Source organism: Artibeus jamaicensis, unplaced genomic scaffold, assembly GCF_021234435.1.
Source record: "Artibeus jamaicensis isolate MK-2021 breed Jamaican fruit bat unplaced genomic scaffold, CSHL_Jam_final contig_700, whole genome shotgun sequence".
Lineage (NCBI taxonomy): Eukaryota > Metazoa > Chordata > Mammalia > Chiroptera > Phyllostomidae > Artibeus > Artibeus jamaicensis.
The window spans coordinates 4,039,505-4,183,683 of NW_026521930.1; positions in this window are offsets into that span (position 1 = coordinate 4,039,505).

Sequence of the window (144,179 nt, forward strand, 5' to 3'; positions counted from 1 at the left end):
CTGAGACCTAAGTGATGAGGAGCCTCCAGGGAGAGGTTTGGAGAAAGAGGAGAAAGAGGTTTCCAGACAGAGGGCAGCATAAAGATGAAGGCCCTGAAGCACAGAGGAGCTTGACATTTTCAAAGGAAAATGAAAACCAAGTGCATGGAATTTAGTGACAGACAAACAGAGCAGTAGGGGTGCCAAGAAATAGGTAAGGGGATTAGTGACGACATAGATATATCTGGAGGCTGCCATGCAAAATGAAATAAGCCAGACACAGAGGGACAAATGCTGAATGATCTTACTTATACATGGAATCTAAAATAGCAGAGAGAAAAATGGTGGTTGCCAGAGGCTGTGGCGAGGGAGAAATGGGGAGATGATGGTTAAAGGGCACACAGTTTCAGTTATGCAAGGTAAGTTTTGGAGAGCTGCTATACAGCATAATATCTATAGTTCACAATACTGTATTTTATACTTAAAATTTGCTAAGTGGGTTGACCTTATGTTCTTATCACCAAAGAATGTAACAGCAATAATAAAGGAGACTGGAGGAAACTTTGGGAGGAGATGAATATGTTTATAGGCTTTGATAGTAGTGATGATTTCATGGGTGTATATACTTATCCCCAAACTCATCAAGTTGTATATATTAAATATGTACTGCTTTTTCCAAGCCCATCACAACTTGATAAAATGGTTGAGAAAAAGGAAAAGTAGGCAGGAAATTTTTCATGTAGTCTATGACAAAAATAAAAAGAATAAAAATAAAATTAAAATAGATTATTTTTATTTTTAAAGACATATCAACTGCTTTTATTGCTATGTATCTGAAACCAGAAATAATTGGTTGGAATATGTCCAACCAATGAATTATTATTTTAAAAAATAATAATCTGCCCTGGCTAGTGTAGCTCAGTGGATTGAGCCTGGACCTGTGAACCAAAGGATTGCAGTTTGATTCCCAGTTGGCGCACATGCCTGGGTCGAGGGCCAGTTCCCAGCGGGGGACACACAACAGGAGACCACACGTTGATATTTCTCTCCCTCTCTCCTTCCCGTCCCCTCTAAAGATAAATAAATAAAATATTTAAAATAATAATAATAATCCATTGGTTGGACATATTCTCTTTCATCTATAGGTGCTTATATTTCATTTATTTGCATTTCATTGGGCTTAAGAGAATTTAAATGAAATTTTGAAAGTCACATAGTTCTCTGCTCTTTACTCTGCAGGTTGTCTTAAACCTGTTGAGACTGTGCCTTATCTCCCAATGATTCCCTGAGATCTACCTGGCTTTTATGGCATTTTAAAATCTACTCTTCCCATTGTCTCTCATTTCCTTTAGATAATTTTATATTTGAGCTCTAGAAACCACACACACAAACTGGGAAGAACTGGTCTTAAAAGTATTAACTCTCCCAGCTCCTGCTTCTCTGAAATTGGTCTGTAGCAAATTCCACCTCTTGGTGCTTCTGAGTCAAAGAAAGACATATTCAGCACATTAATGAAAGGCCTTCCGGTATAAGGAGAACTTTTCAGTATCCAGAGTTTTGTTAAATAAGTGCATAGATGACTTAGGGACAACAATGATAACTTTCTCAGGCAAAGAATTAATGAATGGCTCCATAAGGAATATGTGTTTTTGTGTATGTGCACCACACACACATACATGAGGACAGTATCACAGTCAGTGGGGAAACCCAAACAAATGCTGGCAACACTCTGCACCTTAGTTACTTATATGTGAAAGGAATCTGTACCATGTCATCTAGGTTCCCCATGACCTAGTGATTTTGCTTTGTCCAGAGACTATTTTGAAATTTCCAAAGTCATGGACCATGTCTTTTAAATAACCTTCAGTATAGGACTTTTTAAAATTGGTGTTCTGTTATTGAGTTGGGCTCAAGAGTATATTCTATGACAATTTGAAAAATAAATTAGCTTCCTTTGTTAACAGGTGAAATCACATTACTATGATTTATCAGATAAATATCTGGGACAAGTGCCAGATAAGATCCTTTTGTGAATGCAGGACTGACAGGGACCTAACAAAGGCACATTCCTCATTATAAAGAATCCCACTTATTTCTGGGTAAACTAAAGGATCACCTAGGGAAGAGGTCAGTATTATTCACCTCAGAGATGAGAAATAAGTGATCAAGTACCCAAATTCTATTCTGTATACGGAGGATGAAATAGTGGTGGCCTTAAAAAATCATTAAGGCAGATGTACTTTAGATAGCAAACTCACTCTAAAAAATTTAAAGGCTTTAATGACAAACTGGTCATAAAAGTTTTAATCAAAGTAATTAAATCAAGTAACTAGTTTGCTATCCATTACTGATAACACTGTAAAGATGTGGTTGGATACAAAGATAAGTGAAATCATAAAAAGACTGATCAGAACAAAGATTGTAAGCTGAATAATTGAAGAAGTATAGAGAACTTTGTGAAGATTTTCTTTGTCTTTTCTTTGAAAAAGGAAAAGTAGGCAGGAAATTTTTCATGTAGTCTATGTGAGGTTCTTTACGGATCTGACTGCTGAATAGAGAGGGATGAAGATGATATTAGGATATGGATGATGTGAAGAAGATTTGAAAAGTGAAAGATATTTTTATTTTTACTTTTTAAAGATTTTATTAATCCATATTTAGAGGGGAAGGGAAGGAGAGAGGGAGAGAAACATCAATGTACGGTTGCCTCTGGTGTGTCCCCCGCTGGGAACTGGCCCACAACCCAGGCATGTGCCCTGACTGGGAATCAAACCACTATGCTCTGGTTTGCAGGCCTGCACTCAATTCACTGAGCTACACAAGCCAGGGCATGAAAGATATTTTTAAGGATATTAAATAAAGAAAGTTGAGTCATAGTGGTTACCCTTTTCAAGATCTTGTGATGTTGGACTTCTGCCAAGATGGAGGCATAGGTGGAGACACCCTGCTTTCTCCCACAACCAAGTTGAGAGACAACAAAATATTAGCAGCAGAAAACACAGCCAGAACACAGAAAATTGAACTTTTTGGAAGTCTGATAACAACAAATTCTTCAGCCTGACCAGTAAGAGGAGTGAAGCCAGCAGCTGGCGGAGCAGAGTTGCACAGGAAAACTTGGGCAGATGGACTCAGGCACAAGGCAAGCAGATCCCAGGTGTGAGGTTGCAATGGGCGGACCCAGTGAGCGACTCAGTGAGTGACCCAGTGAGCCACTGACAACCCTGCGAGGGTGCAGGGCAGCGGGTTGACTGTGGTCCCACATTTGTGTGCAGATAGACCAACAAGAGAGTGGGCAGTGAGACCACGGGACCCAGCAGGCCCGAGCAGCGAGAGGCAGCAGAGGGGGCTGCCATTTCCCCGCTCTGACTCTGCCCCCACATACAACATCACAACCCAGCAACCTGGGCGGACCTGCCCTGGTAAACACCTAAGGCTCCGCTCCTCATAATTAATGGGCACTAACAGACCAAAAATGGCTCAAGAAGATCTCAAAGCCCCAGAGCCCATAAATCTAAGTGATGAAGAAATAGCCAAACTTTCAGATGCACAGTTCAAAACACTGGTCATCAGGATGCTCACAGAACTGGTTGATTATAGTTACAAATTAGAGGAATATATGAAGGCTAAACTAATTCAAACGAAGGGAATTGCACAGGAAACCAATAGTGATGAAGAGAAAACTGGGACTCAAATCAAGGGAGTGAACTGGAAGGAAGAAAATAATGGCCAAACAGGAAAATATGAAGAAACAAGAATTCAAAAAAATGAGAAGAGAATTAGGAACCTTTGGGACATCTTTAAATGCTCCAACATCTGAATTATAGGGGTACCAGAAGGGGGAAAGGAACAGCCGCCAGTGGAAAACTTATTTGAACAAATAAGAAAGGAGAATTTCCCCAATCTGGCAAAGGAAATAGACTTCCGGGAAATCCAGGAAGCTCAGAGAGTCCCAAAGAAGTTGGACCCAAGAAGGAACACACCAAGGCACATCATAATCACATTAGCCAAAATTAAAATGAAGGAGAGAATCCTAGAAGCAGCAAGAGATAAGGGGACAGTCACCTACAAAGAAGTTCCCATTAGACTGTCAGCTGATTTCTCAAAAGAGACCCTACAGGCAAGAAGGAGCTGGAAAGAGGCATTCCAAGTCATGAAATCCAAAGACCTACAACCAAGATTACTCTATCCAGCAAAACTTTCATTTAGAATGGAAGGACAGATAAAGTGCTTCTCAGATAAAATCAAATTCAAGAAGTTCATCATTACCAAGCCCTTATTATATGAAACATTAAAGGGACTAACCTAAGAAAAAGAGGATAAAAAAGATGGACAGTGAAAGGACATCAAACTCACAGTTATTAAGAACCACACCTAAAACAAAAGCAAACTAAGAGGACAGCTAGATCAGGAGTGAACCATAGAAATCAAAATCCCAAGGAGGGTTAGCAACAGGGTAGTGGGAGGAGCAGAAGGGCGGAGAAGGTACAGAAAATAAGTAGCATAGATGGTAGGTAGAAAATAGGTAGGGGGGAGAGCAAGAATAGTATGGGAAATATAGAATCTAAAGAACTTGAGACACGTGGTCATAAACTAAAGGGGGGAATAGTGGGGGAGGGGGTGTTTAGGATGGAGGGGAATGACGGGAGGAAATAGAACAACTGTAATGGCATAATTAATAAAATATTTTAAAAAAAGATTTTGTGATGTTCACAATCAGAAAAATTGAGTATCCGAAGTGATCTAAGTACAAGGACTGATTGGGATATAAAGGGTTATCAAATGAATGAATCAACCTCCAAGGCTGTAAAGGACAGTTTAGGAATGTCTGATCACAGGATAAAACTATGAAGGATGGCACATAAAGATAAAGGAGAAAGAAAGCATCATAAAGAGATATCTTGGGACTGAACATCCTGTGTCAATGAATGGAGTGGTAGGAAAAAAGATTTCATATAAGAAAGTCATAGAGATTGGGAACTCAAAATAGATGAGCCAACTTGAGAAATCCAAATAAGTTAATACTGATGGAAATTCACTTTTAAGCTAAAATTATTGTGCATCATAAAGTATTAGTCATCATGATGGCATTCAGAATGAAAATGATATGTTGGCATTGGTGGAATAGTGTTGAGCACAGATGCCTTCCAGAATGAAGATGATAGTAGTGATAGTGGTGATGATGCTAACGGTGGTGACAGTGTTTGGCTGTGATGATGATGTGGTGGTGGTGTGGGGGCTGTGATGCCTCTAGTATGATTATGCTCTTCTTGGTGACTAGGGAGAAGATACAATTTCCTCAACTGTTTCTTGCTTCTATAGGTCTTATATATTTGTCCACTTTTAAGACTCTTCTTGTTCATCTGCACCTTATTTTATGTCTGGAGAAAAGCTTTCCACCAGTCTTCTCTCTGTATTTAACGCCATTTCCAAGTCTAATGCACCATAATTTCTCACCTAAACTTTCCAATTGATCTCTCAGCTTAAACCCTTGACTTTTTTTCTACTCTCAATCACCTCACCCAAATCCATTCTTCCACTTAACAGCCAGAATAATTGTGCAATAGTATAAATCATATTTTGTTACTCCCTGGCCTGAAGCCATCCATCTAGGGGGAAAAATAAAAGTAACTGCTTGGCATTTTCCAAAAGCCCTTCACAGTGTGGCCTAGCTGTGCAACCTCATTTTATTTCACTCTGCCCTTTGACCACTGAGCTCTAGTCACATCATTATCTCTTCAGATCTCCAAAAATCCACATTTTTATCAGTTCAGGGAGCTTTCAACATACCAACTTTGACTGTTCTTTTACTGTTGTAACCCCAGAGCCTCGTATACTACGTGGTCATTGATAATATATATGTGCTGAATGAATGAATAAAGTGACAAAGCAGATACTCTCCCTTCTGTGTGAACAGCAGGTTTCATAGCCATCTCTATCACTATATTTCTGACAGTGAATTATAATTTCCTGTTTTTATATATGTTTCTTTACTAGAATATGAGCTTCTTCAGGGCTGAGACCATTCATAATTTATTTCTACTTCTTCAGAACTGAGTACACTATCAAACAAATAGTATGTATTCTACAAATATTGGGAGTAAAAGGCAGAAAACTGTACTTGAACAATTAAAACAAAAAAGAAAAAGTAAATAAAAGTCATTGTAGCTGTGGGATCAACAGTCTGTGAAATCAGTGTGTCCCATGGAAGATCTAAAGTGCCATTATTAAGGATAATAACAAGCAACAGGTAACTTGGAGTTGAGGCAATGTAATATGGAAATGAACTTGTATTATTAAGCTGATGAATCAACCTGTTTTTATCCCAAGATGGGTTTACTGTATCCTCTGTTTTCATTGAAAATATTTTGTGTAGCCTCTTTAGTCTGTTGGAAACTCTCCTTTCCATATTTTCTCTCTGAAACCAAGGGACAGGCAGAGAAATGACACGTTCTTTGCCAAAATCAATTTGAAGTCCTCAGCAGGAGTGCACATTAATCACCTTCTTGGAGGCTCTTTCTTTCTGCGGCTCTGAAAAACTATTGTCAAAGGCAAAGGGGCCAGGAACTTCATTGATTCCCTTCCCACAACATATGAATAGGTCTTCTTTATCTAACTAAAGAGGTACATTTCAAATATTCTTGTGTTCAACCCCTAGAACTTTGAACTGCATATGACTCCCTTGACTCAGGACAAGAGAAGCTCAAGGAGATAAAGCCAAGATCACTCATTCATTCCACCATATGGGTCAATTAGTTTTCCTCTATTTAACAAACCAAAGGCATTCCCATGACTGAGTATCTACTATGCAAAAAGCCTTGTGATAATCACAGAGAATGAAGAGATGAGGGCATGGTCTTTTCCCTGGAAATTGCAACAATATATTGGGGGTGGCAGAAAAATGAATAAACCATCATGATTAAAAAGTGTTTAAGCTGTGATAGAATGATAAAATGAATAATACAAAAAAATTTGGGATAAAAAAAGAATGTTCTAGTGATTCTAGAGAATTTTTCTCAAGGGGAATGAACATGTGTGTCAGATTAAGAAGAATGAGTGAGGGTTTTCCAAGAATATGTTGTATGCTGTAAGTGTGGGAAAGGACTTGACCATCCAGAACTTATTTTTCTCTGGGGTAGAATTGGTTATATTGATGTTTTTCAGGCCTTTGGGTGCAAAGGGGGCAAAGAACGCTGAAGGTAAGACTTGTCTGTCTACCAACCTGCTGGGGCCCTCCCCTTCCAGGACTGTTAATGGTGCCTATGTCAGAGGAGAAAGCAAGAGTAAAATTTTAATTTTTAAAACTGAACTCAACTTATTCCCAACATAGTGGCTGCTAGAGAAAACAGAAGTAGGAAGAATAGCCAATATAAAGTAAGTGACTGAGGACCCTTTGTTGAGAGTCAGTCTAGAACAGCTCACAATCTGCTCCACTGTCCCTTTAATCTGCTCCTAATTTTGGTACAAAAGTGTCCAGAGAGTCGCTGGAGAAGCAACAGGTACAACTGAGAAATTCCCTTAGGGTCAGGGGAAGTTTGGCATTTGATTGTTATTCAGATTTTTAGAGGCTACTCAGGAACATATATAAGGGACACATGGACAAAACCAAAGGGGGGGTAGAATCAAGGGTGGGGAGTGGTGATGGCTGCTGTTGAGGGGAGTAGTGGGGGAATAAAGGAGACAACTGTACTTGGACAAAAATAAAAATAACAACAAATATTAAAAAAGGATAACTTCAAATATATTGTCAGTAGCTACACAGCCTAATTACTACCACTCTCAATTAAGATATGCTATATGTGTAAAATGCATAATGAATTTTGAAGATTTAGTAAAAAGTGTAAATTATCTCAATAATTGTTAGTATAATTATTTCCTGTTAAAATAGTAAAATTTTGGATATTTCAAGTTAAATAAAATATACTATTAAAATTAATTTTACCTGTTTTTTTTTCACTTTCATAAATGTGGCTACTTGAAAAATTTACATGACCTATGTGGCTTGCATTATACTTCCACTGGACAGTACTTTCTATAGGATCAGAGATGCATTGCCTTAAGCCAATAAATTTGTGGTAATCTGAAATAGCAACAATAGAAAATTAACATAGAATCTCATATGCTCTTTTTACAATGTGACATTGACAAGCTTATATCAAAATATGGGGTCTGTGGTCCCTCCACTTGAACATAGGCAGACTTTTGTGACTGTCGTGACCAACAGAATAACACTGCATGACTTGCTGCTTCCCTTCAAGAGACTTGGGACCCAGTCATGCTGTGAGGAAGCCCTGAGCTGATAGTATCAACCACCAGATGTGTAAGTAAATCAACAAGAGAAGATTCCAGGCCCTGACCTGAGAGTCTTCCATATGAGATACTAGATAACATGGTACAAAGATGAACTGTTCCCAACATTCCCTGTCTGAATTCCTCCATCATTTTATCATTAGTGCATGAATGGTGGTTTGTTTAATATCTTGGGACCACTGGTAAGTGGTCATTATAGCATTTAAAAATTAATCTGAACTACATTGTCCAGCAAACTGAAATATTAACTCCTCTGAGTGATGGATCTTACATAATTCCAACACCATATTTTTCTTTGTGAAATACTTGTTCCTGTCATTGGTTTTTCTCTAAGTTCTATTGATTTCTTGAGTGAATTAGATGTATGTGATCTCTCTCACTCTCTGAAAGTCTAATAACCTTTGAATAAATGCTTCTCTGCCCCTGTATTCAAACTATCATTGCCTTAAGTTAGCCTCTCAGCACTACTCACTTAGACTATCATGTGCACCCATCATCCTTCCCAGGTTCCCGAGCTCATGGAAAGCAGAACCTACAACTTTCATGCAGCTAATTTATTGTAGGAAGTGGTTCAGGAGGAGTGAAAGAGGAAGGCAGGCATAAAAAGCATGGGAAAAGGTTGATGCAAAAGCAATCGAGCTGGTTGTCAGTTTGGGCAACTGGGGCTAGGTCCAGCTGGAAGCCTCTGAAGGGGTGCTTAGAGCATGACAAGAAATTCCCCATGTAGGGGATGGAAAAGGCAACATTTACCCTTTGGCTTAAATCTTCCATAGAGTATTAGCTTCCATCTACTTCCAGGCTGGGCATGCTTGAATGCTAGGCTGGATACTGCAGCTTCTCAGCTTCAGCTACATAAAACATAGAGGATAGAAAGTGAGAGCTGTGGTAGAGCTGAGGTGAGGTGCTGTCAGGGTACACCTGCACAAACATGGCTGCCACAGCAAAGCCTCAAGTGCCAGCAACATCCAATATGCCTCTTAATGAATCTCCTTGCTTCTACCCCAACGACCATCACATCAATACTGTAGGAGACCGTTCTGCGTGGTGTGGGCCCAGCTCCCACTGGGAGATACACAGGACCCACACCGCAGATAAGTTCTCCTGTGGGGAATCAGGCCTGCAATGTGCCTAGGCCACTTTGAGTCTTGCTTTTGCTAAACACTCCCTCACCCTGATTTGCAGCAAACATTTACTGCAAAGTAACTTCCTAAAATCCATGCTAAACCTGCCAAGGATGAGTGTAAACAGTTCAACCACTTTTTGCTTTTCATTTGCAAATATCCTTCTTCTGTGATGTGATTAGCAGCATTGGCTCCTTTGTTTTCTGTAAAAGGTAACCACCTGAAGCAAACCTGTGCATAGTAAATGAGGACCATCACATAATGTGAGCAGAAACACAATAAAGGCCTGTTATGGTGGAGGCTGTGGCTTTTGCCTCCCCTTGAGAGAAAAAGCCATGCTGTTCCTTTTCTTCCACAGGACTCAGTAGTCCATGTGAATGTTTCTCCTCCATCCACAATGTCATGGATCCCACAAGCCGGAGTATGATTCACAGTACTTTCTCCATGTCATTTCCATAATGATCTTAAAACCCATAATTACACTACTCTTCTGATTACAAACTTTTACTAACTCTTTATTGCTTTGTGGCACACTATCATTGGCAACTGTTTTGCCTAACCATCATTCTGTCCCTCCTTTTACAATTTTATTGACATATAAATGTCATAAAACAAACTGGACATGTTTAAAGTATATAAATTAAAATTTGACATACAAATATGAAGAAACATTCCAGACTATGAGTATATCCATTTCCTCAAACATTTTCTCTTGCCCTTCAATAATTCATCTTTTCTACTTCTTCTCCCACTCCCACCAAAACTACTGAGCTTTCTATCACTAGAGATTAGCTTGCATTTTGTAGAATTTTATATAAGTGAAATCATACAGCATGCTATGCTATTTGGGTAGGACAAATTATACTTCCAGGACACTGAGGGACAAACACAATCCAAAAAGGCCATTGAAAATACCATATTCCCTGGGCTACACCAATTGGTTAAATAATAAAATATGGCAAAACCTGGGCTATAGATCAAAGCCAAGAAGCATGAGACCCTGATGTTTTGTTCAAACCAAGGGTAAAGAGTTATCTGTTTCCAAAGGGATTCCTCAACTAGGAGGATGATAAGTTCAGGGCTGCTGATGCTCACCTTTCACATCTAGAAGAGGGCCTGTATGAAAATAAAAACAAATTCAAAGAATCTTAACTAAGACATATATGGAGACAAATTTCTGCTGATATCACTTGAACACCTGGATTTAGCCATGAATCGAGCTATTCTGTATTGTTACACATGCCAGTGCAATTTCCTTTATGCTTAAACCAATTTGATTGTATTTTGCACTCAACTAACAACTAACAACTAACAGACACTTAGAACTAAAAGGTTCTGACATATACAAGTTAAATCTAGCCTGTCCACCCTTTTCATACTTACCTCTCACCATTCCCCACCATTGAGTTAATTACTTTATTTGTATCAAAATCTTGGCCTGTTTGAAATACAATAGGCAATTTTATGCCTCTGTTCCTTTGCACACACAGTTTTATTTCCTTATCCAATTTTATCTTCCCCACCAGAAATCCAGCTCTTGACAAAGGAAAACAATATGTCTTTCTAGAATAAATGATTGAATAATGCAGCTGAATGCCTCCTGTGGGCAGGTACTGTGTATGAACTTAAAAATCAACTGATTAAATAAACTTAAGTAAAATATTTTAGAAATAAACTATTTTCATTTAAAAACAAGTTTACCAAGGAGATTGATTTCCAACCTCATGTAGATAGACATGTGGTTTACACCCTCAACCCTGACCCATGCCATGACCTCAAGGTCCCTTTTGCCTGGCTAAGCTACATTTGTCTCTCTGTGAAATGTAGTGAGAAATTGCCATTACAAGCCATAGCAGGATCCTGTGACATAAATCACTACTGCTTTAAGAATACTGAGTTTTTTGTACTTATTTTATTTATTTGTTTGGCAATTGTTGTGGTCAATATCTAAGAAGTGGATCAACTATTAAAAGATTGATCAAATTCCCTTAATGACAGAAATATAACTATTTCTCGTTATAGCTAAAATTGTGATTGAATCAGCTATTGATTGTCTGACATCTAACTTGGAACATTTGATCCAATTGTAGACATTTTCTAAAAGGCTCAGTGATTCTCTCACATCAAAAACTTCCCAATTCCTGCGGTCTTTAAAACCCAGATGCAGAAGACTAACTATAAGCCTTTGGCTGAAAGACGAACATGGCATTTAAAAAGCAAAAGACTTTGGTCTCCTTTGTCCAACAAAGTTCAAATTTCCCCTACAGCGATAAACACCTTCCCTGAGAAGTATGCAGTATGAGCTAAAGTCTTCAACCATGAAATTATATGACTCTACCTTGACCTCTGGTTTTCTCCAGTGAATCTCACTCATGGAATACAAACAGCAGCTCTGGGCTGTTTCTCTGATCCAGCTGGTGAATTCTGTAAGTCTTGAGGAATGCAGACTTCTATACAAAGGCATCCAGGTAAAGGGGACATCTTTATCTGTCCTCACTTACCCTGAGCATTACTGAGCAGCCCCAGGGGCTCATGCTACTTGATGTCTATATCTAACCACCTTTTCTGTATATGCCTCCATCAGGCAAGGCAGAGACAGGCTTCCTCTAGTTGTAAAAGCTAAGGCCTTGTTGAAATGATGGAGTGGCTGGTAATATGCCGAACTGAGGCAGAACTTTTGTCTCCCCTTGGTCCTAATTAGGAATGGTTGGACTTCCGCCAAGATGGAGGCATAGGTGGATGTGCCGTGCCTTCTCACACAACCAAGTTTAGAGACAACTAAATATTAGCAACAGAAAACACAGCCAGAACACAGAAAATTGAACTTTTCGGAAGTCCGTTAACAACAAATTCTTCAGCCTGACCGGTAAGGGGCGAAACCAGCGGCTGGCGGAGCAGGGTTGCACAGGAGGACTTGGCCAGACACACTCAGGCCCGCGGAATCCAGGCGCGCGGAACCCAGGCGCAAGGTTGGACCTAGTGAGCGACTGAGCGAGCCACCAGGTGAGCGACCGCAGGGGAGACAGCGGGGGAGCGGGGCTGCGTGTTGACTGTGGTCACGCATTTGTGCGCGGGTGGACAGGTGAGGGAGTGGGCGGTTGGACAGGGGCGCGGAGGGTCCCCGCGGAAGCGGCAGTGGAGGGCACCGCCATTTCCCTGCTCTGACCCCACTTCCACATACTGCGTCAGAACCCAGCAACTCTGAGTGGCCCTGCTCTGGTGAACCACCTGAGACTCTGCTCCTCACCCAGCTGCCAGAAACAGCAGAGGGGGCCGCCATTTCCCTGCTCTGACCACGCCCCCACATAAGCCTCACAACCCAGCGACCTGGGAATCCAAGGCACCACTTCTCACACTTAAAGGGCCAGAACAGACCAAAAATGGCTCAAGAAGATCTCAAAGCCCCAGAGCCTATAGATCTAAGTGATGAAGAAATAGCAAAACTCTCAGACGCATAGTTTAAAACACTGGTCATCAGGATCCTCACAGAATTGGTTGATTATAGCCACAAATTAGACAAATATATGAAGGAGAAACTAATCGAAATGAATGGAATTGCACAGGACACCAATAGCAATGGAAAGGAAACTGGGACTCAAATCAATGGAGTGGACCAGAAGAAAGCAAATAATGGCCAAACAGAAAAGAGTCAAGAAGCAAGAATTCAAAGAAATGAGGAGAGTCTTAGGAACCTCCAGGACATCTTTAAACGCTCCAACATCCAAATTATAGGGGTACCAGAAGGGGGAAAGGCACAGCCACCAGTGGAAAACTTATTTGAACAAATAATAAAGGAGAATTGCCCCAATCTGGCAAAGGAAATAGACTTCCAGGAAATTTAGGAAGCTCAGAGAATCCCAAAGAAGTTGGACCCAAGAAGGAACACACCAAGGCACAACATAATCACATTAGCCAAAATTAAAATGAAGGAGAGAATCCTAGAAGCAGCAAGAGAGAAGGGGACAGTCACCTACAAAGGAGTCCCCATCGGACTGTCAGCAGATTTCTCAAAAGAGACCTTACAGGCAAGAAGGGGCTGGAAAGAGGTATTCCAAGTCATGAAATCCAAAGACCTACAACCAAGATTGCTCTATCCAGCAAAACTTTCATTTAGAATGGAAGGACAGATAAGGTGCTTCTCAGATAAGATCAAATTCAAGGAGTTCATCATCACCAAGCCCTTATTATATGAAATGTTAAAGGGACTTATCTAAGAAAAAGAAGTTAAAAAAACATGAACAGTGAAAGGACATCAAACTCACAGTTATTAACGACCACACCTAAAACAAAAGCAAACTAAAAGGACAGCTAGATCAGGAGTGGAAACATAGAAATGAAGATCTCAAGGAGGGTTAGCAACAGGGGAGTGGGAGGAGGAGAAGGGGGGAGAAGGTACAGAAAATAAGTAGCATAGATGGTAGATAGAAAATAGATGGGGGGGCAAGAATAGCATGGGAAGTGTAGAATCTAAAGGACTTGAGACACATGGTCATAAACTAAAGGGGGGGTAATGGTGGGGATGGGGGGTAGGGTGGAGGGGAATGAAGGGGGGAATAGAACAACTGTAACAGCATAATCAATAAAAAAAATGGTTATCAGCCAACCTGTGAAATACATAGTGTATTGGTTTGGTATTTGAAGTGTGGTCCATGGACCAGCAGTATGAGAATCACCTGGAGTTTATTAGAGATACAGACCTAATGAATCAGAATCTTCCTTCTAACCAATACCCAGGTGATTCTTGTGTACATTAATGTTTGAGAATTACTGGCACAGTGGATCACTATTACTCCTGTCCTAAATCTTCTCACCCTAGTCCTGATAATCCCTGAATTCATTCTAAATGAGGAGACAACCCTCTCCACCCTCAGGCCTATGGGTGCGGGAATCAGTGTGACCCATTATTGATCTCAGTGATTAGTTCCGGGATGAGTATGCAATTAATTGAAGGCAGAGGCATTCAGGCCCGTGAAAATTGGTTGAACTGCTGGAAAGTGACATTAGACTTGGACTTGGAAGGGTGGAAGCTGCCAAGGGCCACCTTGTAGAGGCTGATGATGAATTTACAATCAGAGCAAGAAATTGGTAAAAATAAATTTAATGCTATAATTTGAGCCCCTGGATCAAGTATTACCTGAAGCCCACATCCATAATATTGGTAGCACAAAACAACACATTTTCTCTACAGTTTTTCTTATTGTTTTTATCTATATATACTCACATAGGGAGATAAAATTAGATATAATCTAGATAATCTTTTTATCTATCTACCTACCAAGAAAAAAAGAAAAACTTATTTTTTTCATTTTATATATTTTTACTACAATTCAAGTTTTGCTTTATCATATGCCTATATTCCCTTTCTTTAGGCTGAAACATTTTAATTACTATAAAGGAAACAGTACAGACAGACTTACTCCTGAGGGATATACATATTTCCTCTCTTTACAACTTCTCCTTAAAATCCCATTTAGAGCACCAAAAGCTCAGAATTGAGGTAAGTCCTGGCTAAGATCTTATTGCTGTTAATGGCTGTATTGGAGAAAAACTTATTTTGAGGCATTGGCTTGCATTATCATGGAAGCTGGCAAATTTAAAATTTATAGGGCAAACAGGCAGCCTGGACATCCAGGTAAAAGTTGATGTTGCAGTCTTGAGTCCAAAAGTTGGAAACTCAGGCAAAAATTCTGTATTTTAGCCTAGAGGCGAATTTTTGTTTTTTCTCAGAAAACCTCAAACTTTGCTCATAAGATCTTCAATTGATTGGCTAAGACCCATCCACATTATGGAGACTAATCTGTTTTACTTAAAGTCTACTTATTGTAAATGGTAACCACACCTAAAAATTACCTTCACAGCAACACCTAGACTGGTGTTTCACCCAGCACCTAGTTACTATAATCTAGCCAAGTTGACACCTAAAACTTACTATCACACTTGGGTTTTCTGAACCTTGCAACTAAAAAAGATATAGAGTGGAACTAAAAATCCTTACAGATGAGTATTCCACTCAGCTAAACATACACAACTGAATCCTGTCTTTCTGCTTTCTTGAAAAGGGTTGACTTTGCTCAAAAATATCAGCAAAGCAATTTAAACCCAGTTTTATTTCATGGAATCTAAGAGCTCAGGACTGGGAAAGACTTTAAAATCTGTTTAACCAGAGTTTTCTAAATAGCATTTATGTTCTTAGCACCATAATGATTTTTCCTTCATAGCGTTAGTCCACACCATACAACGTCTATGCCTATGTGCATAATATGTTTCTTTAAATCAAAATGATTCTTTAATAACATAGTTTATAAAAATGTTTATATTACCACCATGAATATATAAATGTATATATAAATAAGTATGAGAGCAAAATAGTTTTAAAAGTCTTGCAAGACACCATTACCTGCTAAAGAGACAGCCTAAGTGCCCATCAGTAGATGAGTGGATCAAAAACTGTGGTACATTTACACAATGGAATACTATGCAGCAGCAGAAAGAAAGAAGGAACTCCTACCTTTTGCAACGGCGTGGGTGAAACTGGAGAATATTATGCTAAGTGAAAGAAGCCAGTTGGTGAAGGACAGATACTAAATGATCTCACTGATAAGAGCATTCTACTGAACAAAATAAACTAATAAGCAAAATAGAACCACAGACATGGAAACATGGAACAGGCTGACAGCAGCCAGAGGAGTCAGGGCAGGGAGATATGGTGGAAAGAAGGGGAAGGGACTAGACAAAAACATGTATGAATGGCCCATGGACATGGATAACAATGTTTGGATTGACTGTGGGACTGGGAGGTGGGCTAAGCAGAGGAGGGCAAAGGAGGGAAAATTGGGACAACTGTAACTGAATAACAATTTTTTTTAAAAGAGTCTTCATTTAAGGATTTATTCCCATTAAAAAAAAGGGAAACAAAGCAATTGTTAGGTATTAAGGACAAATGAGGTGATCTCCTTGACAAAATTTCAGTGACTGATAGGAAATTGAAAGGGAATAATCTTTTTACAGCTTGATTCAATGTTATTTAATGGCATTTTTACCATTACCAATTGTGGCATGTGCCCCACCCCTTGGGAAACACTGATTTTAGTCTAACAGCAATTGTGTGATTTCCAACTACTACAACCTTAGGCAGTATCCAGACTTTACTTGGATGTTATCTGTCTTGAGAAACTGATTACCTACCAAGACAGATTCTGTCACTGGTTATGGGTATGAATTAGAAAATGCTGCCTTTTTCCAAGGTGAACAACCCCCTATAGTTTCCACCAATCAAGATCACAGTGTTGCCTCTTGGGGACACAAACTCTGACCCTATCCTTGCCCACATTCCACATGCCAGCTTTTCAGAGAGCTGAGGATGACTCCCAGGGGAACTAGAACATTGCTATGGCTATTTCTCAGGTCACTTTCCTCATATTTTCTATGTATAAACATCTTACTAGTCAAACTCCAAACCTGCTTTCAAGTCCCAAAGCATGATAGGGATAATAATACTTTGAGGAGTGGAACAACATTTAGATCAGGACGGGCATGCCCACCTGATTAATCTTAGCTCACAGCACTCTCCCTGTCTCATATGTGCAGCCAAAGTGGCTTTTTTCTCTTTTTTTTTCAAATATACCACCTTGTCCCAGCTGGGGGAGACTTCTAGTTTGTGCTTCTATGACCTAGACAGATGTTCTCCAATTCTTTTATATAACATTCTTTTTTTTCCACATTTTTTAAATTTAGTTATTTTTCAAGTACAGTTTTCTTTTGTCAATTTCTCCCATCCCAGCCCCCCCTCTGCCCCATCTCCCCACCTCCCTCCGATGCCCCTCCCCCCACAGTCCTCATCCCTGTGTCTTTCATACTTGTTCTTCAAAATCCCTCCCCGTTTTTCCCCTTAAATTCCCTTCCCTCTACCCTCTGGTCGCTGCCCACTTGCTCTCTATGTTAGTGTCTTTGTTTTTATTCTATTTGCTTGTTTATTTTGTTATTTAGCTTCCTGTTAAAGGTGAGATCATATGGTATTTGTCCTTCAATGCCTGGCCTATTTCACTCAGCATAATGCTTTCCAGTTCCATCCATGTTGTTGCAAAGGGTAGTATATAACATTCTTTTTATGAGTTAAATCTCATCTAAACTTCATTTTCATGGACAAGCTTTCTCTGAATAACCAACATAAAGATTTAATCCCATAGACACTTTCAACTGAATCAAACATATTTATTTGCTTTATAACATCCACTTTTGTTTTTATTCTGTTTGCTTGTTTTATTGTTTAGCTTCCTGTCAAAGGTGAGATCATATGGTATTTGTCCTTCAATGCCTGGCCTATTTCACTCAGCATAATGCTTTCCAGTTCCATTCATGTTGTTGCAAAGGGTAGTAGCTCCTTCTTTCTCTCTGCTGCATAGAATTCCATTGTGTATATGTACCACAATTTTTTGATCCATTCGTTTACTGACGGGCACCTAGGTTGCTTCCAACTCTTGGCTATTGTAAATTGTGCTGCTATGAACATTGTGGTGCATAGGTTCTTTGAAATTAATGTTTTAGGATTCTTGGGATATAATCCTAGCAGTGGAATTGCTGGGTCAAAAGACACTGAAATAGAGAACAAGTGGGCAGTGACCAGAGGGGAAAGGGAAGGGAATTTAAGGGGGAAAATGGGGAGGGATTTTGAGGAACAAGTATGAAAGACACAGGAATGAGGACTGGGGGGGGGGAATGAGAGGGAGGTGGGGAGACGGGGCAGGGGTGGCTGGGATGGAAGAAATAGACAAAAAATGTACTTGAAAATAATTAAATAAAAATTTTTTAAAAATCCACTTTTGCCAAGTTGTCTTGTTGACTTTATCTAACTTGGTTTTATCTAAAATAAAAGCTACAAGGTGACAGGAAACTCATTGCTCTCTCTCTAAAACTTAGATTACTGGGGATCCAGTATCTGTTCAGCATGAATTTGTTCAATTCATGGATGAAATCAAAACACAGCATTGCTAATTTTAAATCTTTAAGACTTACTCCCTTAGTCACTTACCTATGTATTCTTTAAATTGAAAGTAACGTGAAGTTTGGTTTGTCACTCTCCCCAGAATTTACTCCAGTTTTCCTTTATTTTTTTTGAAATTTATAACTATTTATTTAATAGTTTTTCAGCTTGACCTAAAAGAGATAGAATTTTTACAGGATCATATTTATTTAATAGAATTTTTTGCTATTTTTTAATTTTCAAGTTTTTTTTTATTGTTGTTCAAGTATTGTTGTCTCCATTTCCCCTACCACCACCACTCCCCCCACCCCAGCCATCTCCACCTGCCACCCCTGATTCCAACCCCCCTTGGCTTTGTCCATTTGTCCGTTATAGATGTTTCTAAAAACCCTTTCCCCTTTTCCATTTCGCTTTTCTTTTTTTTTTTTCTTTAGGACCAGGTGGCTTTGCTTTTCAAATGCTTTGGGCAAACCCGGATCTTCTATGTGTGTTCTGATCCCATTAGAATAAATGTATAGCCTTCCTTATTCTTGGAGCTTACTTCTATCAATAGAGCCTACAACCAGATTAGGTATTTTGGCAGCTTCATCACTCTCTCAATACTTGTAAAGTTGATGGGGAAAAAAGGGGCTAAGTGCTTAAATGTGTGTTTCTGCTAAGCCACATGTCCTTGGCAGCTGGCTTATAATACTGATTCAGAGCCTTGCACTCATCCTTGTTAAACTTCATCACCTTATCTGACAGGTATTGGTGTCATTTTTGCATCTTCTAATCTGCGCCTTTATTTGGGTTCCTGAGGACTGTGTAAGAAGTGATTTCTGAATTGCTTCACTGCAAGCAAAGGCTGAGTGACAACTGAACATGCTGAGGTCCCCCTTCTCCAATAAATCCAGTGTGGGTCTGAGCCAAGGCAAAGGAAAACAAAATGCAATGGAAATATACATATTTTTTAAATCACAGTAAAAATTAACATTCCTTGCTTTGGTTACCTGTTTCTGTGTAACAAATCACAACAAAACATAGTAGCACAAAACGAGTTATTATTTCTTTTCTTTATTTTTATTGTTGTTCAAGTACAGTTTTCTGCCTTTTCCTCCCACCCCTCCCCACCACTCCACCATCCTAGCCCTCCCTACTTCCCTCCCCCGGTTCCACCCCTCCTTGTTATTGTCCATATGTCCTTTATAATTGTTCCTCTAAACCCTTCACCCTTTTCTCCCATTATCCCTTCCCCTCTCACCTCCTGGTCACTGTCAGCCTGTTCTCAATTTCAATGTCATTGGCTACACTTTGCTTGCTTGTTCATTTTGTTGATTAGGTTCCTGTTAAAGGTGAGATTCATATGGTATTTGTCTTTCACTGCCTGGCTTATTTCACTTAGCATAATGCTTTCCAGTTCCATCCATGCCGTTGCAAAGGGTAAGAGCTCCTTTTTTCTGCTGCTTAGAATTCAAAAGAACCTATGCACCACAATCTTCATAGCACAACAATTTACAATAGCCAAGTGCTGGAAGCAACCTAGGTGCCCATCAGTAAATGAGTGGATCAAAAAAACTATGGTACATTTACACAATGGAATTCTATGCAGCAGAAAGAAAGAAGGAGCTCCTACCCTTTGCAACAGCATGGATGGAACTGAAAAGCATTATGCTGAGTGAAATAAGCCAGGTGGTGAAAGACAAATACCATATGATCTCACCTTTAACAGGAACCTAAATAACAAAACAAACAAGCAAGCCAAATATAACCAAAGACACTGAAATAGAGAACAGGCTGACAGGGACCAGAGGGGGAAGGGGAGGAAATTTCAGGGGAAAAAGTGTTTATAGGAACAAGTATAAAGGACACATGGACAAAAACTAAGGGGGGTGGAAATGGGAGGGAAGTGGGAGCACTGGCAGGGTGAGCTTGGATGGGAGTAACAGACAGAAAACTGTACTTGAACAATAATTAAAATAAATAAAAATTTTAATTAGAAATTTTATATTAATAAAGCAATTATAATCTTTTAAAAAACTATGGTACATTTACAAGTTATTATTTCTCACAATTCTGTGATTCAACTAGGTGGTTCCTCTGTTTCATATAATGTCAATGTTGATGGGGATCTTCAGGGAAGCTAGAAGTTCTAAAATAGACTTACTGATGGTAAGAGGTTAATGTTGGATGCTATCTAGAAAATAGCTGATCTTAGGATGGAGGCCTCTGTTCTCTTCTATGTTGCCCTCTCACATGGCCTCTTGGCTTCCTCACAGCATCAAGCCAGGATGCCAAGGTCAGGATTCCAAGAGGTATGGGTGGAAACTACAGCCCTCTTTAGGTGTAGCCCTGGAAGTCACTCAGCTCTCTTCCACCATCTCCATTGGTTATTAAAGGTCACAAGGGGTCAGATATTGAAGATGAGAAAACTGCAGCTCAGTGACAGGAATGTGCACATCTGGCCCATCAGAGCTTGCATTAGAAAGAGGATGAGTTCTGACAATGTCAGGCTGCTGTGTGCATATGTGTATGTATTATTATTAAGAGTAATATAATATATCCCCAAAGTTGCAGATGTTTGTTTTTATTAAATGCAAATAAGAAAAGAGCAAACAAAACTTATTCATCATTCCACTCTAGAGATATAGCTGATCGTTAAACAACATAGGTTTTAACTGTGCAGGTCCACTCATACAAGGAATTTCCTTTTCAGTAAGTATCTGTACTGTTTTCAAGTCACAGTTGAGAGTCTACAGACATGAAGGGATGATTATATGCATTGATTTATGACATTTTACATGGAGGACTTAGCATATGTAGATTTGTATCTGCAAAGCTTCTGGAACCAGTACCCACCAAATACCAAGAGACAACTTAAGTTTTGAGAAAGTCAAAAAATATACACACACAAATTATTTGGTGAGGATGGTGCCCCTAACCCCATATTGTTGAAAGATCAACAGTGATGTTCTTCATATTTGTTTTTCCCTGCTTTGCTTCCTTTCATGCTTATATATAAACAAGACTTGTTTTATACTCTGCCTTTTCTCATTTAAAACTTTTGCCATGAGCATGAGTCACCCTATGCCATTAAATATTCAAATATTACTTTATTTTACTGCTATGTATCACGATTTACCGATCCCCTGAAGTTGGATATTTGTTTCAGATTTGTCACTGTCACAGATATCCCTCAGAATCACATTGTAAAAAAACTATGGGGTGAGAAGCATTTTGCCTTGACAATCATTAGAAAACTGAGCCCAGTGTGCCCTATGGCCACAAATTAAGACCCTCTGACATGCAAACTGTATTCATTTCCTCCCAAGGCAGTTAATATTCTCATCTGTTTATGGCATCAGACATAGCTTTAGGGTTCCAGACCTTGTCATTTAAATCTAAATGACAATCCTTGTATACACAGTTCCTCAGATGAAGAGGCCTGTAAAAACTAAAGAAAATCCACCACTCAGCACAAAATAGAGTGACAAGAACAGTGTGACCAGAGACTCATGGTAGTCACTAGCCCATAACAATTCTGAAATCCAGTGTGTATGTTGCCAATTCTCCCTGTTCTGTAGACAGAGCATGTATTCATTATATTGATTAGGGTCTATTTCTGCTTTTGAGAATTATTCTTAGTAGCTTTTGGTGCTGTACTCTGACCTCTGATATTTTTATTCTGCGTAATTATTTTCTTTTCATTAGAAATTACCTGCCCATTTTACAGCTGAGTTGCTCTGCATGCTTGCTCCCTATTCATAGAAATTTAGGGGCCAAAAAAACCTTTTCTTAATTTCAAAATCTGTAGTTTTTAAAAATATTTTATGCATATTTTATGCATCCTATTACAGTTGTCCCAGTTTTCCCTTTTTGCCCCCCTCCATCCAGCATGCCCCACACTCTCATTGTCAATCCCCACACCATTATCTATGTCCATGGATCATGCATATATATTCTTTGACTAATCTCTTCACCTCCTTTCAGCTACTCACCACCTCCTCTCACCCCTCTTGAAGCTGTCAGTCCATTTCATGTTTCTATGCTTCTGATGCTATTTTTCCTCATTAGTTTATTTTGTTCATTAGATTCCTCTTATAAATGAGATAATATGGTATTTGTCTTTCACTAACTGGCTTATTTGACTTAGCATAATAGCTTCCAGTTACATTCATGGTGTTGCAAAAGGTAAGGATTTCTTCTTTTTCACTGTTGTGTAGTATTCCTATCTGTAAATATACCTCAGCTTTTTCATTATAATTTGAATTTTATTTTTTAATTTTTAAAATATATTTTATTGATTATGCTATTACATTTGTCCCATTTTCCCCCTTTCCTCCCCTCTGTCTGTTATCCCCATTCTCTCCAGCAATCCCCTTCCTTAGCTCATGTCCATGGGTTATGCATATAAGTTCTTTCGTTACTCCATTCCCCATACTGTTCTTAATATGTCCCTGTCTATTTTGTACCTACAAATTTGTAATTCTTAATTCCTGCACCTTTTCTCACATCTCCCTCCCCCCTCCCAGCATATAACCCTCCAAATGATCTCCATAGCTATAATTACATTCCTGTTCTGCTTGTTTGCTTAGTTTATTATTTAGATTCAGTTGTTGATAGTTGTGTATTTGTTGCTTTTTTAACGTTCATAGTTTTCATCTTTTTTTATTATATAGTTCCCTTGCACATGTCATATAATAATGGCTTGGTGATGATGAACTCCTTTAGTTTTACCTTGTCTAGGAAGCACTTTATCTGCCCATTAGTTCTGAAGGATAGCCTTTCTGGATAGAGTAATGTAGGTTGTAAGTCCTTGCTTTTCATAACTTTGAATACATCTTGCCAGTCCCTTCTAGCCTGAAAAGCTTTTTTTAGGAATCAACTGACAGTCTTATGGGAACTCCTTTGCAGGCAACTCTCTGTTTTTATTTTGCTCTCTTTATTTTTAACCTTTCATTTTAATTATAATGTGCTTTGTTGTGGTCTTCTTTGGGTCCAGCTTATTTATAACTTTCTGTGCTTCCTTGACTTGTATGCTATTTCCTTCACCAAATTAGAGAAGTTTTATTCATTACTTTTCAAATAAATTTTCAATTTCTTTCTCTTCCTCTTCCCCTCCTGGCAGTCCTATGACTGGGATGTTGGTAACATTTGGAGATGTCCCAGAAGCTCTTTATTCTGTTCTCATTTTTTATTCATTTTCTTCTTATTGTTATGATTGAATGCTTATTTCTTCCTCATGTTCCAAAACATTGATTTGAATCTCAGCTTCATCTTTTCCACTGTTGGTTCCTTGTAGATTTTTCTTTATTTCACTTAATGGAACCTTCATTTCTGCCTGGTCTTTTTTATGCTGTTGCAATACCCAATGATTTCTTTTAGGATGCAGATAATCAATGTTTTGATCTCTGTATTTGATAGGTTGCTTATCTCCATTTCATTTAGTTCTTTTCCTGAAGTTTTGTTCTGTTCTTTCATTTGTATTTTATTTCTTTGTCTCTTCACTTTGGCAGCCTCTCTGTGTTTGTTTCTATGTATCAGGTAGAGCTGCTTTGACTCATTGTCTTAGTAGTGTAGCCTGTTGTAGAAAAGACACCTGTAAATCATGGGGCAGAGCCTCAGGTAGTCACTGGAGGGGGGGACAGTAACACACTTCATCACTTTGTGGCTCTGTGTGGAAGAGGGTTCAGAGAGGGGCAATTCCACTGCCTCGCCTCTGGAGATGAAGCTGTCTTCTGGTACGTGCCCCCTTGCCCCTTCCCTTTTTCCCTTTCTCCCCATATGCTACTGTGCCCTTCCAGCTGTTGCCCTGCTACTGAATCCCAGGGGCGGGTGGTGGTTCTGCATGAGTCCTGAGTCCATTGCAGGCCCTTTAAGAGAAATATCCTGAGAATTCCAGTTTTTTTCCACCCCTAACCCCACCAGTTCTTGCAGCCAGAAGTTATAGAGATGTGTCTTCCTGGTGCTAGAACCATGGACTGTATGGTCTGGTTTGGGGTTGAAATCTCTCACTCCAGAGGTATCTCTCCTGATTTTTATCCACCACACGGGAATGTGGGACTGCTGGTTCCACTGCCTTACCACTTACAAAGTGACTCTCTATACTTCTACATTTCTGCCCCTCCTACTCATCTGGATAAATGTGGCTTCTTTAAATCATTTGTCAGCCTTCCATAAGTTCTATTTTCTGATGAATGTTGGTGTCATTCATTTTGTAGTCTAGTTGAAATTTTTGCTGTAGTTTTATACTGAGATGAACATATTTACCTACACCTCCTTTTTGACCAGAAGTCCTGTACCACAGTTTTTTTATCCATTCATCTACTGATGGCCACTTAGGCTGTTTCCAAATTTTGACTATTGTATGTAACACTGCTATAAACATTAGGGTGCATATATTCTTTTGAACATGTGTTTTGAGATTCTTGGGATATATTCCCAGAAGTGAAATTGCTGGATCAAAAGACAGTTCCATATTGAATTTTTAAAGGAAACTCCTTACTGTTTTCCATGGTGGCTGCACCAATCTGCACTCCCACCAACAGTGCACTAGGGTTGCCTTTTCTCCACAACCTTGCCAGCACTTGCTATCTGTTGATTTATTAGTAATAGCCATTTTGGCAGGTGTGAACTGATATCTCATTTTGGTTTTAATTTGCATCTCTCTGTTGGCTAGTGAAATTGAGCATGTTTTCATATGCCTATGGTCCATCTATATGTCCTCCTAGGAGAGGTGTATATTCAGACATTTTGCCCAAGTTTAACTGGATTGTTTATACTACTAGACCTAATAAATGAATTTAGCAAAGTAATAGGATACAAAATTAATACTCAGAAATCAATGGCATCTTTATACACCAATAATGAACTATCAGAAAGAGAAAATAAGAAAACAATCTCATTTACTAAATTGTAGCAACAATAAGAAATGGGGTACTTAGGAATAAATTTAACCAAAGAGATAAAAGACCTGTATTCAAAAGTCTATAGAACACTGAAAAAATAGAGGAAGATACAAAGCATATACTGCATTCATGGATTGGAAGAATTAACATCACTAAAATATCCATACTACCCAAATCAATCTATACATTCGATACAGTCCCTGTTAAAATGTCATTGGAATATTTCACAGACCTACAAAAATGCTCCAGAAATTGATATGGAACCGAAAAAACCCCAAATATCCTCAGCAGTCTTGAGAAAAAAGAAAAAAGTTGGAGGGATCACACTATCTGATATCAAACTGTACTCTAAGGCCACTGTAATCAAACCAGTCTGGTACTGGTATAAGAACAGATACATAGATGAATGGAACAGAATAGAGAGCCCAGGAAAAAATCAATGTCTTTACAGTCAATTGATATTTGACAAAGGAGGCAAGAACATACAGTAGAATAAAACATTGGACTGGTACATGTAAAAAAATGAAACTAGCCCTGGCTGGCGTAGCTCAGTGGATTGAGCGCGGGCCTGCGAACCATGCGATCGCGGTTTGATTCCCAGACAGGGCACATGCCTGGGTTGCAGGCCAGTTCCCAGTAGGGGACACATGAGAGGCAACCATACATTGATGTTTCTCTCCTTCTCTTTCTCCTTCCCTTCCTCTCTCTCTGAAAATAAATAAAATATTTAAAAAAATGAAACTAGACTGCCAACTTACACCACACACTAGAATAAACTCAAAATGGGTAAAATACAAATATGTCGTGATACCATGAAATCCTAGAGGAAAACATAGGTAATGAAATTTCAGATATATTGTGTAGCAATGTTTTTGTTGATATATCTCCTAGGATATGGGAAACAAACAAATAAACAAATGAGACTATATCAAATTAAAAAACTCCCGCACAGCTAAAAAAATCATCAGAATGAAATGGGAGCCCACTATCTGGGAGAACATATTTGCCAACAACACATTGGATGAATGTTTAATCTCCAAAATATGTAAAGAAGGTGTGATGCAACACAAGGAAGAAATGTCTGTATTTTTCAGTTCAATCTGATTTTTTCCATTACTACAATACTCTTTAAAACTTTGTTGGTTTTAAAATTTTGTGGAAGTTCACACTAGTAGACAAAAAACATATCCACATATTGGTGTAGGAAAGATGTCTCTCTACTTTAGGGTGTAGTCAAGATCTTGCAGCACAGCACTTACAACATTTTTTGAAGTACTTTGTCCAATGACAGGATCTGGGAGATTCTTCTCTACATTTTTCCAAAGCCTTAATAAAGGTTATTAAAGCTAATACCCTTTACTTTATCTTGACCCGGGACTATGTTTCAGTGGCAATACCATAGATTTAATCTTTGCCTGAAGTTTTTATTTACTCTGAGACTCTTTTACACCATGGAGAAGCTGAAAAATCAGAACAATTTTATTTTCTAAACCTCTAAATTGAGAATATTTTCTCTAATTTCTACTTAAATATTGAACATTTTCTTCTTTAGACTTTTCCAAAAAAAAAACTTCATCATAGGAAGCTAAAAAAAAGCCATTTGGTATTTTATTCTAGAAACCTCCTAATTGGACCAATAAATTTGTTAAGTACATTTTTTATTTTTCACCTTACTTTAAGCATTGCCAAATGTGTCATTACATAACACGGGTCTCCTTTTTTCAAGTCCCCAATAATAATTATCTCACTGTTTTTCTATCCTCTATTAAGTGTCTTTCCTGTCCTTCAACCTATGCTAACTCCCAGCTCAAAGTTAATGCCACATGATTGAGGTTTTTGTTACAAAGGACAAAACTTCTGGTACTAATTTCTGTTTTGGTTGTTTCTTGCAATGCAAAATTCACTCTAATTTTTATGCCTTAAAACAGTAATAATTTATTATTTTCATGATGTTGTGGGTGTTCAGGTGTCAGCTGAGGTTCTGGGAAAGCAGGAGGAGTGTCCAAGATGACCTCCTTCACATGGCTGACAGTGGTGTCGGATGCCATCTGGGAATATATCTATCCTGGGGCTTTGCTTTTCCTCCTTTCAGGCCTTCTTGTGGCTGATTTAGCTTCCTCACAATATAAAGCTATGTTTCAAGAGATGGCAACTGCTCTCTGAAGACTGGTCTTAAAGTTACACAGCTCTATTCTTTTACATCCTATTGGTCAAAGCAGGTCACAGGGAAAATGGAGATTTAAGGTTTTCCTTTTTATGGAGGAGCGGTAGGATGCCACTGAAAAAGGGCACATGGCTGAGACCTTGCTGTGGCCATCTGTGGAAACACAGCCTGCCTCATTCATGTAGCGCTTGCCATGCCCCAGGCTCTATTCTGAGTGCTCCATGTAATAATAAGCCATTTTGTCCCCCAAGCCCTGTGAGATAGATTAATGTTGTTATCTTCATCATACAGGTGAGGACATGGAGGTACAGAGAAGATAAATGATATGCTGAAACTTCAAAGTCAGTAAATTGCACAGATGGGGATGGAACTCAGTCAAATCTTGTGTCTGAGCCTGTGCATTTAACCTCTACAGTCTTCAGATCAGTCTTCCTGGGCTGTCATAGCAAAGTAGCACACACTGGGTGACTTAAAGACAGAAATGTATTTTCTCACAGTTGTTTTTCTTATTCTTTTAATAAATATATTTTATTGATTATGCTATTACAGTTGTACCATTCCCCCCTTCATTTCCCTCCACCCTGCACACCCTATCCCACCCACATTCCCTTACCTTAGTTCATGTCCATGGGTTGTATATATAAGTTCTTTGACTTCTACATTTCCCATACTATTCTTAACTTCCTCCATCTATTTTTTACCTACAATTTATACTTCTTATTCCCTGGACCTTTACTTCACTCCTTCCTCCCCTTACCCACTGATTTCCTTTTCTGTGATTCTGTTCCTGTTCTTGTTGTTTGCTTAGTTCATTTTTTTAGGTTCAGTTGTTGATAGCTGTGAGTTTATTGTCATTTTACTGTTCATATTTTTTATCATCTTCAATTTCTTAGATAAGTTCCTTTAACATTTCATATAATAAGGGCTTGGTGATGATGAACTCCTTTATCTTGACCTTATCTGGGAAGCACTTTATTTGCCCTTCCATTCTAAATGATGGCTTTGCTGGATAGAGTATTCTTGGATGTAGATCATTGCCTTTCATGACTTTGAATACTTCTTTTCAGCCTCTTCTCACCTGGAAGGTTTCCTTTGAGAAATCATCTGATGGTTTTATGGGAACTCCTTTCTAGGTAACTGTCTCCTTTTCTCTTGCTGTTTTTAAGATTCCTTATCTTTAATCTTGGGTAATGTAATTATGGGATGTGTTGGTGTGGGCTTCCTTGGGTCCAACTTTTTGGGGACTCTAAGCTTCCTGGACTTCCTGGGAGTCTATTTCCTTTGCCAGATTAGGGAAGTTCTTCTTCATTATGTTTGTAAATAAGTTTTCAATTTCTTGCTCTTCCTCTTTTCCTTCTGGTATCCCTATGATTTGGATGTTGGTATGTTTAATGTTGTTCTGGAGGTTCCTCAGCCTCTCCTCATTTTTTTTTGAATTCATGTTTCTTCATTCTGTTTTGGTTGAATGTTAGTTTCTTCCTTCTGGTCCAAGCCATTGCTTTGAGTCCCAACTTTCTTCCTGTCACTATAGGTTCCCTGAACATTTTCCTTTAGTTCATTTTTCATAGCCTTCTTTCTTGCCTTTATTTTGTGACCATATTCAACCAATTCTGTGAGCATCCTGATTACCACTGTTTTGAACTGTGCATCTGATAGGTTGTCTATCTCTCCATCTCTTAGTTGTATTTTTTCTGGAGTTTTGATCTGTTCTTTCATTTGGGCTATATTTTTTGTCTTATAGTGCCTGTTACATAGTAAGGGGTGGAGCCATAGGTATTCACCAGGGTGGGGCAACCCACATCACTGCATTGTGGTGCTATATGTGGGGAAGGGGTCCGAAAGGGAACGATGCCATTTGTTCAGCTCTCTACCAGCTTTCAGTCACTTCCACTAATACCCACAGTCAAATCAGGCCCTTCTGGTGCTGATACCTGGGTGGATGGTTTTGTGTACATTCTAGGACTCTGTAGGTCTCTCCAACAAACTCTCCTGTAAGGCTGGGAGTTTCTCCCACTGCCTCAACCCCCACAGGTTTTTTTCAGTCAGAGGTTTTGAGGCTTTCTTTTCCTGTGCTGGAACCCCAGGTTGTGTAGTCTGTCTTGCTCCCCAATTGTCCTTCCTGATTTATTTGCACACAAATGTGGGATTACTCACTGTGCCAGCCACCACCTTGCCTAGTCCTGCAGCTGCCACCTTGCCCAGTCCCCTAGTCTGCCAAATTCTGCCCATCCCGGTCCTCCAGCAGCCACCTTGCTGTGAGTCCTCTCCCCTTGGCTGCCTGTCTCCACCCCCCCTACCAGTCTGGATGATTGTTTCCTCTTAGCTCCCTGATTGTTAGATTTCCATATAGATTAATTTTCTGCCAGTTCTGGGTTTTTTATTTGTTGTTGTCCTTCTTTTGGTTGTGTGAGGAGGTACAATGTATCTACCTATGCCTCCATCTTGGCTGGAAGTGTATTTTCTCACAGTTCTGAAGCCTTGGAAGTCCAAGATCAAGATATCAGCTGATTTGGCTTCTGAAGAGATCTCTTTTCCTGCCTTGCAGACAGCTGCCTTCTCACAGTGTTCTCACATGGTGGAGAAAGAGTGAGCTCGCTGGTGACTCTTTTTATCATATAAGGACACCAGTCCTATGGAATCAAAGTTCCATTATTATGACCTCATTTAACCTTAATTGCTTCCATAAAGATCCTGCTGAGTTAACAATGCCTATTTCCAAATACAGTCACACTGAGGATTAGAGCTTCAATATATAAATGCTGAGGATACACAGTTGAGTCCATATTACTTTCTTCCTATCCTCATAGAATAACATTTCCTTCTTAAATGGTCAGACCTATCAGAGGGTGTAAGAAAGCACCACAGAAAATATAATGTACTTTTTAATTGATTTTTTACATTGAGAAAGAAATAGAAAAAGTATCAATTTTGCTGTTTCGCTTGTTTATGCATTCATTGGTTGCTTCTTGCATGTGCTGTGACCAGGGATTGAACCCATAACTTTGGCATAGCAGGAAAATGCTTTAACCAATTGAGCTATCCAACTAGGGCTAGGAAAACATACTTCTAATAACACTGTAATTTATTTACTCATTTACTATTCATAAAGTATTTGTTAAAAGTCTGCTAAGTCCCAGGTACTGTTTTAGTCATTGATAAATAAATCAGAAATTATTATTGCTTGTAAGCAATTTATAGTACATATTAGAATATAACTATTATGAATATTAAATAATTGTTATTATAATGTTATTGTGTACTTTGAAGAACCAACAAAATGCACAAGTATGTGAGCTTTAAGTAATAGAGTGATTTGGGATTTTGTCCAGGGTCCAAGACACTTAAACATCTAACATTTAAAATAATGATTTAAAAGATTGCACAAATGCCATGCCCTTTTCCCTAAGCAAATGTCTCCCTCAAAAACATCCAATTCTTTTACTTCCCCAGACACAGGAGCAATCAGGTGCCTGTCCAGGATGAGTCTTCCTGGCAGCTGGCAGGGGTAAATGTGCCCTTCCTGTTGGTCAAGGATAGGGTGTCCACTAGCTCTTGGCAGTCTCTTGAGACTCCTGTCTTAATCCATTTCTTTTTGTGACTTAAGTCTCCATTTATTCCTGATTATCCCAAGTTCTAATTGTACTGACAAGTAGATTGAATTAAGTTTAAGGATCTTCAGAAGTCTTGCTTGGGGAAATGACATTTATGAAAAGGATGAGAAATTTCATGAATTTTCTGGGTATCCAGGTGAAAGTGCCACGTCCCTTGTCTCTGAAGCCCATTTTGGTAAACGTGGGGGCAGTAGAGGTGATTATAGTGTAGCTTCTGCTGTCAGAGGCTTGAATTAAATCCTCACCCTAAACACAGTAGCAGTATGATAATAAATAAATTACTCAATTTCCCTGGACTTGGTTTCATCTTATGTAAAGTAGGAAACAAGTGACACCGCTGAGAATTATTGTAAAAATCTAATTGGATGACATTGAACACAGTGCTTGGCATAAAGGCAGAGCTCAGTGTTGGCAGCTCATTGTTGGCTTATTCACAATCTTGTTTGGGTCAAAAGAAGAGGAGGACTTGGGGGCGACAAACAAACCTTTATTTATCTGCTCTGATAGACATTAACTCAGCAGGCTTGGTTTGCCCAAACCTTGCACATTCCAAAGGTCTTCAGGATTGGCCTTTGACCAGCTCCTGAGAGATAACCTGTAAATATCCATGGAATATCCTGCCTAGTAGGAGTGTCTATATATCAGAGACTTTGAGCTGTGCCAGTTAATTTATGCTAACAATGTGATTTATGGTAAAAAAAAAATCATCTTTGTATCCCTGATGCTTTAGGGCATGTTGTATCAATATGGCATTCAGGTGGTCAGGAGACCTCCATGCCTTTGTGACTAACTCCCAAAAGTTCCTGGACACCAAGACTCAGGTAAGCCTCCCTGACTGGAGATAGTTCACACATGTCACATATCATTGCTGAGAGAATTAAGTGTTCTCTACTGGGAAATTCCACTGGGAAAGGGCAGCTGGAAGGGCTTTGCCCCATGTTTTGATTTCTTTTGCTGATTTTAATATGTATCTTTTCACTATAGTGAAACCATAACTAAACCATAACTAAGTATAACAGCCTTTTGAATTCTTGAGAATCTTGAAAACTGAGGCTGGTCTAGGGGCCTCCAACACAGGTATTGGGCTACGTGTCTTATTCATGGTGTCTCCTTTAATTTAACCTTCAATACTATAAGCGATGAAACTGGTATGCTCAGAGGTTATCATCCAGAATGAAGCAGCAGGGTAGGCTTGCACACGTAGTATGTGTTCCACCAGAGTTTGAACCCAGGACTGCCTGGTTTCAGAGAAATGAGTGCTAACTGGGCTGGTAATTTCCAAGTGGACCAGGTACATACATGGGAGAAGTGCACCGTGTCCAGGCACTACTTATACCACTTATTCTGGTTTGATTCTGTTTCTCTCTGTGAGAAGGAGATACCAGATGTAAGAGGGGAGAAGACAGAAGTGAACAGAGTATCAGAATAAGACAGCATTCTTCCCATTCAGTCATGACCCAGTGAATTGTCTGTAAATTTCTTCAGGGAACTATAGAAAGGGCCCATCAAGAAGCAGGTGTCTCCTTTAGGCCAGCATAGCTAGAAATAAGAAATAGAAATACACTGAGTCTTGAAGAATTCCTAGCTGAGTTTTTTCATATTTTTATTTAAATTATTTATTTTGAGGAATGAAGCATATCTATGGGCACTGATATTAAAGGTCTCATGTATAATGTTAGAAGAAAAAAGGGAAATGAAGAAAGATGTACAGTACTATTTTTTGTGTGAAACATGGCAACTCTACATACATACCTATATATATGCTTAGTAACTATTATGGTTTACAGTACACGTAAGATGACATATATATTATCCCTATAACCTATGTATGTCTATGTCCATTTCTCTGCACCTGTATGTCTATAAATCTGTTACATATACAAGGCCAGAGATCTCCTGAAAATGGAATTATCTTCTGAAGGGCAGGCCCCTTGTAGGCAGGCTTCCCCTGCTAGGTGAGTGTTCTCAGAACCCATCTGTATCAGTGTACCCACTGGCACTGTTGTGAGAGGGTGCATTCAGCTTCAGTGAATTCTTTTGGACCCTTTTCATTTGTTTTCCCACTTCATGATGGGTGACTTACTAGCTAGTGCACATGTCCATACCAGATTGAGAGAGTTCAGCAGTAATTGACCAAAAGGAGCATGAACCCTGTGCCCCACCCTTCCTATTCACTGATCTCACCCAGAGCAACTTTTTTGTTCCCCTGCATGTATGAAAAAAGTCCTCAAAGAGAAACATTTTGCTGATGTGGAAGAGGTGAAACAAAAAACAGCTGAAGCACTAAAAAGCATCAAAATCAACATATTCAAAAACTGTTTGGAGCCCTGGGGGAAAAAGTCTTGGTAGGAGTATTGCATCAAGTGGAGAGTACTTTGAAGGTGACTGAAGTTCAAACATGTAAGAATAAACACACAAATTTTAATAAATAAATTCCATTTGGGGAGCCCCACTTATATGCTTGTATCTATCATTGTTAACAGATGGTCATAGGGGCCAATCAACCCCAACAGGAATCCCCAGTTTGGGGTGCAGTGAAAAATAAAACTTTATTTAGTGCAAACAGCTCAACAGTACTACAGCAAGGCAATGAAAACTGCACAGCCATGAGACAGTCCTGAGGCCAGGCCCCTCTTCAGCTAGGCAGCTCTGCCCCCCACTTCATGCCCATCTTCTCAGCTTTGGCTGGTCTGCTCCACTCTTCTTGGGCAAGATGGCTTCTGCTCCAGTGGGGCAAATGCAGCCTTCAGTCTTTGGTGGAAAATGTGTTGTTAGACCCAGGGGCAGCTGGCTTTTACAGACGAAAGTCCTCTCTCCTGGCCCCGATTGGTCAGAATAGAGCTGCTCTGACTGGATAAGGAAAGCCTCTTCTTGGTTGAAATAGGATTCCAGGGAACTTTTATAATGTAGGCAGACAGTTCAGTGCAGAGGCAGGCAGGTTAGCACAGAGGCTTCTGGGTGAAGTGTGATTTGTGTGAGAGGCACCTGTACAGAAATGCCTGTTTGTCTCTGTTTGGGGTTTTGGGGTTTTTTTTTTCTCAGTTGGCCACCAGGAGTCCTTCTTAGTAGGTGTTTTGTTTGTTTGTTTTTGTTTTTATAAGGTTTACCTTATCTATCTATTTATCTATATATATATATTTTTTAAAACTCCAGGAGTTTATTTTTATTTTTTTACAAGTAAGTGCACAAAATTTTTTAAATATCTTAATTTTTAATATATTTTATTGATTATGCCATTACAGTTGTTCTATTTTCCCCCTTCATTCCCCTCCACCCTGCACACCCCTCCTCCACCATTCCCCCCTTTTAGTTTATGACCACGTGTCTCAAGTTCTTTAAATTCTACATTTCCCATACTATTTTTGCCCTCCCCCTATCTATTTTCTACCTACCATCTATGCTACTTATTTTCTGTACCTTCTCCCCCCTTCTCCTTCTCCCACTCCCCTGTTGCTAATCTTCCATGTGATCTTCATTTCTATGGTTTTTCTCCTGATCTAACTGTCCTCTTAGTTTGCTTTTGTTTTAGGTGTGGTTCTTAACAACTGTGAGTTTGCTGTCCTTTCACTGTTCATCTTTTTTATCTTCTTTTTCTTAGGTAAGTCCCTTTAACGTTTCATATAATAAGGGCTTGGTGATGATGAACTCCTTGAATTTGATCTTATCTGAGAAGCACTTTATCTGTCCTTCCATTCTAAATGAGAGCTTTGTTGGATAGAGCAATCTTGGATGTAGGTCTTTGGATTTCATGACTTGGAATACCTCTTTCCAGCTCCTTCTTGCCTGTAAGGTCTCTTTTGAGAAAACCACTGACAGTCTGATGGAAACTCCTTTGTAGGTGACTGTCCCCTTAGCTCTTGCTGCTTCTAGAATTCTCTCCTTCATTTTAATCTTGGCTAATGTAATTATGCCTTGGTGTGTTCCTTCTTGCGTCCAACTTCTTTGGGACTCTCTGAGCTTCCTGGATTTCCTGGAAGTGTATTTCCGTTGCCAGATTGGGGAAGTTCTCCTTTATTATTTGTTCAAATAAGTTTTCCACTGGCAGCTGTTCCTCTTCTTCTGCTACCCCTATAATTCAAATGTTGGAGCATCTAAAGATGTCCTGAAGGTTCCTAAGCCTCTCCTCATTTTTTTTTTGAATTCTTGTTTCTTCATTCTTTTCTGTTTGGTCATTTTTTCCTCTTTCTGGTCCCCTCTTTTGATTTGAGTCCCAGTTTCCTTTCCATTACTATTGGTTTCCTGCGCATTTCCATTCATTTCAATTAGTTTGGCCTTCATATGTTTCCTCTAATTTGTGACTAAAATCAATCTGTGAGCATCCTGATCACCAGTGTTTTGAACTGTGCATCTGAAAGTTTTGCTATTTCTTCGTCGCTTAGATTTATGGGCTCTGGGGCTCTGAGTTGTTCTTGAGCCATGTTTTTATCTGTCTGTGCCTGTTATGTATGAGGAGCAGAACCTTAGGTGTTCACCAGGGCAGGGCCAGGCAGGTCGCTGGGTTCTAACGCTGTATGTGGGGGCGGGGTCAGAGAGGGACAAGGGAGGTTCCCTCTGCCGCTTCCTGCCACTGGGGCCTGCAGGATCTGTCTCACTGCTCGCTCCTTCACCAGTTTATCTGCTCTTGAATGTGTGACTGTGGTCAGCCCTCAGTGAGTCCACCGCCTTGCGCCCTCAGTGGGTCTACCTGCTATTCCACACCTGGGATCCACCCACGGCTGCTGGCATGCCTGGGTCGTGCTCCCAGGTCAGGCCAGTGGATCTTTCCTGCCCGACCCCGCTCTGCTGCTGGCTCTGCCCCTCTTACTGGTTTGGCCGAAGGGTTCATTGTTGTCGAACTTCCGTATAGTTCAATTTTCTGTGGTTTGGCTATGTTTTTGTTGCTAAAACTTTGTTGTTTTTAAACTTGGTTGTGCAAGAAGGCAAAGTGTTTCCACCTACGCCTCCATCTTGGTGGAAGTCTTATTTATCTATATATTTTTGTATATCTATGTATGCAGGTATGTCTATTTGTCTGTCTATATCTTTACATCTTCTACATATCTGTCTATGGATCTTTCATCTCAACTGTCTGTCTTTCTATCTGTCTATCTAGACTGTTTCTGGAAGGACACAAAAGAACAGGAAGGAATAATTGCCTCCAAGAAAGAGAAGTCAGGAATTGTATTAGTTTCCTGCTGCTGCTTTAACAAATTACCATTCGGTGGTTTAAAACAGCACACATCGTCTTATAGTTCTGGATGTCAGAAGTCCTAATATAGGTCAACAGAACTGTATTTCTTTTGGAGGCTCTAAGGGAGGTCTCACTTCCTAGCTTTTCCCAGCTTCTAAAGGCTGCCACATTTCTTCCTTACAGCCCTGAACCACTCAAAATCTGTTTCTTTCTCTAACTTACCATCACCCTCACGCTTCCCTCTTAAAAGGACCCTTGTGATTACATTGGTTGCATCTGGATCATCCAGGATAATCTTCCCATTGCAAAATCCTGAGTTTAATCACATTAGCAGAGTTCCTTTTGCTGCATTAGGTAACATATTCACAGGTTACAGGGGGAAAAACAGGGATATCTCTGGGGACCATTATTTGCTGAACACTCAGGTAAATGAGAAACTTCATAATCACTGGATATGGTTGTACTTTTAAAATTATTTTATTGTGGTTTTAATGTAACTATTCAAAATTTAGTTATATTTGATAGAACAGTTCCTATATATGCTTTTAAAAAAATCAAAGATTATTTTTAAAACAGGTTAAATTGTTTCCTTTCCTCCCCTGATGTGTCCCAACTCCTCCTTGAAAGAAGCCATATTACTTATTTATTGTGTATTATTCTGCTTTTTTGAAGAAGAAGAAAACTGGGGTAGGGAAAAGAATGCAGCCCTGGGTGGGAATGTTGGGGGTGGGAGGCTTCTGCAGTGCCTCCTGCCTGGTTTAAGACCTCCTTCTGCTTCTGTTTAGGGGTCTAAACCTTCTACAAATTCAGGCAATAGACACTTTTTCTGACTGTGTGTGTCAAGCATCAGGTTGGACCCTGGTGTTCAAACCAGACTGTGCTCTCAGATGGCCTTAGACCTGGAGGGAAAGCAGGCAGTAACAATGTGGGGTGGCTTAGCAGACACAGTTCCAGCTGGGCAGAGTCTCATACCTCTGTGCAGCTGAAGGAGGGATGGGGAAGGAAAGGCCAGCTTGCTGCCAGTCTTTCTGCTATGTATTTATGCCTAGGCTAATCTTCTAAGACAATCCTGTGATCCACAAAGTATGATTTCCCTGGGAAACAGAGGGGCATGAGGCCATCAGCCTGTGTTATATAGGGACCTCCCTGGGCTGTTCTCTAAGCAGCCTACAGGCACGAGGCAAGAAAATACAGATGATGCATAGCTCTCCAGCTTTCTCTGCCTCCCTTTGGGGCCCCTGGGACCCAGCTTATTCATTTTACTGCTTCACAGAGGCTCTCAGCTACGATGGAGGGCTCCCCTCAGGTTATGAACACTAGTTGTCAAGGCCAGTTACCCTTGGGCTGGTACCATGCACTAGAATTTTCTGAGACTGACTCTCTCTTTTGTCTGGCTATAAATTTTGAATCTTTAAAAATCCACACTATCTTAGACACCCACATAAGACATAAGCCACAAAGGTCAGTAAATTTCATGCCAAAAAGAAAAACTATAGAGAGGAGAGAGAAGGAAATGCACAGAGACAGACTGAGCTGCTGACCCCAGAGAGACACATGCCCCCAAGTAACAGCAGAGGGGTCATCCCTGAGAGACAGAAATACTGGGGGTTAGAGCCAGAGACACACCTGAGAGGACTGGGTATTGTCAGATACAGATAAAGACAAGGGACACAGAGGCTCAGTGACACTGCTATCCTCAGGTACTCTGAGAACAGACAAGCTGAGAGACACATCTTTCTCAAAGACAGACTCTGATATCCTCGGGGTCTACTCCCACTGTTCCGACTTCCAGTTGGCAGACTTGCCTCCTCCTTGTACCAAAGAAGACCTTTCCAGAGTGGGAAGACCCCACCTGCCGCACAAATGAGAGCTTTCCCACTTGCAGACCCCAGTAGGAAAGCAGTTTAACTGTGACACAGGACCTCAATATGTGTACAGAAATGATCTGTGCACATAGGGTCAGAGACTGTGTGTTCACAGAACAAATGCTCATGGGAAGGTTGTCCTTCTCCCAGACACTTAGCAAAGGAAAGTGACTCTAGAATTATAACAATAGAGGCATAAATTAGTAAAGCAAAACTCATTTTGTCAAACCCCTTTGTTTTACAGCCTAGCGAAGACCAGAACATCAAGGTAACTCCATCATTGCATTCAATACAGAGGCAGAGACAGAGGGCGGGGAGGGTGACTAGACATTTTTAGCCATGTGTTAGGGTTTCAGACAGTGGGATTTTTTTTGCCTCTCCATTGAAACAGTGTCTTATTCTGTTGGAGGTGGGAAAGCTGGATCTCAGCCTTACCACAAATTGTGAAACAAACTACGAACTGTAAATGGCACTCTCAAAGGTGATCGTAAGTATTTCCCTCTTTGCTGGAGCACAAAGGGGCTCCCCATCTAACACTCCCACAAGATCTTGGCACGAAGGGATAAATATAGCACAAGTTTGGTTCCTCACTGACGTTGAAAACCTCTCACTTGGGAGTAGGATTTATTAAATAGTGTGTTCAGTTCAATGTCGCCTGTTGAAACATTTTTCTTAATGGGCTTGTTAAATTTAGATTATGTTGAAAAGAAAAAGGGGAAGAGAGAGTGAGAGAAAGACATTTCCCTGTCTCTGAACTCTTATATTGCCACATCATGATTGGGTCTGTGTTAACGAAAAAGCTCCCAGCCGTGATAATTACTCCGATTGTGGAAGGAAGACAGTAACATTTCAAGATGATTCAAGAGGATATTTTGTTTTGTACACACTCTTTCTCAATCAAAGCCTGTTCTTACTTTGGAGGGAGTAATATAAACTCTTCCTTCTTTGTTATTACCTTCTTCTCTTCCTTTATTTCTTGAATGATATTGCTAATTAATTTTAATTCTTTGAGTAACACCTATTAATAGCTAACATTAAGCATTTTACTTGCATTAATGCTTTAAACCTTTTTAATGCCTTATGAGGCAGGTATTAGCATCACAAGATACAGATGAAGAGAACGAGGCTCTGAGAGGTTAAGCAACATGCCCAAGATCACACAGCTAGTAAATGGCAAAGCTAGGATTCAAATTTAGGTATCTGACGACGAAGGTTATGCTCCTGCCTCACTGCTATGCTCTATTGCACATATAAACATTCTCCCATAAAATTAAAGATTTTTTATATAAAACTAACATCTCCTTTGATCACAACCCAATCCTTGTCTTCTCTCCCCATACCCAAAGTTAGTGGTTCCCATCAGCTTAGGAAATACTCATCATGTGTAAAAAATAGATAGCATCTCTATGTGTTTTAAGTCAATTTTATTATTCTGTATCATTCTTGAAACAACTTTTCATCCAAACATATTCTATTTTGTAGCTTTATACAATCTATCCTATTTAATTTAGCTATTTTCCTTCTTATGGCTATCCGGGCTGTTTCCAGTTTTTCATTAAAGTAACTAATGCTGCAGGGTGTAGGAAGTGTGTTTCTGGGGCAGGTAGCAATCATGGAATCACTTAGTTCATTTGGGGTTCTAACAGATATTAACAAGTTGTATTCTAACAGCAGTACCCGAAAGACTGTTTCTTCACAGTCCCACCATTCATAATTAAACTTTTTAAAAAGTGACAACCTAAGGATGGAAATGTGGGCACTTTTCTCTACTTGGCTGCAACAGTCAACCACCTCAATAATGTTGTGTTTGAGTCTGTCATCTTCTGTTCCATGTTTAGTAGGATTGCAAAAATAAGGTGTTAATCTTTTTCCCTCCACTTTGAGGCCTGGGAATCTGGAGACAATGTGTAGTTGTCGAGGTTTCTGGAATATGGCCACCCCCTCTACCTCTGATATAAAAACCATGTGCTCATTTAAAATCAAAACCTTCCTCTCTTTGGTTTATTTATTCATACTAATATCCAACCCTCAAGTCAATGGTTAATGAATGAGAGATTTCTACAGGCACACAATATGCTGGGTGCTGGAGATGCAAGGATGAGCAACATAAATGCTGGCCCTACCCTCACAGAGCTTCAGGTATCTGTAATGGCCCTGTTCAAAGAATCAAATGTCTGCTTTGGTCTTCTGTACTTACATTAACTGTTGCCCACCTACACACCCCAAGAACTTCACCTTACATTCTAAGCCATGTGTTTGGGGCCCTGCTACTTTGAAAAATGTCCAGTTCCCATTTCTGAGGGTGGGATACTCCCTCCCACCACCACATCTACTGCAGAAAGAAAGAAGGAACTCTTATCCTTTGTGACAGCATGGATGGAACTGCAGAGCATTATGCTAAGTGAAATAAGCCAGGCGCTGAAAGACAATACCATATGATCTCACCTATAAGTGGAACCTAATCAATAAAACAAACCAACAAGCAAAATATAGCCAGAGACATTGAGATAAAGAACAAACTGGTGGTAACCAGAGGGGAGGGGGGAGAGGAAGCTGAGGGGAAAGGAAGGAACACATGGAGCGTGTTCCACACAAGGAACGTGTGTAAAGAACACATGGACAAGGACAACTGGGCGGAGGATTGACTTAGGGGGAGATTGGGCTGGGCAGGGCAGGGGAGCGTAATGGGGGGAAATGGGGATAACTGTAACTGAACAACAATAAAATTTTTTTTCAAGATTTGAAAAATATTTAAGATCCAGATTAACTGTTATTATGCCAGGTCTATTTAGATAGTACAGGATAGATGGGCTCTAAACCTTGAAATGAAATATCCATCCTTTCTGTTAAGAGACAAATATCATATGATTTCACCTTTAACAGGAATGTAATCAACAAAACAAACAAGCAAGCAAGCAAAGTATAAACAAAGACATTGAAATTGAGAACAGGCTGACAGTGATCAAAAGGAAGAGGGGAGGAAATAAAGGGTTTAAAGGGTGAAGGGTTTACAGGGTTTATGTGTCTTTTATAAAGAACACATAGACAACAACAGGGGAGGGTGGAAATGGAGGAAGGAGGCAGGGAGGGCTGGGGTGGTGGGGAGGGGTGGGGGGAAAAGACAGAAAACCGTACTTGAACAACAATAAAAAACAACAAAAATAGACAATTATATTTATAAAACCTCTTCATTGAAAAAAATCCTGCCATTGGGACAATACAGATAAACCTGGAGGACATTAGCTAAGTGAGGTAGGCCAGACACAGAAGGAGAAATGTGACATGATTCACTTATGTGGTGAATTTAAACTATAACCAGTGGCTGGGTGGAGGGAGAATGGAGTACTAATAAAAGGGGATAAGCTTCATGGGTTATATATATTTCTGCATGTCTTGAGAGCAAATTGACTGACTTTGTTCTGAACCAAATTTTCAAGGATATTTGCGTAGTGATCAGCCTCGGAAAACAGAATAGTCTTTTTCTCTGGAGTATGGAGTATGTTTTCTTTCATCAGGCATACTTGCTGCTTATTATACAAGACTCAGACTCCCTAATCTTGGAGTTCCTTTCCTGTCACCCCACTGCATGTGCAGATGTCATCTTGCTCTCTCTACTCTACATAATCCTGTGGGAACTGGGGCTCAGGGAATTATTACACATGCTGAGACTCTCGGTATAGCTCTCTCTGAGAACAATACACTTTCCTTCATTTGTGGCCTAGGAGTCTTGTGTCTTCTACCAGCATCTATGAAACCATAGAGGGCCACATTGTTAGCTTTCAAACAATAAAATACCTCAGATGTTTCAGTCACTGATCCACTCATTTATCCATTCCAATAACTATTTATCTGCTATGTGTCAGATCCCAGGAATACAGAGACGACTCAGCCAGGTACCTGTCATCATGGAGCCTCGATCTAATAAAAAAAGGTAGAGAAAGTAGAATCAGTGACAGACTGTGGGCTGCGCTAGAAGAGAATACAGAAGATGCAATGTGGACACTAACAGGTGGGCTAGGTGGGCACAGAAGGCCTGTCTGTGGAGCTGACCACAAAAGTGAGAACTGAGAGATGAGAGTGTGCCAATAATTCAAATGGAGAAACCCAGTACAAAGGCCCTGAGGTGGCACAGAGCCCAGTGCCTCCCAGGGACTGACGGATGACTAGAGTGACAATAGTGGAGTAAAGTGAGTGAGACAGTGGCATGATATGAGGGTGGATAAGTAGCAGAAAATACATGTCCTGGAGGTCCCAGTGTGGCCACCATATTTTATTCAAAGTGAAAATAAAAATCATGCAAGTGTTGGAGTAGCAGGGAGTGGGGGGTAGGCAGAATCTGACTTACACCTTGTAACAATATCTCTGGCAGCCAGGAGAAGAGTCAGGAATGCTTCCCCCAGGACACTAAATCTGACCCCACTGCCCTCACTGAGCCCAGTCTTAATTCCGCCGCCCTATCCTTGTGTTCTTGAGCATGTTTACAACTGGTTTTTACTCCCTCTGGCATCTCGATTCTCTCTGCCCCCTGTTGCTCAACAACCGACGGTACCTGTTGCCTCAATGCTCAGGGAACAGTGTGTTCAGCTTAAGGCTCAGAAACAGTGAAGAGTGAATCCCAAAATAAAAAATGTGGGCAACCACTCAGAATGTGCTATTGTTCAGTTGGAAACAGAAGGGGATTTGCAACAGATGAAAAGAGAAGATATACCTTTTGTCAGGGAGGGATCACAGACCATCCATGAAAATACTAGCCAAGCACAAAAAGCAGCATCACAAATATGTTTGATGGAACAAGACAGTGAGACATACTGAAAACGGAGAATGACAAAGTGAATGTCTATTAAGAAAAGAATGGTGACATGTGCATCTTATTATGGGATATTATGCAGCTAAATGAGAACAAGTTGCAAAGTAATGTGTTTATCAGGATCCATTTGGAACAAACTTTGATGTTTTTTAAAGTATACATTTATGTGTGCATGAATATTCTCATGGAGACCAGTGTTGACAATTACCTTATTAAGCATTGTTGGGAAGGCAGTTCTCAATGCTGGCTGAAGATTAGAATCACCTGGGAAATGTTGCCCACTGCTACCTAATTTTATTCCAAAATGAACTTTTACAATAATAAACTTTATATTTCAAAATAAATTTAGATTTTATAAAAAATGTTTACAAAGGTAGCACAGATGATCTATATATCCATTATACAGCTTTTCACATTGCTATTATATTGCATAACTATGGTACATTTGTCAAAACCAAGGAGCCAGAATTAGTACATTACTATTAACTAACTTCAGACTTTATTCTTATTTTATGTATTTTTCATTAATGTCCTTTTTCTGTTCCAGGACCCAACTCAGGATACCATGTTGCCTTTAGTTACCATGAATCCTGAATCTCCTCTGGTCTAGGTCAGTTTCTCAGTCTTTCCTTATTTGTTCTGTAGTAAAGTAGTAATATTAAGTATTGCATTTATTCATTATTAATTATAATTAAATATTAAAGTAATACTATATTATAAATATCTATTAATATACTGTGTATGTAATCTTAATATTTATATAACCCATATATAATTATTATATATACTTTCATATATTAAACATAAGTTCATAACAATATCTCTGACTCTAGTCCAATATCTCAGGATTCATTTATTCTTTCCTTCCTTGCTTATTTGTAATTTCTTTCACTAATAGTGAGATATCTGGAACACATGTCTACAATCCACTTACTTATTTGTTCAATCCTAGTGTAGATATAAAGTACTACTTTGAGAATTGGTTACCTGTATTTCTACGAAAAGCAAATTTACAAAAGAGAATTCAGTGTTTATGAGTTTTATTTATTTTTTTTGTCTTTGTTCTTATAGTTTCTGGCCAAAATACCACTTTCTAAAGTTACTGAGTCCAGTTTCTGTTTTTCAGTTCCTGGAGAACTTTGGAAAAACCTTAATACCTATAGCCTAATCTAGACCCCTTAAGTAACTTTGGGAGTGAATTCCTAGCATGACATTTTAAAAAGATCCCCAGATAGTTCTAATATATAGTCAGAGTTGAGCACTATTGCTTCAGAAATTGGAAATGGAGGGAGAGAGTTTTTAGTGTTTCTTTATGTCTTTTAATTGCTCCGCTTGTTAACAAAAACATAAACTCTTTTGCAATTTAAAACAAAATAATAAAACCACCTTCTAAAATAGGGTGAGAGCCCTGGCTTGTGTGGTTCAGTGGATTGAGCACTGGCCTGCAAACCAAAGGGTCACCAGTTTGATTCCCAGTCAGGACTCATGCCTGGGTTGTGGGCCACATCCCCAGTTGGGGGTGCATGAGAGGTAATCACACATTGCTGTTTCTCTCCCTCTATTTCTCTCTCCCTTCCCCTCTTTCTAAAAATAAATAATAAAATTCTCAAAAAAATAAAATAGGGTGAAAATAGCAGTCACAAAAAAACAGACTATTCCTATTTCTTCCTGTTCAGGGCTGTGTGACATCAAGAAAGTAACTTGAACATTCTGAGCCTCTATTGCCTACCTGTAGATTCAGCATAATGGCATCCATCTCATCTTCTTACATGGCTCTGCTACAGACCAACAGAGTCCATGTCCATATGAACATGAACATATTCTTGACAGTCTTAAAGAAGTATTCAAACCAAAGGAATTGTTATTACTAAGTTATATCTACTGATGAGTTGTTTTGAGAACTAAAGGTAGCTTTATTAACTGCACTGTGGCTATTAAGCAAACCAAGTGGCCTGACAGTAACGACAAATTTGTTTCCCAATGCCTCATTAAGTGGTGAAAAATATACAGAGGGGATAGATTTTTCTGCTAACATACCAGTTCTTATGTATCATGTTTTTGGTTTTAGGTCAGTTTCCCTACTTTTGTGGAATATACCTGAGTCGCCTTCAAAATTCTAACTATTTCAGTGAAGTCTCATTTGAGTCCAAATGAAAGGACATTGAATGCAAACTGGCCTGTGCGAACTCCAAGTTGCCTCATATTATAGAAAATCAACAGGCGATGTCTTCAGCTATAGATGGATCCAGGAACTAAGCAATGTGGCCAGAGCTTGCCTCCATCTCCCAGTTTCATTACTTTGTTAGTTTTATAATCTCCCTCAGGAGCAAGATAAATACAGCAGCTCCTCTTCACATGCTATTGGGTTAGTACTTATATGGGAAAGAGCCCTTGCATATCTCTCAGCAGCAAAAGACTCTTGGCTTCTTTGTTTTGTTGTTTTTACTCTGTTTGGGTCACAAGCCTATTCACATGCCTGTTTTTGAACTGATCGGTGGACCAGGATGTGAGATACATTGATTGACTTACATCCAGTCGGTGTGCTGTGATTTGCTGATAAATTTCATGTGACACCTTGATTGTGCCCCGGTTAAACATTGCTTCTGTGTATGTCTGTGAGGGGGCTTCGGTATGAAATTAGCACTTGACTTAGTTCAATCACTTTCCCCAGAAAAGTATATGTCCTTCCTCAATGCCAGTGGGCACCACATAATCTGTTGAGGCCTGAAGAGAACAAAAGGAGAAGGAAGGAGAAATTCAGCCCTTTTTGTCCTGCCTCAATTCTTAAGCTGAGACATCTCATCTCAAGTTATGCTCTAGGACTGGGACTTACACCAATGCCTGCCCCAGCCCCAAATTCTCAGGCTTTCAGACTTGAACTGGAATTATATAGCACCAGCTTTTCTGGATCTCCAATTTATAGACAGCAGATTGTAGAACTTCATATTCTAAAGCCAACTCCTTATAATGAATATATGTATCTTCTGTTGCTTCTTTTCTCTGACAAACACATGTACCAATTGCTGAAGCTGGAGAGAAAAAAAATTGTAAATAGTAACAAGGACGGCTGCTGGTAGATGGTGACTCGCTTCTGGAGAAGTAAACAACGGAAGTCTAATTCGCTGACCTCCTTCCTGTAATACAGTACCTAAAGCCCCGCAGAGGGAAAACCCTCCTTTTATAAATGAAGGAAACATGTCCCAGAATCCTTGGGACAAAGCCACAACCATACTTAGTAACAGGGACCAAACACTAACCAAAGTTTAGCTTTCAAGTTTTAGAAGATGAAACCCAAATTTCCAAGATTCAACTAGAGAGAGAAAATTCATTCTGGACTCAAAGAAAAGTGAAAATATTTTCTTTATGCATTTCTGGGGTTATTTTGTTTTGTACCTCATATTTATCTTCACTTATTAGTTTTTAATTAGTTTTATTAATTATGCTATTAGTTTTTCCAATTTCCCCCCTTTATCTCCCCTCCACCCTGCACCACCCAACCCTCCAGCATTTTCCTCTGCCTCAGTTCATGTCTATGGGTTGTACATATAAGTTCTTTGAGCCCTCTGTTTCCTATACCATTTTTCTTTCTGTCTATTTTATTCATACTAATTATGCTTTTTCTTCTCTGTACCTTTTCCTTGCTATTCCTCCCCTCCCCTTCCCCACTGAAAACCTTCCATGGGATATCCATTTCTCTGATTCTGTTCCTGTTCTAGTTGTTTGCTTAGTTTCTGTTTTCAGTGTTTTTCTTTTAGATTCATCTGTTGATAGTTGTGAGTTTGTTGTCATTTTACTGTTCATATTTTTGATCTTCTATTTCATAGATAAGTCCCTTTAACATTTCGTATAATAATGGCCTTTAAATTTATCTTTATTTTTTTACCTTGCTTGATCAAAAATTGACCTGTAGTGTTTGTTAAAAATACAGTCTCTAGTATAAAGGACACATGGACAACAACTAAGGGGTGGGGAATGGGAGGCAGATGGGGAGCACTGGAAGGGTGGGCTGGGATGGAAATAAAAAACACAAAACTGTACTTGAACAATAATTAAATAAAATTTAAAAAATAAAAATAAAAATTTCTTTTTTAAAAATAAAAAAAGTAAAAATAGTCTCATATTACTCTCCTACTGGTTATAATTGAAGTGAATATGTTGGGTATGGCTGAGAAAGCTACTTTTCTTATTACTAGGCAAGTTTGTAGAATGCTGTGTATGACAATGGTTTTCTCAACCCAGATTAAGCTAGAACCTCTCGGGTGGGACCTGGGCATCATCACTATTTTTCTAAGTTCCCAGGTGGTTCCAAAGTATAGCCAAGTTTGAGAACCAATGCATTATATGGTATAGCAGTGGTTCTGAGAACATTACCTACTAGCACTCTAAGTGATCCTTACACACACCAAAGTTTAAGAAACACTGTTAAAGAGTCTCACTACTCAAAATGTGGTCCCCAACTGGCAGCATCAACATCAACTGGGAACTTTTTAGAAAGGTAGCATCTGGCCCCACCCCAGACTTACAAAATCAGGACCTGCATTTTAACAATATTCCCCAATGGTTTGTGAGTACATTAAAGTTTGTGAATCCCTGATATAGCTCCATTTTTGTCTCATTAGTGTAAGTCAATCAGAAAAGAGCCTATCAAATATTGATGTCCAATCCCCACTCCAAAATACTCTGATGAACTGGGTGGAAACTTGGGTAGGATCTCTTTAACTGAAGTTTTAGAAAAGGTCCCCAGGTGATTCCAATGTGTAGCCAGGGTTGAGAACTGCTATTACAAGAGAAAGAGTTTGCTATCAGATAGTTAAATATCTGTGGTAACATTTATTAGCTCTACAATTTTAGATGTGATTTCATTCCATAGCTTTAGCTTCTGAATCTGTAAAATGGACATATATCTAAAGTACTATTTCTAGGAAGATGGTGTGAATGGAGCTCCTGGTGTGGCCCTTACCTTATGCCTCAATTTATGGAAATGATTGTTCTGCATGTTGGAGCAAAATATACACACAGCCAAATGGAGAAGCAGAAGGCAAGAACTAGAAATCATTTTTGTATTAAGTGAAATATAGCAAAGAGGTTTGCACTGTTGACCCTGGGCCTTCTTGCTCCTCAGTTTAATAAGCCCAGGTGTCTCAGGGAGAGCCTAGTTAGGTTGCTTCCTTCCCTGGATCCTGCAGCTGTTTGAACACCAACTTCTCTTCAACAGGTAAATCAGATGGTGCTTCATACAGCAGGGAGCATGGGCTTCAGTTAAGAAAGAGAGGCTGTTCTCCAACGGACTCTTTCTGAGTCTTTCTCCTCATTAGGTGCACGTGGCAATGAGGCTGACTCAGGCAGCCTAATAGGCAAGGGAAGCACTTGGCTTTCAAGCTGATTGTCGATAGCTCCATCATGTTTGATGCAGCTGCATTTTTTAACTAACCAGCTGCCAGGGGTCTCTCTCTCTCCACCCAGTTTCCTCAGGACATAAGCTGTTACAGTTTAACAGCTTAAATAAGCTCTGATCTCTATAAGCAAAGGACTGAAGAACATAATGTTGGTGGAAGCTAGTATATGCAGAGAACCTTTTTGGTGATGGTAAATGAGTTTGCACAATATCTGCCCTTCACCTGAAATCAGACCAGAGCCTCCATGGGCAGTGTCAAAGCCATGTGCCCAAGAACAGGTGCATTCAAATTCAAATGAAATCCTCAGGCCACTTAGCAGTCAGTTATTTTACTGGAGAATTCTCATTGGAGGACATCTGAAAGCATGGCAGGAAACCTTGGTCATGCTTCAGCCATGGTTAAATATCACCATCCGTCTTGTAGAATAGATGTCTGGCCCTGACTGTATTTGAGTTGGGTACAGAAGGGGAAAACTCAAATATTTTTGTATTACTAAGACTGCTTTCAGATGCAATTTAGCAAAAACCTAAATAAACTGGATTAAATATGGACAGAGTGTATGGGTTCATATGTGTAAATATATTTAAAAAACAAAACTATATTCATTAGGTTTCAGACCTGGATGGATCAGAATTCTTTAAATTCTGCCATGATCCAGACTTGTTCTCCTGACTTCATCTTTACGGTAGCCAAATAGCTGAAGCAAGTCTAGGCTTCACATCCAAGTCTGAGGGAGCTTCTGTTTCCCCAAACATAAGAAATCCTGAGCTCAGCTCTGGCTGGTGTGGCTCAATGAATTGAGTGCTGGCCTTTGAACCAATGGGTCACCAGTTTAATTCCCAGTCAGGGCACATGCCTAACTTGTGGGCCAGGTCCCCAGTAGGGGGAGTACAAGAGGCAACCACCCATTCATGTTTCTTCCCCTTTTCCCTTCCCTTCCCTTCCCCTTTCTCTAAAGATAAAATAAGTAAAATCTTTTTTTAAATTTTATTTATTTATCTTTAGAGGGGAAGGGAAGGAGAAAGGGAGAGAAATATCAATGTATGGTTGCTTCTCATTCGTCCCCTGCTGGGGACTGGCCTGCAACCCAGGCATGTGCCCTGACTGGGAATTGAACCGCAACCCTCTGGTTCACAGGTCCATGCTCAATCCACTGAGCTACACCAGCCAGGGCTAAAATCTTTTTTAAAAGTCCTGAGCTCTATGCTGACTTCATTTGCCTGCCTAATACACAGACAATCATGCCCAAGGGAGATGACTTTTTGAGTGTGGGGTCAATTCCACCCAAACCTCATAGCCACTTCTCAGTAAGGCAAATGAATACCAGGAGAAAGCCTCCATAGCAATATTCTCACAAGGCCTTAATCATTTTTTTTTTCAGTTAGAGAGAAATTAAGCAGATATAAGCTAGATTCAGAAAGAATTATGACATTGACTTAGAATCTCTTCTCAAAGTGAGGTACATGGAAATCCAGATGAATTCCCTAGGATTATCTCATGTTGGCACAAGCTTTTTGGAAGGGTAGGAGATTTGATTTTATGACCAACAGATGCCTTCTGACACAGTTGCTGTGTGTGTGTCTAAAAATGAAGGTAGAAATGTTCACAGTCTTTCTTCCTACCCTAACTCTTCTGTTATTCTTAGTGACCAAAATATTCATGTGGCTAGTCATTTGGTTCTTTGACCTACTCTCCCTCAACTACTTCCATCACCCATGCCATTGTTTGTACCATGAAATATGCACCACCAGTAAGTTTACCCCTGTTCCTCAAAAAATATATATTTCAAACCATTCGGTCTTCGATTATCATTTTACATTTCTGCTCACCTCTTTCAGAACCCTCAATGTTCCAGTTCTTTTATCCTTGCAGTCCTCAGTCCCATGGTCACATTCCCTTCCCAGTATCCCTTAGTCTCCTCCTATGTTTCCTTGTCTTCTTATCTAGCTTAGATTTTATGACACACTCATAATTATTATTACCTTGAAAACAATGTAACTTCTCTGTCTTTTTCATCTTGTTCAGATGGGTAAAATTCCCTAATTAACTAAACATTACTGAAGAAAATCAAAGAGTCAAGCCAGCCAGTTTCACTTCAAGTTTGTGATGACAGAACTCACTGACTATATTGCTCTATAATCCCAGTGCTTCTTCTCTAGATGACTATATCATAATTTCTCTGTCTGAAGACTTTTCATTTCCACTCCTTATTTATCTTATTCTCATATGATGATATGACTTCATGTGTTTGGGAAAACAGAAGTCAATGAAGGGTATTTTTCATTGCCTCACCACAAATGTATTCATACCTATTTTCTTAGACATTTCTCCTGTTAAATGGAAAAAATGGGGGGTGAGGGGATGGGGAGTTAGTGTTTAATGGGTACAGAATTTCTCTTTGGGATGATGAACATTTCTGGAGATGAATAGTGTTGATTTTTGCTCAACGATGTGAGTGTACTTAAAACACCAAACTATATTTCTTAAATAGTTAAAACATTAAGTTTTATGCTATTTATATTTTATCACAATAAAATATTTGTTAATAACAAAGGGACAAGAGCTCAAGAATCAGAGCTGAAAATAAAAGGTAAACAAACTTCCTGCAGTCTTTTGGGGCTAGGAAAGTAAAAATTGGAGTTCTAAGTTACCAAAGCAGCCAGAAATTGAAAGACTAAGATGCCAGTGAGAAGTAAACCTAAAACTCTATGCCACTTTTCTGCCCAAAGCACTTGACAATTCATATTTGTCACAGGAGAAAATTAAGAAACTGAAAATAAATTTCTGTTAAGAGGCTTAGAATCTAGGCAGAGCTTTTGTTTTCTGGACCCTAAAAGCACTTAGGATCTCAGGTGAGACTCCTGAAGTCCCAATACCCTAATATTAGACACACACTAGATACATTACCCTAATATTAGACATACACTAGATACATTACCTTACATAGTCTGAAACTCAACCTCAAATTACCTCTATATCTGATTGAATTAACATGATCTATCCCAATCTAACCCCCTTTTAGTAGATAAAATGAATACTAGAAAAAAAAATATAATCGTGCATAGACTGACATCTTTTTATGTGCAATGTCCAGCATTCAATTAAAAAATTACTAGGCATATAAAGAAATGGAACCAAGAAGAATTACAATAGGTACACACTATAGGGGATTAAGATATTAGAATTATGGAGCATAGACTTTAAAATAACTCTGATCAATATATTCAACTAAATAGATGAGTAGATGGAGAATTTTACCACAGAACAGAAATATATATTTAAAATAGGCATCAAATCTAAAAATTAAAAAATAATTAAATAAAAAATTTTAATTTAATTAAAAAAGAAAAAACGAAAAAATTTTAAAATAACAAAGAAAATAGATCAAGTTTAAGAACTCAATAAATGGGTTTAATAACAGATTAGAATCAACTGAAGAAACTTCAGTTGATTCTAATCACTGGAATGAAAACCCAGATTTTATAAAAATAATGCAGGCTTTATCAGAAAGAGAGAAAAAAAAGACTCAAAATAGAGAAAAGAACTTAAGGAACAAATTAGGCAAAATAAAATGATTTAACATTTGTGTAATTGGAGTCTCATAAGAAAAGGAAAGAGGGAAAGATAGGGACACAGAGAGAATAGGGTAAAAATACATTTTTTTCTAAATAGAACACATAGATTTAAAAATTACTATAAAGCTGCATAATTTACAATAGTTAAGTGCTGATAATAGCCTAAGTGTCCATCAGTAAATGAGTGGATCAAAAAACTGTGGTACATTTACACCTTGGAATACTACTACACAGAAGAAAGAAAGAAAGAACTCCTACCCTTTGTGACAGCATGGATGGAACTGGAGAATATTGTACTAAGTGAAATAAGCCAGGCAGTAAAAGACAAATACCATATAATCTCACCTATAAGTGGAATCTAATGAACAAAACAAAAAAAGAGAAAAATAGAACCAGAGACAAGGAAATGAGGAACAAATGACAGTGACCAGAAGGGAGGGGGAAGAGGGAAAACAGAGAAAAGAAGAGAAAGGATTTAGTCAAGGAATATGTATAAAGGACCCATGGTAATGGACAACAGGGTGGAGACTGACTGAGAGGTGGGTGCAGGCAGAGGAGAGCAACAGGGGAAAAATTCGAACAACTGTAATTGAAAAACAATAAAAAAAAGAATTACTATAAACTCTAAGCACAATTTAAAATTCCAAACACATGTAAGAACATTGTAGGAAATTTCTAAAAACCAAATAGAAATACAAAATTGTAAAAGTAGCCGGAATGAGGTGCGTATGTGGAAGGGTATTTGGGATATTAGGTTGGCCAAAACTTTTGGGTGTTTTTTTTTTTCAGTAAGATAGTTCTAGTAGCATTTACATGTCTTTAACTTCATTTGAAACAATTTTGTTAGATTGTACTGTGACAGCTCTCATATCAGTATGCATTTTAAAAACATCAAAATTGGTGACTTCTTAAAAATATATTTTATTGATTATGCCATTACAGTTCTATTTTCCCCCTTCATTCCTCTCCACCCTACACACCCCTCCTCCACCATATCCCCCCTTTAGTTTATGACCACATGTCCCAAGTTTTTTAGATTCTATATTTCCCATAATATTCTTGCCCTCCCCCCTACCTGTTTTCTACCTACCATCTATGCTACTTATTTTCTGTACCTTCTCCCTCCTTCTCCTTCTCCTTCTCCCACTCCCCTGTGGCTAACTCTCCATGTGATCTTCATTTCTATGGTTTTTCTCCTGATCTAACTGTCCTCTTAGTTTGTTTTTATTTTAGGTGTGGTTCTTAATAACTGTGAGTTTGCTCTCCTTTCACTGTTCATCTTTTTTATCTTCTTTTTCTTAGGTAAGTCCCTTTAACATTTCATATAATAAGGGCTTGGTGATGATGAACTCCTTGAATTTGATCTTATCTGAGAAGCACTTTATCTGTCCTTCCATTCTAAATGAAAGTTTTGCTGGATAGAGCAATCTTGGTTGTAGGTCTTTGGGTTTCATGACTTGGAATCCTTCTTTCCAGCCCCTTCTTGCCTGGAAGGTCTCTTTTGAGAAATCTGCTGACAGTCTGATGGGAACTCCTTTGTAGGTGACTGTCCCCTTATCTCTTGCTGCTTCTAGGATTCTCTCCTTCATTTTAATCTTGGCTAATATAATGATGATGTGCCTTGGTGTGTTCCTTCTTGGGTCCAACTTCTTTGGGACTCTCTGAGCTTCCTGGATTTCCTGGAAGTCTATTGCTTCTGCCAGATTGGGGAAATTCTCCTTTATTATTTGTTCAAATAAGTTTTCCACTCGTGCCTGTTCCTCTTCCCCTTCTGTCACCCCTATAATTCAAATGTTGGAACGTTTAAAGATGTCCTGGAGGTTCCTAAGCCTCTCCTCATTTTTTGAATTCTTGTTTCTTCATCCTTTTCTGTTTGGTCATTTTTTTCCTCTTTCTGGTCCCCTCTTTTGATTTGAGTCCCAGTTTCCTTTCCATCACTATTGGTTTCCTGTGCAGTTCCCTTCATTTCAATTAGTTTAGCCTTCATATGTTTCTCTAATTCGTGACTAAAATCAACCAGTTCTGTGAGCATCCTGATCACCAGTGTTTTGAACTGTGCATCTGAAAGTTTTGCTATTTCTTCGTTGCTTAGATTTATGGGCTCTGGGGCTCTGAGTTGTTCTTGAGCCATGTTTTTATCTGTTCGTGCCTGTTAGGTATGAGGAGTGGAGCCTTCATTGTTCACCAGGGTAGGGCCACCCACGTCGCTGGTTTGTGACACTGTAGGTAGGGGTGGGGTCAGAGAGGAACAATGGCTGTCCCCTCTGCTGCTTCTTGCCACTGGGGCCTGCCCGGTCTGTCTCACCACTCCCTCCTTCACCGGTTTATCTGCGCACAAATGTGTGACTGTGGTCAGCCTTCAGTGAGTCCGCCTCCCAGTGCTTTCAGTGAGTCCACCACCTTACACCCTCAGTGGGTCCACCTGCCTTTCCACACCTGGGATCCACCTATGGCTGCCAGCGTGCCTGGGTTGCATGCCCAGGTCGGTCCAGTGAATCTTTTCTGCCTGACCCCACTCTGCTGCTGGCTCTGCCGCTGGCTCTGCCCCTCTTACCAGTTTGGCTGAAGGGTTCATTGTTGTCAGACTTCCATGAAGTTCAATTTTCTGTGGTTTTAGCTATGCTTTTGTTGCTAAAACTTTATTGTTTTTAAACTTGGTTGTGGGAGGAGGCACAGTGCTTCCACCTACGCCTCCATCTTGGCAGAAGTAAAATTGGTGACTTTTGTGTAACCATATTAACATTGAAGATGGAAGGAAATATGCAACATCTTTGCCATATTATACTTTATTATTTCAAGAAAGATAAAAATGCAAATGAAATGCAAAAATAAAAGATTTGTTCAGTGCATGGAGAAAATGTAGTGACTTTGTGGTTTGCAAAGTTTCATGCTGGAGATTTCTCTCTGGACAGTGATCCATAATTGGGTAACTAGTTGAAGTTGATAGAGAGCAAATCAAGATGTTAATTGAGAACAATCAACATTATAGCACACAGGAGATAGCCCACATACTCAAAATATCCGAATCAATAAAGTTATTAGTGAAAATGAAAAATATATCTTTTATTTTACAGAAAAAAATCTAAATGGACTTTTTGAAGAATAAAGGAGAATTTCCCCAATCTGGCAGAAACAATAGACTTCCAGGAAATCCAGGAAGCTCAGAGAGTCCAATACATTAAAAGGAAGAACAATAGACTTGATGCCAATACCCAACTAAAATTATGGAATTCAGGAGCAATTATAGCAATTTAAGCACTAAAAGAAAAAAATTATCATCTTTGTGAAAATATTCTTCAAAAGTGAAGGTAAAATAAAGGTATTGCCAAGCAACTAAAAACTGGAAGCTCTTGCCTTGAGTAGATCAGAGATTATAGGGTGTCCAAGGAAGGCATCTTATTCCACTCTGGCTGCCATGACAAAACACCACAGACTAAGTGGTTTAAACAGCAGCCATTTATTTTTCACAGCTGTCGAAGTTGGAGAGCCTGAGATCAAGGAGCCAGCATGATTGAATTTTGGTAGGGCTCTCTTGCTAGCTTGCAGATAGACATCTTTTTGTTTTCTCACGTGGCATAGAAACCACTCACCTGTCTCTTCCTAAGGGCACTAATCTCATAATGAGAACTCCACCCTCATGATCTAATTACCTCTCAAAGGCCCCCCTTTCCAAGAAGCATTACATTGTGGATTAGGATTTCAGCACATAAATTTTGGGAAGACACAATCATATAGTCTACAATTGAAGGCTTTTGAGATGCTAGTAATATTCTGTCTTATAATCTGAGTAGTGGTTTCATAGGTATGTTCATTTTGTAAAAAATGTTTGATTTTCATACATATGATTTCTGCTTACTTCCTTATGTCATAGTTTAACAAAAGTATTTAGTTATAAATCCATGGCCCCCTTCCTGTAACATTGAAAACATTGTCTATTTTTGATATTTTAATTGTTCTATATTCCATTTTGTTTGTTTTGTTTTAGCGTAGTTTATTTTTCAAAACATCAGTGAGATGATTTTTAAATTATCAATGCCATCTCTCTATCATGATGCCAAATCCAGGGGGCACATGGGTCCCCATCTTACTTTTCATTTCAGGAGAGTTTGACATAGCTTACCTCCTCCTTGAGATTTTTCCTCTCTGAGCTGTTACAATGTTACATTCTTCTGGTTGTCCTCCAATCTCTCTAGCTGCCTCTTTCAGATTTCTTGCTGCTCTCATACTTCTCTGCTCAACCTCTCTATATTAGAGCATCTTGGAACCCTTCCCAAATACTCATGTCATTTCTAATCCATACTATCTTCTATATTCACGTCTCCAGTTCAGACTTGAAAACTGAGTCCCAGACATGCATGTTTAATTGTCTATAGCAGGAGTCAGCATACTTCTTTATTTTTATTATTGTTCTAGTACAATTGTCTCCCACCCCACCCATCCCCCTTGGCTTTGTCCATGTGCATACTTCTATGAAGAGCTTGGTAGTAAGTACTTTTTGCCTTTGCAGGCCATATGGTTTCTGGCACATACACTCAACTCTATCTTTGTAGCATGGAAAAGAGTCATGTATGTTACATAAGTGGATGGACATTCCAATAAAACTTATTTACCAAAACAGGTGTCAGAGCAAGACTTAATTTCTTGGTATGATACTCACTCCTGAACCTCTAAGAGGCATTTTGATATTAACAAATAATTTTTCCCTGTGATGGTAAATTTTAGGTGTTAGCTTGACTAGCTCACAACATTTACATATTTGGTCAAATATTCTAGGTGTTTGTGTGAAGGCATTATTCAGATAAAATTAACATTTAAATAGTAGACTTAGAGTAAACAAATAACCCTCCATAATGTGGGTGGGCCTCATCCAATCAGTTAAAGACTTAATAAGAAAAAATACTGATTTTTCTGAAAAAGAAGAAAATTCTTCCAGCAGGCTGCCTTTGTATTCAAACTGTGACTATCCCCTGGGCCTTCAGTCTGCTGGTCTACCCTGTAGATTTTGGTTTTGCTAGTGCCTATAATTGTGTGAATGAGATAATTCTTTAAAATCTTTCTCTCTAATTTTTTTCTATCTCCACCATCATTGTGATTCAAGCCATTATTTTACAACTATATAATATTAATATCCAGCTAGTAAGTCTCCCTTCAGTCCTTCAATCCCTCATCCCTGGAGAACTCAGAGTAATGATTGTAAAGATAAAACCATATTGCTTTCCAGCTTAAGATAAATATTCAAAATAAAACTCAGCTGTCCTATCAAGACTGCTATAATGTGGAGGAGGAAGATATAGGAAATCGTAGAGTGCTCACCCTTTTAAATGGAGAAGCTACCCTTCAGCTCCAATTTACACAGCAGTGTAGGTCCAGTGTTGCCATATCTTCCCTTTTTTCCCAAGGATATTGAGAAAAAATATCCTTGCCCAAAGATATCTTTAAAGATTTTATTTATTCATTTTTACAAATAGGAGAAGGAAAGGAGAAAGAGAGACAGACATGTGCCCTGACTGGGAATTGAACCATCAACCTTTTGGTTCACAGGCCTGTGCTCAATCCACTGAGCTACACCAGCCAGGATGCCAAGAATATTTTTTTCATTGCTTGTAGAGAGAGAGGAAAGGGAAGGGAAAACAAGAGAGAGGAATGTTACTGTGAGAGAGAAACATCCACTGGTTGCCTCCTGCACAAGCCCAGGCTGGGGATCATGCACACACAGACTGGGCAATTTAGGTATATGCCCTAACTGGAAATCAAACCCGAAACCCTTTGGTTATGGGACGATGCTCCAATGCTCCAAACAACTAAGCCACACATGCCAAAGTAACATCTTCCCATCTTTAGAGAAAAGCAGCCATCCAGTTTTCCTTAGTTTTTATAATTTGCCAAACTCATTGTTGGGAATGTCAAAGCTCTTTTAGGTTTTGCTTCTCTTTCTTTCCAAATGCCTCTCTCCCTTCACCTCCATTGCACATCACCCTCCAGTCAAGGTTATCTAACACTGATTTTCAATATGCATCAGGCTCTTTCATACCTTCAAGTCTTTTTATCTGCTGCTCCTTCTCAGATTCACCTCTACCTCCCACCCTTTCTTCTCCTGGCTGAGGTGGCAGCATAACCCTTTCTCCATCATGACTTCTTTGATGCCACTACTCACTTGCCCCTCCATGGGGCTCTATGCTGCCCCATGAAACCTAGTGCTTATCATGGAGCATTTCAACTGTGCTTCAGTAGACTGTGTACTAACTGCTCACATACATGAATGTCATCTTTGATTTCTCTATGCTCAGTATAGAAATGGTCATGAAAGTGGTTGAGCCCTGCTCCTAGCTTTTACTTGGTTCACCTCATAGATTTCTCCGAGGACTCTTTCACTGTCCAAGATGCTGGCCACCTTGCCCTGCCTGCCTCTACCCAGCCTTCCTTACTAGGGCTAGAGCTGGTCTTCCACTCCCATGCCCAATGCCTGATCCCCAGATAAGACTATCTATTCATGTAACTTCTATATTATGAGGGTCTGCTACCATTTCAGACTGTTGGAATTTCACACCAGGCCTCAGTTGCTTACCTGCATCTCTGGGGTCAGTATCCACAGCCAGACTGAGTTCCTCAGTACCTGTTCTGACCTAAAGGGTAAGTCATCTACCTGATCCCAGTGAGTGCATTCTCTCCCTGCTTCCCGTATATGCCATGTGTCCATTCTCTGACCTTTTTCCACTTGTCCTGATATACAATCCTTGTTCTCACCCCTGAGAATGTATGAGAAAAGCCCCTCAACTCTTCTTCTTTTAAGGGAGGGTCTTTGAATGAGAGGAATTTCTCATTAAAAGCACAGACTTTATATTACTTCAGACCTATGTTGAAACCCTCAGTTTATCAATGACTAGATATGCAAAGTCAAGCAAACTATTAATACCTCTGAATCTTAGTTTCCTCACCTATAAAATAGGAATAATAATACCTGTCTCCTTAGGTTATTTTATAAAATCGAAGCTAATGTGTTTAAAAGCACTAAGTACATAAGTTATTTATTATTATTATTATTATTATTAAAATATCGGTAAATAACAGTGTGGCAATATCCTCACTTATTGTCCCAGTCTAAGCTCTTCCTCCTCTCTCCTTGTGAAGCATTTCTTAGCCTCTCCTACTCTCTTCTGACAGATGCTTTTGCTGCTAATAAATCCTGTCTGTGATATCACAGTTTATTGCAGCAGCTGGCTCAGAATCGAGACATCAACATATGAATCAGACAGGATGAGAGGAGGAGGCTGAAGACAGAGGCTCCAAATACTTTGGTGACAAGGAACAGAGAAAGAAAGAACAGATTATAATAAGATTTGGGGGTATGTTTTTCTGCCAAGTGGGATAGGTTTAAGTTTCTCTCTGTGTTCAACGCCCACTCAGAGTTTGGTAAATTATTTCTGGGACTGGCAATCAATTGGAACTTTGGAAACCAGGAGAAAAAAGTTTGCAAATGAGATCTGTTACCTGATGTCTAGGCTGAAGGAGGAAGGAAGGAAGAAGGGAGGGAGGAAAGGAAGTCCTGTTAGCCTTTCTGATATAATTGTCTTGGACATTTTTATAACATGGTAGAAAGAGGCTTCCCAAGACTTGCACAATTTGGAATTAGTTCCATAAAATTTGATGTTCATAAAAACAAGTTTTAAATTTCACAGTGTAACATTGAAGGTCACTCAAAATACGGTCCTTTCTGAACTTTCTCTTTGTATCTTCTGCCCCCTCTCCCACATGTAAGTAGAAAGATAGAAACAGAAAAAAAGTATTGAGTATCTTCTAAATACCACATTCTGTGCCTTGCTCTGATTTAGCCTTCTCAGTAGCCTTTTGGAACAGGCTGTTATTTTCTAGACAATAAAATTGAGGCTTAACGTTATTAAATTACTTCCTTGGGTCACAGATTTATTTTTTCATTAATTATTTTATTGCTGTTCAATTACAGCTGTCTGCATTTTCCCTCCACCACTCCTCTACCCTAGCTAAACCCACCTCCCTCCCTTGCTTCCACCCCCCTTGGTTTTGTCCATGGTACTTTATAGTTTTTTTTTAAAACACTTCGCCCCATTATTCCCTCCCACCTTCCCTCTGGTTACTGTCAGATTTTTCTTAATTTCAATGTCTCTGGTTATATTTTGCTTGCTTCTTTGTTTTTGTTGATTAGGTTCCAGGTAAAGGTGAGATCATATGGTATTTGTCCCTCACCACCTGGTTTATTTCACTTAGCATAATGCTCTCCAGATCCATACATGCTCTCATGAAGGATAGGAGCTCCTTCTTTCTTTCTGCTGTGTAGTATTCCATTGTGTAAATGTGCCATAGTTTTTTGATCCATTCATTTACTGATGGACACTTAGGTTGCATCCAGCACTTGGCTATTATAAATTGTGCTGCTGTGAACATTGGGGTGCATAGGTTCTTTTAGATTAGTGTTTCAGTGTTCTTAGGATATAATCCCAGCAGTGGAATTGCTGGGTCCAAAAGCAGTTTCATTTTTAGTTTTCTGAGGAAATTCTATACTGTTTTCCACAGTGGCTGCACCAATCTGCCTTCCCACCAACAGTGCACTAGGGTTCCCTTTTCTCCACAACCTCTCCAACACTTCTTTTGTTTATGATGCCATCCTCACCAGTGTGAAGTGTCTCATTGTGGTTTTAATCTGCATCTCTCTGATGGCTAGTGTTGCTGAGCATCTTTCATATGTCTCTGGGCCCTCTGTATGTCCTCCCTGGAGAAGTGTCTGTTCAAGTCTTTTGCCCATTTTTTAATTGTTTTTTTCTTTTTTGTCTTCCTGGAATGGAGTCATATCACAGATTTAGAACAAAGGTTAGCCAGGCAACATGATAACAGAAACCGTGATGATGATTATTCACTGACATTTTAAAAGAGAATTAGTTATTCTTAGATGAATGTAGGTGTTGCTTAATATGTTTCAGGCTCTGCAGTAGACACCCTGGGAACTGTGATGAAGAGCACAAGTTTAGAGAGATTATGCAGCTCCTCAGGATCAAACACACAGCAGGCAGCAGAACCAGGATTCCAGTCCGAGTCCTCAACCCTATATATTTTTCTATTATACTCAGCTGCTTTCCAATTCACACGTGTTCATATTCAAAGGGGCTATTAACCTACCACATCACTACCACCTGGAGCCTGCAACACAAATCAAATGGAGTTCTCATCTTTGCAAATAAGGGCCATCTGAGTTGGAACTCATTCGTCCCAGGGAAATACTATATGCCCTGTCTTTCAAAAGGAGGACAAATGACAGTGCTCTCCTGGAGGGAGCATGGAGCTGAGGACATAATGACAGAGAGACCAGCTCAGGCTTTGTGTGATCCTGGCAAGATGATATCCCTTCACAGGTCCTCATCTGAAAATTGCAGGGAGTGGATGGGCCCAAGGCTCTGGGAAGGAGTTCATTGTCATTCCCCCAAATAGACTTCAAAATTCTTGGAGACTAAGAGCTCAATGAAAAGAAATTAGGGAGACAAGATTTGACTAATTGAAGCACAATTTGAAAAAAAAAACCCTCCTCTTACTCTGCCAATCTGTCAATATATTGGCTCTTACCCTCAGGTCTAATTAGCTGCAAGATTCTCCTAAAAAGTTTTAAATGCAGAAATTCAAGCTTTATCTAGAAAGAACACTCATGGGCAAAGAACACTCCTAGGCTTTGTACAAGATACGCATGCACCTGTAAAAGTCATCCTTAGCTTTCTTTTCTCCATAATCTTTGTACAGGGTAAGAGTTAAAAGCTTGAACTTAGAAACCAGACAGCAAATGTCTGGGTTTAACTCTCATCCCTAGTGTCTCAGGCTTTTTCTTCTTCTGTAAAATTGGGATAATTGTAGTACTTCCACCCTTGGGTTTAAGAGCCCACAAAATGTTAACATACTGGCTTGGGTAGTGGAAGCACAGGGATCTTGCTATTCATAACTAATGCCATTTGCCACTGTACATGGGATACTTTGCAATTGGAGGGAGAGAGAGAGAGCTACTAGAAATTATGTTTGGTTGGAGGACCTGCCAGACTGGTGTGCACTGAATAAGCCATTTTTTTCTAGAATTATTGGTAATGGCTCCTTCCTCTTTTTTCCTGATCTCACTTTGATGAGGGTTGGGATGCTTCCATAAAAAATTCATGGCCCTGTGTTAGAAGGCATGCTTGCTACTGAAAGGGGCACCAATACAAGGGCAGCACAGTGAGGCCAATTCTGACAGATCCAGTGGTATGATGCTCCCCTGCCCCACACCCAGCTTCAACTCACTGTTTACAAGCTCAGAGCTGCAGCAGAGGTCTGAAACTTGGAAAAGATGCAAAGGACTCTGACAACCAGACTGTATCACTTATTTATTACCAACCCCCACCATTGTTGAAGAGTTTTTAGGAAGCATATTTCCTGAAGGCCCTTCTCTTTGTAAGAAATCCCTTCAGTGATTTAATTAAACTTATATAAATGCTAAATGGAATTCTACCAAAATGGGGTTTGCTGATTTGTATGTGTTGAAATAAATTCCTTATTCTGTTATAATTGAATAGATTGAACATAGACTGTATTTGTTCTTATCCTGCAGCCACTTTTACAGCAGCAATAAATTGGAAATGTTATCTGGTCTGATATGCCAGTTTTTCTGAGAAAATCACTCTGCCAGTGAAGAGGGAATGGAGGAGCTCAAAACATCTTTGTTTTCAAAGTCATATGTCAAAAACCAAGGAGACTTAAACAAAAATTTTGGCCACTGCTGGCAAGGATAAGGTGAAATAGGTACCTCATGTATGACTAGTAATGTTGACATTTAATATAACTTCACTGAAAAGCAATTTGGAGATATTAAAAGAGAATTTAAATGTTATCATAATACTGCATGCTTCCATCCAGTTATTCCACATATGGGAATCGACTCCAAGAAAATAACCTGGAGAGAAGTCATATGAATGGAGATGTTCATCATGGTGTTAGCTATAACAGTACACCAAAAAAAAATCACAAAGAAATCTTACAACGAACCAAAAATAATAAATAAGTTAATTATGACACTTTCTCAAGAGAATAATATGCAGCACTTAATGTGATGACCACTTAAAGTGCAATAGTAAGTTAAAAAATAAAGGTAGCCCTGGTTGGGTGGCTCAGTTGGTTGGACCATTATCCCTGTACACCAAAAAAATGTGGGTTCAATCCTTGGTCAAGTAACATACCTAGGTTGTGGATTTGATCTCCTTAGTTGGAGCACATATAGAAGTGTACCACTTGATGATTCTCTCTCTCTTTCTCTTTCCTTTTATCTTTCCCTAAAAATCAATAGACATACCCTCAGATGAAGATTTAGAAATAAAAATAGATAAGATATATATACTTATACACTATAAATAAACTTACTTTAAAAAAATATGCCACTCAGCATGAAATAGCCAAGAGTAAATACCTTCATAAAGACATTAAAAAAAAGGACATAAAGTCTGTCATGGGCTAGAGGAAGGGGAGAATAGAGCATGACTGCTAATGGGTATAGGGTTTCTTTTGGGGGTGATTCAATAGTTCTGAAACAAGGTAATGGTGATGGTTATACCACATTGTAAATATAATAATGCCACTGAAGTGTATACCTTAAAGTGGTTGCAATGATAAATTGTATGGTTTGTGTATTTACCACGTTATTTCTGAAAGGATATGATGAAGGACAAAAAAATGTAAGAAAGTACAAAAAAATCTGAACAGAAGTTATTTTTAAGAGAGCATTATTATGACTGAAGTCCTACATGTTATTTTTGAATTTACATAATGTTAGTATTACTGAAAGGCAGACTCAGGCAGTATCATAATACAGCTAAGAATGGTAGGGCTTATGAGTTACCTACCCTCCTACCCCTACTCCCAGCCAGTATATATTATAAAATGGAATTTAGGAAAGAATGCATATTTTAGAAAAGAAAAGTCAATAGTCTAAGTTTCCATCTTGGAGAACTAGATAAAGACAAACAATATAAAGAAAGAAGGAGCTCCTACCCTTTATTACAGCATGGATGGAACTAGAGCACATTATGCTAAGTGAAATAATCCAGGCAGTGAAAGAAAAATACCATATGATCTCACCTATAAATTGAACCTAAGCAACAAAACAAACAAGCAAGCAAAATATAACTAGAGACATGAAATAAAGAACAGACTGACAGTAACCAGAGGGGAGAGAGGGATAACAGGGAAAAGTAGGGGAAGGGTTGTCAATGAACATATATAAAAAAAGGCACATGGAAAAAGTCAAAGGGGGTAGGATCAAGGGTGGGAGGTGGAGAGGGATGGGGTAGGGGGGAGTTGTGGAGAAGGAATGGAGACAATTGTACTTGAACAACAAGTTTTTAAAAAAGAAGAGCAATAAATATCTAAAGTGAGTAGGAGAAAAAGAAATAACAATTAGAAAAACATTTGATAAAATTTGAAAACAGTATACCAATACAGAAAAGCAACAAAATCAAAAGCTGATTTTTGAAATGGTCAATGAAATTGATAAACTATAGTCAGGGAAACCAAGAAAAAATATAGAGAAGACCCAACTTGTTAACATCAGAAATAAGAGGTAATATTGAGCATTAAATGAGCATTAAGAAAATAGTAAATGAAGATTAGGAATATCTCTATACCCCTAAATTTGATTAAATAAATTAATTCTATGAAGAAAGATATAAACTAACAAAGATTATACAAGTAAAAATAGATATGTATCTATTAAGTAAATTGAATTACTTGATAATAACCTCCATAAAAATTTTAAAAAACAGGCACAGATGGTTTCACTGGCAAATTCTGTGAAGCATTTAAAGGAAGAAGTGCTATCGATTCTCTACAATGTATTCCAGAAGATAGAAGCAGAGAGAACACTTCCTAACACATTCTATGAGGCCAGCATTTTCTTAATACCAAAACCAGATACAAACATTATAATAAAGGAAAACTACATGCCAATATTTCTTGTGAACATAAAAGCAAAAATCTTCAACACCACACTGGAAAATAGAACCTAACAACATATGAAATCAATAATATACCACAACCATGACAATTTATTCTAGGTTTATGAGGGTGATTTAGCAGCAAAAAATCACATAATGTAATCTATCATACTAACCAAGAAAAGAAGAAAAAGTTTATGGTTTTTATCAACAAATGGAGGGAAAGCATTTTGACAAAATTCAACACCTATTCATAATAAAAACTCCCAGAGAACTTTAACTTGTTAAAAATTATCTAAAAAGACATATAGCTAACATACTTAATAATGAGAAGATAGATGCTTTTGCCCTCAGATCAGAAACTAGACCATGATGTCCCTTCATGTCACTTGTATTGTGCTGGAAGTCTAGCTAATGCAATAACATAAGAAAAGGAAATAAAATATATAGGTAATGGAGATGAAGAAAAAATACCTCTGCTTGTCTGTAAAAACAAATCACAAAATTAACAACATCAACAAAAAATCTTCCAGAATAACAAGAATTTATAGCAAGGTCATAGGATATATTAATATACAAAAGTTTATTTTACTTATATACCAGCAACAAACAAAATATGAAATTAAACACAAACAATGATCTTGCATTAGCACCAAAAATGATAGGCATAAGTCTATCCAAATATGGATATAGTATATATGAAGAAAACCAGAGAACTATGATGAAAGAAATCACGATCTATCTGAGATATTCCATATTTATAAATAAGAAGCCTCAGTACTGTTAAGATATAAATTCCTCCCAACTTAATTTATAGATTCAATGCAAAATCCAAAGCAAAATCAAAATCTTGCAAAATTATTTTTTAGAAATTCATAATATGATTCTGAAGTTTTACATGGAAAGGCAGAAGACACACACTAGGCAGCACAGTACTAAAGAAGAGCAAAGTCAGAGGATCAACACTACCTGACTTTAAGACTTACTACAAAGCTACAATAATCATCACAATATGGTATTAGGGAAAGTATAGGCAATGAATAGAAGAGGAGAGAAGAGAAGAGAAGAGAAGAGAAGAGAAGAGAAGAGAAGAGAAGAGAAGAGAAGAGAAGAGAAGAGAAGAGAAGAGAAGAGAAGAGAGAAGAGAAGAACCCAGAAATAAACTCATATACATATAGTCAACTGATCTTGAACAAAGAAGCAAAGAAAATTCAATGGAGAAAAACAATAATCTTTTCAACAAATGGTGCTAAAACATTTGGACATCTGTATATTTAAAAAGATCTTCAAAAAAGTTACTTTGAAAGACATCTTAAATGTAAATTACAAAATTTTTACACAATATAAGAGAAAATCTAGGTGACCTTGGGTTTGTTGATGAGTATTTAGATATAACACCAAAAGTATACTCTATGAAAGAAAAAAATTGATAAGTTAACTTTGCTAAAATTAAAAATTGCTCTCTGTGAACAACACTCCTAAGAGAATGGAGAAACAGGCCACAGGTGGGAAGAACACATTTGCAAAACAAATATCTGATAAAGGACTTTATCTCAAATATACAAAGAGCTCTTACAACTCAACATTAAGAATACTAACCATCCAATCAAAAAGTGGGCAAAAGGTCTATGCCTACCTCTCTAAAAATGATACACAGATGTAAATAAGCACCTTTTTATAAAGGTGTTCAACGTCATATGTCCTTAGGGAAATGCAAATTAAGACAGCCATGAGATATTGTTAGATACCTATTAGAATGACAAAATTCAAAAAACAAAACAGACAGTACCAAATGCTGGCAAGGAAGCAGACCTCGGGAATGCTTGTTCATTGCTGGTGGAAATGCTAAATTATGCACCCGACTCTGGAAGACAGAGTGGCAGTTTTTTACAAAGCTAAACATAACCATATGATGCAGCACTTATGCTTCTAGGTATTTATCTGAAATAGTGGAAAACTTACATACACACAAAAACCAGCACACAAATGTTTATAGCAGCTTTATTTATAATAGCCAAAATCTGGAAGCAACCAACTCACTCTAGTAAATGAATGAACATTCCAGATTGATCCACACAATAGAATATTATTAAGCAATAAAAAATAAGATATTAAGCCATAAAAAGACATGGAGAAACCTGAAGTGCAAGTTGGAGAAAACTACACAGTGATATAGGAGTCCAACTATCTGGCATTTTGGAAAAGACAAAACTGTAGAGACAGTGAAAATCTCAGTGCTTGCCAGGAATTTGGGGCAGGAAGGGATGAATAGGGAAGCACAGGGAATTTTCTGGGTGATGAAAGTACTCTGTATGATACCATAATGGTGGATACATTTGTCAAAAGTCATAGAACTACTATAAAACACAAAGAAAGAACCTTAGTGTAACCTAAGGACTTAATGTATAGTAGTTGTAACAAATGTAGAAGTTATAACAGGAATGAGGATGTTGTAATAGGGGGAACAATGTACTTAGATGGGAGTGTGGGGTGAGGTATTTTCTATACCATATGCTCAATTTTTCTGTAAAACTGTACAAAAAATAAAATCTACTTTTTGATTTTTACATTTTTCAATTTCAGTCAACATTTAATATTCTATTAGTTTCAGATGTACAACGTGGTGGCTAAAACATTTATATAACTTACGAAGTGATTCCTTCCATATGTAGTACCCAGCTGACACCATGCATAATTACTACAATATTACTGACTATATTCCCTGTGCTGTGATCTACATGTGACTATATTTATAACTGGCAATTTGTACTTCTCCATCACAATTTACCATTAAAAAAGTGCTTGTCATGGCTGCTGGGGCAATCCATACCTGATTCCTAAAGGGTGTCAGTAGGTAGGAGCAAAGCTATTTTAGAAACGTGACCTTCTTAAAAATGTATTAGTGTTTCTACTCAGCATTTTCAGTTAGTGATGGAAATCATCTTTCCATGACTTCCTGCCCTGGTGACAAAGAGTTGTACTTGTCAGTCTGGTCAATCTGGCAGTTAGTGTACCATTGAAACAGGCCATGTTTTGGAGTTGTAGTAAAGCCTGAATTTCTGTAGTTGTTCTGCCTGGGTTCACTCTTGACTCTACCACTGCCTAAGTACACGAGTCTGTTTTAACAATGGATATACCATGTTAGAAATTTACCTCAAGGATTGTTGTGAGGATTAAATAAACTAATCCCTGGTCCCTAGTAAGTGTTCAGTAAATGTGAGCTGTTATATTTATTATTTATATGCCTTACCCAATGTGCACTTCAAATAGGGAAAGATGAAAGATTTCAGCTCAAATGATTTGTAGGTTGTCAAAGTACATAAAAGAGAAGCTAAGATAGGCTGCTTGGAAGTTGTGGGAACACTGTCTAGAGGGTGAAAAGAAAGAAGAGATATACATGTCAAAATAGTTTGAAATTCTCTGCCCTTTAACTGGGTGCCCAATATAGTTCATCCCAAATCCTTTGAATAATCCTCTGCTATAATCTTGGTCCTAACTTTGTGCTTTCCTAAGCAGAAAATGTGATGAAGCCTGAGGCCTTACTTACCTCCAAGGTTCTTAGCAACCCCACCCTGAGCTCCCAGCTCTGGAACCAGAATCCAGAGGGATCAAGGACCTTGACCTAATGCAGTTGTTGTGTTTGCTTTGGTCTTTCTGTTTTGCTCCACGTGCCTGGGGCCCATGACAGGGAAGAAAGAACACTTTCAGAAAACACACAACTTTGCTATCTCATGCTTTGCTTAGTAAAAACTATTAAGAAAACCTCATTTCTTCACTTCATGGAGCTTACAGCACAGAAATTGCTTTCCTGTATTCTTAATATCACAGGACTCAAAAAAGGACTCAACTGTTTCCTCACATAGTACCATGGTCCCCTCCACAGACATGTTGCCAAATGGTTTCTTGTCCTTCATGTTTGAGAGATGATTTGGCTCCCAAGATCCTGGGAACATCATTAGCCACCATGGGGCATTGTTAACTCAGCCTGATTATCTCTCCTGTCCTTGCTCAGCTGCCTTTGAAATAAAGCCCCGGCCCTCTTCACTGCTTCTTCCTTGAATGAAGAAGAGCTGATCTCTTCAGTCCCTGTTATTCCTTTACATTGTCCACATTTATTGCTCAATAACCCATAAAAATCCTTTTGTCACTCTTCTTTTACCTCATCCTTCAACCACTATGGAATTTAAAACTTATACATTAAGCATGCACATTATGATATTTGTGCCACCTCCCTAAATTGGAGTGCAAAAGAGAAAAAAAAAACATTTGCTCAAATTGACATTTGCATCTCAGCTCACTCATTCAAGAGTGACAGGGTATAATTTGCCAACAAATTCATATCCAAAGACATAGGTTAGTGCTGACATCATGTGATTTTTCTACCATTGCCATCTCCAGCTCATGCATGCTACCCAGGAGGCCACATTTAGGCCAGCAGATATTGCAGTGAAAGCAAAACAAAACAAGAAAAAAAGCTCTTGACTTTCCTAAGCTTCTTAATGCACCAAACACAATGATATACTTAGGTCTTTTCTGTGGAGCAGGTAGGTGGGTCAGGCCACTCAATATAATGCTGCATAGGTTGAGGAAAGCCAGCTCTTTTGTACATTCACTCTGGTGAAAACATACTTAATCTTTGATGCTGTTAGTGAACATATTTATTATCCAGGGAAACCAGGAGCAACTCCTGGCTTCAAGGACAGAGGGTATCCCTTTGTACAAGGCCAGGAAAAAAATATAGATGAAAGCTCAAATTCTCCTTCTTTCTATGTTGCTCCCTAACTAGGACCATTCCCTATTCAGACCTCCGTTTACTTACCAACTTGTCAACTGGCCAAAAAGGGACCATATTTAATTTACTCTTTTCTTTTCCTTCACTTGTTTTTCTTTGTTCTGAATTTCTTCCTTGCATCTTCTTTCTACCTAGATTCAATTTTCTTCCTGTTAGGTTATGTCTTTAGAGGTTCTTTCTGCAATGTTTCTGGGAGATAAATTCTCTTAGCCCTTGCATAATTTTTAACATGGTTTACTTTGTAATATTTGCCTGTGAACTCCCTTTGAGCAGGAGTTGTCCTCTACAGGAGTCATGCACATGCCAAGATTTGGGAGGAATGCCAGTCTGGTTCTGCAGCTGCCTCTGCCAGAGACTCCCCAGTTCCTAGATGGCTCTTACATTAATTTCTTGGCCTGGAGTTTCTACTCTGTGTGAGCAGTTAGAACTCAGGCTTATCATTTACACCCCATGTACAGCCAGGTTTCCCATACTTTGTTAATAACAATGTTCTTTCAGTGACTTGGGCAAACATTTACTTCTGAGCTCTGTCTTGGGGCCAGAAGGCTATTTCTCCCACCTTGTTTACTGACTTAGCATGTCTTTCCTGGCACCCTAGTTTATTCTGTAGTCCCCATTCCTGCTCCTTCAGCACATGGAAGCAAAACCCTGATTGCAGTTTCTCTGAGAGCATTAATGACCAGCCTCAGAGGCTCAGATCCTGCCCTCCACTGAGCTGGGAAAAAAGGTCTCTCTCTGTCTCTAAGTCACCTGAGGATTAGCCTTCATTGCTTTGACATCAGATCATGTGTTATTTATTTGAAACTATTTTATCCAATAATGTTATGGCTTAGAGAATGGAAAAGGGGTTTAGCACAATGTTTCTGTTTCATCCTGTTTCCCAAGAGGCCTGCACTGACTTTGAGCAGCTCTTAGTTAACACTTTGAAGCTGTGACATCGCCAAGGTTCACATCTATAGCCATTTATAGACTTGCTTACCAGTCAGGATGCCAGCCAGCATCAGGCTTCAAGCCCACAGTGTATGGATGTAATGAATTTGAAAGACTCCAAGACACTTTGAGTGACACTTGTTTAGAGGACCCAGATCTGCATGTTGTTTAGAAGTCCATAATTGAGGTATGACCTTTACTGGTTTTGGTTCTGTGGACAGCCACTCAGCAGACGGAGTGAGGAGGCTGCATGTAAAGTGGGGTGCCCAGCATCTTTGGGTTGCCCACAGCTAATATGCCTTGCATTCCTGTTACAGTGCTCTGCTTCTTCTTAAATCCAGTACCTCTCCTTCTTTAAACACAAAAGATTTGAATTTGCCAGCATTGTTGTTGGCACCCAAAGAATGAATCTGTCCTCCTGGTCTAAAGTGGGAAGAAACCAGTATCAGGCATAAGATTTAGGGATTAATATCTCAGAAGCCAACCTGAGGAAATACTATTTTTGGTTCGAAATGCCTTCAATGGTCAGAAAACAGAAAATCACTGCCTTTGTCCCTGACAAACTGATTGATGCACTTGGCATATTAATGAATAAATACTGCTTTCATTCAGGTGACATTTTAAGATATGCCAGATGGACAAGGAAAAAGGCTTCTGTAAAGAGTGTGGAGTATGGCTGAAGAGTATATCTCATTCCCCTTGCAAGGCATCCTGTCTGAAGTAGAGGGTCAAACAAAATAGAATTGTGAGGCACAATCCTTTGCCCTCACAAAATTCATGAATTTTGAGGAGAAAGAACTGTAAGTGGCATTTACTCCACAGATGTTAGCTTTCTCATCATTTCTCCAAGCACCTTCCATCATGTGGAGAAGGCTTATGTTTACTGAGTGCTTAATATCTGCCAGGCAGTAGTTGATCTATTGTTGACACATCTGAGTGACTTTAAAAAGTAATATTATATTATTCTATTTTCCTTTAAAGACTATTCCATGAATATTTTGTTTTGCATTCAAAAAAATGAAACTTTTAATCCTGGCAATGAAACTTCATACCCTGATCATCCAGCCTCTCACCCCAGTCATCTAGCTTCTCACCCTGGTCATTCAGTTTCTCACCCTACTTCTCACCTTGTGACATCGCCAAGTATATATGATAGCTTGATCATGTATATATGGTATACATATATACATGTATGTATGATAGCTTGATCATCTAGCCTCTCAACTTAGTTAACCAGCTTCTCACCCTGGTCAACTTGTTCTCACCCTTGTCATCCAGTTTCTTAACCTGCCAACTTGATCTGACCACCATTTTCTCACCTGTTTTGTAAATTACTGCAGTTCTTCTTGCTCATTACACTACTATCTATCACTGTTTTTTTTCTTTCCCATGTTTTTTTTTGCATATTTTACTGTGATAAGAACACTTCATGTGAGATCTACCTAGTAACAAAATTTTAAGTGTACAATACATATTCCTGACTATGGGCACATGCTGTACATCAGGTCTCTACAGCTTATTTACCTTGTCTAACGGAAACATCACACCCATTACATAGCAACTCCCCATTGTCCCCACTCCTCATTCCCAGGCAACCACTATTCTGCTTCTATGAATTTAGTGTTTTAGATTCCTCATGTAAGTGGAATCATGAAGTATTTGTCCATCCTTGACTGGCTTATTTTATTTAGTATGATGTACCCAAGTTTCATCATGTTGTGGTAATATTGCAGGACTTCCTCCTATTGAGATTAATATTCCATTATGTGCATATGTGTATATCATGCATTTTCTTTATTCATTCATCTGCTGATGGACACAGGCTCTTTCCATACCTTGTATATATGATAAATAGTGCTGCTTTGCACATGGGAGTGATAATATCTCTTTGAATTTCTGATTTCACTTCTCTTGGGTCTATACCTAGAAGTGGGACTCCTGGATCATATGGTATTTCTATTTTTAATATTTTGAGGAGCCTGCATACTGTTTTTCATAGTGACTGAACCATTTTGCATTTCCACCAATGGTGTACAAGTATTTCAATTTCTCCATATCCTCAACAGCAGGAACTGAACAGACATTTTTCCAAAGAAGACATACAAAGAGCCAACAGGTTCATGAAAATATTCTCAATGTCAGTAATCATCGGGAATTGCATATCAAAACCAAAATGCAATATCACCTCCCATCTATTAGGATGGCTATTATTCTTTCTACTTCTTGATGTTTCCAAGCTTATTCCTACCTGAGGGCCTTGGTGTCTGCTATGTTCCTTTTGACTGGGATACTTTTGCACTAATTCACCATCTTGTTGGCTCCTTCTAGTCACTGAAATCTCCACTCAACTAGAATTTTATTGACTCAGAGAAACTGACCCTGACTGACTATTTCTTTGTATGGCTCTCACCACTACCTGCAGTTATTCTCACCCCCACTATAATATAAGCATAATAAGAACAGAGACTTTGATTGTCTTATTCACCACTGTTTCTTCTGTGTCTAGAGCCATTGTGGTCCTTAGTGAGCGTAGGGGCTAAGAACATAGCCTCCACAGACAGGTATCCTGGGTTAAAATCAAAGGTCTAAAACTCATTTGCTATATGACCTTTCTCTTGTTATTGAACTTCTCACTTTGTTTACTTGTAAAATGGTGATAATAATAGTAATTCTTACTTTATGGAGTTATTCTAAGGATTGAAATAGTTAATTTGCATAAAGTGCTTTAAACAGCACCTGGAATACAGTAAGCACCCAACAAATGCTAGTTATCATCATTGATCACAGGTATATTGAATGAATGAATTAGACATTTTTCCATAAAGATTTTATTTCCTTCTCATGGCAAATGTGATTTTATTCATTTTATGAGTGATGATAAGAAAAATTACCTGGGTGTTCACAGCAAGAATGACACAGAGCACAGATTCCACACTGGGTTTCCATGACACTAACTGAATGTCAGATGCTCTTCTATGATATGAAGAAACTCATGAGCTGGTGTCAGCCATGCCTTGGTCTTAGTTAATCTCCCTCTTGTTTCTGTGCTATAGGGAATCCACCCCTCAGGTTTGTTAATCCCAACAGGCTAGACCAGGGAGAAGGAATTGTGGAGAGGAGCACCTCTGGTTAATTCCCAAACTGTCTTATGCTATGTAAATTGAAAAAGTGGCAGTGGCCCCCCCTGGTCTTTTCTTCCTGACTGGCTCATTCTATCTGTGGCTGGCAAAATTCACCTTACTGTTTTGGAAGCATTGTCTTTCAATTCCATTCACTGTTAACTTCTGCACTCAGGATAAAGTGAGGAAAATAAAAATAAACATGTCTCCTGGTGAAAAAAAAACACCTAGGACTTCACGTCAGCCTAGAGACTATGAAACACATTTTAGTCTGACCTAGGTTCTGACATAATGAACTCCAAATCAGACCCAGATTCCAGCATTTGGTTTGATATGTATCATGGAAGAATACTTTAAATGTAGACTTCTCTAGAAGTTTGTGAGAGAAACCTTACAAATGTTTCACTGTTTCCCCATGTACAGCTTTTTTGTGTTCTCAGTTTTGGTCTAATGATACAATTCGACACCTTGAACCTGGCAGATAGTAGATACTGAATTAATGAACTGTATGTGGAGCAATGCTGACCATTCTCAACCAAACTCTAGCTCTTTTCAGATTTTGAGTGAAGTGTTCTATAACACTGAATTCTTTCTGAATTTATTATTAGGATACACATTATGGATTACAACATTCATCATTTGTTCCATTAATTGTTCACTCAACAAACGCTAAGTGAGAACCTGCTGCGCACTGACCCCTGTTTTGGACTTTGGAGACACAACAGTGAACAAGACACATTTGCACAGGGAAATCAGGGTCTAATAAGAAAATTAATTGGTCAGCAGGCAATTTACAGCAGAGATGATATATCCTCTGTGTGAGCAGCATGCACAGTACTGGTGACAAGGAGAGGGGTTCCCAGCAGAACTTCTGAACCACTTGTGGGAGGGTCATGACCCATCTTTAAATTCTCAATTTCTTTAGACAAGGGTAAGAAACCCAAGGACTTCTTCATCTTCACTTTTTGGCTAACAAAAAGTTTTTCAGACTCTTCCAAAGATGCTCTGTGGGGACCACTGATTCTTGGCTTGTCCTTATCTGATTCAGCTATCAACTTTTCCAAATCTTCAGACTAAGGGTCTCTCGTGGGTGCAGCTGCAAATTTCAGGCTGATGGACACTGATGTTTTCCACTCAGTGGCAAAGGCTTGTTTACCTGCTTTCTGTGACCAGGTAGATAGGAAAGCAGTATCCTGTGGTCTGCTCCTGTGAATCACTGATGAGTGGCCAAGACTTGCCTTTCCTGAAACACTGTCAGGCACTGCTGAGCAGCCTGGCCTTGCTAGAAGCAGTGCAAGAAAGAATGAACCGCCATCAGTCTGTATAGCATCTGAGGTGTGCCTGAATATGTTCTGGATAGGGTGAGCAGAGTAAACAGAAACTCAGTGGGGAGGGAGGGCAGAGGGATATGAAGCTATGAGTGCTTGCACAGGATCCCTCTGGGAAAAGGCATCTGGGACCCCAGGTTGGGGATGAGTAAAAGGAACCCCTGGAGAGAAGTTGCTCAGAGACCCTAGCAAAGGGAGCAGGCCAGGAGCATAGCAGTGGGAGTTGGATAAAGACACCAAAGTACTCTGAAGTGGCAGACAGACAGCTGGAGGCAGATCTTGGAATAGAAGTAACAGGAATAAAAAAATAGAAATAAGTCATGCTCAAAAAGAAGAGAGAGAGAGGAGGCAGCAGCTGTGGGAAAGCATCCTGGGACCATCTCTGTGACTCTCATCCTTCCGTGCAGTACCCACAGACTTTCAGATGGCAGCTGTGAAGGGATGAGTCCCAAGAGACCCTTGTGTTGTTCACAGTACCAGCAGAAAAACTTCATGGCAGAGTCCCACTTGGAACCTGAGGCCAGCTAACTAGCCAGACATCTCAGCCCTGGGCCTGCTGTATCTTCTGCCTTCTTGTCACTTTAGCTCATCATCACTGCCTTTCCTTAAATGAGGACTTGGACTCCTGCTTCCCATCTCCCTGTCTACTCCTTGTCCCACATACACCATGGAGGGATCAGCCAAATAGCTATTATCCTATGATCAGGGTTTCAGCAGGCCCAGGATGTCAGAGTCCCTTGTGTCTTGCATTAAAAAAAAAGTTGTGAATGTGGCCTTTCTACAGGGAAAGGATCTACAATTTTTATAATATTATCAAATGTTTTCAAGATCCTCTCTTCCCTAAAAATCATCCCTCACTCCCCTCAGCCTCATTTCTAACCCTCTTCTCTTTGAATGACATACACCTCCATTGACCTTCATCATGGATGTTCTCCATCACCATCCCCACCTGCTACTCCCCTGAAATTTTCGCCTCTGATGTCCCTCACAACAACCTTAGGTCCAAACAGCTTTCTCACTTCTTTATGCTAATTCTGCTTTACCAGCATATTGGAAGCTTTTAAGCCCTTCCTCTCTTTATCTCCTAGTCTTTCTTCCTTCTGACCTGGCTTCCTACTGCATTCAGTTCACACTCCTAGGTCAAACACTTTACCTCTCACTGGCATCTTTAGTTTCCTAGGTTCCTTGTCATTTTTGTGGACTTACAAATACATTGGAGAATATAAGATGGTGCCCCTGCCCCCAATTCATAGGCTGAAATTCCACCAGGGCATCCTATAATCCTATCATTGACCTTGGCCATCTCTCCTCATCTATCTTAGGAAATCCTCCAAGATTTAGCCACCTGTATTCAGATCCCCTTATATGACTCTTTAGCCAACTCCTCTCTCAAGGAACAGCCTTGCCTGTAACAAGAAAAGGGAGGCCTGTCAGAATTAACACTCTGAACTTCCTGTTTGTTATACTAACTATAGCCTTCCTTTGACAGGTGAGAATCTGAGTATCAGAGAACACCTCTCCCAACCTTTATCTAGCTAATGGCTATACTGGAGAACCTCCTACTTTTTCATGCTGCCTAGAAATGCTTTGTTTTCTTTGTTCAATATACTTATTTTATTAGTAGTAGTAGGCAATCTTTATTATTTACTAAAACAATGAGTATTTCTTGAGTAACTCCTGCAAACCATGCCTTACAGTATGGACACATACCAGATAATAACACAGCCCTGCAGGTACCGGGGTAATTGTACAGGTTGTTTAAATCCACAACCAATAAGTACTCGGAAGCACCCATGTGCCAGACACCTACATGTGTTCAGACATACTCATACATGCTTACACAGGGACATGTAACTTCAGGGACACAGACCAACTGCAGGTGTGTGTTCACACATGGATGTGCACATGCATGCAGATACCCATTGTTTCCATTTGGTTCTATCTACCACCAGTCTTCCCAGTGCCTCCCCCTGGTGCCCAGTGCACATGCCCATGAATGGAGATGTACAATGAGCTGTGTATAACAGGCCTATTAATTCATCAGGCACCTACTTAAGACAGTTACACCACATTAAATAGATCGAATGGCTTCTTGAGGCTCGGGAAGGGCTGTGTTTATTTTCTGAAAATTATCATTAGCCTCTGAGAGGAGGCTGCCAAGAAACTGCAGTATCTGGCCTTTGGTCTGTGCCTCTGCCCTGTGCAGTCACAGAATTAATGCTTGGCTTATTGATGAGCCAGTTATCCTTTCCTAGGGTCCCAATTTGGCCCTTGGGAAAGTGAAATAGGTCTTTAGGGACCATTATTCTCTCCCCCACAGCTGAGGGTAGCTCTGAGGAGCCTGGCCTCTTAAGTGGCTGGTGATGGAGTAGAGATGGGGCTGACCATAGCACAATCTACTTATTTCCTCAGGAGTTGAAATGCTCAGAAGCTACTCTCTCCTTCTTGCTGCAGATCCCTTGCTTGGCTAATATATTTTCATACTGAGCAAGGCTCTGTTGCAGGCCAGTGAGGGATTTGTGTCCCAGCTCTGCTGGGCCACCTTAGGCAAGTGGTCTAACCTCTCTGAGTCTCCATTTTCTCTTTTGTAAAGTGAAGACATATATTTAATACAATTTCACATCAACTGAGATGTACTCTGTGCTCAGCACTGTGCTGGCTCCTAGGCTGGGTGGGCAGAATCAAGTGAATATGTTCTCTGTTCTCATGAATAGGATAAAAACTCAATGAATCAATGTATTATTGAACACACAATACGAGCTTCTGGAAGGCAAGAAGCAGGACTGTATGACAAGGGGCCCTGTCCTTGTCAGGAGCTATAAGAGGAACAGTGAGCTAAGATCTGAAGATGAGCAGACATCAATCACTGAAAGGAGGAATGGGCAGGGGAGAGCATGTACAGGCACAGCAACATCTTGTGAAAGACTTGGTAATTGGAGGCTGTGGTGTGGCGGGACCTGGAGAAAAGCCCACAGTCGTAGCATGCTGAGAAACTGTGTCCTCCAGGAATTTGCACCTTGTTCAGGATTTAGCATTTATCTTAAGAAACATAGAAAGTTGTCAAAGGTTATAAGTAGAGAAAAAACCTCCTATTTGCTTTTTGAGAAGATCCCTCTGGCTGCAGAGTGGATACTAAATTGGAGGGGCCCAGAGAGGCTGTTAGGAGGCTGGTTAAATGCAGTTTGGGTAAACATGATGTGAGCATGTTGTTGGTTGGGAACAGAGGACACTGTGAGAGGTGCTATTACATGATGATTGAACATAACTGGGACAGAGAGGAAGCTGTCAGTAATGGTGCCTCAATTTCCTTCTCATACCTCACAAGGACACTTCATGATAAAATGAACTCACACATGATAGCATCTGGCACACCCTAGGTGCTCAATAAATACCTATTTTTGCCCCCTATTTCCATAAGCTCTTCACCATTCAATCCCACTGACTCTTTTACAGCTGGGACTCTGGTCTCTTTGCTTTCTTCTAAATTTCCTAGCCTTATCAGTTTCAAATTCAGCTTGAAGCATCAATAGGCAGCCTGGCCTTGGCAGAGCTGCCAGGAGAAAGCCAGGCATAGCCTGCTGCTAGGAGCAGTTGGAGGGCTGCCACCTCCTCCTCATTATTAGCTCAGATTCTCCTATGAAATATGAATTTTTCCAGAATTACATCAGTGCCACTCACCAAGATGTCTTTCCACTGACTTCATCTGTCCAGGAAGTGTGGCCCCTTTCCTGTCACCTTCTACACAGGGTTCCATCTCTAACTGTGTAGTTTTCTTCTGGTGCCATGACTAAGCTCTTCTCTGGAAGGTAGACCTGAAGATGCTATCAGGAGAGAATAAGAAATATGGACCAATATTCATGTACCTTGTCTCAAGTCATCAATCTGAATTTCTATCTCACCAGGTCCCCTCCTGTTAATGAATCTTCTAAGAGCCTATATTTCAAGGTCCTAATGGGAATCATTTGTTAACAGACACAGTGTTCTTTTGGTACCATCACACTAAAAATCCTAAAGGCTCATTGTAGGACAGTTCTGAGTCAGTAATCATGAGTTTTCCCCAGAGTTCGAGTTCAGTGTAATATTTTAGGAGAATCTTAATACTTCAATAAGGCTGGACTGACATTGCATCTGTTTCTATTCTCATTACTGTAAAAGAATCAGTGAGATATTAGAATTTTACTGCCTGTGATGTTTGGTGAACTACAGGGGGTCTAGTGTGATTTCCTGCACTATATACTGTTTTTAGACTGGCAGGTTCCCTGGGTATTTCTCAACAGAATGATAAAGCACCAGAAAGGAGATTAGCTCTCTTTAAAGCTAAGAAAGGAGGTGATGGGTTTGTTCATAGTGGGTGGGGATGGATTCTGATGGAAAAGCCCAGAGGGAGCAAACATTTCACAGCATATGGAATGTCAAGGACTTGGGGTGCATGTTACAGGGTCTGACCTACCCTGTGCTGTCACACCACCTGGGGATCCAAAGCAGCAGTCACTAGAACAGAGAGACTAATGGATTTCTTCTTGGGAGGACATCACAGAGAGAAAAAAATCACAAATATCTCTCAAGAGGATCAACTATCCCCTGCCCCAAAAAAGCCTTCAGATTCAGATTAGAATAACATGCATTGACAGGAATGACTCAGAGCACTCTCAGCTCTCATCCTGGACTCCCCCAGACCAGTTTGAAAAGATATTACTATCTGCACCATCATCATCATTTCTTTAAATAAAGTTTCCTAGAAACAAACTCTGAATGGAGAATTGCATGCAGAAGGTATAGAAGGTATTATTTGCCTCTAGTAGTTAAGGAAGCTGAGGCTTGTTCCTCACATCGATAGTCAGGGGTTAGGTTCATGCCTCTCCTAGAAGAGCATTGGGTGATGACTGTTGCAGGGTACCACGGGCAGGGTATCTGGATCAGCAGTGTCACTAGGTGGGGGGGGTGAGCATTTTAAGGGATAACACACATTGACCACTTTGTGTGTTTCATAGTCTTGGTAGAACACTACTTTCTTCAGTGTTCATTCACCATAGTCTAACAACTCTGTCTATATATTACCATTAATAACTATTTTAAAGGCTCCAATTACAGAAAATGTTCTCAAGGATAGTGACCCTTCATCAGCCAGCTCCTCTGAAGCTATGCTTTTCCCCATCTAACCACATCCCACTTTTTTTCTTTGTCTAGGAAGATTGGACTTTGGCAAGATCAGGGATGAAAACCAAGGTTGAATTGCTGTTGAAGTTCAACTGCCCTTATAAGTGAGGAAGGAGTTTTATACCTGCCCAAGAGTGCTGGGACTGAGGAAATGATAACACTAGCTTCTGTTTACCAAGAATCTGTTTTGTACTTGAACAGTGGTTTTCAGCCTTGGCAACACATTGGAATTCCTTGGGGTGTTTCAAAAGATTCTCATGGTCATGCTCCAATTAGAACCTTTAGAAGTTGGGTCCAGGCATCAGTAAAATTTTAAAAGATGCTCAGTGATTCTGATGTATAGAGAAGTTTGAGAATCATTGTGCTAAACAGCTCTAAAGGTTTTGGACACATCACTTTAATCCTCATAACCACCTGTTAAAGAAAGGTACTGATAGTATCCTTGTTCACATATTACAAACTAATGTTCCAGAGAGATTAAGGGATCAGCTGAGGGTTCTATAGCTCATAGGTGGCAATGCTGAGGTTCTAATCTGAGTCTCTCTGAGTCCTGAGGCTATACTTCCCACCACTTCACAAGGCTGCAGGCTACAGGAAACAGGTTGTTTAGTCTGACAGTTGGGGAAGCCTGCAGCAGACTTCAGCTGACAACACCCAAGATTGCTCCCAAATGGTGCTGCTCCAGCTTTGTCTGGGGAAACCTAATTGCTGCAATTGTGTTATAAAATTATCACACAAATGGGTCAGAGCAACTGGTTGTCTATTCCTGTGGTTGTCCCTGATTATTAAATGAGCAGCTGCCTGCAAACATGTTTGCAGCCAACTAATTCAATGGCTGCGTGAGCTTGCATAATCATGGCTCCCAACCCACAGCTTCGCTAGCAGGCCTCCTTCCGGGCATCTCTAAAAGTTAATCTATCTTGACAATTTAAACAAATACACTTCCACTGGCTTCAGTGACTCCTCCAAATTTCAACAAGTATCTTGACTGAAGCAAAGTCAGGGATGGGTGGGGCTCTGCTCTGGGTCAAGTGAAGCCTGAGAAACAAATTATTGAGAGGGTGACAGAAGAACCCCACATTGATCACAGACTTGCACTAAGAGGTTCACTTTGTGATTTCAAGCTTTGAAACCTTGGGAAAGCTATTTGATGGATCTAAACCACTTATTCCTCACCTGTAGAATGGGAACAACTGATTCATATGCAGGGTTGCTGAGAGAATTATAGGAAACTGCAATTATCCATGTTTGGCCTTCATATATTTATACTCCTGGGCTGTGGGTTACTTAGCTTGTCCCCTTTAAATGAACCAACTTCTATTTTTATCCTGTATTACTTATCCATAACCTTATTAAGAGCATCCTGTAAATATCAACAACATGGTTCCTTTCTAACACACCTTAAAATAGTAACTCTAAAAACAGAATGCTCCCTCCATTTGGTATGAAGAGTATACTCAGGCTAAGGCCACAAATGAGCACACAGGAGATATTCAGAACTTAAATTTTGTCCTCTTATAATGCCAGCCTCACAGGTGAAGAAGACCCTATGTACCATGGTTAAATTGGCTGCAGTCTCCTACAAAGTGTTAGTCTGTGCATGGGCCCGTCTGGTCACCATGAGGGAATAGAATCAGCTTCTGTGTGGGTAAAAGCTACCCAGTGCCCTGCCTCTTGCCCTTGATGGGTCACCTCTAGGTTAACAACATGGACTCAGTGGAGCCCAGATGCTTGGCAGGGGTGAAGCCTTGGCTGTGCCAATCACCAGTGAAGCAATCCTCAACTGACGTCTAACCTTTCTGTGCCACAGTTTCTTCATCTGCAAGATGGAGAGAATATTAGCTTTGCCATAGGGTTATTATGAGAATTAGAAGACACAGGGCCTGGTACTGAGAAGTACCAGTTAAAAGGTTTTTAAAGCTTTAGAGATCTCTTTGTAAATGCCTGCTGATACACATCATCTTGTGTTCCATCTTTCCTCCCTCCCTCTTTCTCCTTCTCTCCTCCCTCCCTTCTTTCTTTCCTTCCTTCCTCACTTAGCCCTGTCTTCCTCCTGCACAGCTCAAGGGCCTCTCATGCTCAGTGCACTTGCTTAGACACTTTCCTGTCCATGGTAGGTCTTAATTCCCATATCACAGGTGAAACCAAAGAGACTGTCATTTGGAGAAAGTGATTGCACAGTAATACATACTTGGGACAATTAAGATGATTTATCCACATGCCCCCTAATGCATTGCTTGCATTTCTAGTACATACATCATATAGAGAAATTCTAGAATCACATTTGTTGAAGAACAAGCTAAGGCTCTTGTTTTAGAGTCTGTTCTCATGTCTGAAGTAAGCACGAGAGCATAGACTGCAGTGGTGAGGAGTGAGACCCTGGACCAGGGCCTGCTTTCTGGTTCTGCCTCTCACCAACCACGTGATGTCTTTCCACATTTCTGATGCTCAGTCTTCCCATGTGAAATACAGTGGCAATAACAGAACTTACCTCCTGAGGTGTTTTCAATGAATAAATGAAACAACATGTGAGAAGTGCTCAGTGCAGCCCCTGTTAAACAGCAATAAATATAGTGATCATTATCAGTATTTTGAGCATTAGAAGAAAGAATACAGCCACTGTTCAAATGCAAGGTGATGTTTGCAGCGGTCTCACGGGGGATGGCACAGCCCAGCGGCAGTCCCTACTGCTCTCCTGTCTCTATTCTGTCAGGCCTCTGTGTCTTCACTGCCACAGATAACAGGGTAAGGAAATGTTCCAAATCCATCAGGTGACTGCACACCCAGGAAAGGGGCTGTTTTCTTTCTTTCTCTTTCTGGTTTTCCCCTCTGATGTCTGTAGAGGTCTTTGGCATTAACATGCATGGGCTGGATCCCATTCCGTGTTTGGTTCTGTGGGGGATACTGAGATGTCTCAGATACAGATACTGCCCTTGAAAAACTCAAAGTCAGCGGGGAAGGCAGATGTGCGCTCCAGCAGTAAGAGTTCAATAATTATGGCTGCTGCACCTAGAGGGCTCACTGGGAGCCTGGCACTCTGCAAAGCCTCATCTTTCATTTAACAATTATTGTTCAAGTGCTGATTATGTGCCAAAAATTTTTTGTTTCCAGTATCTGTAACAAAATAGCGAATCACATAATGGTTCCCTACTTCATGGAATTTATACATCCTATCATGGTGTTGAGGAGGGAGATCAACAGGAAGCAGGAAACACAGAAATATGTGCAACAACTGGAGGTAATAACTTAAAATGCAAAGTGAAGGGGGACAGGAGTGACAGTTTCATCAAGTCAGTCTGAGAAAACCTCTCCAATGAAATAAAAAGTGAGGCAGGGAGGAAACTGGGGAGAGAATCAGCAGGTGGAGGACACAGCAAGTGAAAGGCCCTGAGCCACATTTGACTGTCCAAGGACATCCAGAAGGCCAGCAGCAGAGCAGATTGAGAGAGGGAGGCTGATGAGAAATGAGATCATACAGGCCAAGAGAAGGATTTTGGATTAAACTCGTAGCACAAAGGAAAATTGGGGGAGGATTTCAAAATAGAAGAGCAGCATTAAGTTTTCAAAGAATTATTATGGCCACAGTGTGAGAAATGGTCTTTAGGAAGAAGAGGAAATGAGACCAGTTAGGAGATCCTAAGAAGCAGGCATTATTATCGTTACTATGTAGATGAGACAAGCTGAGTCTCGAAGTTGAAATTTATCCATGATTTAAACCCTAGTTAGTGGGACAATAAGAGGACAAAGCCAAGATATTATGAATATCCAGAATCTCTTCCATTAACTCCTGGGGTCCACCACCTCCCTGATAACCAGAGTAAAAGACGGATGTCATCTTTACTGATTATGGTGCAAACCTCTCACCCTGCAGGTTCAGAGGATGGAACTAACTGCTTCCTAAGGGGGCAAATCAGTGAAACCTTAATACTGGGAGTGATGGTGTGTTGGACCTTCAAGGAAGGAATACATTTGATCATACTGAGAAGAAGGGGGATCCTAGAGGCAAACAAAGGCTTGGTGATGGGAAAGAGAGGTACTGTGTAGCTCAGGAAGACCGGAACATTGGGAACCTCTCGAAGAGTTGTGTAATAGGGGGCTGATGGTAGCTAGACCAGAACAAATGTGAAATTCTAGAATGGAGAGTTGTTGATAAAGAGCCATTAAATGTTTTGAGCCTGCTAGAAAGAAGTTAATAGCACTACGGAGGAGAGCATTTGGGATCCTGTGGGTGTCCTCAGATCTGGGTTCCCACAACTCCCCCTAATCAAAACCCCACCAGGACTGTGCTAGAAGGTGTGCAGCATAGGTTCCAGGTGAACTAGGAAGCCTAGGGCAAAGGTGGTGTCATTCACAGAGATAGAGAAGACAGAAAAAAAAGAAATCATCACTTACAAAGAGATGATCCACTTGGATTTAGACATTCTGCCATGAAATATGGAGGAATTTATTTTACTATACTCTTACAGCATTTACAATTGACCAGGTCTAATTCTAAGTGCTTTACAAATATTGGCACATGAAATACTCATAATCCTAGGAGGGAGGTTTGCTATTATCATCCTAGTTTGGCAGACAAGAAAACTGAGGCACACAGAAGCTCAACAACCTGTCAATATCACATAGCTAGTGAGCATCGGAGTCTGGATTTGAACCTGGAAATTTTGACTTCTGAATTCCTTCTTCAGGCAATCAAGTTTTGGCATCATCCTTGTTAATGGATGATCAAGTCAATTATCTATAAATGACTGAGTTGTCCATATTTCTTGAATTTGACTAAAGAAAATTACTCCTATTATCCCCCAAGCTTCTAATTTTAGGATTATACCAAGACATCTACTTTTAATAACCAGTAAACCTGAAGTACCTACTAGGTCCTCCTGTTGCCATGTTCCACCTATTACGACTAGAATACATTGCCCTTAAATTGCTCATGCCTATAAAGGCACCTGGCCTGTAATTACTGCCCTATAAATACTTGTGGTAGAGTACAGTCTCCTGTCACAGCCATGCCCAAATGTTCACACATCTTGGATCCCATCCTTTTACAGTGTGGCAGGGTATTTAAGAACAGAGTCAGGAGTCAGACCACCTGGGTTTGAATCCTAGCCCTGCCATGTGCTAGCTATGTGACCATGAGCTATGTGACATGAAGTGCCTCTCTGTGCTTCAGTTTCCCTATGCATAAAATGTGGATGATAATAATAATAATAACTACTTCATAACATTGCTGCATGGATCAAATGAGATAATACCTATATAAAGCACTTAGACTGGCATATAGTAGAGATGAACAAGTGTTAGGTATTACTACTAGGACATCTATATGACAATCACCACCACCACTATTTCTGTGATGTGAAGATTGGCTTCTTCATGGGCACAGAGCCTTCTTCTCACCCAGTCCTCCTCCCTAACTTTCCCTGTTGAGTTCTCAGTTGGCCCCTACGTGAGGCTCTACAGGTTTTCTTTCATTATAATGCTATCATGACTAAGTGTCTCTTGATGAAATCTATTCCATCATTGTTCTCTTCTGTCATTCTTATTTCAAATCATAAGCACCAGAAACTTATTCTTCACCTTTTTGCTGGCAACATGGAATATCAACATGAATTTTGTTTAAGAAAAGACTTCACAGCAGAGCTGACTTGCTGGCCTCGACATGCATTTGTCTTCAGCTTCCTGTATTTTCTAGGCTGCTCCTACAAAGCCACTATGATTTTGGCTGCCAGCGCTTTCCCTGAGGTTCCTTGAGTGGACAGTAAGTGTTGGGGATTCAGCAACTCCTTTCTAGTCACCTTTATTGGACATAAAGGGGGACTTGATGAGACGAACCTATAGAATTTTTATTTAAAGTCTTGGAAATCTTAAATACCACTGGCCTTTGGATGTTGTGACGGTTAATTTTATGGTCAACTTCGTCAGCTTATGCCACCCAGTTATTTAATCAAATACAAATCTATGTGTCTGTGATATTCTTTTACAAATGTGTTAAGTGCCTACAGTAAACTGACGTTAAGTAGATTACCTCAATAATACAGGTGGGCTTCATTCACTCAGGTGAAGGACTTAAGAGCAAAAACTGAGGTTTCCCAGGGAAGAAGACATTCTGCTTCAAGACTGAAACATTACCTCCTGCCTGAGTTTCCAGGCTATGAACTGCCTTACAGATTACAGGCTTGCCAGCCCTCAGAGTCATGTGACCAATTCCTTAACATAAGTCTTTTAAATCAATAGCACCCCCCCCCGTCTTCTTTCCCCCTCCCTCTCTCCTCTCTTTGGAGAACTCTAATGGATAGTGATAGTCTATAACCTCTAACCTCTTAGTTACACTGAGATGTCTTAGGCATCTGGACACCAGGAGAAAGTTGAGGCAGGCTCTTGGTTATCAAATAACAGGAAGAGAAAAGAAGAAATGCGAAAGGAGGGAAGAGAGGAAGAGGAGGGAGAAAATAAATTCATTTTTACGTATTTTTTATCCTAACATCCTGTAGATAATTTTTCAGAGGCCATTCTGTTCCTCTTTGAATTACACACACACACACACATATGCATATACATTTAACTGTTTGGCCAGTCTATCTGACTTGTCATGGCCTTTGCATTGGGCAGTTGGCAGGCTATGGCCTAGAGAACATGATCCCCATTAGAGTATGAAGACTCAGAACTACCCATCCAATTTCACTTCTCACAAATGAGGAAACTGAGGCCTAAACTGAGACCCAGAGACAGAAAGTAACTGGGCTAACATCACCCAGGAAGGGAGGGGCAAACTCAGGTAAGACCCTGGTGTCCTCTTTTCTTTTTCCACATGATGGAGGGATCCAGGAAAGACTCTTACCCTCAGCCTCCTTTCAGCCATCTCTGACCCTTCTGTTTACCTCATTCCAAGAGTTAGAGAGCAGAGTGTCCCTCAGCCCTCACAGAGTATCTCAGCTGTCAAACCTGGATGAGAGAAGCCCTAGGCTGAGGTGGGGGCAGGGGAGGTTGAATGGATACAGCTGCTCATGATTCAGAAATTGACATCAGCCCAGCTTCTTGCATGCTGCACTAAATCCCAACGTGCATGGACTAAAAATCACCCAGCAACTTTGCAGGAATAGCAGTTTAATAAGATTAAGAGGAGTTGAGAATACTTGCTACACCTGGGCAATGATATGAAAGTCTCTACATGGAGTTGAGGATTTGCAGTAGAATTCTGAAACTGGCAAGTGGAGATGTGTTCTGGTGAGACAGACTCTATCTCTTGGCTTTAGCCAGGTCAAAGCCAAATACTCTTAGAAAAAAAGGCCAGTTGCTGTTTGTATAGGAGATCCTGTTAACATTAGTTACAGAACCACTTTATTGTTTATATTAGGAAGTCCTCCCTATAGATAAACTTGGTCTATTGAGTCCTGGGCTCAAAAGTATTTAGTTTTTGAATTGAACAGTGTCATAATCTGAATAAATTATATCAGATGAATGTTTACTAATTTGGGTCAGAAAGAAGAGAGAACAGTGAGGATTTGTGCACAATCATAACAGAGAATGGCACCAGCTGTGACATAGCCCACTAGGACATCGCAGGGACCATGATAGACTCTGGCTTAATTAGGCCCAGCAGACCATGTTGCTTGTGGGAAGCAGAACTCTAAGTGTCAATGGAAACAGTCAAGCAAGTCGTGTTGATGTTGGTGTGCTAAGAAACTAATAAAAATGCTCAAATAGACAAACCATAGCGGCAGGGATTATGGTATAAGGACAACCAGATAAGGAGGGAGAAGACAGATTGCTCAGAACCTTGAATTAAATCCAAGGGTTTTGGATTATATCATAAGAATGGGATAGCCATTAGAGGTCTTTAGACAGAAAATAATGTGAATTGCTTTAGATTTTTAAAAGATCGCTCTGGATGCTAGATAGAGAGTAGATTGTAGGAAGTGGGGCATGAATTAAAGCAGGGAGATCAACTGGAAGGGTATTGCAGTAGTTCAGGTAGAGATGATGTTGGGTTTGACTGGGATGATCAAAGTGGAGGTGAAAAGATGTGGATGTATGCATGGATAGATGGATAGGTGGGTGATTCAGTGCCAGGGCACACACAGTTTGACCCTTGTCTTTAATTTCTTGATGCTTGAACCCATAGAGACACTGACTAGTTAGGATTTTCTGACTCAATGGGGAGTGGAAAATGACAAGCAATATCAGTATACAAGAAGAACACATCCCATGCTACCCTCAGTTTTGGATGAAGAGTCTCAGGTACTGAGAGGAAAGGAGCTGACCAAGAAAATACAGCCAGGGGAGGGTGGAAGTGGAGGTGTTTTTTATTTATCCCATCTGCTTATTTCCACTGTAGGGGTCCTTGCTCCACTGCATGTCTTTTGCTATGTTATGGTACATGCTTTCCTACTAAGAAGAGAAGCCAGGGTTATGTGCTACTGCCATCAATCATGAGGACATTGCGCAAAGAAGCTTATACAAGTCACCATTGTGAATTTCCCACCAAGGGAACTGCTGCACTGAGGAGAGAATGCACTGAAGGCCCATTCTGGAGCAGTGTGGGGCAGGAAGGCAAGAGCTGAGAGCAGGAAAGAGACAAGATTGGTTCATGTACATATATGTATATCTGCATCTAGAGACAGTGAAACCAAGGCATTTAGAAAGGAGCTCTAAGTTTGGTCATTTCAGAGTGCTGAGTCCACTTCTAGTAATGAAGAGAGACAGAGGAACAGAAAGAGAGTACGTGAATAACGGAGTGAGAGGTGCTCCATATGGGCAGAGAGGTTGTGTGAATGTGTGTACATGTGTGAGTGTGTCTGACTATATTTGTGTGTGAGTGTGCACCACTCATCATTAGTGAATGGTTGTGTGTGTTTGTACTTATTTGTGTTTTTATTTGTGTGTGAGAGAGAGAAACATTTTAAGAGATATCTCTGAAGATTCTCATTTTACAGGTTCCTGTGCACTTAAGGGAGGGAGGGATGAAAACATTATTTCTGTCATTTTGGAGTTTAGGTCCATATGGGTTTCTGATGGTAGGTGGGAGTAATCAGAAGAGACAGAGAAAAACCAACTGAGTCAGAGAGACAGTCAGAGAAGACAGAGAGTTTGAGACACGAAGGCACTGCCCTGTGCAGAGGCTGCCCCAGAACCTCTGCCATCCCAGAGTGGTTGTAAACCCTACATGCTGTGATTATCCTGCCTGTTTTGTGCTGTCAGTTCTCTGCATGACTAGAAATAGCTTAGGAGAAGAATTCATTTTTTTTCACACTGCTACAATCAGCTCTTCTCCATTTTGCCTTCTGTCAAATGCAGCCTGGGAGAGGTAAATGAATGCTTGCAGCCCATCTCTGTTCTGTGAGGAGGAAGCAAGGCCTCCAGGGTACTGGAGAAGGAGGGGTCCAGGGTAAGGAGCACCAGATTCCATTAGATCATGCCTCAGGTTGTCCAACAGAAAAATGGAGAAAGTAATAACAATAGTTTTCTTGCCCTCACAGGTGACTCTGGAAGGGGAGAGTAAATCCTTACTTTCCATGAGTTCCCTGAAGGCCGATTTTATAGAAGCAGTGGATGGGGGTAAGGGCATGTTTAAATGGAAAAGTTGGTAACTGTTTCAGCAAGGCACATGTAAAGAGCCCTGACTGAGGAGTGAGGGAAGCTGGCCTGTCAAGCTATGGATTTGGTCTGTTGTTGGTCAGAAGCTTGGTGTGGACTTGAATTTCAATCAGACCAGCATGGCTGGAAAATTGAGCAACCAGTCCTTATATTTTTCAGTATCACTTACCACAGATTGGGCCTTACTTTAGAAATGCAGTTGTTTGGTGACAACATGAAAAGCAAGAACATGCACTGGGGCCTTACAAGACTCCATTCCCAGAGGAAGCCAAGTGCTCACAACAGACAATTGTGGAAGATTTAGAATGTGTTGGATGCTGGGCTGGGCGCTGGGCACGGTAAGGGACACTCTCCTGGAGCTTACAGTAAAATGGGAAAACAGAGTTCAGAGGTGAGCCAGTGAATTAGGTGATGGGGTAGCGATAAGAGGGGTATAAGAAATACAGCAGTGGATTCTGTAGGTCATGATTCTCTGGGGATGTTATTTAGATTAGTTAATGAGAAAAGGCCTACTGAGGAGGCATTATTTAGACTCAAGTCTGAATATAAAAGGGAGATATGGAAGCTTGAAGGTCACTGGAAGAGCACAGATTTATTTCTAAGTGCAGCCAAAAGCCACTGAAGCAGTTTTAGTATGGAAGCGATAGTATCTGGATGCTGTGTGGAAGATAGATTGAAGAAGGTCTGTCAAGAGCAGAAAGCAAAGGGTCTAGTTAGGAGTCCAGTGCAGCTGTCCATGGAGCAGTAATGGTGCCTTAGAGTAGGGTGGCAGAACTGGAGATGATGAGATGTGGTTGTCTCTATACCACCAGAATGGCTAAGATTTAAAAGACTAATGATTCCAAAAGATGGCAAAGAAGTGGAAAACTGAGACTCTCATATACTGCTGGTGGGAACAAGAACTGGTATAGGTAGTTTTAAAATTGCTTGTATCTTCGGAAGCTCAATATACATCTACCCTACAATGCAGGAAGATGACTCCTAGGAATGCATCCAACCAAAATGAGTGCTCATGCTCACCAAAGACACGTGAATGGCTCTATAATGGTTTTATTCATAGAAGTCCCAAACTGGAAAACCAAATGTCCATCTTCAGGAAAACAGGTAAGTCAATAAACTCCTGAACCCCCCAACAGCATGCACAAAATTCACATAAGTCATTTCTGAGCAAAAGAGCTCAGACGCAAAGAGTAGGTACTGCATGAGTTCATTCATAGATGGATCAAGAACAGGTAATAGAGGTCAGCACAGTGGTTCATTTCTGGAGGACATTTACCAGAATGGAACACAGAGCAGCCTTCTGTGATGCTGGGAATTTAGACATCTTTTGACTGGCAATGCAGATGCATTTGTATATAAAAATGAGTGGAGCTTAATATTTCAGATTTTTATACAATTCTGAGTATAGATTATACCTAAATGATAAAGTTGACAGAAGTGAACTATCAACTTCACTTAGTGAAGATATGTTTTAGAGGTTGGTCTAAAGATTCAGTAGAGACTGTGGGCTGATTTGATGTGGAATAAGAAGGAAACAGAAGAGTCAAGTATTACTCTTGAGTTTCTGGCTTGAGCAATTGGGTGAATGGTGTCACAAATTGGAGTGCATGATATCCAGGGGTCAAGTCATGTTACCAAGGATCTTGGCCATCACTTGTCACTTACAGATAAATGGTGGACACTGAGGTATAGGGTGAAGGAAACATCCAGGTCTCTCAGCAGGTGGGCAAGCACAGAAATAAGAAAGCCAGGCCCTTGGGGAGAAGAACCTCAACTTTCAGAGGACAGAGCCACAATCCCTAATGTGGCATGGCCTCCATGTTACAAAAGCCCTGGAGAGAAACTAGTCACTGGGGAAAAAAAGCAGATAAGTTCTGTCCTATGGAACAGGGCATGAGATGAAATGAGAAACAAAGAAAGCTTGTTGTGACTGAGGTAGATGCTTACAAATCCCATGTCTTTCACCTAGGAACACAGGGAGACCCTATTTCCCAGTTTCCCTTGCTATTAAGTTGAAGGCATGTGCTGGTTCTGGTCAGTGGGCCATAGGTGAGTGATGTGTACATCATTTCCACGCATGTCCCTAAATCTCTCAAACGATCCTTTGTTTACTCTCTTTATTCAGAGCATAACGACCAGGGGAGGACTACAAAGCTCTAAGAGGAAGGCGAAGCCTCAGAATGAGAGAAAATTGGATTGCTAAATTACGACATGTAAGATTGCTGGCTCAATAGCTGATTGAATTGTGACATGAGTAAGAAATACACTATCGTGCAGAACCTGGGAGATTGAGGGATTGTTGCAGCAAATGTAGTAAATTATCCTGACCAATACACTTGTTTTCAGGTGGGAGAGAAGGGCTGCTAGAAAATATGAGCTAGGGCACTAAGGTCAGATTAGCTCTGAGGAGCCTAGGGCATAGTCAGCCAATGGGGTGGATACAGATGAAAATGAGCCTATGTGATGAAAGTGTCAAGAAATGACAATGTAAAACTTCTATTTGGGAGATGGGTTGGGGAGCTAGGCTGTGGTTATTTATGGACATTAGGGGACACAGCTATAGGGATGTTGCAGCTGGGAAGTGTCGAGAAATTCATTGATTCATCCATCTGTTCATTCATCCATCCACCTATCCATCCATCCATCCATCCATCCATCCATCCATCCATCCATCCATCCAACTGTGCATCTGGCCATGCAGTACTTCCAGTATCTGCTACCTGCTGCGCATTTTAGATACAGAGGACAAGTAAGCAGCCATGGCTCCTACCTTCTGATTTAGTAAGATGGGGAGGGTAGCTACCAACTTAATCTCAGGTCAACTCTTCATAGAGAGGAATAGATACTTTGCTGAACCCTTTACCCTGAAAACCCACATTAGAGACTCTATTTCTTAAATTATTTTTATTTTTATTCTATTATACTTGTCCCAAATTTCCCCACTTTGCCCTTTCCCAGCCACCCCTACCCTTGTTCTCACAGTCAATCCGCAAACCAATGTCCATGTTCATGGGTCATTCATACATGTTCTTTGACTAGTCCCTACCCCTTCTTTCCACTATTAACCCCATCACCCCTCTGCTCCAACAGCAGTCAATCTTTTCCATGTTTCCATGCCTCTGGTTCTATTTTGCTCATTAGTTTATTTTTTTTCACTAGATTTCTCTTATAGATGAGATCACATGGAATTTGTCTTTAACCAACTGGTTTATTTCACTTAGCATAATACTCTCCAGTTCTATCCATACTGTCACAAAAGGTAGGAGCTCCATCTTTATTTCTGCTGCTATTTACACAATAGTATTCCAATGTGTAAATGTACCACAGATTTTTGATCCATTCATATACTGATGGGCACTTAGGCTGTTTCCAGCACTTGGCTATTTTAAATAGCACTGCTATGAACATAGGTATGCATAAATTCTCTTGAATTGGTGATTCAGAATTCTTAGAGTACATCCCCAGCAGTGGAATTGCTGGGTCACAAGCAAGTTCCATTTTAAATTTATGAGGATATTCCATACTGTTTTCCACAATGGCTGCACCAGTCTGCATTCCCACCAACAGTGCACTAGGGTTCCCTTTTCTCCACATTCTTGCCAACACTTGTTTGTTGATTTATTAATGATGGCCATTCTGACAGGTGTGAGGTGATATCTCATTGTGGTTTTAATTTACATCTCTCTGATAGCTAGTGATGTTGAGCATTTTTTCATGTGTCTCTGGGCCATTTGAATATCCTCCTTGGAGAAGTGTCTGTTTGTTGCCCATTTTTAATTGGGTTGTTTGTCTTTCTAGTGTTGACTTGTATGAGTTCTTTATATTTTTTGGAGATTAAACCCATGCCCAATGTACATTGGCAAATATGTTCTCCCATACAGTGGGTTCCCTTTTCATTTTGATGATGGTTTCTTTTCTTTTTATTGTTGTTCAAGTAGAGTTGTCTCTATTGTCACCCTATCACAGTCCCCCCACCCCACTCATCTCTGCCTCCCACCCTTGAACCTGCCCTCTTTGGTTTGGTCCATGTGTCCTTTATATATGTTCCTTGATGGACCTTCTTCTATTTTTCCCCATTATCCCTCTCCCCATTCCTCTCTGGTTACTGTCAGTTTGTTTATTTCAATGTTTCTGGTTATATTTTGCTTGCTTGTTTGTTTTGTTGATTAAGTTCCACTTATTGGTGAGATAATACAGTATTTGTCTTTCACCACCTGGCTTATTTCACTTAGCATAATTCTCTCCAATTCTATCAGTGCTGTCATGAAGTGTAGGAGCCCCTTCTTTCTTTCTGCTGCACAGTGTTCCATTGTGTAAATGACAATTTCTTTAGCCATGCTGAAGTTTTTTAATCTGGTGTAGTTCCATTTGTTTATTTTTCCCTTTGTGTCCTTTGCCCTGGGAGATATATCAGCAAAAATATTGATGTGTGCAATATCTGAAATTTTACTGCCTATGTTTTCCTCAGGATTTTTATTTTATTACAATTTATATTTAAGTGTTTTATCCATTGTGAGTTTATTCTGATATAAGATGTAAGTTGGTGGCCTTGTTTCATTTTTTTGCATGTACCAGTCCACTTCTTCCAACACCATTTATCGAAGAGGCTATTTTTACTTTTTTGTATGCTCACGCCTCCCTTGTCAAATATTAATTGACCGTAGAGACATGGGTTTATTTCTGGGCTCTCTATTCTGTTCCATTGATCTGTTCTTATGCAAGTACTGTTTTGATTATAGTGGCCTTTAGTATAGTATAGTATAGTATAGTATAGTATAGTATAGTATAGTATAGTGATGTTGCTGAGGCTATTCAGGGTGGCTTTGGGTTCCATATACTTTTAAAAATCTTTGTTCTAGATCTGTGAAATATGTCAATGGTATTTTAATAGAGATTGCAATGAATCTATAAATTGCTTTGGGTAGTATGCACATTTTAATTATGTTAATTCTTCCTATCAATGAACATGGTATATGCTACCATTTATTTGTATCTTCCTCAATTTCTTTCTTCAATTTTCTATAGTTTTTCAAGTACAGATCTTTTATCTCCTTGGTTAAATTTATGCCTATGTACTTTATTTTTGTTGTTGTTGCTATAGTAAATGTGATTTTTTTCTTGGCTTCTTTTACTGATAGTTCATTGTTGATAAGCAAAAATGCCATCAATTTATGAATATTGACTTTATATACTGTTATTTTGCCAAAATCACTTATTAGTTTGAATAGTATTTTGGCGAAGACTATAGAGTTTTCTATATACAGTATTATGCCATTTGTGAATAATGACAGTTTTACTTGCTCCTTTCCGATTGGGATGCCTATTATTTCTTCTTCTCTGATTGCTCTAGCTAGAACTTCCAGTACTATGTTGAATAAGAAGGGTGAAAATGCAGGGACCAGGGTGGCTGTAGCCCCAGGTCCAGTGTCTGCCAGGTCTACCACAGGATTCTTGGGAGAGAGCCAGGTCAGTGGCTCCCTCTGCTACCAAACATGGTTTGAGCAGCACCAGGAGGGACCTGGATGTTTGAAGTCACAGGGGGGAGTAAAGAAGTAGCAAATACACAGGGATGGTATGCACTGAGACTGTGAATGCTAGCTGGGAAGAGATGGGCAGTGACAGACCCTGACCAGGATACTTTTCAGTCTGGTTGGAGAGTGGACTGTGTGAGAGGCCAGGTGCTTGTTTGGAGTGGTAGGTTTGAATAGGAGGAATGTTTCAAAAAGAAAAAGAGAAAGAAAAAGCACTCAGCAGCTCTTTGGGGAACTATCTGGCAGCAGGCACCCTTGCCTCCTGCACCCCTACCCCTGCCTAGCCGCAGCTGCTGCACTGGCTGTTGGTCCCACCCCACCTGCAGAGGCCAAGGGCTCACCCCCACAGCCACAGAGATGGAGTGCTCCTGACCCCTCTTTCCAGAGTTGCCTCTTGCCCAGCCCCTGTGCCACAGGGGCAGCAGCAGAGGAGGCATGCACCCGAATCCACAGTGGCAGCTATGGGGGCGCCCCCACCCAGCATGACCTACTGGCTCTATAAGAGGAAGGTGAAGAAGCCCTCACAGAGGAGAGCTTCAGGGCTCAGGGAGTCAGCAATCTCCAGAAAGACTTAACTCAGTGGTGGGGCTGAACTACCCTGGAGAGACTATGAGAGTCCCTAGGGTCTAGGACAGCAAAGAGTGAGAAGGTGGTGTGTGAGTTGCCCCTAACTGGTGCACCTCAGGGACAGTGCAACTGGTGAACTGAAGGAATAGGCTGGGCATGGAAGGGTACTGGGACCTGGCAGCATACTAAGGAATTGGGATGGAGGCTGGGCAACTTCAAAGAATGCAACTCAGGGAGGGAGAAAAGCTTAACCAACCCCCCTTAGCCTGCAAGGAACATCAGGAAAACTGGCTTGGCCAGTTAAAGCCAGCAGGAGGCTTTTGTTTTTATCCTTCTTCCTTTCTTTCCTTCTTTCTTTTTTTAGTCCTTTTTCCTTCCACCCTTCCTTTTCTGTTTTTTGTTTTTAATCCCACAGTGAGATAATAAAACCTGGAACTGTCAAAGGACTAGAGTTAGACCCACAGAGGAGTTATCCCAACAACTGAGACAGTGAGACAAATTACACTTTGCTATTCCAGAGAACTTGCAAGTTATTATCTATTTGTATTATTTTTTTCAGTATTACATCTTTTATTTTATTAGTATTTTTGTATTTCTCTTCTTTCTGTTTAGTCTACTTTGCTTGGTTTTTTAAATTGTATTCTTTGACTGGTTTCCCTTGTTCTATCTTTCATACTATATTTTTAATTTTCCATCTTTCACTTCACTTGTGTTCCATTAGCACACTACGGAAGGTTTTATACTTCCTATTCTTGTTATCCAGATCACATAGATTCTGTTGTATGATTGTTGCTCCATTATTACTGTAAATAATAGCTGTTCCATACAATTGTAAATACTACACAACACCCCTTCCAGATCTTAGCCCACTTCTTGGTTTTCTCAATTCTACTACTGTAGTGGTTAACTCTATTCTATCACACACTACACCTATTTACTATCCTTTATTCTCACCTTACCTCAGAATCTGACCTCCCACAACCTCACTGCTTTCTAGATCCAACTCATAATCCTTCCCTTCCCAACAAGAGTCTTATTTTCTTTCCACCCATTCTAAAACATGGCTACTTAGGTGGAATATCATGGTTAACACTATACATAGCCACAGGATCTCCTATCTCTTCTCTATCAGCTACTCTAAATATAGAATACACTCATGCTGTATTAAACCATTTTGCCTTTCCCCTCCAACTGATCACAAAAAGAGTAGGTGGAAGTTGTGAACACCAGGATAGTTGCTGCAAGAGGAAACCCACCAACAAAGGAACTACCAACAAATAACAACAGAAGAAGATGAAGGACAGAGTGAAAGCCACACTAACCTCAATCCAGGACCTATCTGGAAATACAACTAAATAGTGAAGAAATTACCCAGAACAAACAATGAAACAACAACAAGAAAAACCTTAACCTTGTACACATGGAGAAACCAGTTTCAACACAACCTGCCCACACCAGCACAAAAAAAATATATGAGGTGGTGGACAGAGTGACTCTCAGTTAGCCAGCTGGAAGGAATGACACACCAAAGAAACACCCAACAACAATAAAAACCCAAAGATGTACAGAAAGCCAACATAAATGACAACCAAAGACCAACAAGCTCAGGAGATCAAGTAGACTGCATCAATGAATCTCACAGGACTTCTACCATAGAAGTTCACACCATAGACACAGGGAGTCAGAGCAGATCAATTTAAAAAGCAGAGGCTAAAAGAAGAGTCCCACAAACAATGAGAAGACAAAAAAATCCTGAAATGAAAGGAAAGGAGGAAACCTAAGAGAGAATGCTAAATGAAATAGAAGCAAGTCAACTATCAGATACTGAGTTCAAAGCAAAGGCTATCAGGAAGCTCAAGAGCTCACAGAGGATTACCAAAAACTACAGGAAAACTACACTGAACTCACTGCAGACTGTATCAATATAAAAAAAGGAAATAGAAACTATCAACAAGGGCCAAGAGGAGATGAAGAATACAAATTCTGAACTGAAGAACACAGTAGAAGGATAAGCAGGCTAGATGAAGCGGAGGGTCAGATCAGTGAGCTGGAGGACAAGGTAGAAAAAAAACACCCAGAAAGAGCAAGAAAATAAAAAGAGGGAAGAAAGAATAATGATGGGTTAAGGGAAATGCAGGACAACATGAAATGTAATATCTGTGTAATAGTGATACCAGAAGGAGAAGAAGAGCAAGGGATAGAAAACTTGTTTGAAAAAGTAATTATGGGAAACTTTCCTAATTTGGTGAGAGAAAAAGTCACACAAATCCAGGAAACACAGAGAATCCCAATCAAGAGGAACCCAAAGAGGCCCACTTCAAGATACACCATAATTAAAATGGCAAAATTCCAAGAAAAAGAATCTTAAAGGCAGCAAGGAAAAAACAGGAGGTAGCATACAAGGGAGCCCCAATAAGATTAGCAGCTAGCTTCTCAATAGAAAATGTCCAAGCAAGAAGGGAACAGCAAGAAATATTCCAAGTAATGGAAACTAGAGGCCTGGAACAAAGACTATTATCCAGCAAGGCTCTCAACTACAATGGAAGGCCAAATAAGGAGCTTCCTGAAGAAAAGAAGTCTTGAAGAATATACCACCTCCAAACCAGCTCTGCAAGAGATGCTAAAGGGTCTACTTTAAAAATAGGAAGAAAAACTATGAGAGAGAAAGGAACACAGGTATGAAAAATTGGCAATAAATAAGTACCTATCAATAATAACTTTAAATAGAAATAGATTAATGCCCCAATCAAAAGACACAGAGTAGCTGAATGGATAAGAAATTATAACCCACACATATGCTGCCTACAACAGACCCACTTCAGAACAAAAGACTTACACAGACTGAAAGTGAAGGGCTGAAAAAAAATATTCCAAGCAAATGGACAGGAAAAAAAAGTCAGGGTAGTAATACTCATAACACACAAAATAGACTTTAAAAAAAGAGCCAAGAAAAGAGACCCAGAAGTTCACTTCAGAATACTCATGGGAAGAATCCATCAAGAACACATAAACATTGTAAATATATATGCACCCAACACAGAAGCACCAAAATTCATAAAGGAAATCTTGGAGGACTTCAAGACAGATATTCACAGCAACACAATTATAGTGGGAGATTTTAACACCCCAATGTCAAAAATGAATAGAACTTCCAAACAAAATATCAGCAAAGATATTGTGGCATTGAACAATGCCCTAGATAAAATGGACTTAACTGATATATATAGAACCTTTCATCCCAAAGAAGTTAAATACATATTCTTTTCAAATGCACATGGAACATTTTCAAAGATAGACCACGTGACAGGACACAAAACAAGCCTCAACAAATTCAAGAGAATTGAAATTATATCAAGCATTTTTTTCAACAACAAAGGACTGAAACTAGAAACCAACCTCAAAGAAAAAATACCCAAAACACTCAATCTCATGGAGATTGAATAGCATACTATTAAACAGTGAATGGGTCAAGAATGAGATTAGGAAAGAAATCAGAAAGTTTCTGGAAACAAATGAAAATGAAGTCACACCAGCCCAAAACTTATGGGACACAGTGAAGGCAGTCCTGAGAGGGAAGTTTATAGCAATACACACCTACCAAAAAAAAGATAGAAACATTTAAAATATACAACCTAACCCTACACCTACAAGAACTCAGAGAACAACAACAAAGACAGCCCAGAGCAAGTAGAAGGAAGGAAGTAAAAACATCACAGCAGAATTACATGACACAGAGACTAAAAGAACAATTCTAAAAATCAATGAATCCAGGAGCTGGTTTTTCAAAAAGATAAACAAAATAGACAAGCCTTTAAGTAGGCTCATCAAGAAAAGAAGAGAGAGGACCCAAATAAACACAATCAAAAATGAAAGAAGATAAATTACCACCTATAGCAAAGACATAAAAAGGATTATAAGAAATCACTACAAAGAATTAGATGCCAAGAAATTTGATAACCTGGGTGAAATGGACAAATTTCTAGAAAAACATAATCTTCCAAAACTCAATGAAGAAGAAGCAGAAAGCCTGAATAGATTAATAACAGCTGATGAAATTGAAGCAGTAATTTAAAAAACTTCCACACACAAAAGCCCTGGACCAGATGGTTTCACAGGAAAATTGTACAAAGCATTTAAGGAAGAGCTAATTCCCATCCTTCACAGATTATTCCAAAAAATTCAAGAAGATGGAAGACTCCCAAACTTTTTTTATGAAGCCAGCATCATCCTAATCCCAAAATCACATAAAAACATAACAAAGAAACAAAAATTCAGGCCAATATCACTGATGAACATGGACGCTAAAATCCTCAACAAAATATTCACAAACTGCATCCAGCAACACATTAAAAAGATCATACACCATGGTCAAGTGGGATACATCCCAGGGATGCAAGGATGGTACAATATTCACAAATCAATATTGATTCACAAATCAATAAATATAATACATCACATAAACAAAAGGCAGGAATCACATGATCATATCAATAGATGCAGAAAAAGCATTTGATAAGGTACGGCACTCATTTATGATAAAAAAAACATTCATCAAAGTGGGAATACAGAGAGCATTCCTCAATATAATAAAGTCCATATATGAGAGACCTACAACAAACATCATACTCAATGGACAAAAACTTAGAGCTTTCCCACTAAGATCAGAAACAAGACAAGGATGCAGCTTTCATCACTCCTATTCAACATAGTATTGGAAGTCCAGGCCACAGCAATCAGACAAGAGAAAGAAATAAAAGGCACCCAAATCAGAAAGAGGAAGCAAAACTGTCATTGTTTGCAGACGACATGAAAGTGTACATAGAAAAGCCTATAGACTCCACCAAAAAAATGGCTTGACCTAATAAGTGAATTTGGCAAAACAGTACGATACAAAGTTAATGCTCAGAAGTCAAAGGCATTTTTGTATACCAACAATGAAGTATCAAAAATAGAAATCAGGAAAAAAGCTCCATTTGATATAGCAAGTGGAAAAGTTCCATTTGATATAGCAACTAGGAATAAACCTAACCAAGGAAGTAAAAGACCTGTACTCAAAAAACTATACAATGCTGATGAAATAAATTCAGGAAGACGCAAACAAATGAAACCATGTACCGTGTTCATGGATTAGAAGAATTAATATTATTAAAATGTCCATACCACCCAAAGCGATTTATAGATTCAATGCAATACCTATTAAAGTACCAATCACATATTTCATAAATATAGAACAAACATTTCAAAAGTTTATATAGAACCATAAAAGACTCCTAATAGCTGCAGCAATTTTGAGAAAGAAGAACAAAGTAGGAGATTTCACAATAACTGATATCAAAGTGTATTTCAAGGCCACTGTAATCAAAACAGCCTGGTACTGGCATAAGAACAGACAAATGGACCAATGGAACAGAACAGAGAGCCCAGAAGTAAACCCAAGTCTCTATGGTCAATTAATATTTAACAAAGGGGGAAGAAGCATAAAATGAAGCAAAAATAGTCTCTTCAACAAATGGTGTTGTGATATCTGAACAGCTACATGCAAAAAAAAAATGAAACTCAATCATCAACTTATACCATAGACAAAAGTAAATTCAAGGTGGATAAAAAACTTAAATATGACTTGTGACATCATGAAAGTCCTAGAGGAAGACATCAGCAGGAAAATCTCTGACATTCTGTGCAGCAGCATCTTCACTGATATGTTCCCTAAAACAAGGGACATAGAGAAAAGAATAAACAAATAAACAAAAAGCCTCTGCATGGCCAAAGAAAATAGCATTAAAATGAAAAGAGAACCAACTCTATCGAAAAACATGTTTGCCAATGATACCTCAGACAAGTGTTTGAACTTCAAAATATATAAAAAACTCACATGATTTCACTCCAGGAAGACAAACAACTTAATTAAAAAATGAGGAAGGACTTGAAAAGACACTTCTCCAAGGAAAACATACAGAGGGCACAGAAACATATGAAAAGATGCTCAGTATCTCTAGCTATCAGAGAGATGTAAATTAAAACCACAATGAGATACCACCTCATCCCATTGAAAATGGCCATCACAAACAAATGAACCAACAAGTACTGGAGAGAATGTGGAGAAAAGGGACCTCTAGTGCACTGTTGGTGAGAATGCAGATTGGTGCAGCCACTGTGGATAACAGTATGGAATTTCCTCAGAAAACTAAAAGTGGAACTGCCTTTTGACCTAGCTATTCCAATGCTTGGATTATATCCTAAGATCCCTGAAACACCAATCCAAAAGAACCTATACACCCCAATGTTCATAGCAGCACAATTTACAATAGTGAAGTGCTGGAAGCAACCTAAGTGTCTATCAGTAAATGAGTGGATCATAAAACTATGGTGCATTTACACAATGGAATTCTATGCAACAGAAAGAAAGAAGGACCTCCTACCCTTTGCAACAGCATGGATGGAACCAGAGAGCATTATGCTAAGTGAAATAAGCCAGATGGTGAAAGACAAATACCATATGATCTCACCTTTATTGGGAACATAATCAACAAAGAAAAAAGCAAACAAAATATAACCAGAATCATTGAAATTAAGGACAACCTAACAATAGCCAGAGGGGACAGGGGAAGAAACAGTGACGGGAAGGGTTTTCAGGAACTACTATAAAGGACACATGGACAAAACCAAAGAGCAAGGTGGTAGCAAGGGAGGGAGGTGGGTTTGGCTGGGGTGGGGGTAAGTGATGGGGAGGAAATGAAGACAACTATAATTGAACAACAAAATGATTTAATAAAAAAGAGTGGTTAAAATGAACACCAGCTTCTTGTTTCTGATCTTAAGGGGAATGCTATTAGATTTTTCCCATTGAGTATTATGTTAGCAGTAGGTTTTTCATATATAGCCCTTATTATGATGAGGTTTGCTTCCTCTGTTCCCACTTCATTGTTTTTATCATAAATGGATGCTAAATTTTATGAAAAGATTTTCAGCCTCTATTGATATGATCGTGTGATTTTTGATATTCATTTTGTTATTGTGGTGTGTTGTGTTTATTGATTTGTGAATATTGTACCATCCTTGCATCTCTGGGATAAATTCCACCTAATCAGGGTGTGTGATCTCTTTAATGTACTGCTGAATCCAGATTGCTAGTATTTTATTAAGGTTTTTAGTATTTATATTCATCAGAGATATTGGCCTGTAGTTTCTTTGTTGTGTCTTTACCTGGTTTTGTTTTTAGAATAATACTAGCATCATAAAGAGTTTGGGAGTCATCCCCCTTACTGAATTTTTTTTTGAGTAGTTTGAGAAGGATAAGAGTTCTCTCTTCTTTGAATGTTCGGTAAAATTCACCTATGGTGCCATCTCGTCCAGGGCTTCTGAATGCCAGGAGTTTTTTGATTAATGGTTCAATTTCACTAGCTATTACCAATCTATTCAGGCTTTCTGCTTTATCTTGATTCTGTTTTGGAAGATTGTATGTTTCTAGAAATTTATTTCATGCAGGTTTTCAAATTTATTTGCATATGATTATTCACAGTAATTTCTTATATTTCTTTGTATTTTTGTGGTATTGGTTGAAACTTCCCTCTTTTGTTTCTAGTTTAATTTATTTAGATCATCTCTCTTTTTTTTCTTTTTTGATGAATCTGGTTAGAGGTTTGTCAATTTTGTTTATCTTTTCAAAGAACCAGTTCCTGGATTCATTGATCCTTCTAATGTTTTTTTCTTTTTATTTTAGTCTCTATGTCACTTAATTCTGCTCTGAGCTTGATTATTTCCTTCCTTCTACTCATTCTGGGTGGGTTTTATTTGTTGTTGTTCCTCTAGTTCTTATAGGTATATGGTTAGGTTGTTTATGTGATATTTTTCCATCTTCTTTAGTAGGCCTCTATTGCTGTATACTTCCCTCTCAGGACTGCCTTCATTGTGTCCCATAGGTTTTGGTTTGTTGTGTGTTCATTTTCATTTGTTTCCAGATATCTTTTGATTGCTTCCTTGATCTCATTAACCCACCATTATTAATAACATGTTATTCAGCTATCCATGTATTTGAAGTTTTTAAATTTTTCCTTGTAGTTGGTTTCTAGTTTCAAGTCATTGTTATCCTAGAAGAAGCTTGATATAATTTCAGTTTTCTTGAATTTATTCAGGCTCATTTTGTGTCCTACCATGTGGTCTATTTTTTAAAATTCTCTATGTGTATTTGAAAAGAATGTACATTTTACTTCTTTGGGGTGAAATGTTCTATAAATATCAATTAAGTCCACTTGTGTCACTCAATGCCACAATATCTTTGTTGATTCTCATTTGGAAAATCTATTCATTGTTGGCAGTGAGATGCTAAAATCCCCCATGATGGCTGTATTTTTGTTGATCTCTTTCTCAAAGTCCTCTAATATTTTCTTTGTATATTTAGGTGCTCCATGTTGGCTGTGTATATGTTAACAAAGGTTATATCCTCTTGTTGGACTCTTCCCTTAAGTATTATGTAATGACATTCTTTGTCTCTTTTTATGGTCTTTGTTTAAAAGTCTATTTTGTTTGGTATAAGTATTGCTACCCCAGCTTTTATTTCATGTCCGTTTGCTTTGAATATGTTTTCCAACCCTTCACTTTCAATCTGTGTAAATATTTTGTTCTGTGGTGGGCCTCTTGTAGACAGAATATATGTGGGTTATGTTTTCTTATCCATTCAGTTACCCTATATCTTTTGATTGAAGCATTTAGTCCCTTTACATTTAAGGTTATTATTAATGGGCACTTATTACTGCTATTTTTACCCTTTGTACCTGTGTTCCTTTTTCTGTCTTTTTCTTCTTCTTGAAGAAGTTCCTGTGCAACTCTTGAAATGCTAGTTTGGTGGAGAGGTACTCTTTTTAGACTGTTTTTTAGAGCTTCAGAGAAGCTCCTTATTTTGCCTTCCATTTTAAATGAGACCCTTCCTGAATAGAGTAGTCTTGGTTTCAGGTCTCTGCCTTAAATGAATTGGAACATTTCTTGCCATTCCTTCTTGGCTTATAGTGTTTCTATTGAGAAATCAGGGGGTGCTGAGAAGATGGCGATGGAGTAGGATGGAGCAGATTCTAGCTCCCGTACTCATGGGTGAAAATTCTGGCAGATCTATGGAGAAGCAGCCCACTAATCCATCAGTTACCCAGCATTTGTGAAATTAAAAGAACAGAGATTGTGACGGATGCTGAAACACCAGAAAGTAGCAGGTCAGTGGGGTCTTGGGGACTGGAGTAAAGACAAAGCGGCAGCAGGGGCCGGCGCCCCTGGCCAGGTGGCCCCAGTGCTGCCTCTATGGCCAGGGACCAGAGCCATCAGTCTGAGACCAACACCAGAGGTGTCTGCCACAGGAGCCTGAGCACCCAGAGGCCCCAGTGGCCACCAGCGCGGGCCAGCAGCTCCCCCTGCTCCCCATATAAGCAAAACTGGACAACGCTGGGCAGAGACCTGTCTGCTTGCTAGTTTGCTTTATGAGGGAGGGTTACAAAGACACAGGGCCCTGTTCAACTGCACACTCTGTGGTCGCAAGCCTGGGAGAACTGAGAGATGCATTGGCTTCACTGGTCTCGCTGGGGACTGGGCTAGACTGAGAGGCAGGCTGTCTGGAGAGTTTTTTTTTTTTTTTGAAAGTGGACTGAGGTGTTCTCCTACCAAGACAGCTTGGCTTGCTTCCCACCCAGCCTTGCAGCAAGCCAGGGGGAAAGCAAAGGCATTTGGGGACTAGCCACAAGACTGAGAAGCACCCTCCCTGTTTCTCGGGTCCCAGACGGCCTGGCCAGCGTGCGTGGGTGCGGAGACTTCGGGGTCGCCACCACAGGCCCAGGAAGCACCCTGACAGTTTCATGGGTCACGGGAGGCCCAGCGGGCTCGGGGCGCATGTGGGCGCAGAGGCTTTTGGGTCGCTGCCACAGGACTGAGAAGCCCCTGCCGGTTTCTCAGGTCCTTGCCAGGCAGGGCACATGCAAGTGTGGAGGCTTCTAGGTCCCCGCCACAGGGCTGGGAGACACCTTGCTGGTATCTCAGATCCCAGACAGCTTGGCGGGTGCATACAGGCACAGAAGCCTCAGAGTCCCCCACACAGGACTGGGAAGCGCCTTGCGGGTTTCAACTGGCCAGTGTGCAGATGCGCAGAAGCCATTGAGTCCCGCCACACTACTGGGAAGGACTCTACCGAAACCCCTGGGACCCAAGCAACTTGGCGAGTGTGTGGGCGCCCACACCCCAATCTGGTAGCCTGGCTGGTGTGCGCACTTGGGCCAGCATCCCAGCCCACAGAGAGATCCTGCTGCAACCAGAAAAACCAGTCTGGACAGTTTGAAACAAACAAGGGAAGGGTTTCTCTGTTGTTATTATTATTGTTTTTATTATTGTTGTTGTTTGTTTTTTTGTTTTTTTCTTTTTTCCCCTATTTTTTAGTAACTTTTTTGTGCATTTTAGTAATCTTATATATTTTTTAAGTTTATCACTGCTTTATCTTTCTATACTTTGTTCCTCTCCTTTCTTTTTCCCTGTTTTAGTCCTTCTTCCTTTCCTCTTAAACTCATCTCTTTCGCCTCCCTTCTCCTGCCTTTATGTTTGATTGTTTGTTTGTTGCTTCATTTCCTTTTACCCACAAGAGACTCAAACAACTAGGAACTGTGAAAGGACCAGAATGGGACCCAAAGTGGGGTCATCTGAATGGTAGAGACAGAGAGACAAATTCCACCCTCCTATAGCAGAGAAGCCATGAGGTATTGCATATTTTTTATTATTCTCAATTCTTTTATATTTTAATAATATCTCTGTATTTCTTCTCTTTCTGTATAGGCTTCTCAGTCTTGAGTAGTATATTGTATTATTAGACAGGCTCCCCCTGTCCTTTCCTCCACAGTGCTTTTTTTTCCTAATCTTCTAAACTCCACTCCACTTGTTTTTGGTTAGCACACTACCTAAAGCTTTATACCCCCTACTCAGACAGATTACATAGAGTTTGTTATATGAGGACTGCTCTAATATTAGTGTAAATAATAGCTGATCTATACAACAGTAAATACTTCACAACACATCTCACGGATCTTAGCCCATTGTACAGGTCCCTGAATTCTATCACTGTAGTGATTATATTTGCTCACACACTACACATATTTACTGTTCCTTACACTCACCTTACCTCAAAATCTGACCGTGTGCAACCTCACTGAGTTCTAGTTCCAACTAAAAAGCCTTTCCCCCCCAACGAGAGGCTTATCTTTTGTCCATCCTCTCGTAAAAGTGGCAATTTGGGCTGAAGAATAAGGTTAACACTATATATAGCCTAAAGATTGCCTATCTCCTCTCTACCGACTGTGACTGTAAATATCATAAAATACTATTCTGCTGTCATAAACCATTTTGCCTCCTCCTACAACTGATTACACATACATAATAAAAGGAGTAGGTGGAAACGGAGAACATAAAGATACCTGAAGGAGTCTGCACCACTGAAACTCACAGGCATTATATCACTGAGGTTCACAACATAAACCCACGGAGTCAGAATAGATCAATTTTAGAAGCTAAGGCTACCAAGAAAAGTCTTGCAAACAATGAAAAGACAAAGAAACAATCCCCAAATGAAAGAAAAAGCAGAAACTTCAGAAAGAATGATAGATGAAATAGAGGTTAATCAACTATCAGATAGTGAATTCAAAGCACTGGTTATTATGAAGTTCAAAGAGCTCACAATGAGCTACTAGAAACTACGGGGGAGCTACAATGATCTCACCGCAAACTATATCAACATGAAAAAGGAAATAGAAACTATCAGCAAGGGACAAGAGGAAATGAAGAATACAATTTCTGAATTGAAGAACACAGTAGAAAGTTTCGAAAGTAGGATAAATGAGGCAAAGGATCGGATTAGCGAGGTGGAGGACAAACTAGAAAGCTTCTCACAGAAAGAGCAAGAAAATTAAAAGAGGCTCAGAAAGAATGAAGAGGGATTAAGAAAAATGCAAGAAAATATGAAACGTAATAATATCTGAATAATAGGGATACCAGAAGGAGAAGAACAAGGGATAGAAAACATATTTGAAAGAGTAATTGGAGAAAATTTTCTGAATTTGATGAGAGAAACAGTCACACAAATCCAGAAATCACAGAGAGTCCCAATCAAGAGGAATGCAAGGAGGCCCACTTCAAGACACATCATGATCAAAATGGCAAAAGTCCAAGACAAAGAGAGAATCTTAAAGGCAGCGAGGGAGAAAAAAGAAGCAACATACAAGGGAGCCCCAATAAGGTTAGCTACTGACTTCTCAATGGAAACACTCCAAGCAAGAAGAGAATGGCAAGAAATATTCCAACTAATAAGAACCAGAGGCATACAACAAAGGCTACTTTACCCACCAAGGCTCTCAATCAAGAGAGAAAGCCAAATAAACAGGTTCAAAGACAAAAGAAGTCTAAAAGAATACGCCCCCACGAAACTAGCTCTACAAGAAATACTAAAAGGACTGCTTTAGGGAGGAAGGAAAAGTGAGAGACAGAGAGGAACACAGGTACAAAAATGGCAATGAATAAGTACCTATCAATAATAACCTTCAACGTAAATGGATTAAATGCTCCAAACAAAAGACACAGAATAGCTGAATGCATAAGAAAGCATGACCCACACATATGCTGCCTACAAGAGACCCACCTCAGGACAAAAGACCATCACAGACTAAAAGTGAAAGGCTGGAAATAAATTTACCAAGCAAAGGAACAAGAAAAAAAAGCTGGGGTAGCAATTCTCATATCAGACTAAATACACTTCAAAAAGAGGGCCATAAAGAGAGACCCAGAAGGTTACTTCATTATACTCAAGGAAAGAATCCAACAAGAAGACATTAACATCATAAATATATATGCACCAAACATAGGAGCACCAAAATATATCAAAACAATCTTAGAGGACTTCAAGAAAGATATTGACAGCAACACAATTATAGTGGGGGATTTTAACACCCCACTGTCAAAAATGGACAGATCTTCCACACAAAATATCAACAAAGATATTGCGGCGTTAAAAAACACCCTAGATGAGATGGACTTAACTGATATACATAGAGCCCTTCATCCCAAAAAAGCTAAATACACATTCTTTTCAAATGCACATGGAACATTTTCAAAGGTAGACCACATGATAGGAAACAAAACGAGCATCAAGAAATTCAAGAAAATTGAAATCATACCAAGCATTTTCTCTGAGCACAAGGGACTGAAATTGAAAACCAACCCCAAAGGAAAAAACCCAAAGCACCCAAAATCATGGAGACTGAATGGTATGCTATTAAACAACAAATGGGTCAAGACTGAAATTAGGGAAGAAATCAAAAAGTTTCTGGAAGCAAATGAAAATGATCTCACAACAACCCAAAAGTTATGGGACACAGCAAAGGAAGTCCTGAGAGGGAAGTTTATAATAATACAGGCCTTCCTAAAGAAGATAGAAACATTTCAAACAAACAACCTAACCCTATGCCTGCAAGAACTCAAGGAACAACAACAAAGACAGCCCAGACCAAGCAGAAGGAAGGAAATAACCAAGAGCACAGCAGAACTAAATGACATAGAGACTAAAAGCACAATCCTAAGATCAATGAATTGCGGAGTTGATTTTTTGAAAAGAAAAACAAAATACACAAACTTTTAAGTAGGCTCATCAAGAAAAGAAGAGAGAGGACTCAAATAAACAGAGTCAGAAATGAAAGGGGACAGATTACAACTGATACCACAGAAATAGAAGGGATTGTAAGAAATTACTTTGAAGAACTGTACATCAGGAAATTTGAAAACCTAGGGGAAATGCACACATTTCTAGAAAAATACAATCTTCCAAAACTCAATGAAAAAGAAGTAGAACAACTGAATCGACCAATAACAGCAAAAGAAATTGAAGCAGTAATCAAAAAACTCCCATCACACAAAAGCCCCGGACCAGATGGGTTCACAGGAGAATTCTACAAAGCATTTAAGGAAGAGCTAACCCCCATTCTTCACAGACTATTCCAAAAAATTGAGAAGGAGGAAAAACTCCCAAATTCTTTTTATGAAGGCAGCATCATCCTGATTCCAAAACCAGACAGAGACACGACAAAGAAAGAGAACTTCAGGCCAATGATGCTGATGAACATAGACACTAAAATCCTCAACAAAATATTGGCAAATCTATCCAACAATATATCAAAAAGATCATACACCATGACCAAGTGGGATTCATCCCAGGGATGCAAGGATGGTTCAATATTTGCAAATCAGTAAATGTAATACATCACATAAACAAAAGCAAAGGCAAAAACCACATGACCATATCAATACATGTGGAAAAAGCTTTTGATAAGGTACAAACCCATTTATGATAAAAACACTCAGCAAAGTGGGAATAGAGGGACCATTCCTCAATATAATAAAGGCCATATATGAGAGACCTACAGCCAATATCATACTCAATGGGCAAAAACTAAAAACTTTTCCACTAACATCAGGAACAATACAAGGATGTCCACTTTCACCACTTCTATTCAATATAGTATTGGAAGTTTTGGCCACAGTGATCAGGAAAGAAAAGGAAATAAAAGGCATCCAAATAGGAAAGGAGGAAGCGAAACTGTCACTGTTTGCAGATGACATGATAGTATACATGGAATATCCTATAGACTCTACAAAAAAACTGCTGAAACTAATTAATGAATTTGGCAAAACAGCAGGTTACAAAGTCAATATCCGGAAATCAAAGGCATTTTTGTATACTAACAATGAATCAGCAGAAGCAGAAATCAAGGAAAAAATCCCATTCGATATAGAAAAAGAAAAATAAAATATCTGGGAATAAACCTAACCAAGGAGATTGAAGACCTGTATGCAGAAAACTACACAGCCCTGAAGAAAGAAATCAAGGAAGACACAAACAAATGGAAACATATACCTTATTCATGGATTGGAAGAGTTAACATCATCAAAATGTCCATACTACCCAAAGCAATATACACATTCAATGAAATACCTATTAAAGTACCAATGGCATATTTCACAGACATAGAACAAACACTTCGAAAATTTATATGGAACCATAAATGAACCCGAATACCAGCTGCACTTTTGGGAAAGAAGAACAAAGTAGGAGGGATCACAATACCTGATATCAAACTGTATTACAAAGCCACTGTAATCAAAACAGCCTGGTACTGGCATAAAAACAGGCACATAGACCAATGGAACAGAACAGAGAGACAAGAAATCAACCCAACTCTCTAGAGTCAATTAATATTCGACAAAGGGAGCAGTAACATAAAATGGAGTAAAGATAGCCTCTTCAATAAATGGTGTTGGGAGAACTGGACAGCTACATGCAAAAAAATGAAACTTGAGCACCAACTTACACCATACACCAAAATAAATTCAAGGTGGATAAAAGACTTATATATAAGCCATGACACCATTAAAGTCCAAGAGGAGAACATTGGCAGGAAAATCTCAGATATTTCACACAGCAACATTTTTAATGATATGTCCCCTAGAGCAAGGGATATAAAGGAAAGAATAAACAAATGGGATCTCATCAAGATGAAAAGCTTCTGCATAGCTAAAGAAAACAGCATTAAATTAAAAAGACAACCAACTGTATGGGAAAACATATTTGCCAATGATACCTCAGACAAAGGTTTAATCTCCAAAATATACAAAGAACTTACATGACTCCACTCTAAGAAAACAACCAACCCAATGAAAAAAATGAGAAAAGATCTTGAACAGACACTTCTCCAAGAAGGACATACAGAATATCCAGAGACATATGAAGAGATGCTCAATATCGGTAGCTATCAGATAGATTCAAATTAAAACCACAATGAGATACCACTTTACACCAGTCAGGATGGCTATCATAAACAAAGCAGCAAACAACAACTGTTGGAGTGGTTGTGGGAAAAAGGGGTCCTTAGTTCACTGTTGGTGGGAATGCAAACTGGTACAACCATTATGGAAAACAGTATGGAATTTTCTCAGAAAAATAAAAATAGACCTGTTTTTTGACCCAGCAATTCCACTGCTGGGATTATATCCTAAGAATCCTAAAACATGAATTTCAAAGAACCTATGCACCCCAATGTTCATAGCAGCACAATTTACAATAGCCAAGAGTTGGAAGCAACTTAGGTGCCCATCAGTAAATGAATGGATCCAAAAATTGTGGTACATATACACCATGGAATACTATGCAGCAGAGAGAAAGAAGGAGCTACTACCCTTTGCAACAACATGGATGGAACTGGAAAGCATTATGCTGAGTGAAATAGGCCAGGTGTTGAAAGACAAATACCATATGATCTCACCTTTAACAGGAAGCTAAACAACAAAACAAACAAGCAAGCAGAAAGAAAAAAACAAAGACACTGAAATAGAGAACAAGGGGACAGTGACCAGAGGGGAGAAGGAATGGAATTTAAGGGGGAAAAAGGGGCAGGATTTGGAGGACCAAAGATGAAGGACACAGGGACAAGAATTCAGGGGGGTGGAAATGGGAGGAAGGTGGGGAGCACTGGGTGGGGGGGGCTAGGATGGGAGAAATAGACAAAAAACTGTACTTGAAAAATAACTAAATAAAATTTAAAAAAAACATACTTGTAAATAAAAAAAGAAAAATAACTAAATAAAATTAATTTAAAAAATATATTTATTTATATTCTGATTATATACAAAAGTAATATATGGACTTAAACTTAATAAATAAAATTTAAAAAATGAAAAAAAAGAAATCAACTGATAGCCTTATTATAGCTACTTGTATGTTACTAGCTTTTTCTGCCTTGATGCTTAAGATTCTCTCTTTGTTTTTAAATTTTTTAATTTTAATTATTATATGTATTAGAGTGGTCATCTCTAGGTTCATCTTGGATGGGACTCTCTGTACTTCCTGAACTTGTGTGACTTCTGCACTTACCAAGTTAGACAAATTTTCTGTCATTACTTTTTTAAAAAGTTTTACTATCCATTGCTCTTTTTTTTCTTCTTCTTCTGGTGACCCTACTATGTGAATATTATTTCATTTCATATTGTCCTGCAGGCTCCTTAAACTATATTCTTTTTGAGTCTTCTTTTGTTTTATTGCTCTGTCTGTTTTTTTTTACCTTGTCTTTCAATTTGCTGATTTAATCCTCTGCTTCATGTAGCCTGATATTAGTTCCTTCTACTGCATTCTTCATTTCAGATATTGTAATCTTCATTTCCTTTTGGCTATTATTCATAGATTCTATGTCCTTCTTTCTTGCTGATGTAGTTCCCAATGTGTACGGTATCTCCCACTGAGTTCTTTGTAGTGTTCACTGAGTTTCCTGAGCATTATATAACCATTATTTTGAACTCTATAACTAACAGATTCCTTGCCTCAATATCATTTAGCAATCTTTCTAGGGATTTCTCCTTTCCTTTTTATTGTGGATTGTTTCCCTGTCTCCCCATTTTAGGTGACTCTTTTTCTTTCTTTTTTTGCATATTCAATTGATTTACTATGACTCCCTGTCTTCATGGGGTGGCCTTCTATGGTAGGAGATCTGTAGAACTGAGTGGTGCCATCTCCTTGATGTCCTGAGCCAGATACTCTTGGGATACCCTTTATCCCATTTATGTGGACTCTCCTTTGCAACAGGGTTTTGTTTTTTATTGGGTTATTTGTTGATGGGTTTGTCACTCAAGCTGGCTAACTGAGAGTCACATCGCCCACTGTTTCTTGTATGCTGTTTTACAGGTGCTGCCAGAAAGAAGCCAAACAACCCAGGAAACAAAGCCCATACTGCAAAAATAACCCAATGCCCAATTGCAAACATGTTATCAACAACAAGTGAGCAAATATTAATAAAGGTGCAAAGAGAGTAAGGGAAAAGAAAAAACAAATTATTAGAAAGGAAAAAACAAGTAGAACAATTTACAATAGCCAAGAGTTGGAAGCAACCTAGGTGCCCATCAGTAAATGAATGGATCAAAAAATTGTGGTACATATACACCATGGAATTCTATGCAGCAGAGAGAAAGAAGGAGCTACTACCTTTTGCAACAACATGGATGGAACTGGAAAGCATTATGCTGAGTGAAATAGGCCAGGCATTGAAGGACAAATACCATATGATCTCACCTTTGACAGGAAGCTAAAGAATAAAACAAACAAGCAAACAGAATAAAAACAAAGACGCTGAAATAGAGAACAAGTGGGCAGCGACCAGAGGGGGAGAGGGAAGGGAAGTTAAGGGGAAAAAGGGGGAGGGATTTTGAGGAACAAGTATGAAAGACACAGAGATGAGGACTGGGGGGGGAATGAGAGGGAGGGGGGAGACCAGGCGGGGGGTGGTGGGGTGGGATGGGAGAAATAGATAAAAAAAAAAAAGTACTTGAAAAGTAACTAAATAAAATTTAAAAAAATAATTTAAAAAATGAAAAAAAAAACAAGTAGAAGATGACTGCTGGAAAGGAAAAAGATATTGAGAGAGTAGAGGGAGGAGAAATAATAAGAGTAAGGAATAGAAACAAGGCAAAGAAAGAAAAAATAAAATTTACAATGTAAATAAAAAGGAAGGAAGAAAGCAAAATTGAGTAAGAATAAGAACAAGTATAGTATGATTTTTTAAATTAAATAGAAACAAAATTGAAGAAAAACAATTACCACAGAAATATCAATGACAAATGATCAAAGATTAATAAATATGGGAAGAAAATAAAAAGGATAAAAGAAAGAAAAAAGTTATGAGATGTTTAAAGGACATAAAAGTGATTTTGAGATGATATAGGGAGAAGAAATGATGAGTAATGAATAAAGGCCAGATAAGAGAAAAATAAAATTTAAAGCAAGAAAAGAAAGGGCAGGAGGAAGGTAAAATGGAATAGGAGAGGGGAACAGTAAAATCTCAGATTTGAAATAAAAAAATAATGAACATCTAGGAATACAACTGAAGAAATGCAACAACCACCACCATACCAACAACAAAGAGCAAAGATTAATAAAAAGGTGGAGAGAGGACTTCCGCCAAGATGGAAGCGTGGGTGGAAACACTTTTCCTCCTCGCACAACCAAATCTAAAAACAATAAAGTTTTAACAACAATAAACTCAGCCAAGCCACAGAAAATTGAACAATATGGAGTCCAAAAACAATAAACCACTCAGCTAAACTGATAAACCAGTGAAGAGCCGAGCATTGAGACAGACTTTGCAGGCCCTGGCGCAGGGCAGCAGGCTGACCACAGTAACACATTTGAGCACAGATAAACAGGTGGGGGGGCAAGTGGTGAGGACTGCCATTGCTCCCTCTCTGACCCTGTCCCCACATACAGTGTCACAAACCAGCGACCTGGGTGGCCCCACCCTGGTGAACACCTAAGGCACCTCTCCTCAAATGTAACAGTCTGAACAGATCAAAACATGGCTCAAGAAGAACTCAGAGCCCCAGAGCTGATAAATCTAAATGATCAAGAAATTGCCAACCTATCAGAGGCACAATTCAAAACACTGGTGATCAGGATGCTCACAGAACTGGTTGATTTTAGCCACAAATTAGAGGAACATATTAAGGCTAAACTAATTAAAACGAATGGACATGCACAGGAAACCAATAGTGATGGAAAGGAAACTGGGACTCAAATCAAGGGAGTGGACCAGAAGGAAGAAAAAAATGACCAAACAGAAAAGGATGAAGAAACAAGAATTCAAAAAAAATGAGGAGAGGCTAAGGAATCTCCAGGACATCTTTAAATGCTCCAACATCCAAATTATGAGGGTACCAGAAGGGGAAGAGGAATGCTCATGAGTGGAAACCTTATTTGAACAAATAATAAAACAGAACTTCCCCATTCTGGCAAAGGAAATAGACTTCCAGGAAATCCAGGAAGCTCAGAGAGTACCAAAGAAGTTGGACCCAAGAAGGAACACACCAAGGCACATCATAATTATATTAGCCAAGATTAAAATGAAGGAGAGAATCCTAGAAACAGCAAGAGATAAGGGGACAGTCACCTACAAAGGAGTTCCTATCAGACTGTTAGTGGATTTCTCAAAAGACACCTTACAGGCAAGAAGGGGCTGGAAAGATGTATTCCAAGTCATGAAATCCAAAGACCTACATCTAAGATTGCTCTATCCAGCAAAGCTCTCATTTAGAATGGAAGGACAGATAAAGTGCTTCTTAGATAAGATCAAGTTCAAAGAGTTCATCATCACCAAGCCCTTATTATATGAAATGTTAAAGGGACTTATCTAAGAAAAAGAAGATAAAAAAGATGAACAATGAAAGGACAGCAAACTCACAGTTATTAAGAACCACACCTAAAACAAAAGCAAACTAAGAGGACAGCTACATCAGAAGTGAACCATAGAAATGAAGATCACATGAAGGGTTAGCAACAGAAGAGTGGGAGAAGGAGAAAGGGGGAGAAGGTACAGAAAATAAGTAGCATAGACCATAGATAGAAAATAGATAGGGGGAGGGTAAGAATAATAGGGGAAATATAGAATCTAAAGAACTTGAGACGTGTGGTCATGAACTAAAGAGGGGGGCTGGTGGGAGAGGGATGTGCAGGATGGAGGGGAATGAAGGGGGAAATAGAACAAATGTAATGGCATAATCAATAAAATAAAAATATATTAAAAAAGAAAAAAGGTGGAGAGAATAATGGTATTATAAGAAAGGAAAAAAGAATGTGACATTACTAATGGCAAGAAAAATGGTTTTGAGAGGCTGGAAGGAGCAGAAATAGTAAGAGTGCATAACAGAAACAAGGCTTAGAAAGAGAAAAATAAAATTAAGAACAAAAATAAGAGGAAGAAGGAAGAAGGCAAAATGGAGGAATTTAAAGGAGGAATAAAATATGATATTTGAAATAAAACTAAAATTAAAAATAGTGAAATAATAGGAATAAACTTGAAGAAAAAGAAAAATGTTAAAAAGCTATTTAGGAGAAAAAGAATGCAAATAATGAAAAATACCAAAGTGGAGTTTGTTTCAGCGGATTCCTGTTTGCCAAGGCCATCTCTTTCTGGATCTGCCCCTGGTAATGTCAGATGGTGTCCTAGTCTGACCCTAGGCAACCTGTTCAGAAGGCTACAAGTGGTCCACAGTCTGTGGCTTTCCCCTCAGGCCTTGCTGTTCTGCCCTGCTTGCTTTCCATTAGTACAAGGCCCAGAAGTAATTCATCTAGTGTCAGAGAGCATTGCCAGTATCACCCCGACCTGCCTCCACAGGGGTCCTCTGGTGTGATAGGAAGGGCGGAATCCCTTGTTCACCCCCAGGCACTGTCAGTCTTCAGAGAAGATGGTGGGAGTGCCCCCCCCACACACACACACACCATGCTACACACCTTGGTCTGTCCCAGATTATTTCCAATAATGTATAGCTTCCGATGAACTAGCTGTCCATTTCCTGAGAGGGACCAATCTGTATAAAGATTCATCTCTCTCCTGGTTGGTGCTGATGGAAGCTTTGTATAAGAGCCAAGGCTGGACAGAGCCTGGAACACATTATACTGCTCCTGCCTCTAATCTCTGCTCTGCTGATTACAGGGCCTGAGGAACCAGTGTAGCTTGTAATGTCTGATAGAAGTTCAGAAAGGGCCCTTTTAGAGCTTCTTTTTCTTTCCCCTGTGAATATGCACTAAGCAGGGGCTCCTGAGTCAGATTTCATTGAACTGCAGATCCTGGCAGGTGAAGGTTAAGTACACCTACCCCACTGTTAGGGGACCTGCCTGACTACAATTAGTCTCAGGTGCTTAGCTCCTGGCCATCTAGTCCCCAGTCTGCTATTCTTACAGGAGACTCAGACCTGAACTCTCTGCTCTGCAAAGTCCCCTGCTCTCCAGCTACATTGGGTCAGATGCCACAATCCCTTCACCATGCCACTTTCTGTTCTTCCTGCACAGCTATATTCAGTGGAACTGAACTGCACTTTCATTCTGGTTTCTTTGTTGGCAGGGCTGCTATGTGCATAATCATGGGGTCCCTGGCAAGCCACACCTCAGCTCCCACTTTAAAAAGTCTCTATGTGGCACCCACAGTGCAGTGCTGAGCCATGTGCCAGCTCTCTGTGCACTCCACCTCCCCCAAAAGCAGAAAGTGTGTCTTGGTCCAGGCTGTCCACAGCCTACCAGTGTCTCCAATAGCTTTCAGAGATAGAGTTTCTCTCTGGAACTCTCCCAGTAGGTACTGCAGCTATGGATGTGCTGCTCACTGTGCATGTGCAGCCTAAGTCTCCCAGACTTTGTATATCCTTCCAAATCTCTCCCAATTAGGGGTGGGGGTTTCCCTGTGCAGGTCCAGAGCCCCTGTTCTAGGAAGTAAGAGAGTCACTAAACTGTGTTTTCTGTCTGATCTCTCCACTGCTGTAGGTGCCTTGCATAGGGCATTTCCCCCTCAACTTGAGAAAACTTTCATCAGATGGCACAAAGCATCCTCTGTGCTCCTAGCTTCAAAAATTTGTGTCAGCCAAGACTTTATTGATTGGTCAGGTCACTTGTAAGATCAGCCAAAAATCCATGGTGGGGGCACAAGCAAGTGGACTCAGCATCCACCTACTTGGCCTCCATCTTCCAGATCCTATATCTTGGAGACTCTTTTGGCACAGACAATGCAAACAGCCTTGAGCAACTAGAGAAAGAAGCATGTTTAACCTCAGAAGGCAGGAGGAGACTGCTGGGTCAGCCCGGCCAGAGGGCAAGGTCATAACCTGAGAGGCTGTTCCTAACTGGGTCTCCCCCAATTGCCTTAAGAATAGTCCCTAATAACACCAGTGGGATCAGGTAACAAGGTAGAGTGTGTGAGCTTGTGTAAGAAGCCTTTGCAATGTCCATCTGAAATCAAGGAAGGAGCAGTAGTTCTCAACGGAAGCACACATGGAAACTGCCATTGGAACAGTGGACAGATGGAAATGATGATAACCCTCTGTACTAGGCCAGTTTTCTCAAGCATTTTCTCCCTGAGCTGTGTGGTGCATCATCTTGCTGGTACCCAGAGCCCTGTGGATGAGAACCAAAGGCTGGCCCACTCAAGTTTGATGCCAGCATTATTTTTACTCCACTGTAAGTAATAATTGTAATGATAAATAATACTAATGATAATAACAAAAAGCCACTTACTGAGGTTCTTCTACCACCAGTTATTTTATGTTATTTCCTTTATTCTAATGCCAAAACTACAAAACACCAGGAATAAGGCCATCCAAGTTACAATACCTAGGATTAATTGAGTGCTTGATGTGCATCAGGTTCCATGCTACCTGGTTTAACTTGCTGACTTTACAACACATCTATTATGTAAGTACCATTAGTATCTCCATTGTGCAAAGAAACTGAGGTCCAGAAAGGCTGAGGAGCATGCCAAAGGTCACACACAGCCAAGAACATGGCAAAGCAGGTTTTGAGCCCACCAGCCTGGCTTGAGAGTCCACACAGCTATATACTGACAGGAGCACACTAGTCTATAATTTCTCCAGAAGGATTAGCAGGCTGACACCATTTTTTGTAGAAAGGCAATGCCATGGCAAGGCTAGGAATTCCACTGAGAAGTAAAAATCCATGCTGTGTAGATGGGGAGATTTTCCTGGGTTTCTGAATAATGCCTGAGTTCTGATCTTCTGCCTTTCTGGAAGACACACAGACATGATCACTTACAACATGAAGCTGGTGGTCTGAACCAATGCCCTTTCCTCCTCCTCCTGATGGGAAGTGAAGCAGGCTGGCAGGGGGAGCAGAATGTGTTGATCAGTAGCCAGCTGGTCAGTCTGAGGAGGGCTGCACCTGGCCATGATGTGAGCCTGGAATAAACTCTGGGACAACTGGATATGGCAAATTTCCTTTCAGAAAAAATTTGTTTTGTACCATGCAAAGAAAGTTCACAGCCATTGGCCGATTGAATTTGAACCTTAAAAAATAAGTCCTGGCAGGCAAAAATAGCAGAAACTATCACCCCTAACACTGGTGAGAGTGTTGTTCCCATGCAGTAGATGAAGAAAGTGAACTTTGGTAAGCCAGATTCGTTTGAGAGCTCAGGACCCATCAGTTTCTATAGGACAAAATCTGAACCCATAACCATCAGACCCACTTGCTCCCAGCAATAGACCCCTTCCCATTGTTGGCCCATCCACAGCACCCATCCCACTGCATCCTTAGGGCTACCATTGTACAAGGCACATAGAAGGTATGTGGTTAGTGTTTGGTGGATAAATGGGTGGGTGGCTTTGCTACCTTGAGATAAAATGGTGACTTAGATGTGACAATAGTGTGGCAGGATCACTTCTTCACTCTGACTAGAATCTAGGCCAAACCCTGAATTTTGCACATGTGGTCAAAAGAGTGTAAATGCATGGATTTCCCTGAAGTATCCCTAGAATCTTCTCTTCATTAATACTATATCCTTTTATTTCTCAGAATCAGCTGTGCACTATCTAACATATACATCATCTACCTGAATTCCCTTTCCAGCCATGATAGGCACATATTATTACCCCCATTTTTCAAATGAGAAAACTGAGGCCCAGAGAGATTAAGTAGTTTACCGTAGTCATACTGTTATTTAGCAGCATAACTATAAATCTAATTATAATCTGCCAGTTTCTAAAACCATCTCCAAACCAGTAGTAGTTTTCAGGCAAGTGTGGTCCTCTCAAGATTGTTCAGATGAGTCTGGGAGTTTCAGGAAGCCTTATCATACACAGCTCACATCCCCTAAGGGAACTTTGTGACTTCTAATGAATTCCACCTTCCCCCACCTCCTACAGAGGAAGAAGACAGCAGAGAAATCTAGCTTTGCTCATCAAGAAGCTTCAGATAGAAAGCTAGTTAACAATTCATCTAAAAGAAGCAGCGTACTCCAAGCATATCTGCATTAATATTTATGGAAGGAGCGCTTGCTCAGACCCAATTATTCTAAGGGCCTAGAAGCCAGGCAAAGTGATGCATGGAGTAGCGGGAGGGAGTGGGATGCCCAGGGGCTGGGGACAACTGACAGGACACTGCTGGATATAAAGCATGGTGTCAGTGAGGGCTGAGTATATTTGATGGGTGAACAGGTAACTCACCCCAGTCCCTTTTATTTACAGGTGGGCACTAAGCTTCACCACAGTGTTAACAGTTCTCTTTACCACAGAACATGAGCAGAATGCATCTTTGTAGCAGTCACAGTCCCAAAGGCCTACAGGGATGGGCAGTAGGATAAATCCATAGATGGACCACCTAGGAGCTCTGGTAAACCAGACACCAAGTATCACATTTTTCTGCCTTTAATTCATTACTGCCAGAGCAGATGGTTCCTAAGTCTGGGCAGCCAGATCTTTTGTATAGGAAACTCAAATTTTAATATAAAATCTCTATAGCAACTAATTCACATTTTTAAGTAGTGAGAGGGTCAACAGAGCAGGTCCGTGTAATTTTTGGCCCTCATGCTACCTTGTTATAACCTCTGGCCTGAAGGCTGGAATCAGATTATTTCCAGTACTTTTGATTAAATCCTGCCATTTTTGCCTTATAGATTTCTCCCAGCACTGGCATAAAACCAATCTATCTGTGATGGTATTTCTCCAGGTCCTAACAGACACAGCCCATTGCAACCCTGGGACCTGAAGTTCTTATTAGAAGTCCCAAACCACTACTGAGAGGAGCAAGAAATAGTATCAGTCATTATTCCCAAGACCTTAATGTCTTCATCAGAACATTCTCCTTCCAACCTCCTACCCATGGATACCCATTTCTGGGTCTCTGATCTCTAAACTTCTCCTGTCCTATTTATCATCTGCATCATACCAGCGGGATCTCTGAAAAATGAAAATCTGATTTTGTTGTTCTACTTCCCCTCAAAGACTCCCCATTGTCTTACTCAAAAGGTCAGCCTCCTTAGAATTGCATTTAAGCCCCTGTATAATCTGACCCTGCCCATCTCTCCTGCCTCATCTCCCATCATAGTTAGCCTCAAATTCTTTAACAGTGATGGGTCTTTGTTTGGAAGCAGCAGAAAGTAGCTTTGACTAATTAAAGCAGACTCTGAATCACCACAGTCACTTGCCTGGATTTCTGCTTGTCTACTTGCCCAATTCAGTCTCTTCTCAGTATGATCATTTTAACCTTGAATTAGTCTATGTCCCTTCTCTGCTTAAATTCTCCTAGGACTTTTTATTTCATTAAGAATAAATATCAAATTGGTATCACAACTTGCAACAATAACTAACATTCGAGCACTATGTACCAGGCATGTTTCTAAGCACCTGATATGTATTAACATGTCACAACAACTTTGTGGGGTACGTTCTATTTTTGGCTACATTTAACAGATGGGGACACTGAAGAATAGAGAGGTCAAGTAACTTGACCAATGGCACACAACTGAAAGGGACAAACTGACACCAGAATCCCTGATCTCACCCACTGCTGCACCCAATGTGTCAGACTCCTGACACTGTCTTCCTTGTTCACCATGCTCCAGCCTCACTAATCTTACTGCTATGTTTCAAACCTGCCACATTTGTTCCAACCCCAGGGTGTTTTCTCCTGCTATTCCTCCTGCACAGAACATGGCTCTTCATATCATCTCTACCAAGAGTTTTGCCTGAGTGATTCTGCCTAGACTAGCACCTTTTCTCCTATACCATGTTTATTCCTCTAGATAGCAATATTTTCTCCAAAGCTCTAGATCAATGTGAAGGCAGGAGTACAAGTTTGAAAAAGGCAAAGACACAGAGTTTGAAGAGGTCCTTATAGCAAGAGCTGGTGGGGTTGCTTCAGGTCCCTGGAGTGAATCAACTCTCACAATTTTTCCATCCTTGTTACAAATTTCAAGGATAGATAGGTTCTTGTTGGTATATACTTGGTCATGTACATAATTTTTTGCTAAAGGAGAGCATCTTATCTGACAGCCAGGTCAGCCCATATAGTACCTTGGTTCGAGTTAGGGTGAAATGTTCTTTCTTTAAAATACAAGCCACCACCATTGTGCATAGTTGATTTTAACTCAGCCTTGACCAGGTACCCTTGTGCAGTGAACAACCTTCACAACCACACACGACCACCTAGTGAAGATTGCTCACAGATGAGGAGAGATAACTCCTCAAAATGTAATTAAGGACTATCAGTAAAGTGAGGGCATATGCTGACTGGCCAAAAAAATAAACCCACTGATGTCCAACAGTTATTCTCAGGCAGTATCTCTCCATGCAGATTGCATGTTAGAGTCACCTGATGGGCCTCACAAATACATAGTATTTAGGTAGGTCTTAAAGTCCCATCCAAAACCATTTCAATCAGTATCTTTTGGGGTGGCCCCTAAACATCAGTGTTTTTAAAGCATTCTCAGTGATTCTAATTTGTTGTCAGCCTTTGAAAACCACCACACCTCTAGACTCTTCTTCCCCTATTTGCTATGGTTTCTCACTTGGACCTTAACATATATTTTTATACCCCCTGTTTCAATTGTCACCTTTTCTTAGAATGCTCACAAACATAGAACACACACACCATCTTTTGCTATAACAATTCCTGCTCTCATCCTTTAAAAGAAATTTTTAATCCTCACCCAAGGACATTTTTATTGTTTTCAGGGAAAGAGAAAGGGGTGGGGGGCTGACAGGGATAGAGAGAGAACATTGATATGAGAGAGAAACCACCAGTCAGCCACCTTCTTCCTCATGTCCTGGCTAAGGATGGAACCTGCAATCCGGGCATGACTCTGACCAGGAATTAAACCCACAACACTTCAGTCTACGGGATGATGCTCCAGTCAACTGAGCCACACCAGTCAGGGCCCTGTTCACATCTTAAAAAATAATAACTGATTTCCACTGGCCTCACCCCCTTACTTCCTAATCACTGCACATTCCACAAGTCTGTTTGTTATCAGATCTGTATGTCCATCCCATTAGATTATGAACTACCTGAAGACAGAGACTGGGCCACTTTCATGATCAACCTAAAATCTAACCATAGAAACTCAACCCTAAAATACAGGGACCTATGATAGTTGTCATTACATCTATTTCTTGCCAACACCACATCTCAACATCGATGGGTTCAAGATTTTAGTTCTGCTTGTATCTCAGTTCCTTCAATCCAGAGTCTACATTTGTACTTTATTCTGAAAATTTCTGTTACCCAGAAATCTAGACAGTTCAGATCTCCCATATTTTAGGCAGGGCTGTCCAGAGAAACAAAACTAAAAAGAGATAAGTAAACTAGGACATGGATTATGGAGGCCGAGAAGTCCCATAATCTATCTGCAAGCTGAAAGAGTTGGGAAAGCTGGTGGTGTAATTCAGTCCAAGTCCAAATGCCTGAGAACCAACTGACAAGAGCAGGAGAATAGGACATCCCAGTTCAAGGAGATAAAGGATTTGTCCTTACTTCACAATTTTGCTCTATATGCCCACCCACACTAGTGAGGGAGATCTTCTTTTCCCTCTTCTTTTCACAAACACACCTAGAAATAACATTTCACCACTGACATGGGCATCCTTTCCCCAGCTAATCTGACACATAAAATTAACTATTGAATCCTGGATATTATTCTGGCACACACTGAACTGCCTTGTTTGTTCATTTGTTTGGTTTTGGTTGTCTTTTGTCCTTTTGGCTTTGGAAAGTAAATCTGTCCCAGTGTCTGCTCCTATGACAATAAGGCTGCCCACCCACTTGGTGTCAGTTAAAATTCCTGAGTTGCCTTTGTACTCCCTTTGTATCTCCTGAGTTTTCCAGTGTTCCCTGCACCTACAGCCATATCCTTAAAGGAAATCTCTCTTACATTGTCCCTGCCTTTTATTACCCCAAAGCTCGAGAACTCCAATATGCCCCAGATTCACCCTGCCTTCCATGAGAATAGTAGCCAAAACTTGAATTAAAAGGATGGTCCACATAAAGTATTTTGACTGATCTGTGCATGCAGTTTTTCCTCAGTGTGCTGAAGAGAGAGACTAAGGAGGGATTCTATAGAGAGCTCCCATCTCTACTCCGTGTCAGCAGCTGTTCCTAAGTCAAAAGAGCAATGGTGTGTGTCTGGGCTGAAGAGAACAGAGGTTGCTTAAATTGTTTTCCATCCCCTCTGAAACCAATAAGTGCTACTCCACTGCTTGGCACAATTGAGTTTCTGAATGGTGCCCCAGTAGAGTGTCAAATCAGATCTTAATTCCATCAAACACTGGCCTTGTGAGTTTTCAGGAGCAGGCATTGGGCCAAGTGAAAAGAGGTGGGGGTCCAATTAGCCCATGAAGGAAGCATGCTGAGCCACTTTCCTCAGTTTCTAGGAGACAGGCCATCCATCCTAACATATATCTGGGGTCTTAGAGATGCCTTCTAGTACTTTTAACATGGCTATGAACAATAATAGTACATACTGGGTCTAACTTTACGATAAGGTTGAACAAGGCAAATAGTGGTCAGAGGGCATGGGGTTGATGAAAATATGGATGGAAGGTTTGATGAATTTATTTAATCACTATAGTTACCAAGGGGTTAACTAAGCACAATTCTAGACCCCAGGGCAAAATCGATGAATTAAAATGGTAAAGATCTCACTTTTGGCCAAGATGGAGGCATAGAAATATACACTGTACCTTCTCACACAATAAGAAGAAGGATCACAACAAATTTAAAAACAAAAAAATTAGGAGAATTGCTAGAATTTTAAACTATATGCAAGTCCAACACCCAAGGAGTTACAGAAGAAACATTCATCAGACTGATAGGAGGGTCAGAGATGGGCAACTGGGGCAGAGAGGACTCATGGAAAGGTGGCAGCTGGCTGAGCGGGTGTTTCCACATTTGTGTGTGAATAAACTGAGAGGAACAATTGGGTAGTGAGACAGAACGTGCCACCCAGGGTTCCAGTGTGAGGAAATAAAGCTTCAAAACCTCTGACTGAAAAAACCTGTGGGGGGGAGCATTGAGACAGAGGGCGAAGTTCCCAGCCTCACAGGGGAGTTCATTGGAGAGACCCACAGGGTCCTGAAACATACACAAAACCACCCACCTGGGAATCAGCACTGAAAAACCCCAATTTGCTTGTGGGGAGTGGAGGAAGTTACTGAAAGACTGCTAAGAGCTGAGCAAGCAACATCGTTCCCTCTCAGACCCCCGCACATATAGCATCACAACACAGTGACATGCGTAGCCCCACCCTGGCAAATACCTAAGGCCCCACCCCTTACTATGTAACAGGCATACTGAGACAAATATATATATATATCCCTAATGAAAGAACAGATCAAAGCTCCAGAAAAAATACAACGAAGTGATGAAGAGATAGGAAACCTATCAGATGCACAGTTCAAAACACTGGTAGTCAGGATGCTCACAGAAATGGTTCAGTATGGTCACAAAATAGAGGAAAAGTAAATAAAGAAAAATGTACAGGGAACCAAGAGTGAAGGGAAGGAAATCAGGACTCAAGTCAATGGCTTTGACCAGAAGAAAGAAATAAACATTCGACCAGAACAGAATTAAGAAACAAGAATTTTTTAAAATGAGGAGAGTCATAGGAACCTCCAGGACAACTTGAAATGTTCCAACATCCAAATCATAGGGATGCCAGAAGGAGAAAAGGAAGAGCAAAAAATTGAAAACTTATTTACAAGTATAATGGAGGAGAACTTCCCTAATCTGGCAAAATAAATAGACTTCATTGAAGACCAGGAAACTCAGAGATTTCCAAATAATTTGAACCCAAGAAAGCACACACCAAGGCACATCATTATTACATTATTCAAGATGAAAGATAAGGAGAGAATCTTAAAAGCAGCAAGAGAAAAGGAAACATTTACCTACAAAGGAATTTCCATAAGACTATTAGCTGATTTCTCAAAAGAAACTTTGCAGGCATGAAGAGGCTGGAAAGAAGTATTCAAAGTCATGAGAGGCAAGGACCTACATTCAAGATTACTCTATCCAGAAAATTATTATTTAGAATGTAAGGACAGATAGAGTGCTTCCCAAATAAGGTCAAGTTAAAGGAGTTCATCATCACCAATCCCTTATTGTATGAAATGTTAAAGGGACTTATCTAAGAAAAAAGATAAAAAATATAAACAGTAAAATGACAACGAACTCACAACTATCATCAACTGAACCTAAAAAAAAATACACACACAAAAATACAAGTGAGCTAATCTAACAACTAGAACAGGAACAGAATTACAGAAATGGAGACCATATGAAGGATTATCAGCAGGAAAGTGGAGGGAGGGAATGGGGGAAAAGGTACAAGGAGGAAGAAGCATTAATTTAGGTACAAAATAGACAGGGATGTTAAGGATAATATGGGAAATGGAAAAGCCAAAGAACTTATATGCACAATTGATGGACCTGAAGTAAGGTGGGGGGGATGATGGTGGGAGGGGGTACAGGGTGGAGGGCAATAAAGGGGAGAAAAAAATGAGACAACTGTCACAGCACAATCAGTAAAATATAGTTAAAAAAGATGACCATGATGCCTAAAATCAAGGGGCTGATATTCTACATATGGTCTCCCTATAACTCGCTCTGGAAAAGCACATGTCTTAAGAGATGGAGAGCTCTCAAGAGATGCCACTGGACCAAAAAAACAAAAATCCCAGCCACTCAGAGGTCCCAGAGAATCCAGCCTTTCTTTCAGATCACGTGTTCTAACACTACAGACTTGCCTAGAAACAGACCAGTTCTATGCATAAGAGACCATCATGTGAGTGCCCAATAAAGTTTTCATGTCATTTCCCTCTCTATTTGTTATTTTTTTAAATTTCATTTTAATTGTTGTTCATGTGCAGTTTTCTGTCCTTTACTCTCGTCCCAGCCCACCCTCAGCCCTCCCCACCTCCCTCTCGTTTCCACTCAGCCTTGTTTTTGTCCATGTGTCCCTTATACTTGTTCTTGTAAACCGTTCCCCTTTTCCCCTGAAATTCCCTCCCCTCCCCCTTCTGGTCATTGTCAGACTGTTCTCTATTTCAGTGTCTTTGGTTATGTTTTGCTTGCTTGTTTGTCTTGTTGTTTAGGTTCCTGTTAAAGGTGAGATCATATGATATGTGTCTTTTGCAGCCTGGTTTATTTTGCTTAGCATAATGCTTTCCAGTTCCATCCATGCCATTGAAAAGGGTAGGAGCTCCTTCTTTCTTTCTGCTGCATAGAATTACATTGTGTGAATGTACTATAGTTTTCTGATTCATTCATTTACTGATGGGAACCTAGGTTGCTTCCAACACTTGGCTATTGTAAATTGTGCTGCTATGAACATTGGGGTGCATAGGTTCTTTTGGATTAGTGTTTTAGGGTTCTTAGCATATAATCCTAGCAGTGGAATTGCTGGGTCAAAAAGCGGTTCTATTTTTGTTTTTTTAAGTAAATTCCATACTGTCACCACCACTCACAATGACCTCTGTCACCCTGGATGTATCCCAGTACACCTCTACTCAGATATAATGTACTTGATGGTATGAAGAGGCAATAAAGATTTCAGACGACAAATTTAGGTTTTAAATTCCAACTTTTCCACTTACTAATAGGTGATATTCAACATGTCCCAAAGCCTCTAGTCTCAATTTTCTCAACTAAAAAAATAAGATAGATACCTGCTTTTCAGAGTTGAAGTAAGAATTCATTTAGATACAAACAACAAGTGGTGACAAGGTTGTGAAGAAAAGGGAACCCTGGTGCACTGTTGGTGGGAATGAAGACTGGTGCAGCCACTGTGGAAGAGAGTATGGAATTTCCTCAGAAAACTAAAAGTGGAACTGCCTTTGACCCAACAATTCCACTGCTTTGATTATGCCCTAAGAATACTGAAACACCAATTTGAAACAACCTATGCATTCCAATGTTCATAGCAGCACAATTTACAATAGCCAAGTCCTGGAAGCAACCTAAGTGCCCATAAGTAAATGAGTGGATCAAAAAACTATGGTACATTTACACAGTGGAATACTACACAGCAGAAAGAAAGAAGGAGCTCCCATCCTTCTCAATAGCATGGGTGGATCTGGAGAGCATTATGCTAAGTGAAATAAGCCTTTTGATGAAAGACAAATACCATATGATCTTACTTAAACAAGCAAGCAAAATATAACCAGAGGCATTGAAATTAAGAACAATCTGACAGTAACCAGAGGGGAGGTGGGAAGGGATAATGGGGGTTAAAGGGGAAGGGTTGACATGGAACATGTATAAAGGACACATGGACAAAGCCAAAGGGAGATAGGATCAAGAGTTGGAGGTAGGGATGGCCAGGAGGGGGAGTGCTGGGGGGGATGGAAATAACTGTACTTGACCAATAATAACAAATGTAAAAAAAGAATTCATTGAGATAATCCAGGTAAGATGTAAATAACTGTTAGCTGCTACAGTAATAATAATTACTTTGTTACTACTACTCACATTTATTTTGTTTTTGTTGAGGTATGCAATGCAATGCACAGATGATGTAACCCATGTGACCACCACTTAAACACACAAGGGACACTGCTGCAGCCTGGAAAATTTCCTTGTTCCCTTTCAGTCAGATTATTTGTTTATAATTTTGAATTATAAGTTCTTTATATGTTTCATATGTAAGTTTTTGGTCACATATATGTTTTGAAAACATACCCTCTAAGTTTGTGGTTTGTCTTTTGATTTCTGGAAGTCTTTTGAAGAATAAAAATTTTATTTTTAACAAAATCTAATTTATTGATATTGTTCCTTTTTATTTTTGTGTGTGTTATTTAAGCAATATTTGACAGCCTTGTAAGGTCACTGAGACTTTCTCCTGTGTTTTGTTCTGTACATTTTCTATTTTGGCTTTTACATTTAGATCCATAATCCATTTAAGTTAAATTTTGTATGTGAGGAAACTGCTGAAGTTGTTTTCTTATTTTTAGCATGTGACTAATCAATTATTATTGAAAAGATTGATCTTTCTCCCAGTGTATTGCCTCTGCATCTTTGTGAAAATTCAGTTGACCAAGTATGTATGGGTCTATTTATTCCTAGACTTTTTATACTGTTCCATTATTTTTACATCACTGCCACACTGGCTTGATTCCTCTAGTTTTGTAAAAAGTCTGGAAATCAGATAGTATAAGTTTCCAATTTTTTAATTGTTGTTCAAGTACAATTCTGTTCCTCAAAGTTGTTTTTACTGTTCTAAAGCCTTTGCCTTTCCAAATAAACTTGAGGCTCAGCTTATCAGTTACTACAAGAAAACAGCTTCCTGGGATTTTGATTGAGCTTCAAAGAAAATAGTATCTTCAAAATATTGAGTCTTTTCATCCACAAATGCACTATTTGATCTATTCATTTTCTTTAGTTTTTCTTAAATTTATCTTGTTAATTTTTAAATGTTTACAGGTATTGGCCCTGGCTGGTATGGCTCAGTGGAGTAAGAGCCAATCTGTGAACCAAAGTGTTGCTGATTCCATTCCCAGTCAGGGTACATGCCTAGGTTGCAGGCCAAGTTCCCATTAGGTGTCACACAAGAGATAACCACACATTAATGTTTCTCTCCCTCTCTTTCTTCCTTTCTCCCCTCTCTAAAAAATAACAAGTTTACAGGTATTGTACATCTTTTAGCAAAATTATTACTATGCAATTTATTTTGTTTAATTTTCTAATTGTTTAGTACTAGTATACAGAAATACAATTAAAGGTATAATATTCCCCTTTACAACAGCACTGTATTTGTCTGGGTCCTCCAGTAGTCTCCAGTTCTTGCTCTGATCAATTATCTGCTAAGCATTTGGGTTTTTCTTATTACTTGCATTAGACTTGGTCACCTTACTGTACCCTTGCATGATGTTCCTGGTCTCATTTTTCATGTCTTCATCAGGAAGTCCCAGCCTGTCCTCAGCTCATCACTTAGAATGTGCTCTGACCACTCCATTATATACTCCTGGAAGTTGACTCCTGCCCAAGGGACAACCTACCCAACAGAATTATCATGTCTTCTCAAGATGGACAAGTTCAGCTGCCACAGATAATGTGGTTTGTTCAACCTCTGCTCACACCTTGATTAGTCATTCATTCTCTTGTAGTCTACTGTGAGGGGGCTCCACCCACAGAGCCCCCCCACCTGCCCTGGATGAGAATAAGTCTACCAAGACTTGATTCACTTGGGGATGAAAGGTGGCCAGTCTCTCAGAGGAGAAGGGCCTTAAGCCTGTTTCTCAATGGGCCTTTACTGAGTTTAATTTGCATAGGAATACAGGGTGTGTATGTAAAGCTCATCAATCATTGTCAGGCAGTAATGATCAAGTGATAGATACCATTTAAAGAACTATAAGAGCTTATTCTGGGTCAAGGTCAGATAGATGGAGTGCAACAAACTTGTTTTCTGCTCGGAACCTTATCATTTAAATTGATGGCATTCATAGCAAAGCAAATTTCATGGGATTTTATGCTTCTTTCTTAGGTCTGATTGCCCTGGGGAACCCATCCTTTCCAGCTCAGGGCAGCACCCACCTTCGACATTGTTTTAGGCTTAAGTCAAGTGGGAGATTTGGGCAGTCAAGAGAGTAGGAGACTTCTTACAGGCAGAATGAGGAAACAGGCTATGTCAAAGCAGAGAGATGTAGGTCCATCACCTCCTTTTTCTGTAGTAGCCCAAACCCTTTCATGATGGCCCCATTTCAACTGTGCCTGTCTTAGGTTATCCCTCCCTTGAGGAATCTTACCCATCATTGGCTAACCAGTCATCCACCTGGGACCAAGCAAGGTGAAGTAAAGGGGGCAGAGGCAGCTCCCCTGCTCATAAGATAAGCTTTGTCACCATAGTGGCTTATGGTTCCCAAGTCTTTTACTCAGCCTTAGCTATGGAGGCTTAGAGCTTCTGAAACCAGGCAGGGAAGTTCCCAACAATTCACCAGTTTTTCTGCCTGTTTTTTAGACTATCCCAGGTAGTATATATAATTTGTGAAGCTCTGTATTTTCTTAGAATATAAAAAAACCCTTTTAAGCATGTATTTCTCCACATTCTCTATGGTAATGATTATTGTCAGGGCTTCCTAGTGTGGTGTGAATTATAGATGCAACAAATCAAAGTTCACTCAGTATTAAAAATGTCTATTTAGAAATGAAAGTGGGAGGAGGGAAGACCCATTCATAATAATCATAAAAACTATAAAATGTCTATGAATAAATTTAGAAAGCACAGTACTTGTCTGAATAAAGCTATAAAATTTTGTTGAAGAGCATAAAAATGATCTGAATTAATGTAGAGATATAGCAGGCTCCTAAATGGATGACTTTGTACATTAAATATACACCCTTCCTAAATTAATATATTTACCAAACTTTCTCTCAGAATTCCCATGCTTTATTTTTTTTTCTTTTTTGCCTTGATTACTTTTTAAGGGAATGAACAAAATTGGTTTCATTAAAGAACACATTTGTGGTTTTTGAAAAAAAGAAGAGTGGTGGAGAGGGAATTATTTTACCACCTACATAAAACAAATATACACTAAAGATGCTCTAATCAAAACAGTATTGCCATAGTAATAGATATTATTGTAGAAAGTAATGGAAAATACAGACTAGATCCTGGTACATCAACAAATGCAATGCTTTTTTACATAATAGTTGAATTCAAATAAGATAATAAAGGTTTATTTACTAAAAGTTTCTGGGATAACAGGCTGTGTGTCCAGATTAGATGCAATGCTTAGTCCCTACTATACAAAACATAGAGAAACAAACTCAATCTTGATTGTAAAAAAGTAAAATGAAAATAATTTGTAATAAAATATTAATATACACTTAAGGACAATATTTGTAAGACCTCAGGTTAAAGAAAAACTTAAATAAAAAAAGGCATTATTTTCAATAGCCAAGTGCTGGAAACAGCCTAAGTGCCCATCAGTATATGAATGGATCAAAAAGCTGTGCTATATTTACACAATGGAATACTATGCAGCATAAAGAAAGAAAGAATTTCTACCTTTTGTGACAGCATGGATGGAACTAGAGAGTATTATACTAAGTGAAATAAACCAGTCAGTGAATGGTGAATAATATATGATCTCACCTATAACAGCAATCCAATGAACAAAATAGAACCATAGGCATGAAAACATGGAACAGACTTAAAGTGACCAGAGGGAAGGGGGAATGGGGATAATGGTGGAAAGAAAGGGAAGGGACTAGTCAAAGAACATGTATGAATGACCCATGAACACAGACAGTAGTGTGGGAATTGGGTTTGGGAGCAGGGGGTTGGGATGGGCAGAGGAGGGCAAAGAGGGAAAAATTGAGACAACTGTAATAAAATAACAATAAAAAATTATTTAACAACAAAAATTGGACTCATGGAAAAAACTAAGGGGGGTGGAAATGGGAGGGAAGTGGGGAGCACTAGGGGGTGGGCTGGGATGAGAGTAAAAGACAGAAAAATGTACTTGAACAACAGTTAAATAAATTTTAAAAAAGAAAAAAAGAATGGCAGAGGAAAAGAAGAAAAGATCACACATGGAAGGATTTCTTGAAACAGGCCTGGGAGAGAAGAATCACATTACTTCCACACAAATCTCATTAATCAGTTTCACATGATCATGCCAAGGGCAAAGGCAACAGGGAAATGTAGTTCAGATGTGGATTCAAAGGAGGAAATGGGTTTGATGATCTTCTGGAAGACTTTGCCACAATTTGGCAATTCACAGGAGCCGAAATCAGTGGTTAATGAACATTTGACAAGCTCCTTGACTTAGTATTATAGAAAAATCAAATTAAAACATTACCTATCATTCAATGGAAAATAAATAAAAGCATTAATGTACAAATATGGAATGGGAGGGAAGGAATACTTCAATGTATTTCTGGTATAAATAAGAAATGCTATAGCTTCTTGGAAAGCCATCTCACAATACCTATTATACCATTTAAAAAACACATACACAATAGTCACCAACTTAGGAATCCCACTTCAGGAAATCTATTTCATAAATGCAAATGCGTGAGTAAATAAAATATGTATACAGAGATGTTACTGATATATATTTAAAATAACAAGAAAAAAAACTTAGGAAAATCATGGATGTTGACCAATAAAGGAAGACTTGAACAAGTCTCAGTATATTTATTCTATGAAATATCATTCAGTTATAAAAACATAAAGACTACATTAGATTTACACATGTTATTCTAGAAGTATGTTTACAATGTACTGTTAAGTGGAAAAAACAAGGTACAAAAGTTGATCTGAGTATTGTCTAATTTTATAAAATAATTTTCATAAAACATTATTTTGTATGTAAGTTTACATATTATTGTACGAGTAAGGAGTATGAACAGTGTATTGTGGTAGCTGGGGGAGCCAAGAACCATTTTAAGCAAAGATGCAAAATAATTGTAGAATAAAATAAATATGAATTTTATAAACATGAGTTAAGTAATTCATCCACATATACATTCCAGTTAGCCAAGCACCTTACTAAGTGATAAAGAGGTGATCTAGCAAATATGACAGATAAGATTGGTATTTACAGGCAGCTTGCAATAAGTGTGTTATTTGTTAGGTATGAGTAAATGAGCACAAAACAGTATGATAAATTCCTTAATGGGAAAATTTCAGGAAAGGAGTAGTTAACATCACTATAAAATGAAAGTGGGGAATCAATATCTACAACATATTGAACTCAATAAATACCTATATGTGTGACCCTGAGCAAGGTACATAGGAGCTTCTAGACTCAGTTTTCCCATGTTTAATTAGTATTACACCCCCTCTAACTTACAGGGTTGTTGTAAAAACTGAATGAAATAGAAAATATAAGTTCTTTATCATTGTGCTTGGAAAATATAGGATCCTGGCAAAGTAAGATACTTTTGATATTCTTTCCTTGATTCACCACCACATGCACTTTCTTCAATATGGGGCAAGCTGCAGGAGCTGGAGAGGAAGCATTCCCCCAAACCTGCACCCACCTTACCTTTCATCATTTCAGCATCTAAGAATAAATGAGCTAGCCTCTGTTATTGAACAGCATTAACCAGTAGCTGCCTCCTAATAGACCCGTGTTCTTTTAGCCAGAAAGACAGCCTTCAGGCCTGGCCCACTGAAAATGCTCAGAGTGGTGCTAAGGTGCGTGGCTAGTGTTTATCAGGAGTAAGATCCCAGCATCTGACTAAGAGTTACATCTAAAGATCTCCAAGATCAGACCTGTGATGGTTCTTGTTTAGTGTCTTACTTTTACTTACTCATTTGCAAATGTTTTAATGTAAGAGACTGTTTATTAAGAACAAAAGTAGAAAGCTGTTATTATGACATCCATTTCATCCTCTTCTTTTGACAGTGTTCTGGTTTTATTTTGCAAAGCCACTTCTCCCACACTTCCCCATTCTGTGGTTTAGTGGTGATGACCACAACCTCAGCTACAAACACGGTAGACATACAACCAAGGCTTGGTGATTCAGGGCATTTAACCCACAAGAAAGCACTGGTTGGTTGAAGAACAACAGACATCAGCTTCTGGACTTCTGCTTGTGCTATTATAAAAGAGAAAGATTCAGCCTACTAAGGTTTTCTGAAGCCTCCAGTGTCTACCATGTGAACGGGGGCTTATCTGAGTTTTTATGTAAAATCTTTTAATATTTTAACATTTGTAATTAATTCAATTTTTAAAATAAATAAGGTATAGTAAAGAAAACAAATCTACAGGAGGGCTGCAAACAGTGAGCAGTATCTTTGTAAACTCTGGCATAGACATTCAGCAAGGCATGCCTCTAAACCAACCCTATGAACTGTTCAACCACAGTGGTCTGAGCAGAATAAAGAAGACTACTTACTGAGCATTGTTCTCCAGATCTCCTCATAAGATGAGTAAACAATGATACTTTTCACTTGTTTAACAATAAAAGAGACAGTGTTAACAACTTCAGGTTTATAGTTAAACACACCAGATTTGAATCCATCTCAGCAGCTTACTAGCTTTGTGATGGTGTTGACAATAGTACCTGTCTCCTAAGGTTGTTTGCTATGAGGGTTAGGTAGAAAAAATGAACGTCAGGACTGCCTTGATATTCTCCATCAAAGGAGAAGTCACTATAGAAAGCAGACAGACAGGTTCCCATCATGAAACCTCAGGCCAATATTGCACATCCATTTGTATCTTTTTCCTAAAAACACTGGCAAATATCTGCCCCCTTTTTAACTAGCAGGGTGTCTCCTTGTGTTTTTTTCTGTATTCTCTGCACAAATAAGAATTAGAACAATCTTTCCCATGGGAAAAAGAGCTCAACTTGTGCTATTTTTAGGGTCACTAGGATTTAGATTTGTGTTGGTTTCCCTCTTACTCTTTGTTTTTTTTGTACCTCTATAAGAACACTATCATCTCTCCTCTCTCATTTTTTATCTTACCATTTATATATGTTGATTTTTGCTTTCTTTTTCATTTCTATCTCTCTCTCCCCCACCACCTTGCTTTACAGATTCCTTCTCTCCACATCTCATCTGTTTATTAAGAACTAAAGTAGAAACCTGTTATTATGACATCCATTTCACCCTCTTCTTTTGACAGTGTCCTGGTTTTATTTTGTAAAGCCACTTCTCCCACACATCCCCATTCTGTGGTTTAGTGGGGATGACCACAACCTCAGCTACAAACACGGTAGACATACAACCAAGGCTTGGTGATTTCTTCCTATTCCTACATCTATAAAGTAAGGATCAATAACTGTATCATCATGACTATTTTAAGGTTCAGAAAAATACATTTAAGATTTCTAAACTTGCCTGTATATAGTATAGTCTCTTAATTAATGAAAGCTGTTCTTCCAGTTTCTTTGCATCCACCCTTCCTTGCTCTTATTTCCTTATTTGAATTGCTCCCTGGCATCTGCCTTCTGCCTTCCACCCCCACCTTCTGCCTGTCAGATGTGTATCATCAGCACCTCCATCACCCCCTCAGCTCAGTGAGGAAGCTGCCTTTATTCAAACCATTAACAGCCCTTCCTTGCCTTTTTATTGTTCCTTCTTCATTTGAGATGCACAAGGGTAACTTGTTATACTGCTAAGATGATTGACAATATATCACAAGAGAACAGAGTCACATTTCATGAGCTTCAGAAATTTTCTCAAAATAGGCATATTTACTCTATGTACATTTTAATTATCTTTGCCAAAGGATTATTTTAAATGTTAGAGGCAAAATTTTTTGGAAGTCATCAGGTGGAGATTGGCTCATGACAGAAGTCCTCTCCAAGGTGCTGAAACAGAAACCTACAAGATGTTTTCAATTAATAGCCTTTTGAGAGGGTGGACTGCAGACACTCACTCACACACAACCTTCAGACACTGCTCTAACACCTCACTTGGAGGTTTTTGAATTATGTTATATGTAATTCATACCTCATTCCTATAACATTATTTCTTGGCTCAGATATCTTCCATGATTTTTTCCTACTGCAACAAGCTCTTCCAGGTCTGTCTTGTGACAGCATCAAGTTCTGGCAAAGACCATGGGTCCAGAAGCAACCCCTCTCTATCACTAACTAACTGTGTGACCTCGGGAAGATTACTTAACCTCCTGTGCCTCTGTAAAATAGAAATAAATAGTAGTAATGGCATATGTATTCCATGGGTTTTGTAAACATTAAACAAATTAATGTATGTAAAAAATTCCTTAACAAAATACCTGTCACATATTAAGTACTATATAAGTTAGTCAATAAAATATTTCAAAAACAATCAAAACGATTTATCTCTCCAATAGCATAGTGGAATTTACTCAGATCTCAATAATAAAGGCTTCCATGTATATCACTCACTACATACTAGACAGTGTTAGACACTACATTATGCCTACAACAATCTTTTGGGGGACATGCAATTATTATCTCTATGTTGCAAGTCAGGAAATTAGACACTGAAAGCTTACAATGTTATTTTAGATTATTCAGCTCTAAGTATTTTATTGAGAAGGATGTTTTTAGGTGCAAGTGAAAAATATAGTGAAAATTACCTTATGCAAGGAAGTGGAGGATTTATTGTTTAGTTAACTAGAAAGTCCAAAGGGGGAATTTCTAGCTTCAGGCACAGTGAAACCAGGTGATTAAGTAATTCTGTCTGGAATCTGTCTTTGTTACCATTTGGCTCCTGTTTATTCTCTGTTGGTCTTACACTAAGGTAAGGTCTCTCCACTTGGTGGCAAGATAAGAAAAAATATATTAATAATATTTTTAACTTTGTACTCTCTGGGTATTTACCTCTTTATTCGTATGTTATCCCAAGCTGGGATATACCAATGGTTTTCTTTTTTTTAAAAAAATAAAACATTTAATTTATTTTTTTTTTAAATATTAAATTTTATTTAGTTACTTTTCAAGTACATTTTTTTTCTCTTCCCCCCCCGCCCGGTCTCCCCCCTCCCTCCCATTCCCCCCCCCCAGTCCTCATCTCTGTGTCTTTCATACTTGTTCCTCAAAATCCCTCCCCCTTTTTCCCCTTAAGTTCCCTTCTCTCTCCCCTCTGGTCGCTGCCCACTTGTTCTCTATTTCAGCGTCTTTGTTTTTATTCTGTTTGCTTGTTTGTTTTATTCTTTAGCTTCCTGTCAAAGGTGAGATCATATGGTATTTGTCCTTCAATGCCTGGCCTATTTCACTCAGCATAATGCTTTCCAGTTCCATCCATGTTGTTGCAAAAGGTAGTAGCTCCTTCTTTCTCTCTGCTGCATAGAATTCCATGGTGTATATGTACCACAATTTTTGGATCCATTCATTTACTGATGGGCACCTAGGTTGCTTCCAACTCTTGGCTATTGTAAATTGTGCTGCTATGAACATTGTGGTGCATAGGTTCTTTGAAATTGATGTTTTAGGATTCTTGGGGTATAATCCTAGCAGTGGAATTGCTGGGTCAAAACGCAGGTCGATTTTTATTTTTCTGAGAAAATTCCATACTGTTTTCCATAATGGTTGTATCAGTCTACACTCCCACCAACAGTGAACTAAGGTGCCCTTTTCCCCACACCCTCTCCAACATTTGTTGTTTGTTGCTTTGTCTATGATAGCCATCCTGACTGGTGTAAAGTGGTATCTCATTGTGGTTTTAATTTGTATCTCTCTGATAGCTAACAATATTGAGCATCTCTTCATGTGTCTCTGGATATGCTGTATGTCCTCTTTAGAGAAGTGTCTGTTCAAGTCCTTTTTCCATTTTTTAATTGGGTTCGATGTCTTCCTAGAGTGGAGTCGTATAAGTTCTTTGTATATTTTGGAGATTAAACCTTTGTCTGAGGTATCATTGGCAAATATGTTTTCCCATACAGTTGGTTGTCTTTTTAATTTAATACTGTTTTCTTTAGCCATGCAGAAGCTTTTTATTTTGATGAGATCCCATTTGTTTATTCTTTCCTTTATATTCCTTGCTCTAGGGCACATATCCGTAAAAATGTTGCTGCGTGGAATATCTGAGATTTTCTTGCCAATGTTCTCCTCTAGGACTTTAATGGTGTCACGGCTTATATTTAAGTCTTTTATCCACCTTGAATTTATTTTGGTGTATGGTGTAAGTTGGTGCTCAAGTTTCATTTTTTTGCACGTAGCTGTCCAGTTCTCCCAACACCATTTGCTGAAGAGGCTATCTTTACTCCATTTTATGTTACTGCCCCCTTTGTCGAATATTAATTGACTGTAGAGGGTTGGGTTGATTTCTGGGCTCTCTGTTCTGTTCCATTGGTCTATGTGCCTGTTTTTATGCCAGTACCAGGCTGTTTTGATTACAGTGGCTCTGCAATACAGTTTGATATCAGGTATTGTGATCCCTCCTACTTTGTTCTTCTTTCTCAAAAGAGCAGCTGCTATTCGGGCTCATTTATGATTCCATATAAATTTTTGAAGTGTTTGTTCTATGTCTGTGAAATACGCCATTGGTACTTTAATAGGTATTTCATTGAATGTGTATATTGCTTTGGGTAGTATGGACATTTTGATGATGTTAATTCTTCCAACCCATGAACACGGTATATGTTTCCATTTGTTTGTGTCTTCCTTGATTTCTTTCTTCAGTGCTGTGTAGTTTTCTGCATACAGGTCTTTTACCTCTTTGGTTAGGTTTATTCCCAGATATTTTATTTTTCTTTTTGCTATATCGAATGGGATTTTTTTCTTGATTTCCGCTTCTGCTGATTCATTGTTTCTATACAAAAATGCCTTTGATTTCTGGATATTGACTTTGTATCCTGCTGTTTTGCCAAATTCATTAATTAGTTTGAGCAGTTTTGGGTAGAGTCTATAGGATTTTCCATGTACACTATCATGTCATCTGCAAACAGTGACAATTTTGTTTCCTCCTTTCCTATTTGGATGCCTTTTATTTCCTTTTGCTGCCTGATCGTTGTGGCCAAAACTTCTAATACTATATCGAATAGAAGTGGTGAAAGTGGACATCCTTGTCTTGTTCCTGATCTTAGTGGAAAAGCTTTTAGTTTTTGTCCATTGAGTATGATATTGGCTGTAGGTTTCTCATAAATGGCCTTTATTATATTGAGGAATGTTCCCTCTATTCCCATTTTGCTGAGTGTTTTTATCATAAATGGGTGTTGTACCTTATCGAAAGCTTTTTCTGCGTCTATTGATATGATCATGTGGTTTTTGTCTTTGCTTTTGTTTATGTGATGAATTACATTTACTGTTTTGCGAATGTTGAACCATCCTTGCATCCCTGGGATGAATCCCACTTGGTCAGGGTGTATAATCTTTTGGATATATTGTTGGATGAGATTTGCTAATATTTTGTTGAGGATTTTAGCGTCTATGTTCATCAGCGATATTGGCCTGAAGTTTTCTTTCTTTGTTGTATCTCTATCTGGTTTTGGAATTAGGATGATGCTGGCTTCATAAAAGGAGTTAGGGAGTTTTCCATCCTTTTGGATTTTTTGGAATAGTCTGTGAAGAATGGGGGTTAGCTCTTCCTTAAATGCTTTGTAGAATTCTCCTGTGAATCCATCTGGTCCAGGGCTTTTGTGTGATGGGAGTTTTTTGATTACTGCTTCAATTTCTTTTGCTGTTATTGGTCTATTCAGGTGTTCTACTTCTTTTTCATTGAGTTTTGGGAGATTATATTTTTCTAGAAATGTGTCCATTTCCCCTAGGTTCTCAAATTTCTTGGCATACAGTTCTTCATAGTAATTTCTTACAATCCTCTCTATTTCTGTGGTATCAGTTGTAATCTCTCCTCTTTCATTTCTGATTGTGTTTATTTGTGTCCGTTCCCTTCTTTTCTTGATGAGCCTACTTAAAGGCTTGTCTATTTTGTTTATTTTTTCAAAGAACCAACTCCTGGATTCATTGATCTTTAGAATTGTACTTTTAGTCTCTATGTCATTTAGTTCTGCTCTGATCTTAGTTATTTCCTTCCTTCTACTTGCTTTGGGCTGTTTTTGTTGTTGTTCCTCGAGTTCTTGCAGGGGTAGAGTAAGGTCATTTGTTTGAAATGTTTCTGTTTTCTTTAGGTAGGCCTGTATTGCTATAAACTTCCCTCTCAGGACTGCCTTGGCTGTATCCCATAAGTTTTGGGTTGTTGTGAGATCATTTTCATTTGTTTCCAGAAACTTTTTGATTTCTTCCCTAATTTCATTCTTGACCCATTCATTGTTTAATAGCATACCGTTCAGTCTCCATGATTTTGGGTGTTTTGGGTTTTTTCCTTTGGGGTTGGTTTCCAGTTTCAGTCCCTTATGGTCAGAGAAAATGCTTGGTATGATTTCAATATTCTTGAATTTGTTGAGGCTTGTTTTGTGCCCTATCATGTGATCTATCTTTGAGAATGTTCCATGTGCATTTGAAAAGAATGTGTATTTAGCTTCTTTGGGGTGAAGAGCTCTGTATATATCAGTTAGGTCCATTTCATCAAGGGTGTTGTTTAATGCCGCAATGTCTTTGTTGATATTTTGTTTGGAAGATCTGTCCATTTTTGATAGTGGGGTGTTAAAATCCCCCACTATAATTGCGTTGCTGTCTATATCTTTCTTGAATTCCTCTAAGATTTTCCTTATATATTTTGGTGCTCCTATGTTGGGTGCATATATATTTATGATGTTAATGTCTTCTTGGTGGATTCTTCCCTTGAGTATTATGAAGTGACCTTCTGGGTCACTCTTTATGGCCCTTTTTTTGAAGTCTATTTTGTCTGATATGAGAATTGCTACCCCAGCTTTTTTTTTCTTGTCCATTTGCTTGGAAAATTTGTTTCCAGCCTTTCACTTTTAATCTGTGATGGTCTTTTGTCCTGAGGTGGGTTTCTTGTAGGCAGCATATGTGTGGGTCATACTTTCTTATCCATTGACGCTATTCTGTGTCTTTTGAGTGGAGCCTTTAATCCATTTACATTTAAGGTTATTATTGATAGGTACTTATTCATTGCCATTTTTGTACCTGTGTTCCTCTCTGTCTGTCTCTTTTCCTTCCTTTCCTTAAAGCAGACCTTTTAGTATTTCTTGTAGAGCTGGCTTGGTGGCAGCAAATTCTTTTAGACTTCTTTTGTCTTGGAAGCTCTTTATTTGGCCTTCTATCTTGATTGAGAGCTTTGCTGGGTAAAGTAGCCTTGGTTGTAGGCCTCTGTTTCTCATTACTTGGAATATTTCTTGCCAATCTCTTCTTGCTTGGAGTGTTTCCATTGAGAAGTCAGTGGCTAACCTTATTGGGACGCCCTTGTATGTTATTTCTTTTTTCTCCCTTGCTGCCTTTAAGATTCTCTCTTTGTCTTGGAAGTTTGCCATTTTAATGATGATGTGTCTTGAAGTGGGCCTCTTTGGGTTCCTCTTGAATGGGACTCTGTGAGATTCCTGGATTTGTGTGACTTTTTCTTTTGTCAAATTAGGGAAATTTTCTCTCTTTACTCTTTCAAATATGTTTTCTATCCCTTGTTCTTCTTCTTCTCCTTCTGGTATTCCTATTATTCGGATATTATTACGTTTCATATTGTCTTGCATTTCTCTTAATCTCTCTTCATTCTTTCTGAGCCTCTTTTCCCTTTTCTGTTCTTTCTGTGAGATGCTTTCTACTTTGTCCTCCAATTCACTAATCCGATCTTCTGTTTCATTCACCCTATTTTTAATGCTTTCCACTGTGTTTTTTAATTCAGAAATTGTATTCTTCATTTCCTCTTGGCCCTTGCTAATAATTTCCATTTCCTTTTTCATGTTGATATAGTTCACAGTGAGATCATTGTAGCTTCCGTGTAGTTTCTGGTAGCTGATTGTGAGCTCTTTGAACTTCCTGATCACCAGTGCTTTGAATTCATTGTCTGATAGTTGACTTGCCTCTGTTTCATCTAACATTCTTTCTGAGGATTCCTCCTTTCCTTTCATTTGGGGATTGTTTCTTTGTCTTCCCATTGTTTGTGAGACTCTTCTTGTTAGCCTCAGCTTCTTAGATTAATCTGTTTTGACACCCTGGGTTTATGGTATGAACTTTTGTGGTGGAATGCCTGTGAATTTCAATGGTGCAGCCTCTTTTGGTTATCCTGTTGTTCTCTGCTTCCACCTACTCAAATATGCAGCAACTTGTGGCTTCTCTCCTACAACAATGTGCAATTTGTCTCTCTGACTCTACTATTGGGAGGCCTCTTCTATGGGTCCAGCTCTGGTCTTTTTATATTTTCAAGTTGATTGTGACTCTTGTGGGTAAAAGAAAGAAATGATAAGGAAAGAAATAAAAGGAAGAAAGAAAAAAATGGTAGGGGAATGTAAGAAAGAGCAATAAGTTTAGAAAGAAAAGAAAAAGAAATAAAACAGGAAATCCGGGAAAAGAGGACAAAAGTATGGACAGATGAAACAGTAATAAAGTTTAAAAGAAATAACAGATTACTTTAAAAAAGCAAAAAGATAAAGAAAAGGAATGGAGAGGGGAGAAAGGTAAATAAAAAAAAGAAAGAATAAAAATAAAATAAAGTAAAACAAACAAACAAACAAACAAAAAATGCACCAAAATAATCTCTCAAAAACAACCTCAGAAAAAGGAATGTCACTTGTTGGCTTCAAACTAGCCGAACCGGTTTTTCTCGTTGCAGTTGGCTGAGGGTCGATTGTTGTGATTTTTTCAGCCAGCCCCTCTCAGGATCCAGACACTTGGAGCCTCTCCCCCAGCTCCCTACGATGGGGAGCTAGGACTTTCTCGCAGCGCTCCCCTCCCAGGGGTTACTGCCATAGTCTGGTATGCTGTGTTTGCAGGCACCTGCACCGGCCTAGTTGCCTGGTTCCCTCGGGATTGAGCACAGGCCTGCCCCCGTTCCGTTGGGAGGCCCCAGACCCTCTGCCCAATCCTGGGCTCGCTGCCAAGCTGGGTGTGAAGCAGACCAGGCTGCCATGTCTACTGGATTCAGAGCCCCAGGCTGCACCTCTGAGTTCTCCTGGGCTGGCAACCACAGAGTCTTTGGTTGGGGCCCTTTGTCCTCCGCACCCTCTCTGT